Source organism: Thermobia domestica, chromosome 5, assembly GCF_964235325.1.
Source record: "Thermobia domestica chromosome 5, izTheDome1.hap1.1, whole genome shotgun sequence".
Classification (NCBI taxonomy): domain Eukaryota; kingdom Metazoa; phylum Arthropoda; class Insecta; order Zygentoma; family Lepismatidae; genus Thermobia; species Thermobia domestica.
The window spans coordinates 47032142-47176320 of record NC_137458.1 but is presented as its reverse complement, the minus strand read 5'-3'; the positions used below and the strand labels follow the sequence as shown (position 1 = coordinate 47176320).

General features: G+C 35.4%; 2 protein-coding genes across 2 annotated transcripts; one reads left to right on the top strand and one right to left on the bottom strand.

Annotated features, from left to right (window-relative positions):
* Nucleotides 1-44249: 44249 nt before the first annotated feature.
* Srp54k (signal recognition particle 54k) lies at nt 44250-84476 on the bottom strand. The gene is made up of 10 exons (XM_081758667.1): nt 84277-84476; nt 75603-75779; nt 74367-74596; nt 61644-61794; nt 58809-58957; nt 55750-56011; nt 53807-53915; nt 50324-50494; nt 49118-49213; nt 44250-44821 (listed from the first exon to the last, which is right to left on the bottom strand). Exons 1-10 carry the CDS (start codon nt 84352-84354, stop codon nt 44733-44735), a joined length of 1512 nt encoding a protein of 503 aa, XP_081614793.1. The 5' UTR covers nt 84355-84476; the 3' UTR covers nt 44250-44732.
* Nucleotides 84477-90028: 5552 nt separating this feature from the next.
* On the top strand, nt 90029-134652 carry LOC145685910 (G patch domain-containing protein 11). The gene is made up of 6 exons (XM_081758666.1): nt 90029-90150; nt 92787-92924; nt 95811-96049; nt 121132-121373; nt 130476-130679; nt 134309-134652. The coding sequence occupies exons 2-6, from the start codon at nt 92869-92871 to the stop codon at nt 134441-134443; spliced, it is 876 nt and encodes a 291-aa protein (XP_081614792.1). The 5' UTR covers nt 90029-90150; nt 92787-92868; the 3' UTR covers nt 134444-134652.
* The last annotated feature ends 9527 nt before the right edge of the window (nt 134653-144179 follow it).

The window sequence follows — 144179 nt, the reverse complement described above, 5'->3', positions numbered from 1 at the left end:
TCCTGTTCGCATACATCACTGCCACAATCAGGGCAAGTTTGTTGCTCTCCAGTCAGCATTTTGGTTCTTATTTCCAGTGTCTGAGCACGCAATCTCGGCATCTGAAACTTAAAAAATAGAACTGTTGTCCCTTTAGACAAATATTCAGAACAACAACAAAAAAAAAAAAAAAAAATCAAATGATGTAATGTATAAACATATGGTTACACAAACCCATTAGATAAAATTATTTCATGGACTAGTTAGTGCCGCCTTTACTCCAGTGCTATTTAAATATCCCAAATTCCTCCATATGTCTTTCTCTCTCTGATTCTTTTATAAATATTCACAAATATTAAAGAATTGTTACCTTACATATATATAAATCAATAAATCCTAGTAGTAAATATTTGTTCTCTAACGTAGTATAAAACTTATGAATGCAAAAACATGAAACTAATAAATTCATAATACGAAGAACAAACGTAAATCTTAATCTAAAATACTACTAAACATACGAATATACAAATGTCACTAATAGATATATACTAATACTGATTTACTTGGCTCAAAGTATGAATACCTATATTAAGATAAATTTACTTATTGAGTTGACTGTACTTACTTTTTTTTTTACCTGTTTCTTTCCGGTATCCTCTTCATTTTTGTTTCTTTTCCTCTGTTACTCAATCCATTCAAGTCCAAGCAAAAGGCAAAAAGAAAACAAACCATTTCTAAGCTGTAGTCAATACTCTTTATTTTACTTTTTTTTTTACGACGTTCAGAGGGTTCACCCCCTGTCGTTTTTAGAAAGGCTAGTGTGTAAACCGTCATTTGTGAACTCTTCTTTTTGACCTGTGTTTTCCTCCCTTCTGTGCTTCAAATACTCAGAGGATGTGAAGCAAAAATTATGCAGCAGACAGAACGTTTCTTTCTTTCTTACTTTTTTTTTAAGTTAAGTTGTTCTGGGTTGTTCCGCTGAAACTGTTGTGTCCGCTATAAATAGGAAAATTTCAAACTATCGGAAATGGAAATTCAATGCCATGAGTGTTGCTACACTCCACAATTTCGTAATTAGGAAGGAAAAATATTTTAATTTGATGTGAAATAATCGAATTTAAGTGAAGCGGGTCAATGATTGCAACGTCACTTATGTCTCGAAAACACGAATCTCAATTTCGATGCGACATTTTGTTGCAGTAAACATTATTCGAGTCCCTGTTCGATGCACTGTTTTTCACGCTAAACATTATTCGGGTCCCTGTTCGTGGCGCCATTTTTCACGGTTATACTTTATTCGTGTGCCTGTTCGCGGCGCCATTTTTCACGGTTAGCTTTCCCGGGGTTTGAGTCCGACTGGAGTCGAACCTCGGTTCAGCTGAAAACGCTACAGATGTGAGGATTCGTCCGCTGGGCCGCCTGAATATTACTTCCCCTCCTACTTCACTTCTAGACCAACCCCTCTCCGGACGGATTCCAGGGCTTTGGAGAAAGGAGTCTTAAAAGTGGAATAAAAAAAAATTGCGAGCGCCAAAGAAAATGCTTTACTCCCGATCTTCTTTCATATAACACATGCTGCATGGCTGAAAAAGGAAAATGTTTTTCTAATTTTGATTTTCTGGGAATAGCTGCACTGACTTTCATTGTGCTGTATAATTTATACACAAAAGGAAAATGGGTAGCCAGAAAAATAATTAGAAATTAATTAACGAAGAATATCGCCAAGTTACTTATAGAAAATAATGTTTTAAGTGAAAGTCAGCTCAGCTAGATCCCTATGTAGCAATACTTATTGTTGTTCTGCCTAAATTGAGATTAGAGGTAATCTGAACTTGATTGAATGGAAAAGATAACACTGAATTTGGATAACATTGGTAGAATTTTTAATTTATATAAGAAAAATAGCAACAGGTAACAACATCTGATGAAAACATTTGCATTTAAAAAAAATGACATACTTATTCTATTGAACTTTTACTGTAAAGGTTTTAATTAAAAAAAAATGAATTTACTACATGAACATTGAAATAGCTTTCTAAATTTTGAATGTCTGCAAAAAAAATTACATAATACTGATCTGTAATATTAATACAAACGGCATTTTAAACCAAATTACGATTCTTTAATTAAAATTCAAGTTTGTAACAAGATTTTAAACTACAAGTTAATTATCATAATTCCATTTGATAAATTTGAATAGTTTTCCTATCGTATACAAATTACTTGTATTGACAATACCAGAAGCGAATCTATGAAGAAGCTGATTGATTAGTTTGATCAGTTACTTAAATGACGGAAAACTTTTAGAAAAGTAATTCAAAAATAGTAAGATAGAATATTGCTTAATGAAAATTTAAGATTATAGAGGTCATGACCTTTAATTTTGAGAGTTACTTGAAAGAAGATTGACCAGGAAAAATGAAGTATAGTGAATGATCAATTTTTAGAGTACATAAAATTCAGTTTCATAATTGGCTTTATATTTATGAAAGCAAACCATTAATACTAGTTAATACTAATACGAAAATACCATAGTTGTATTTACACACTTCACATAGATGATTCACACTTGACATAAATATACATTACTATAGATCAATACAAAGGAAATGAAATCACAAATCTACTTCTAGAGATCGATCTTTCTTGGCCAATATTTATACTCTACATTACTTTAGGTCGTCGACGCCTAGTTTACCTAACAACTACCTATAGAAAGACTAAAGTCTAAATATGATTTTAAAATTAAACATAATACTTTATGTTCGCTTACAAACATTCCGTCATATGTATTCCATTTTCTTTACTTCGTACAATAACCAAAAATTATCTGTAATACTTTCTTTCCAACCTAATGAAAATGTAGTAGTAGTCTATCAATAACAAAACAAATATTTCTTGTTTAAAAAAAAATCTATTCCTGTCCCTTGAGATACCTTTTATCTTAGCGGACTAAATAATTTAATAGTAACCAACTATATTCGGAAGTTATTATTTAAAATAATTTATCGTAAGTAAGTTACACTTCGATTTTTTTTATAGCTTGTATTAATTAGCAATGAATATGTATAATAACTGATGTTTTCAACCTTCTTTATAAAATAAAGTAAAATGATATTTAAAAAAAATAAAGCTAGTTTCCGTAGTGAAGATACGATGATTTAACTGCACTTGAAACTTTTCATAATTCATTTCAGGATTCTCTCTAAAACACATACAAAAAAAAAAGTGTAGTTCAAATAAATTTATCACTGCATGATCAAACTTTAAATTTAAAAAAAAAATGAGTAGCGTTTCTGGGAAGTTTGTCACTAAAAATCCTTCAAACATTAATGTTCTTTCGTCACTTCAATCGCGGGCAAATGACTGTTGAGTCAGTAGTAGTCAACATCTGAATGAATGCATCAAGAAAAGGGGTAATGTAAAAATAACAACAGAAGTCTTATTACAATAATCTGGACACTTCCAAACTGACCCATATAATACGAATGGTTTGGCGTCCCTTTGGGCGTCTTGTAGTATTCGTGCCAAGAAAGGTTAATATGAATGCAAAGCCAATGTAAAGCATGTATAGATCCTACCTTGTGTTTTAATTTCACACGACAAGTAGAATCCTCATGTCCCACTTGGAGTCCCGAGTTAAAGCATCCAGCTGGACCTTGCCCTCGCTTTGTGGAGAAGACACAGAGTACCATCTTACACACACATAAACTGTCCATTTTAATATGAGAGAGAGTTCGAATTATGCAGGAACTTGGTATATCAGCACTATCGTTGCAGCGACACTAACACTAAGACTTTATCGTAGATGCATACTTGTATAATCAAGATAAACAAAACATATATCTGCAACGATGTTGTGAAGACGTTTCTTTTTCTAGTGTTCTCGCTGCACGTTTCCTGTAGCAACTGACTTTAGTTTTTAAAATTTTTGTCTTTCTCTCTCTTCTGTTAATTTTTGAATTTTCTTCTCTTTGTGTGGGTGTGTTAGTGTGTCCGTTAAAATGGCTTGGGTTTCTCCGCCACCCGAGAGCGATAAATTAGCATGGTGACAGCAAGGGTTCTCGGATCTTCAGTGAGATGACCACTGCTCTGGTTCTTAAAGATATTTTCTTCTCTATCCAGACTCCAAACAGAACACGAGAAAAAAATACATACAAAGTGAAACAAAAATAAAAAACACAAATTTTATTTAATAATACATACACAATTGTGAGAGGTGACGACTGTCATAACTAGGGAAGTTCCACTGGCGCATGAGCCATGCTAAGACATTAATTACTCTCTCACGTGCACGCGGTCGCTCCCGGCTTCTTAGCTATGGGAAGCTTGAAAATGTTACTTTCTGAGTGTGCTTGTACAAATATTTTTGAGTTGATTGATTTTAAGTTTAACGTCCCTTTCAGCAGTGAGGCTATATGAAACGGGGCTTACTGGTTAACACGGAATCCGAACCACATGAGCTCCCGTCGAGTAAATATTTTTATAAGGTGTGTTCAACTACTTTCTAAATTTCGAAATCAGGATCCAATTCTAAATCATCAATTTCACCTTACGAGCCGGAATCTAAACTGTTCTTTTCTAAAAATCTTTGATATTTCTACATTCATTTTACCTGCTTCAAACAAGAAAGTTTTGTCAAATGAAATAGTTTTCGAAACAAAATATTTCAAAATTATATCGAACGTGCTGCAATCAAACGCAAAAAGTTGATCACAAAAATCAACCTGTAAAAGTTCGTCTACACTTCGCAGGATGACAGATGAATAGTATTTCTTGAATTACTGAGTATCAGTATTAAAAACGGCCGACAACCGACCGCAACCAATAATAAAGTGGATAGGGATTATTACGTAAAAAACGAGTTAGACTCGGGCTACAGCGTTTTGGAATAAACATACAACCCGGGTCCGACTCGGGGTTAGGTTCGAAAGTGTTAATATCTTGAAAGCAGTTCTACTTTCTTCCATTCTCGCTACATGACCTGTCTACCTGAACCCCCTAACCTTAATGACTCTAACAATGTTAGGTAAATTTTATAAATTATGTTCCTCATTATCAAGTTCCCGCCATTCATCATTGTCTTCCCTCTTTGGTCCGAATATTCGCCACAGGATTTTGTTCTCGAATACTTTCAGTCTGCGTTCTTGCCTCAAAGTAAAGCCACATTGCCACGTTAAATGAATCTTGTAGCTGTTATAAAAAAAAAAAAAAAAAAAAAAAAAAAAAAAAAACTTGCAACCCGATGTTTCTACTTACACTTTACATGTTACAACTTCTTGAAAGCAAGAAAGACTTCTCCACACATGCAGCACTGCCTATAGTGGACAAACAGTGAACCTCCTCATTAAATACGTGTATTTTGGCGCACTTCTTCTCCCTTTCTAAAAGAATCCGTTGTTTCGGAAGCGGCGAAACTGGTTTTTCTTTCAGGTCAGCGGGAGGGCGATAGCAGGTAGCAAGCAAGACTTCCCAGAAAATTGCGCATCGTTCAACTGCTTACAAGATGGAAAAAAATGTTTTATGACCCTTTCTAGACTATGTGTACACGGAGAAATATGATAGGGTTTCAAGATTTTTTTTTTTTTTTATGACAGCTACAAGTTCTTCTAGCGTGACAACCCCCTGTCATAAGAAAAAAAAATCTTGAAACCTACCATATTTCACCGTGTACACATAGTCTTGAAAGGGTGATAAAACATTTTTTTCCATCTTGCAAGCAGTTGAACGATGCGCAATTTTCTAGGACGTCTTGCTTGCTACCTGCTATCGCCCTCCCGCTGACATAAAAGAAAAAACAGTTTCGCCGCTTCCAAAACAACGGATTCTTTTAGACAGGGAGGGGAAGTGCGCCAAAATACACGTCTTTAATGAGGAGGTTCACTGTTTGTCCACTAGAGTGCAGTGCTGCATGTTTGGAGAAACCTCTCTTGCTTTCAAGAAGTTGTAACATGTAAAGTGTGAATAGAAACATCGGGTTGCAAGTTTTTTTTTTTTTTTTATGGCAGCTACAAGATTAATTTAACGTGGCAATGTGGCCTTAGTCACCTTACTGACGTATAATATGTTAGTGAGTAAAGAGAAAGGGCGCAAGTTATTGTCTGGAAGATGTGACGCTTGAGAAAAAAGTTGGCTAATGATTACTTTGGCAATCTGCTGCAGACCGAGGATCAAAAGATATTTGGCTAAACGCGTCACTGTTGAAAATGAGAGTAATTCCAATTTGTTCAGTTCAGTTCAGTTCAGTTCAGTTCAGTTATCTCCCTTTCGGAAGATTTATAAAGGAAGTCCCAGCCGTAGAGCCTTGTGGACTATTTCACTAAATTTGTTTTCGAATTCCAATTTGCTTTAATGTTGCTTAGCAATTTGTCCTATTGTTGTAAGAATAAGGATCTTACATTATTCAAAATCCTGATTCTTATAACAATAGAACTCATTGGAAAAGCAACGTATTAGAAAATTATCTATCTAACGAAATTTAACGTTAGAAAGCGAGACAATGTCACTTACCTCTAAAGGTGTGAATTCGCTTTCAAACCTAATGTTATCCTCACAAAAGTACCAATATCTCGTCTTCACCTCATTTTACTTACTCTCTTTTTTTCTTATTTTCCTATTTCGCATATGCTTCCGTAATCATTCACTTACAACATTCATTTAACTCCTGAACCTTAAAGGGTAGAAACTGCGACATTAAATGTAAGCTTTCGATTCTTTCTATTTACACTATTCTAGGGTGTAATCGTTTTTATTCTTAAATGTTTTCCATGCTTATTTTTGCACGCATACAGTGAAGACTTTATGAACATAAATGTAGCATTCTTCAGAACTACAGAACCTATGCTCTTGGCTAAGTAGTTCTTTTGCTTAGATCATCGCTATCAAATGATATTTAACGTTGGAACTTGGTTTGCAATTGATATCAACCACTTTTCTTTGATATAACGTGTTATGTGTGGTTGCATAATTACATATATTAAAATTAGTGATAATGTGACATTTACAAATGGTAATACTTATGTACACGACATAACGTCGTAATAAATCGATAGACATTTTCTATTAAAACATTTCTTTTTTCATATTCGTACTCAAATCAGGGTTCCGATATCCCAGCTCCCTCCATAAAATTCGTTGCGCCGGTACGACCTAACTCTGAAACATGGATATTTAGATAGAGTGTGTACTAGTTCCTCTGATGTTTCTTTAACCCCCTTTAATATCTCTTATAGTTTTCGAGCTATGCAGCTTCAATGTTACACCTTCCTCGTTTTCGGCATCGTAGAACTGAAACAATGCGGTTTTTGCCATATGTTCATATGTGTTTTTTTTTTTTTTTTTTACTTGTTTAGGTGAGAGGATTTCATCAGTGGACTTTGGTTACATAATAAATGAACACCCTGTATATATATACAGGGAAATATTAAGTTAGGCTTGTAATACGGTGCAATTTTGGACAAGATACTTGGTAGTTTAGCAACACAGTGATAGTTTTCTGATGTTAACAATGTTATCCAACAAAGAAAATTGTCAAATTCTTTAAATGTTTTTCTCGTCAAAGAAACCGCCGTTTGCTGCTTTCACTCGTTTCACCAATCCGGGCATGTGGCTTACAAGTTTTTGAAGATTTTCATCTGAATTATTATTCCAGGCGTTCTGCAGAATATCAAACGCATCAGTAGCAGATGTTGGACAGTCTTTTCGTACACTTCTGGCAAGCTCTTCCCAGATAAGTTCAGCGGGGTTATGATCTGGAAACTGGGGAGACAATTCCATGATACAAATATCTCATGTGGCTTGTTTCTTTTTAAAATAATTAAAACAAAGTTCGGACGTGTCCTTGTGATCAGTGTCTTGCAGAAAAGGGATTCCGCCACCAATCAAATCAAATTCTGAGGGAATAATATGGCTGCTTAAAACGGAATGAAAACCATTTTTGTCCAGATTTCCTTGTATTTTGTGAATCCAACTAACTCCAGAACTTGCGAAACACCTCGAAAGTATCACAGAAACTCCTTCATTTTTAACAATCGGGGTTACACAGTCAGGATTCATCTTTTCTGTAACAGATCTTCGAACATAAACTTGATGTCGTTGTCCAAAAACTTGAAATTTTGATTTATCAGTCCATAATACGCGTTTCTACTGCTTTGTTGTCATTTTTTTTTCCTTCAGGGTTGATTGGAGCCTCTGTTACTTATTTCCACTGAACCTGCGATGGTTTCTGCACATCAACTCTTACCCAGAGTGTAGTTACACTCAAATGCCGATTCACAGTAATAATTGAAATGTTTGTAGGGTGACTACATTCTGATTAGAGTTCTGCTGCAGTAAGTTCCCAATTTATGTTGCCAAACAATACAATAATACGATTTTTCGTACGTGACGTAATACGAGACCTTCCAGTTTGATTTTTGTCCACGTTCTTTCGTCTTCGCTGAAAACGCTTGATGAAATCACCAAAAGTAGATGGAGTCTATTTCAGTTTGAAAGATATTTGACGAATAGAAAAGCCCATATTATAAGGCGCAATGATACCAACGTGTACTTCTTCACTTAATATCTTACCTCTGTGTGTGATTTCTAACAATAACGGCAACAAACCCTCAGGAGAGGCAAAAACATCCACACAAACACTGTTCAAAACTGCACTGTACTGTATCTTATAATATTGTTCACTAATAATGTAAACTCCTGACATTATTTACGTCTGATATGAATGTATACTAAGCAATTATATTCCAGGGGTAATTATAAAAAGGAATTAACTTCTAATGTTTAATCGTATTTTGTTCAGGCAAAGTTATTTCATGATCCTGATCATGTTATTTTTAATTAAAATAATCGCAGACTTTACAATAATTCAATAATCTTTCTTTTTTTACTACATGTAAACATGTTACGTAAACGAAAAATGTCTATTATCCTCCTGAGACATTATTGAGACCTACACAAACAAAATATTTCAAATTGGTGGCTTTCCCTATCGAGTATATATTGATTAGCTTATAAATATGTAAGTTGAAGCGAGTGTCCGGAAACTTTTGACCGGCAGTGTATGTGTGTGTGTATGTAACTGTATCTAAGTAATATATTTTTCTTGTGTTTTATCAGTAGATGTAATAAATATTATAAAACTGTACTTAGGTAATATTTTCCCTTCTAAAGTAATACTTAACCTATTTACCTGTATTAATACATTGCCAAATACGGTATTAATGTGTGATTGAATGAATGGTAATTCTAGTTTTAAGTAAAGAACCCTATAATTTAGTGTGAACTAATAACCTCTTTTATGTGTATATTTTAATTGGAAAATGTGTTTACATATGATCTAAGGTTGTGAAGATCACTAATATCTGAATAATTCGAAAGGGCTCTATAAGGCAAGCCGAAGCAATGGAATGGAACTAGGGATAACTGTTTGTCCAAAGCCTTCAAGAACTCCAATTCATGGACGATAAGCGTATCACCTAGATTTTTTCCCTGGGTAACTTAAACACGTCTTTGATTCATTGTGCAAGATTCAGTAAGCGAATAAAGATTGCCTCATAACCAGAAACAACGAATAGGAAATCAACATTTCTCATCTAACTCCGACTGATGCATTTGCCTGGATCCAAGTCAGGGTTGTATGGGTGAGCATGTGATTTGCAATAAACAGTTCAAACTCGATTCTCAAGTAATAGAACGAGAATATAAAGAACCTCTTGCACCTATTAAGTTTCTTTGCAATATTTCGATGATTATACCGTATTTCTCCGTCTCTTCCCTCTTTTTTTCTTTTGTCTTTACCATAGAACAATTAAACGCACCTTTCTTTTAACATTTTCTTTTTGTCTTTTACTATCTCTGACATAATATATTTCCATTAGAAGACCTTCCTAAATCTTTTTCTATTCTCCTTCTTCTTCTTCTACTTCCTTTACCTTCCTCTTGACTTCCATATATCTCTCTCTTAGTCTTTATTTTAAATAAACATGAAGGAAGTAGTGAGTAGGAGTTGTTGCAATATACGCGGTCAATAAGTTCGCTTTTTCTTTTTTTTTTTATTTTCGGAAGTCCGATAAAGAACAATCATTAAAGTAATACATATATTATTTGGCAATTTACTTCCTTTTATTAAACTAACCTACCTGATGGTTGAGTATTCAAAAGTTCAAGACGGCGACCACCTCCAACACTCACTCACGTCGTCTTCTTTCATCTTTAAAGTGTTGTTTACTTATTTGTATTTATGTAATGTTTTACTAAGTTGATTGAACGTTTGAAAGTTATTCTCGATTTGAGTGTGGTGAATATTGAAAATCAACACGGAAAAATTGATTAGAATTATTACAGTAAGTTACGTGCCACTATCAATGGAGCGAATTGTACAGGGTCCATTATAAAAGTAATGCGCATTTTCTGGGAAAAATAGATTTATTGATCGAACATGTACAAAAATGCTTAAATGTCTTCAAAATACTCTCCCCCTCCATCAATATACTTGCGAAGACGTGTCTGCCACGCCTTCCGTTCACATGCTTGGAGCAAACTGACGATCGGCTGCGTTGGAATTGCCGACACCCCACCACATTGCCTGATCGGTTTTACTGCGCTGCCAGGATATTCGCTTCACAATAAAAACATGCGCATTACTTTCATAATGGACCCTGTATATTGAATTGTGATTCATTCGCTATGGTATGATGGAAAGAGTACATTTAAAGCCCAACATAGTCGAAGTTCACAACAACGGAAAGTCTTAGACATTCCCATGCGGGGCGATTAGGGGGGAAAAGGGGGCAGTTGCCCCCGCACTTTTTTGAAGTAACCCATTAATGTATATAGTTTCATTTAGAAATGTAAAGTTTTTGTATGTATTATTGGTTCATAGATAAAATAATGCCATATATTTGCCGTTCCGTGAGTACGTATTGGTTGTCTTCCCGTGGAGTAAAGAAAACAACAGGATTTGCGTTTTAATTGCCACAGAAAATAACCCCAAAATTAACCTATTGGAGCACAACAATTTCAGCATACTTTCACTTTTTGCAAGGGCTCGATATGTTAGTCAGCCGCTTTGAAACTAATTCAGAGAGCATTTCGCAAAAGAAGAAAAAAGTATTTCACAAGTTATTTTTTAATTGCACAAAAATTGGCAGTTCCTAAAATGTCTTTTCTTCTTTCTAAAGTAAGGTAAAAAAGCGTAACAAGAGACAGCTTCTATCTTTTCCATTGTTTTGTAGTGTAATATATGAGTGAAGTGGGTGTTAGGGGTGTACGAGTGTATATACAATTAAATTTAGTGATAGCTGGAATATGGAGTGAATCTAAGTATTGTTGTGTTTTGATGTGCTCCAAGAAAGTGAAAACTGCACCTAATGGCAACGAATATGATTCGGGAAGTTGCAAAAGCAAATATTTCTTTAAATGTCGTAGCATATACTTGTAGTATTTACTGTCTTTCATATTCTAAGAGCAATAACATACATTTAATAGCATGTGTGGAATTAAAAATTAAGTTGTTCATTAATCCCTGTTTCAATATGACTTTTGCAAAACAAACATCATTATTTATTACTATGATTAATATTATCCTTTCTATTTATTTGTTTTGCAAATTTGTTATTCAATAATCTGATCTCACAGTTTGCCAGACAGAATTTTAAGATGTTCATGAGCAAGGAATCAAATCTCTTCTTGCACTTTTGTTGTGTAAGAGTACAAAGGGCTAGTACCTACTGGCGTTGCTCTTGTCAATTTACTTAATAAAATATGAAATACTATATACGGTATTTTAACTGAAAAAGATAGTATCCTATTAGTTATACAACCTTTCGTCAAACAAAATATTAGAAACAAGCAGGAAAATTAACATTTATATGCAAATATTCAGATCATGTCTTCCCCCCCCCACTTTTAACGTCCAAACGCCGCCACTGGACATTCCTATCCAAAATAATGCACACAATAATACGATAATTTTAAATCTCCACCGGTAAAAAGGCGAGTCTGAAAAATACCATAGAATCATTAAAAATTAAGTAACTCTGGTTGCTATGGTAACAAATAGCTACAATTTATTTAAATGCTACAACAAAGTCAATGTTACAAACAATGGAAATTACCAGAAATTTCTATGCATAGATATAACACTCGAACACCATACACAATAATAAGAGACTCAGCGGTAAGCATACATTTTTCCACTTCAATTTCATATCACAGATAGTAATGAATACCATGCTGTGAAAGGAGCTCATTTTTTAATAAAAAAGAGAGAAAGAGTGGGAGAATCCGAGCTATTACAAATCGGGGAGAGTCGCAAGATCCTTATTCTTACAACAATGGGACAAATTGCTAAGGAACATATTTAATCAAATTGGAATTACTCTCATTTTCAACAGTGATACGTTGAAAGCTCACGCACACGGTGTTTGTGCACCACAAGGCTCACTTGGCTTGAGCTGGGATCGAACCAACGACCCCATGAACCCCAAGAGAACGCTCTACCACTCATCCATCGCGGCCCCCTGTAAATAATTATATGTCTTACACTCTCAATCTCTACTTGATCGGGCTTATCACGCACTGTAGGCGTGAGTAGAGCGGCCCAACTCGGGATTTTGGGAGGCCTCACCAACACTCCAAGTTCAGTGCCAGGAGAGAGTTCGGAAGTTGTTCACACAAGGCGCTGCTCAAGGGATATAATTCAAGTTAAATGATCTCCAGTTCAATATGGTCGCTTGTTCTAATTCGGTCGGAAAAAAGTATTTTGTTTTCGATGAGTAAATAATAGTGGTGTTAATTCATCTCAATTTTAACACAAGGCAGTGGTCCCCGTTGACTAGCACTTTCCTTGTTATTTCACCGCAACAGTTCACACGGAGCCATTCTGTTGAACTGACACAGACATTTTTTTACTGTGTATCGTCATACTGAAAGCCACAGAAATGTGATGCCTGGGAGCTGATCAAGCCATTTTTATGATCCAGTGTAATATTAAGCCTTGGTTGTAGATAAGCGAGGAATCGTTTTCTGATTTGGAGACAAAAATTACAAATTAAGCTGTGATAGCTGTATCCAACTCAAATATATCGTAAATCATTGCCTACTAGTTTCTCTAAACTCAGGCTGAAAATAAATCCTTAACTGAGTGGTGTGGATTATTGAGTATTAATAAGACGGTCCATATCATTCTAGCTAATGATTGTCAAGTACGGAGGTAAACATTTGCATTTCTCAAGGCCTGATTAGCAAAGTAACGACTCAAAATAAAAATGAGCATTAAACCGCTTCTACATGAGCACGAGATTCAATTCCCGGAGCCTCCAAAAGAGAAACCTTATGCTGCATGTATTCTGATGTGATGCTGGCTAGCTTAACACGTGTGTTACTTAAGGTAAAGCGTTGAATTACATATAAATAATAATTGGCTCGTTTGCCTACCAATTTAACCTCGCCTCCTTGGCCGGTCCCCAGCCCGTACTGAGAAAGAGGGAGGGATTTAAACGCAAAACAATATCTAAGTTGCACTGTATGGTTAAGGAATGTATGTAACAAGCAGACTCATATTTTCCTGAAACCGGGCGGCGAGTCCTCTAAAGATTGTGCTTGTAGTACAGGCGACGTTCCAATACAAAATGGTCAGATACCAGACCTCAGCTGACTACCACTTTTGCATATTAACATAGCATATTATGTGCTTAATGTGAGTAATCTTTTTCCAAAATATTGACACGCATTACTAACAGACTATAAAAGAGCTTTCAAGCTATCGAAGGACTGTTTCACATAATTAATGGTACGTCTCTGTCGAATTAGAATGTATATGTTAACTTCTCTATGTATTGATTTTCCTTCTTTAAAAATGTTCAGGATTTGTGCAAAGATTGTACACTTCTACTCTATTACGATAAGCTTTACTCTTCCGTACAATAATATTTTTATAGTCATTTCAAACACTGACTCCGGAAAACACAAACACGAGACGATTACAACAGCAGGTCAGGATGGGTACACGTCCATCTCAGATCGAGGAAGACTTCCACAGACCATCCACTTTGTAACACTCCCACCCATGGTGGAAAGACTACAAGGTGGATGCAATGCAGTGCTCCATTCTTGTCGCTCTGGCGCATGACGTCATCTTGGTCTCAGACGTAGCCAGCGAGAGTCAGATGAACTTTTAACAAGCGCTTGCTCGCTGGTATCTTACACGCAAACTTCTTTTCTATTTATAGTGATCTTTAACGAAGTAAACATTTTAGTGCAAACAATAATTATATAAACGTAATGGAATCAATGCTTAAGTTAAGTGAATTCAAACGAAGATATTTACAATAGCAAAAGAAACAGCAATATCAGTTCATATTAAACAACTTTGAATCTTGAATAAGCCAATATTACTCACTACATTTTCTGCTTTTTCTTTCTTTTCTTTTTTAAACATCTGAAGTGATATACTCGAGTATGTATAGGCCTGAATAATCTATAACACAGTGTGTCGTTAATTCATTTCATTATTGTACTGTATATTTATGTATGCTCAACTATATTTTCGTAACACATTGATTGGTTGTGATTTACTATTATTATTATTTTTCTTGAAAGAGGATTCTTTACTGATGATCCCATATAAATTTTGAGAATATCTCAAGGGAGAACTCATGGTTTTCGTAAACAGAAATGCACGTACGTATATTTTCGATATGCTTGGACAGTTTTTTTTTTTTTTTTTTTTTTTTTTTTAAAAAAAAGAGGTTGCTCCCATGTAAGTTTTGTCAGAGTCTCAGGGGAGGTTAAATCTTTATTGAGCAGGGACGCACGTATTTAATATTTTAAACAATGTTTTTTTTTTTTTGATTTATAAAAAAAATATCTTATTTGAAATCGCTGATCGCTTATTTATAGAATTTGTATCTGAACAAAAGGTTTGGTGAAACTGACAGTTCTCTGAATATTAGTATCAAAATTTACGCCATAACAAACTGTATTATTAAATATTTGTACTAAATAAAACGTTACATATACTATTGTGTTCTAAAAATATATAGAAATAAATATGTATATACAAAGCACCTCAAACAAAGAAATTGCAACATGACTATTTCAAGCAAGAAACAAAGTACTAGGCGTAGGTGAAGACGATGTAGGGGTGTTACAGCTAGACTAGAGAACATATAAACCATAAAATTACATACTTTTCTTGATTTTCTTGATAAGTTTTCTCTGTCTCGTGGGCTAAAGAAGACAAAAGATAAATGCAAGTGAATGATTATGTGGAATTTAGTGGAATGAGAATGCGGGAGTACCCCGAGAAACTCACGGGCACGATGTTGTCCACCAGAAACTCACTTGACTGAGAAGCGGACCAGTACCCCTTGCACCAGGTGTGAGCCTTCTGCCACTGAGCCACCGTGCTTCCTTGATTGGTTGAGAATCTACCATATTTTTAAATTTACTGCAGTCATTCTTAATTTTGTAATTCTGGAGGAACCCCTAAATATGTATGCAAAGTTATGATTAAAATGAACAAAAATTTCACAATCTGAGTGTAAAAAATGTCCCGACAATGTTGCCCTGACATGGTAGGTGGATACTTTATTCTCTTGATCTAATACATTGTTATATATCTTTGTAACCGTTAATCGTTATTACGAACCTTCCATTCGCTAGTTAATTTGAAGTGCAACGTCCCGTTTTATCACCGAGGCTACAGGGAATGCAGACCTCCAGGATGAAATGGGACCTGAACTACTTTAACGCGTTCAATGCTCTCCATTTACGTAACTCGAGGGAGGTAAGCCTCCTAGATCATCGTGCCTCCCTTCTCGAGTTTTATCTCAATATCTTATGTAGAAGGAAATGATGATAGAAATGATCACCTCTGTCGGTTCCCCTCCCCCATGATTTCGAATCCGGATCTTGCCTCAGAGTTCGTCTTTTTAAATCGTACTATTGGATTTTGATATGCAGAATCAACACAAGCTACTGTAGCCTTATATACTATTATTACATACTATTAATACTAAAAAGAAACTACATAATGAAATTGCTTTTTTATAATTTCATTTAACATTGCATTTATTTATTACTTTTGTGTAAAACTTACCATATTTTAGGTTTATTTTGTCCTGTCGCCTGCAAGCTAAAATCCATTTCTGGAGACATTCCCCCTCTTTTTGAGGAAATCTAAAGTATTTTATATTAGTTCCCTTAATTTTTCTGTAATAATTACTGCAGCTGTACACTGCACAGTTAGACATTCTCGATATCATTTAAAAGAACAAAGTAACAAAGAATTTCCACTTGTCACTTAAAGCCGCGCTGTTTCCCGTTGTCTCTTGCAAACCAAATGACGTCACAGCCACGACAGCGCTCCAGGTGACATGCGCATGCAACCACCTTGTAGTCTTTCCATCATGCTCCCACCAACCACCAGCGAGTGCTGTAGCGGTATTCGCGGCTGAGAGGGCATGCAAGAACATGCAGATGAGGGATGTATGAATGAATGAATGATAAAGCCCTGCTCCGACGATTATAGTCTGCTGCATGGAGGATGAAAATAAAATTTTGAGTCTCAACTACTGTGAATCATACATTGTTAAAAATACTCTCTTAAATCTGAGAAACCATTTCTTATCTGTGCACCGAGAATATCTTTTCTTAGAAACAAGAGTTTGAAATTCTCATTAATGAGAAATGAAGAAAAGTAGAGTACATGATATAAAGCGGAATAACACACCATATTGTCGCTTTCTTTATGACTAAGAATTGCCAAATTTCATTTCTAAGAAAATATTATCTCGGTGCACAGATAAGAAACGGTTTCTCAAATTTAAGGAATTATTTTTAACAGTGTACCCAGAACAACGAACACCGAAGATACATGCTTTAAGCACGAGACTAGATTGAAATAATATCAAATATTAGAAATTCATACGTTTGGTTTACGGAGGATGGAGTTTTGAACTATGGTGAGTGACAAAGATATTTATGTTTGTCCATAGGGATTTAAAATGAAGGCAGCGTAAGCTATTCGCATGTAGTGTTTATCTTTCTACATCTTGGTGTACGGCGCACATTGATTTTTGATGTCAGAAGTGTACAATAGGTCTGTCTGATGCTGTTCCTGTAGTGTACTGATTGTGGGTTTACAAATGTTTCAGTAAAATAAAGCGACTTGGATATTATCATAAACGATAGATTCAAATAAATGTAGATGTAACACATTTGTCATCGTAGTATAATATACAGTAGGTTTAATTGTAATTTTAAAGTATTATGATAGAAACTCAAAAGGATGCAGTGTTTTAGGTCGTAATCTGAATAAAGAAAATTTGCAACAACCTTTTATTCAGACTTCTCGAGTTCAGGGGATATCTAAGGCTGAAATAGAAACTAGAATTTTGGGACTAGTTTCGCCTAATACACCTAGCTAAAACAGCCTTTTTGCCCCTCTACGACCACATCTCCCTGCTATCTGTCATTCAGATTACCTGCATGAGAGCAATTTCCTTCTATGATCAAAATTGGAATCGCAACATTTTTTCATTTTCCGCAACGGGTAAATAATCTCACAAAACTAGCCACAGAAGTTTTCCCGATATTGCCGTGACACATATGATTGTTGACACCATGAACTATATAAATTATATATACACAGAATGTCCATAAAACAAGGACCATCATTTGTCGAACTTCCTTCCTCTTAATCTACGTCTATTACACCGGTGGTGTTAGCAGTCATTTTAAGGTGTTCTATTAACGGTCAGCGACGACTACGGGAAAGTAGACCAAAATTAGACACTCTTCATAATAGCACAAGATGACATGTAAACCATGCAACAATATACTACGGCCATGACCATCAGTGACTTACAGAAGTGGACAAATTATTAGCAATTTAAAGAATAGGTGTGTAAACGTTCTAATATCAGAATTTTGTATTCCACTACATTCTACGTACTGTTACAGTATCTTAGTCCTTTGTATGGAAACCCTTGACTTGGCATAGGGCCTGGATTCGTTTTTGCATTTGGTTTATTAACGTACAGCAAAAGTTTATTTCTGGATCACCGTACCATACAATATCCGCCAATTCTATCAGCTGGCTTCTTGAAATTGAATGCTGCTTCGTAACTTTTTTCTTCACAAAGGCCCATAGAGACTCTATGGGGGTTCATATCTGGGCTGTTTCCAGGCCAACGAACGCCTCTGTTGCCGTTCTGTTCTAAAGTCTTGGAAATAAGCTTGTGGCATGGTGAACCATTATGCATAAAAATCTAGTCCACATATAGAAACCATTCACGCTACTGTGGCAAAAGATAATCTGTGATGAATTTTTGATATTGACCTGCGTTCACGTTTCCATCTACTACACTGAGACGTCCCGTTCTTTCGTACTAATGCAGCTCCATACCATCACTCGTGTTAAATATTTCACACTTTCTCTTACACAATTTGTTTTGAAGGCTTCGTCTTCGGTTCTCCTCACATACTGGGAGTTCTCTTCTACAGAAATTATGGTCTCAATCACTGAACCACAATTCAACCTGTGGACAAATGACGATATTTTAATGACTTTAAAATTACTGAAATCCTCACGAATGACGTTAAAATTCGTCCAGCACTAAAATACTGGTCTGTTATAAAAATACATTTTATGTTCAGGGAGTATTCTACACACCTCAACACTCCTAACACTCCCCCAAATTTCCATACACACACCTCTGAACGTAAAAATATGGTTTTCTTTGAGTTTGTGTAAAAATGTATATCATTATTCTGCGTGTACACCCTTCTTTACTTTCAACACCCCACTAAGTAAAAGTTCCTGGCGTTCTTACTGATTATGTCATGTGATATAACCGTGAATACCGTGATTAGTGCTCTCAACGGGTCGGGTCGGGTCGGGTCAACCCGATCCGTTTGAGAGCACTATAGTCACGACACGGGGTGAACGCCAAATGCACTCCTATTGGGAATTAAACCCGGACCACGTGTACCGAAGCCTTACACGTTAACCACTAGCTAGATCAAGCGGGGGATTTGTATATGCATCTTAATGAATATTTGGCACTTTTGAGGCTTGGTTATTCCTTTTTATAACTGATACCAATATCCGACGTGGAAGAATTTTTTTTTTCTTGCTTTAGTTCTATGTGACGAAATTTTTATTCAAGGTCAGTGTTCCCACCTGCTTGGACAGCAGGGGGTCTTTTCGGAAGGCAGTAGCAAGTCTGTTGGCGGAGACAAAAGGAAATCGTTTAACTACAATGATAAGGGTTGAGGAAACAGGAGAACACCTGTGATTTTTTCCAACCCTTCAACTTTCATTCCAAAATAGGTTCTTATAATTCCGGGACCCGTGCCACTTTGATTTTTCTTTCTCGGTAATTAAAACGTATTTTACAGTATACTATATAGTTGCACGTAAGAAGATACATAATATGAATTTTGTAATTTAAAAATACAGTATGATATTTAATTATAAAGTACTAATTTTATTTCATCACTTTCAGCCCAACAAATGAAAATCAAACAATTCGCTCCCTGGGTCTTGGTCATCAATACTGCGTCTTATTCTTTGTCTTGCAGTCAAGTCTTGGTCCTGCATTTCGTAGTCGTGGTGGTCTATCATGCTATACAAGAGCCAAGAATGCTCGCCTGATTGGTACAAATGAAGACCAAGTGTGATTTTGATTATGGTCTTTCATACTATACGGAAAGCAAGAAAATATGCTCATCGCTACTTGGTGATCATCAAAACAAGGCCAAGAGCAAGATTACTATGCAATTCGTCTTGCATATGCAATCTTTATCTTGTTCTTGTATCGATGTTCTTGGGCTTGGTGAAATAAAATGAAATATTCAGTTTAAGGTCCCTCGATTCTGCACCGAGGCTAAGGGATACGGTGACCATGAGAAATGAATGAAATGGTGGAATGAAGAAAGTGGGAGGAAACATGAGAACCCCGAGACAACCCACTACACGGCGTTTCTCCACCACAAAGCCTACTTAGCATAAGCTGGGATCGAACCATGGACACCATGCACCAGAGATGAATTCTCTACCACTGAGCCACCGCAGCCCTGCTTGGGCTTGGTCGTCCATATCCAATCTTTCTTTTGGCCTTGCTTAAACAACTTCTAGTTTTGTTCTAAATCCAGACTCCATATTGGCGTAGATATTAATATTACAGTCGATTGGTAAAATCAATCTTCCACATTTAGAAATTAAAGTACACACAAGTACAAAAATAAGCATTTACCATAAAAACGCTAGCTGCATGTGTTCAAAATAGATTTATGGCTTCTATAAAATCAATTGAAAATTGCTATTTTTAATTAGGCAGCTAGTGAAAAACAGCAGCTTTCGACTCCAGCCGAGTTTAACTCAACCTAAACTCAGTTGACCAAAGTGAACTGACCCGACTGACGCGACCCGACAACCCGACCCGAGCTGACCCGATTGACCCGACCCGACAACCCGACTGACCCGATCCGAGTAGCCTGACCCGACTGACCCGACTGACTCGACCCGACAACTCGACCCGAGTTGACCTGACCCGACCCAATCCGTAACCGGACCCGTTTGAGAGCACTAACCGTGATGGTATCAAATAAATCAATCTCAGTACATATCCTTTCTCTTGGTATAGAGATATTAAAAATACAAAACCAGAGGACAAACTGTGCCCTCTCCTACGAAAAATCCCAACAAACTTGCCCTCTCCTACGAAAAATCCCATAGATGAATTTAAAAAAAATAATCAAGTCAGGAAAATCGAATATATACTAGTGCGTACTGAAAGGTAGCTGCTTATGAAGGTTTGTCTTCTAACTCGAATAATTCACTGAAAAACATGTCATCCATCTCCCATGAGTTCCTTACATTTTGTGATCGTCTCCATTTCATTTTGTCTGTAGTAGATAACGATTTCAAGCTGATTATACATTTCTTAAGTAGCTACCTATAGTGTTCTCACTATCGTACATTGTTTTCCTGACTTAAATTATTTTCAAAAGGATACAGCCGTTAAGAAATCTTAAGAAAATCCCTCATAGTTTGGTAATGTGGGGATTGAAAACGTAACTTTAGGTTTTATTTTAGCAACTTTTCAAAATTTCGAGGGAGGTCGGAAATATCTGATTAAGTCAATGCTACGATATTGAAATTGTAAGACATTTTAATGGTACATAAATACAGGGTGTTTCAAAACAACATCGACAACGTTTGGGAAATGATTCCTGACACCAAGATAAGACAAAAAATATAGACTAATGTGAGTGCACAAATTCTTCCTTTCCGAGTTATAGGCTGCCGAAAACATGAAGAAATGAACTTTGAAGGTCCATAGCGCCAAAACTATGGGACCTACCGTAGTCGGGTCAAAACTTCACTTAGGAACTAATATGTGCACTATCCAAAAATACATGTTTCAGAATTCTAAGGTATTCACACATCAATTTTTATAGAGGGAGTTTGCTACGGGCATATAATTTGAAGTACTCACTTACTACCTCTATAAAAAATTGTTGCGGAAGTACCGCAGGATTCTGAAACTTGGATATTTGAATAAGACACATACTAGTTTCTAAGTGAAGTCTTGACCCGATTACGGTAGGTCGCATAGTTTTTGAGCTATGGACCTATAAAGTTTATTTTTTCATCTTTTCTATAACCTATAACTCCGACAGGAAGCATTTGTGCACCCAGGTTGGTCTACACGTTTTGTCTTATCTTGGTGTCAGGAATCATAACCTAAACGTTGTCGGTGTTGGTTTGAAACACCTTGTATATTCAAATGTAGTACATTATTTAGTTTCATCTATCTCACTATCAAAAACTTTTTTGCTTATTTACCATCAGGTGACCGAGGGAGATCACCAAACAAGTAGTATTATGACTGTACTTTTCAGGTATGATATACTAATATCGCTACTTGTAGATTTACATATATATAATTTTATATTGATTTGTGCCTTATATATGTTTAGTCTATTAACTTTCATGCACTATTTAAGTGCACATTTTGATTGCCATTCATTATGACTGCAAAATCTCTTTTACATTTTTGAAATGAAATTATATATACATACATACATACATACATATATATAGTGAAACCTCCCTAAAGCGGACAGCTGTGGGGAATAAAAAAATTGTCCGCTATAGAGAGGTGTCCGCCTTAGGGAGGTTTTTCATTATTTTCTTACGTAAATGAGTAAACAACGTAATATGCAATTCGAAACAAATATTTTTTGTATGAATCGTATATTTACGAATGTTGCCAAAATGTTACTTTAACTGCATTATCCTCCGCCATCCAATACTCTGTGTTCAAGGGATAGCATGGAAATAAGATGTTATAGTTCTCTGCACTTTATACTTACCACTTTACTACGTTTTCAGTATGTCGCTTTAATTTGTGGTTAATTACAATCCAGTAGTGTCTTTTTGGGGGGACAATATGCGTTCCCGCGGGCAAAAAATACCAAACTTGTCTTTTGCTTGGTTAGGGATTCTAGCGGGACAGTAGAATAACATGTCATTCCAAACGGCGGACAATTATCAATCACTATTGTGTCTAAAACAGCTTGTGTGGGAGTGGGATGCAAGCAAAATACATGAGAGTGTTGTTAAACAGAGGCACTTCGTCTGGATTGCAAGCAGACGGTTGAGAAGCTGTCACAATGCTTCCTTGGTGACACATGTATGAATTACTAAAAATGAATTTTTACTACACTTTTCAACTTGTTTCTAGAGAAAGTGTCCGTAATACGGAGGTAAATAATAAAAGACAGAAAAGACTGTCCGTGTCCGTACTAGAGAGTGTCCGCTTTAGAGAGCTTTGTCAATATGTTTTTTCCTATTTCAGTGTTTGGGGATTACAAAATATGTCCGTTACGGGAGGTGCCCGCTTTACAGAGATGTCCGTTAGAAGAGGTTTCATTGTATATATATATATATATATATATATATATATATATATATATATATATATAGATAGATAGATAGATAGATATAGATATAGATAGATAGATAGATAGATAGATAGATAGATGTCGCAGAATTTGTTCTTAGGAAATGGATGATAAATTAAAGGGAGTGATTATGAAATTAATTTTTTTGTGCTGTCCAACCGGGAATCGGGCTCGACACTATGTACACCACAGGCGCACGAGCTAACCACTAGACCAGCAGCACGAGCTGACAAATTATTGAGCACTTCCTGTAGAGCTACAATGATTAAATTTGGCATGATTGTACCTTTTCGGAACTAACCCACAGGAAAATTGCCAAAAGTGAATATTTTTAATTTTTAGGTGATCTAAAGAGGGGACGAAGAATTTCCCTATGTTATTTAAATAGACCTCTTTTTGGACCTATAATCTCATGTTTTAGGTACTTAGAATTGGAGTAAAAACTTGAAATTCGATATGCTTGTACGTTTTTGTTACCGTAACCTCAGTGAATCATCGGAAATAAAAATTTCCAACCATAGAGTGGTTTTATGGGGAACTGAAAAATCTTTCCTACTTTATACGGGTGATAGAAAAGATATGTCGCCAAAGAAACGAGCGATAATCCGGACTCCGTTGAACTTGAAAAGCATGTCCAAGTTGAGGATTAACAGAAACGTAGGGGTCAGTGCATTGTATATTACAAAATTTGCACAAACTTAAGCTGTGGGAATGCACTGTCACCGAAACGTAAGGGTGCTTGCAGCGTATGCAGACAGATTGCTGGTAAGGGAATCAAGAAAAAATCATCGAGCAACTTCAATACAACTACAGGGAATGGTCGCAAATGCTGTTCATGTTTCATCGAGAACTGATCGCCGCCGATTGTTTGACAGCTAGGCAACTCAGAAAGAAACAAAAACTGACTCCAGCGATGGTGAAGTACCGGTATCAGTGAGCCAGAGATTGGACTGTAGGTGATTGGAGGAAAGATAGGTTGATGTCTTGTCACTTGAGTGTAATACACCATTTATCATTTAAGAGTAATTTGATAGATTGCACATGTACAGGTTGCCAGTCAGGGCCGGTCTTCGGTGATGCGTTGCCCGATTGGAGACATTTTGCGGGGCCCTAGGTTTACCAGCCCCAAACCCCCGAGTCTGCTCGGAAGTACGGCCTAGCATTTCTTATCTATCGACCTTTGCATCAACAGTGAATTTTGTGAACTTGCTCTTCATATTTTCTGAACCTCCCCATCTGGGAGCTTCGTCCCCATACACTGTCTTTGCTCGGCCTAGGGCCTCGCACCTTTTTAACTTACAATTCTATCGTTTCTTTTCTTACTTCGGGAATTTCTTCATCCTCCTTTGATTCCCTAAAAAAAAAAAAAAAAAAAAAAAAAAAAAAAAAAAAAAAAAAAAAAAAAACTTTTGGCAGTTTTCTTGTCGGTTAGTCCTGGAAGGCTACAATCATGCCAAATTTCATAATTCTAATCCTGCCGGAAATGCCTAAACGTTGTGGGGTGTAGAAGACATCCCATATAAAGTAGGAAAGATTTTTTCAGTTCCCCATAAAACCACTCTACGGTTGGAATTTTTTATTTCCGATGATTCACTGAGGTTACGGTAACAAAAACGTACAAGCATATCGAATTTCAAGTTTTTACTCCAATTCTAAGTACCTAAAACATGAGATTATAGGTCCAAAAAGAGGTCCATTTAAATAACATAGGGAAATTCTTCGTCCCCTCTTTAGATCACCTAAAAATTAAAAATATTCACTTTTGGCAATTTTCCTGTGGGTTAGTTCCGAAAAGGTACAATCATGCCAAATTTAATCATTGTAGCTCTACAGGAAGTGCTCAATAATTTGTCAGCTCATGCTGCTGGTCTAGTGGTTAGCTCGTGCGCCTGTGGTGTACATAGTGTGGTGGACAGCAGAAAAAAAAATTAATTTCATAACCACTCCCTTTCAATTATTATCCATTTCCTAAGAACAAATTCTGCGACATATATATATATATATATATATATATATATATATATATATATATATATATATATATATATATATATATATATATATATATATATATATATATACAATGAAACCTCTTCTAACGGACATCTCTGTAAAGCGGGCACCTCCCGTAACGGACATATTTTGTAATCCCCAAACACTGAAATAGGAAAAAACATATTGACAAAGCTCTCTAAAGCGGACACTCTCTAGTACGGACACGGACAGTCTTTTCTGTCTTTTATTATTTACCTCCGTATTACGGACACTTTCTCTAGAAACAAGTTGAAAAGTGTAGTAAAAATTCATTTTTAGTAATTCATACATGTGTCACCAAGGAAGCATTGTGACAGCTTCTCAACCGTCTGCTTGCAATCCAGACGAAGTGCCTCTGTTTAACAACACTCTCATGTATTTTGCTTGCATCCCACTCCCACACAAGCTGTTTTAGACACAATAGTGATTGATAATTGTCCGCCGTTTGGAATGACATGTTATTCTACTGTCCCGCTAGAATCCCTAACCAAGCAAAAGACAAGTTTGGTATTTTTTGCCCGCGGGAACGCATATTGTCCCCCCAAAAAGACACTACTGGACTGTAATTAACCACAAATTAAAGCGACATACTGAAAACGTAGTAAAGTGGTAAGTATAAAGTGCAGAGAACTATAACATCTTATTTCCATGCTATCCCTTGAACACAGAGTATTGGATGGCGGAGGATAATGCAGTTAAAGTAACATTTTGGCAACATTCGTAAATATACGATTCATACAAAAAATATTTGTTTCGAATTGCATATTACGTTGTTTACTCATTTACGTAAGAAAATAATGAAAAACCTCCCTAAGGCGGACACCTCTCTATAGCGGACAATTTTTTTATTCCCCACAGCTGTCCGCTTTAGGGAGGTTTCACTATATATATGTATGTATGTATGTATGTATATATAATTTCATTTCAAAAATGTAAAAGAGATTTTGCAGTCATAATGAATGGCAATCAAAATGTGCACTTAAATAGTGCATGAAAGTTAATAGACTAAACATATATAAGGCACAAATCAATATAAAATTATATATATGTAAATCTACAAGTAGCGATATTAGTATATCATACCTGAAAAGTACAGTCATAATACTACTTGTTTGGTGATCTCCCTCGGTCACCTGATGGTAAATAAGCAAAAAAGTTTTTGATAGTGAGATAGATGAAACTAAATAATGTACTACATTTGAATATACAAGGTGTTTCAAACCAACACCTACAACGTTTAGGTTATGATTCCTGACACCAAGATAAGACAAAACGTGTAGACCAACCTGGGTGCACAAATGCTTCCTGTCGGAGTTATAGGTTATAGAAAAGATGAAAAAATAAACTTTATAGGTCCATAGCTCAAAAACTATGCGACCTACCGTAATCGGGTCAAGACTTCACTTAGAAACTAGTATGTGTCTTATTCAAATATCCAAGTTTCAGAATCCTGCGGTACTTCCGCAACAATTTTTTATAGAGGTAGTAAGTGAGTACTTCAAATTATATGCCCGTAGCAAACTCCCTCTATAAAAATTGATGTGTGAATACCTTAGAATTCTGAAACATGTATTTTTGGATAGTGCACATATTAGTTCCTAAGTGAAGTTTTGACCCGACTACGGTAGGTCCCATAGTTTTGGCGCTATGGACCTTCAAAGTTCATTTCTTCATGTTTTCGGCAGCCTATAACTCGGAAAGGAAGAATTTGTGCACTCACATTAGTCTATATTTTTTTCTTATCTTGGTATCAGGAATCATCTCCCAAACGTTGTCGATATTGTTTTGAAACACCCTGTATTTATGTACTATTAAAATGTCTTATAGTTTCAATATCGTAGCATTGACTTTATCAGATATTTCCGACCTCCCTCGAAATTTTGTAAAGTTGTTAAAATAAAACCTAGCGTTTTCAATCCCCAGAAATGATCTTCAAAATAAAATATATAAGATCTTCAAAATAAAATAAAATGAAATGAAATCTTTGACTTTTACGTCCCATTGTTATGCCGGTTAGGCTAAAGGAGACGGTGATGATGAATAATGAATGAAATGGTGGAATGAAGAAAGTGAGAGGAAACGGGAGAACCCCGAGGAAACCCGCGCACCCGGTTTTTGTCCACCACAATGTTCACTTGGTGGGGGCTGGGATCGAACTCGGGACCCCAAGCACCAGGGGTGAAAGCTCTACCACTGAGCCACCGCGGCCCCAAAGATCTTCAAAACACAGAATCATGTATTAGCTCTTACGTAGGATAAACATAGTTTGCATTTGTACGTTCAAGTTAATTTTAGAATCTCAATTATGAATAACAATAGTATTTGTTGTTTACAACGAAACTTTTCTCATGGATATATGTATGCATTTGTCCACTTCTAAATATGATTAGCATTCGTAAATATACAGTTAAGTTGCGTAGAAACTTCGGTGTTTAATTAAGACTGGGGAAGAAAGATGAATTCTTTATTTTTGTTTAGAGGAAGTTATACTAATATTAAAGTGTTTTAAAAATTAATAAATATGTGTTTTTATATTATAAACAAAACAATTATAACAATACAAATTGCAAATAAGGGCCTACCTGGTTTGTCATAAGTACTAGACTGTGTCACGTGATCAGGTCAAAAGTCACGTTGCGTGCTAAATCGAGTCTGGAGATTCCAAATCAAGATGTAAAATATTTCAATCACGTAACCTCCGCGTGGGGCGCCCTGACTAATTCGAAGAAGATACATATACTTTATCAATTATTGATTTTACTCAAACAACTACACTTTTGACAATGTTTTATCCATATTTAACGTATGTGCTATACATCACTTCTAAGCTCTTTACTACGTATTTGCTATAAGTTTTCTATTAGCCATCTCCTTATTACAGTTTTATAGATATGTGGACGACTTCATTTTTTCACTGATTTTGCATTGACTTGACTTTGCCATGTTTTGTGATGTTTTGTGTGTTCCATCCATTTTAGTACAATTTATTTTTTGAATGTTTATTTATTTATTTATTTATTGTCAACACAACAGGTTATAGCCCAATTATAGTGTTGTAAATTACGCAATTACATGTTCATAACTCTTGATAACGTCTGCATAGTCTATTCTATATTTAGTATAATTTTCAGCCATCTCCCTCTTTAAGTTTTTGAGATAAATGGAGGAAGTATTTGTTTTCCATTGATTTTCCATTGACACTAATGTTAATGTTTCGTGCTTTTTGACTATGTCCCATCCATTTTAGAACAATTTGCTTTTGGAATATAAATTCACATAGCCTAATCTATAAGCTGAATTTCAGCCATTTCCCTGTTTTGGTTTTTTGACATAAGTGGAGGAATTATTTGCTTTTCATTGATTTTCCATTCAAATAAATATTAATGTTTCGTGCTGTTTTTGAGTATGTTCCATCCATTTTAGGACAATTTGCCTTTCGAATATAGAATTTACATAATCTCTACTACATTTAAGCTGAATTTCAGCTATCTCTCTGAAAGTTTGTTTACATCATTGTAATCGGATAGGCCCTTTATTCATAGTACGTATTTGTGAAATAACAATAAACATATAAATTGTGTAATTACAATTACAAATAGAATTCATTGTAGATAATAACAAAAATACTTTTACGTATAAGTTTACAAGTTAGTTTTTTAAAAAGAAGATATACTAATAAGGACGCCATTTATTTAATACTTTATTTTTTATATCGTCAAAGTATTTTTTGCTCATAAAATGAAGTGATATTTTTATCAAAAGAAAACATTTTTCTTTTAAAACATTTTTTTTTTTTTTTTTTTTTTACAAAAATGAAAATATTATCCCGATTTATTGTCTTTGTGAAACATATTTCAAGTTGTATAATTTCTTCTTCCTATAAATTAAAAAGAATTTAACTAAGTATATTTGAAACTGTACAGGAAATCTGAAAAAGTGAACCCAAAATATAATAATAAATGTACAACTTTAAATATATTTTAAATCTAATGTCTGAAAGTGAATATTAATATTACATTGTTATTCAATGTAAACATTCCCTGTTTATATGTCTTCATCTCTGTTAAACTGTAAATGTGTTGTAATTTTTAAAATAAATTACTAGTACAAATAAACTTAACGTACCGAGTTAAATTATATGCAATTTGCTTTTAGCACATATGCAGTAACGTAGCGTGAAGTTTTGAAATGGGTAGGCTGTAATTAGATTAGTAGCTAGAGGTTGGCTAAGAGGGGCCCAGTTCCTTCAACTTTATAATTGTTTGTTGTATGTATAAATCAGTGTAAAGTGAATTCAAGTTAACCCTTCTCTCCACCAAAAAAGCACGATCCCGCCCTCATTAAAACGACCACGTCTTATTCTAACTACGGCCTGTAATGCTTGATAAAAAGATGCTAATTTATGCAATATGTTTATCATATAATGCAAGAAATAGTATAAGAGTGGCTCTGGTTCATACTCCCCTTACCTATACGGTTCCAATTTATTAGACAGTCAATAGATTACTAAAAAATTCCAATCAATTATTTAAAGAATGTAACAAACGAAGTAATTAGAATTTCATATACTCTTTCAAAGAAACAAATAAAAACGGATATATGGCTATAGTAATTGTAAATTCCCGAAATCATACACACAAACTTAACCACTTCACCCACAACAACACATATCAACATACTAATGAAAAAAAAAGTGCAGCAGCAGCTCACAGTCAATTGATGATTTTTACAGAAAAAACTATTTTTAGATTGAAAGTATGAAAAAAAAAGAGAAAAGAAACTATACCTCATCTGAGGCCTTCTTTAGTGTCGATCTTCGAAAAACTTGCGGATAGCAACGCAACGCAAAAAATACAACAAACAATTATAACTGCTATGTCAATTATCACATCACCAACTTAAATGTAAATTTTACGCTGTGATAACGCAAACCAGTACGCAATAAGGCCATTGATATATTAATACTATTCATAATAATATAACATTTTTATTCTCTCTCTCCCTCTCTCTTTTATTTTTTGTTATTTTTATTTATTTATTTTTTTGTCAAAACTTGTTACTGAACGAGAGCTTCTAAATATTTCATAGTCTCTGTTCTGTAGTTTCTTACAAAACCGCGTCCTGTCGCTTTTGTTTCGCCAAACACCCGAAAGGATAGCCTTTCGTCAACATTCGTTCACTTTCGTTGCATCGTGTTAATTTGTGTATAGCTCAAATAGTTTTCGTCGGCTGAGGGTGGCGGGAAAGTGATTGTCACCGCCCCATTCTCCTACTTCCATGAGAGAAGCGGAAGGCTAGCCGTCGATAGCCTTCAATGCGTTCTTGCAGAAGCTTCGCTTCAACTCGCTTGGTTTAAGCAGCGTATTATAAAATAAATCCATTTTAATAAAGTTAATTGTATCAATGTCCAAAAGTAACATTTCAGGCTGATGTATAAATAAATGGATAGGCTAAGCCTTATAGCCTTAATGGACACTACGTCCCTGCACATATGTTAAAAAGGCATTATAAGGACTACCATCACGAAATATATATATATAGTACGTGTACCGATTATATCCCGGGTCTCCAATATGGCCTACCCACAATATCTGCAGATTTACGTTGGTGCTACTAGGTGGCAATATAAAATAAACCCTCGTGACAAGTAAAAACCCATTTGAGCGGCTCAGTTTTCTAGTGGCGTGACTAGCAGTAGTTCCTGATATGGGGTCAACTAGAAGTAATTATTCTCTTGTTATTTTAGCAAGGTAAATTATGTTTTGTTTCAGTGTCTATTGTTAAGAGCCTGATCAGTGTTATGCTTGGATAATGCAGCTGTGTGTTCAAACGTGAACATAAAATGTGTGAGGCAATGCAATGCATTGTGTAAGTAGCAAGTGACCACAGAAGTGAAGAGGTCAAGTACCGCGCAGTATGGACACGGTAGGTCATTTTGGGCAGCACTTAAAGTTTTCCCCCGTTTTGAGTTAATTTTACCCCCAGGGTTTATTACGGTACTCATATTTTGAATAAATATTGATATTCTGATACTAACACCAGGAAGGCATGGGGTATGTCCAATATCTTTTGGATCAATTTTGCATCTTTTGGATTTTGTCGTTTTTCCCCTGTACCCTTTTATTTCAATAGTTAATATTTCTTACACTTTGCACTTGTTTTGCACTTTTTAATAGCACTTTCTTGCACTTAACAAATTTTGGCATTAAACTTATGTATTAACACAATATTCTTGTTTTTTTTTTTTATAGCAGGCTATTTTGGGAATAACCTGTGGGCTATATTAGGAATACCCTGTTTACAATGTGGCCCACTTCCAACATTTGAGCTTTTTGATTATTAAAGTTTTATACGTAATTACTCGGAATAAGACTATTTTAATATCCCCAAATAATCACTCAACTTGATAGTTCAATCAATTCTCACGAAGAAATAGTTTCTCTTATAGACAAAAATGAACGAAATTAAGGTGGGCCATATTCGGGACCCCTACTATACATATCATTGAAGAATTATGTGTGTAACGTTATTAAAATTTCATTTTTTATTTAACTAGCTTTATTTAATTAGTTTAAGTTTATTGCGTCATGGGCGAGACAAACGTTATGACCGGTTAACATCTGTAAGAGCAAAACACGTATTGTACTTGGACTCTGGCAGCGTTATAGTAGAGATCAGGCGCTTGGTCAGAGCGTGAGAAAATGTCCTATGTGAAAATTGGGCTTTTACTAGGCGTATGTAGGCATAGACGTGTTGCTAAGTGTTAGGACTCCCATGGGAAAAGTTTAGCCGTCGGAACGTTCCCTTAGTGTCATCACTTATTAACCTTGTTGGCCATTACGTGATGCAACCTTTTCTCGCATTAAAGATACATCTGAAAAATTCCAGATTTGTGTAATTTTTCACGGTGTAGGTGATGAGATACAGTTGCAGAATCGAATAGCTGGATATAAGTTTAGGTACATCTTCAATGCTGTAATTCAAATTGCGGACCTGATGTCAACATGTGCAGAGCTATGTAAAAATTCATCATGTGTCATATCACAGAATACTACATTGCTAGATCTATTCGCTTTCTCAGATTTGTTCAAAAAAACGTAGCACATGGTTATTTCATTAGGCAATGTATATACAATCATACATAATATCAGCGTTAGTTTTTACTTGAAAATACTGCGTAGCATTGTATTATGTGTTAATTTTGTTTATTATTATCACATATTTCACAGCTAGTTATTTAGTTCACTATTACTGTTAGTATATCTAGGGATTAATTTCTTGTTCTTTGACATTACGTAATGAAAGCAATACATCTTCGTGGTAATCATTTAGAGCACGTACAGTCACGAAAAAAAAATATTCTTCAGTTGACAAAATTTCTTTCCCTAATAACTCAAGAATAAATTATTCTATTACAGTACCGATTTTGGCAAGTTATCAAATTACAACTATTCCAAAGATAACGAGAAAAGAAGATCCAGATTAATTCATTTGTTCCCGAGTTAATGCGAAAAAGAAAATTTGTCAACTGTAGAATACTTTCTTTTCCGTGTGTACAGGAAGATCATATGGTTCGGATTCCCGTCTCATATATCCTCGGAGATATTCTGATTCTTTTAGAATAGAATGCAATTTAATGTAATATTTACTTGAATCTAGTGTTTCGCATATTATTATGTATTATTCTGGTTTATTATTTAGTTTACTATTATTATATGTAGGAATTTATTTCCTGTTCTTTGACACTACGTAATGAAAGCATTACATATTCGTGGTTAATTATTTAGTGCACGTACTCTCTGTGTAGGAAACTTGAGTTCGACTCTTGTCGGATTCCACGTTAAGCTGTAGCTCCATGTTTCGTATAGCCTCGGGGTATTCTGGTTCTTGTAGAACAGAATGAATTTTAATGTAATATTTACTTGAATATAGTGATTAGCATTGTATTATATATTTCATAGCTAATTATGTAGTTTACTATTACTGTTAGTATATTTAGGAATTATTTCTTGTTCTTTGGTATTACGTAATGAAATCATTTTATAAGTATAGCATTTTTATAATTTAATAGTAATGGTTTTGATTACTATTTCAGTGCTTTTCTAAATGTTGTTTTCGTAACGTAGATAGTTATTTCTTTAATAGTATTGGTATTGGAATTAATTATTTCATTTGTTTTTATAAAAAGTTTGTTTTCGTGGATATACGTGCCTATGTTGTGGGAAACTTGGTTCGACTCTTGACGAAACAAGTTTATATAGTTCGAACTAGATCATGTAGTTCGAATTTCACATTAGGCTGTAGATTCACGTCTCATATAGTCTTGCTTAATCCTTCTAGACAAGATTTTTCAAAGAAAACTTGATAATGTATCAGGAATATTTTTTTTCATGAATATACGTGCCTAAGTTATGGGAAACTTGAGTCGGATTCCACGTTAAGCTATATTTTGATTTTAATGTAACATATACTTGAGTATAAGGCATTATTGTTTTATTATTATCATATATGATCATAGCTAGTTAATTAGGTTACTATTACTATTAGTATTTTCATAGTTTAATAGTATTGGTTTTGGTTATTTCAGTGCTTTTTAAATTTTGTTTTCGTAGCGTAGTTAGTTATTTCTTTTGTCACGTACCCGCCAGGGAGGACAAACAAACAAACAAAAAAAAAAAAAAAAAAAATGTGAAATAAAAATGTCACGATGATCACGTTGACTGTTGGCGCTATCCTGGTGGGGGACTGTCACGTACCCGCCAGGGAGGACAAACAAAAATCTTTTTCTTTGTTATCTCTAAGTATTAAAAACAGTTCAAGATATGGAAATGACTGAAAACGATGGAAACCAGTATGCAACCGAATAGAACCTGACCCTGCATGCTAACACCCAACCTTCAGATAAATGACTATTAAAGTGTTTTTTAGTAACTAGATAAAAAGGAAAAACAAAGATAAAATTCCAAATAAAAAGGTGGGTGGGAGCAGCAGGGGCCTCTCACTCTTATCGCCGTTCTTCGCAGTTAATCTCCTCGACACAAAGTGGTTGAAGATCTGGCCTCCTGGAGTATGGGACTGAAACCTGCAGTGTAAGTCATTTTCTCTCCTCTCTCTGTTTTATGAGCTGTGGATTTGGGTAGCAAAGTCGGTATCCCGTGAGGGGATAACTTACTGTAGCCCACTATACTGTCTGTATCTACAACAGTCAATAAACCAGTTTGTATTAAAAATTGAAAATAATACTTTCTCTAATTGTCTCTATAGAGCATCGAATCCGATAATTTTAAAGGAGCGAAACACTTTAATAGCATTAGTATTGGAATTAATTATTTCATTTGTTTTCGCGGATATACGTGCCTATGTTATAGGAGACTTGAGTTCGACTCCTGACGATGGATCATGTAGTTCAAATTTCACGTTAAGCTGTAGTTTCACTTACGTCTCATGTAGCCTAGTCTAATCCTTCTAGATTAGAGCTTTCAAAGAAAAATTTATAATGAATTAGAAATTAGTACATATATTCAAGATATCAGCGTTGTTTTTTGCAAGAGTGTTTCTTTCAATGTAAGTTATCTTCTGTATATAGGATAGGTCAGTGTTTCTTTCTTTAGATATAGGTTATCTTTTGTTGTTCAGCGTTACGTCACTTGATGTCAGAACATTACGTTCACACTTCTCACTTTTGTTGATGTTTGTCTTCACAAGTGATTTAATATTTATCTTCACACTATGTAGTTCATTCTTTAAAAAGTAAACTTGCGGTGTTTAAAGATGGTGATGACGAACGTGTACAATAGATTTCAAACTTTTAATGAAGTCAAGTCATTCGATTCTTTTAATGTTAGACTTTCGTTTTGAAAGTAATTACTTTTCAGCAGCGGGTAACGAGCGCTGCTGCACTCTACAAAACTTCTCAAGAAGCCATTATTGCTACCATGAGGAAATGCAAGGTGGTTTCTTTACTTTTAATAAAATAATTACTTTCAAAACCTTTTTGTGCTTTTCTCTTTTATCTTTTCATTATATTTAAAGATTATTATTTATTCTTATATTTCGAAATTTGCTTTTCATTATTTCACAGAACTTCAAAGGTAGCACATATATATTTCCCTTACATTTCCCTGTACATACAACTATATAGTATTTTACTCAACATTTTCCGTATACATGCAAATATATATGAAGAAGACGAAGGAGAAATGAAAACAGGATTATCTTGCGTTTAAACCTGTCAGAAGATGAACTGCTCAAAGGACTCAAAGGACGCATCTATCTTCTACCAATAAGCAAGTTTTATATATTTCTTTTGAATAAAAGATAAATAACTGCTTTTTATTTAAGATATGTGATAAGATGAATAATTGTTTTTCTTTCAGGAAACAAATTCATGTTCATCACGTAAAGTAACGTTTCATTCTTGTTTCTTTACAGTACACATTAAAAGAGGATACGTCTTCAAGAGACGTTGAAACTACCTGAAGCAAAAGGAGAGGAAATTTGAGCAAGATTTTCTATGTGTAAACCTATCCGAAGACGGAAAACTGATCCAAGAACAGTGACGAATCTCTCTTTTACAAATACGTGAGTTTTATATCTTTCTTTCAGATAAAAAAAAGATCCATAACTGCTTTTCGTCTTTTAGAATATGTGTGATAATAATAATTATTTATTTTAGGCGAAACAAATTTATGTCCATCATGTCAAGTAACGTTTGCTTCATTTTTCTTTTTAAGTTAGGTTAAGATAAAAAAAAAAAAAAAGATAAGGTGTTTGACCGCTAGAATACATTAATCGTAAACCTTTTTTGTTGTAAGATACAAACATTAGAGACTCAAACTGTACGAATAGGTTACTGCGGGACCTTAAAAATATTAATAACATTCAATAACAGGGGTGTATGAGACGTAAACCTATATTTACAAGATGCATACGAGGAATTGAAAAAAAATGAAATGAAATCTTTGAGTTTTATGTCCCACGGTTATGCCGGTTAGGTGATTATGAGAAATGAATGAAATGGTGGAATGAAGAACGTGGGAAGAAACGGGAGAACCCCGAGAAAACCCACGCACACGGTGTTTGTCCACCACAAAGTTCACTTGGGGGAGGGGCTGGGATCGAACCCGGGACCCATACGAGGAATTGAAATGATATAAGTTACCACTCGGGTGTTACAAGGTATAAGTCGAATGCATACAGTTGCAATATTCAGTGGAACGGTTTTTTGCTTTAAAGACGAGAAAACTATTGGTTAGTATAGGAATACCATTGGTAAAAAATGATAGCCTATAGTATTAACTGTATGAATTTCTTTTTAATAAATAAGAAAGAAGGAAGGAAAAGTTAAGTTTGATTTTTCGTGTTAAGTAAATATAGTTTTAGCGTTTTGTTCAACATCGCAGGTATACAAGTCATAAATTAGTATAGTATTTCAAGAACTAAACTGGAATTGTCAAATGTATAATTGAATTGCATGGAGTTGCGATATTTACTGGTATCGTATGGTATTTGCTTAAGAGAAAAGAAAAGTAATGGATAGATATTGTTTTATTTAGGATTTTTATATCTTCTTAAAAATATGAAGATTGTTATTATACTAAGAAAGTGTACAGAAAATGAAAGAATATTAAGAATACTTAGGATAAAATGATTGAACGAACACAAACTCCGATATTTTCGTAGGTAAGTAGGTGGGTTTGATCAATATGGTTATTATTTGCATAAAAAGTAAATAATCGCATTCACAAAAATGCAATGTTAGTATACAGTAAAAAAAAAAAAAAAAAAAAAAAAAAAAAAAAAAAAAAAAAAAAAAAAAAAAAGAAGAAAAAAAAGAGAAAACAAATGTATATTATAAGATAGGTGTAATTTTTCAAGTTTAATTTACATTTTGTGATAATAAAAATTCGTATTTCTTTATTTCCAGAAAAGATGATGCCAACCCCACGTAGTGCTGCAATGACCAGTGTAGAATATTCTGAACATAACATAAGAAGAGAATGAAATAAAAAAAAAAGTGTACTATATTTCTAGTACGTGTCCAAACAGTAAATTGATAAAAAGAAGATGGCACACATGTAATGATTGTGTCAATGTGACGCTATTAGAACTTTATCAACAGGAAAAAGAAAGAGAAAGTGTAGATAAAAAGATTTTAGGTGTAAAATACGACTTAAATGGTAAGTGTATGCGAAAAAAGTGAAATGATAGAAGAGGGAAAGGAAAAAAAGAAATGGTGGAGGGTGAGGTGATTTTTGGACTGCCATAAAAAGTCGAAATGAAGAAAAAAGAAAGAAAAATTGTAAATATTTGTGTATATTAGAAAAAAAAAGAATTTAAATTAGCTGCAGATAAAATTTGATGTTTTATTTCAATAAAATGTGAACCTTGTTTTAAATTGGTATATCTAGAAAAAATGATTTGATTAGTTGTTGCTGCTGGAAGAAGCAAGATGTATTGTTGAAATGTTTAAATTATTGTGGATACAAGTCACTTGTTTCAATGTGTGTTGCTCTTTACCTATAAACTGAAATTCTAATTTGTTGTTTTCAGCATTGACGCTACGGGAGACAAACATTTAACTTACAGAGACAGTTTATCGTCCTACAATTATGTGATATAGCCCAACTTATATGAGACCACTTTTAAGATAAATGGGAAAAATCCACACACAAAAAATAATAATGTGATGCTGTATTTTTTATTTTATGTTTGTTATATATTTAAAGTAATTATGTCAGGTTAGAGGAACATGTATCTTTTTAAATCACTTGTATTGTTGTTCTACTCACAGATTCAATGGATTTCAGTGCATGATGACACTGGTAGAACGCTCATCGACATTGTCATTCTACCACTTATTATTCCACCGTCATTCACTTGTCTTAATTATGTGTCCTCTTAGCGAAAAAGTGCATATTTGTGGGATATTAAACTGAAAAATTTCATCTCTCTCTTTTAATGGGTATTACCAGAATTTCTGTTCATATAATAAAATAAATGAAATATTTAAAGATTTACGATTCATGATAAGCTTTTAGATCAGGGATGCAAGTAAGCAACAAACTTTTACTAGCCCAAGAACAAAGCTACTGGCCCACATCCCCCAATAGAAATCATTTACTTACCTTCGGTATGATTTTAAATACTCGAAATATTATAAGGAATTGTTATGGTCCACTCGGTGAAAGTTGACCAGAAATATTGTTTAGAATCAATGATCTATTTTGATCTGTTAGCCCAAGAAAAAAGCTACTAGCCCACATCCCACAATAGATTTATTTACCTTCGGTATGATTTTAAATACTCGAAATATTATAAGGAATTGTTATGGTCCACTCGGTGAAAGTTGACCATCTATTTTGATCTGTTAGCCCAAGAAAAAAGCTACTAGCCCACATCCCACAATAGAAATCATTTACTTACCTTCGGTATGATTTTAAATACTCGAAATATTATAAGGAATTGTTATGGTCCACTCGGTGAAAGTTGACCAGAAATATTGTTTAGAATCAATGATCTATTTTGATCTGTTAGCCCAAGAAAAAAGCTACTGGCCCACATCCCCCAATAGAAATCATTTACTTATCTTCGGTATGATATTAAATATTCGCCCGCCACTCTTGTTGAAAATGCTGAGAACTGTAACTTTGAGATGATATTTGGCCTTTACTTTCTTTTAATAAGAGGAAGTGTTTGAGTGGATGAGGAAATGTAAGAAGATGGTGATCCATACCTTCACCCATGACCAGTGTCTCTTGCAGACATGTTTTTTGGGGAATCCCCCCCCCGAGCTTTGAGACTGCCCCCCTGAAGGAGACAAAAATAATACGTCTATAATATAATAAATAGAATAGTACCAGCAGTACCCTCCGGAATACTAAGTGTGCCCACCCCCCGGAACATTGTTTCTGAAAGAAACACTGCCCACGACACACATATTGCCCATACCAACTGAGAAGTTATCTCCACAGTAGTGTTGACGATGTATGATATACTGGTTGGAAACCACTGCATTAATAGACAGAATCCTTATTCATTACTGTTTCAGCTGTTGCTCAAGACTCAATCTTGTGGCTCTCAATCTGCTTATGAGTAGTTTTCCCTTAGTGATGTTATGTCCTGCTCGTTCTAATACTAAGCTTTTTTTAAAACAGTGTGTGTGTCACTGTTAGGATTACGTGAATTATTGCTAGAAAAAATGAAACAACAATAGATACAAATCTGCTATTTAACACTGCATAATTTTTGTATAACAGTACATAAAATAAACTATCAACTGTATTAAACAACGATAAACGACATACTTTTTTAGTATCATAAAAGTTCGCTTTTCTCGAAACCTACGCATCAGATTTCATCTTCAAACACATAATTTTATTCAGTTCGGTGTGATCTATCTCGACATTATTTTTAGATAAACAAAATTTACAGTTAAAAACTTAATCATAATCTTCGACTATATATCATTAACCACAATGTATACTATGATCTTGTCAGCGTTGTAATTAGAAGTTTGATTAGCGTATACTTCAGTATTAATTTTATCTTAATCGATGGTAATGAAATGATTCACTGTACTTTTTGATCATACCTCATGTAAATAAAAACTTTTAGGTTTACAAGTAAATACGTTTTTATCAATATTTCCGAAAACAATATATGACGATTTACACTCTTACATATCATTTTGTTCAATTCCGTAAGGTTTATCGATTGGTATATGTCTCATGTTTGAATATTTTTTTTCCTATTAAACGTTAATAAATACTGTAGAAAAATAATTAGTAGAGCAACCCAAAAGCATAATAGCAATTTAGACATATAGTTGGTACCTTGAACATGGTTGTAGTTATTTAAGGGTTCAGAAGAAACTAATTTTAAAAGCATAATAAAGCATAATTTTAGGAAATAAAGCATAAAGCATAATTTAAAATATATAGCACAATTCTTGGAAAATTCTGTTTAACTGCAAGTTTAACATACTGTATTAATATTTTTAAAACCAATATTTACAACGCAAAATCATTGAGAACATAACAATGCAACAATGAGAAGCTAATTTTTATTTCTGTAAACTTTTCGGTGAAATCCTTTGATGTGGAGAAAAGAAAGAAGAAGAAAACTTTCCGCCAACAATGAATAGTACACAAGAACTCCACACTATATTGTTATGTGTACCTTTTGAACTTGGGCATTTTCTGTATTTTTTGGTGGCATCTTTTACTTTCCCTTTCTGTTTATATGCACCTCTAAGGTGCACATAAGTGAAACAAAAACCGACTCGAGTAAAGCATCTCTCTTTATAGTGCATTTAGTATAAAGTTAATTAAATATGAAAATAACTGGTTGCATAAAATATTAATAAATAGATCAAGATATTTAGAATATTTAATGTATAGTAAATATTATACGTTATACACGATTAATATAAAACAATGATTAAAATTAACAATAAAGCATAATTTGGAAAAAATAAAGCATAATTGCACAAAAAATAAAGCATAATGTGGGTTGCTCTAATAATTGGTATGTAATACGTAAGCATTCTTAACACACTCTTTCTTCAGAACTTAAGAACGTTTGGCTGCTAAGCAATTCACTATTATTATTATTATAATCAATGTGAAATAATAGACAAAGGAACTCTTCACATTTTTTACTTCTCGTAAAATCTAGTTTGTACGTCTGTTTCTTTAGACTGAGACAAACCCTGTGCAACTGAGTAACACTTTACCAATCTATTCGACAAGAAAAATTTTTCAGGGTTCTCACTTATTTGGCAAGCACAATTCCCTGACTTTTCCAGGTCACGATTTACAAATTACCATGTCTATATATATACAGTATGGCGCTAAATTCGTTGAACAAAAGCAGAGGAGTGATTCCTAAGAGTAAAACAAACAAAAAAGTTCCAATAAACATAGGGCGAAAACCCCATCGTTTACGTGTTATAGGCTGCCGAAATCATGAAAAAATGAATTTTAAAGGTTCATAGCTCCAAAACTATGGGACCTACTGTAGTCGGGTCAAGACTTCACTTAGGAACTAACTAGTATGTACCCTATCCAAAAATGCGTGTTTCAGAATCCTTAGGTGTTTCCACAACAATTTTTATAGAGTTTGACTACGGGCTTATGATATAAAGTACTCTCCAACTACCTTCATAAAAATTGTTGCGTGAGTACCTTAGGATTCTAAAACATGTATTTTTGGATAGAGCACATACTAATTCCTAAGTGAAGTCTTGAGCCGACTACAGTAGGTCCCATAGTTTTGGAGCTATGGACCTTTAGAATTCATTTTTTCCTGTTTTTGGCAGCCTATAACACGTAAACGATGGAGTTTTCGCCCTATGCTTATAGGACCTTTTTTTGTTTGTTTTACTCTCAGGAATCACTCTGCTTTTATACAACGAATTTAGCGCCATACTGTATAATGTATAAAAGCAAGTTTTTCCCGACCAGGGGTTTATCTACTATGATATACATTTACGAGGGCGTGAGTGTATGTAGAAATGTTTTGCAATACAAATTAATTTATTGCAATAAATAAATAAAAAATAAAATAAAATCGGTTAAAAAATTATTATATAAAATATGCCCTACCAAATAACCGGGTAAGGGAAAAAAAAGAGAGAGAAATAGATCCTGATCATGAGCGGAGTTAGGAATTGTTTGCTGGGTGGACCATTTTTTTACTGTTATTTAGTTTTATTTACGGTACTACAACTCTTAGTAGGTGGCATTTTTTTTCTGTCAAAAAGTTGGGGGCAATGTCCCCCCATAGGTCCGCCAATGGTTCTGGAAAAGTAAAAATTTCATTTAAAATTCACTGACTTTTCCAGTTTCTTTCTTTCTTTCTTTCTTTTTCTTTTTTTTTTTTTTTCATCATGAAATCCCCAGACTTTTCACGATTTTTCCATGTTTTCCAGGTCAGTGGGAACCCTGATTTTTATATATTCTCAGCTGCTTACGTAGGATTTGGGTTGTACTTTTAGCCCGGAAGCAATAGCTATTCACATGAGCAACAACTTTTGGCGTTTGTTTTCGTCTATGATTTTCATCATCATCATCATCAATACTTCTATATGGAAACACCTACTATACCACATCAAGTTGCTACATCACTGCTTATTTCACTAACAACTACGGTTTACCAAAAATGACCAATAAAAAGATAAGAACACTTGTTATTGACTGAATATGAGTTTTGATTTGATCAGGCTTGCAGTGAGTTAAGCACGTCGCCAGCACTACCAGAATCATTTGTTTCCAGTGGATTTCAAGGAAGTGCAAAGAAATACCAATTGTTATGTTGCGCAGTGGTCTATGAACACTATAGAAGATAGAAGTCAAACTTTTAAACTTCTTCAAGTCTACTACACAGATCTTCCATTGTATTTCTTAACATTTTTGTTGAAATATTTAAAATTCTCTGCCGATACTGTCCTTTAGTTCTTGGATAATAATCCGTGGACGACACTTATACACCTCACTGTTGAGATATCTCAACAGTTAATGACATGAACAGATGACATGAGGATTGTGTTGTCCACGACTGTGACATTTGAACACCTTTCTGCCAGCAGAAGCACTCTGTTTTGGTAATAGATTCTAACAGCCACAGTACGTCCTGCACCTCTCTAAACTTCTATATTTCTTTAAAAACAGGTATCCTTTTTCTGAAGCAATTAACAACCAATCAGTGTTGACAGTAGTGTTTGTAAAAATGTAAATTTCCCATTTTTATGAAAGACCCTGTACAACATACATATCAGCCTATGATTTCTTTAGCATCAGCTATGTTCTCTGAAAGCGTAAACACAACTTTTGGAACTGAAGTGATGAAACTACCTCACTCATCATTGATAACTTCGGATTCAGAGCCTAAATTTTAAAATACATACAAGGATAATTATTGGATTGCTCGTAAAATCATATTTTAAAAACAGCGTTTAGACAAAGAATGAGAAGCTCAAACCCTTAAGTATTCGAAGTAATATAATATTATTAAAAACTACACAAGGGGAAATAACACATAGATATCGATAAAACATCAGACCTATTTGAATTACAAGCAGCTTCTCCAAAATACGAAGAAATTTTACGCTCGGGCTGGAATTTAGGTTTTAAATTTACGGGATAGTTTAAATCGAGCTTTACATATCCAGTCCGCACAGACTAAACTACACAACACTTCTGAATGATTTGCCAAATGGGGTGCATTATTATCTATCCTAAATCAAATTACATTTAGTAAAAAATTAAGGTTTTCATTTCTTGTATAATACGCCGTTATATAAAGTGACAAGGAAATAAAGTAACATATCTTAGCATATTTGGATTTTTTTTACAAGACTAATTATTTTGATGCCTTGAAAATCACTGACATCTTTGATGAAAATTTCATCTGTACTCCTATTAATATACCATATCTTGCAGTGCACTGTAAGTTCCGATAGTTTTTCTGCAGTTTCTAAATGGAGAATAGTTCATTATGTTTTGGATGAAGAAATACGCAGACAGAATACGTAGAATTTCGTAACTAGTTTGATGCTTTAGAAGTACTGTTAATCTCGACAAAAATGTCAATGATTTTCAAGGTATTGAAATAATTGGTCTTTTAATAAAATCCAAAGGTATATTTATGTTAAGGTGTTACTTACTTTTCTTATTAAATCACATTTACTTACCAGTCTCTAGATCCATACTGAAAATCAACCTGTCTGGGCTTCTGTAAATAGTATTACCGGAAATAAAAATAATTTTTCTAACTACAAGTATCTTCCAGTTTCCTGATATGTAAAGAATGAATAAATACATGACTACAACGAGTATCAAGCCTGGGTCTCTAGCTTACCGTGCCGATGCACAAATCACTACAGTACCCAGTCCAGTCCCTACATAGACATACATTCTATCACTCTTGAATTCGGTACTCAGTGACAGAATATACATTATTTGAGGAGCAGACTGGATAGAAAATGCACCATTCTATCCAGAACAGTAAGGCAGAGACTCTGATTCGATTTCTGAATCTGACATGCATTTCTTAATTCTGTGTATGATTGAATTATAACCTATACCCGAATTAATGTGATATACAATCAGTTATTTCCTCCATTTATTTTCCAGTTCATCTGATAAGATTTTAAAAAATCATTTTGTTTAAATAGAAAATCGAAAACGAAAGTACACCATGAAGTACTGCGTTTTAGCAGCTACAAAAGAATGACAGGAACTAAAATGACTGCAAACTATTGTTTTCACATTTTATTATAAAACTTAACTTTTTACAAAGTATGACATTTGTACAACTTTCTCTTTTTATTTATTTATTTTAAATTACAGTCTCAGAAGTATTATTTTTCAAATAAGCCACACCACCCTGGTGTTTCTAAACAAATTGCACTTTTATAAATCAAGGTACAATATAACTTTTATTAAGGCTGTTGAATAAATTTACTTCCACGTATTCTTGTCTTTCTTCTGCTGGGTGGGTGCGGAGGGAGGGGAAGGAGAAAAGAAGAAACGCCATCATCCATCAATTCATCATACACTGCAATAATTGAAATTTACCTCGCATGCAGAAACGAATATTACAATACTGTACACGATGTGCCCTGAAAATACTTACAAAACTTCTTTATCAAAAAACAGGAAAAAAGAATGAGTTGACACGATTTCAACACTCGAATCTCTCTGTACTCTCCTTGCCATCAACCCCTAGCTTCTTTCGGATCATTTGCCGAAGCCCATTAGATTGCTTATTCCACCGGACGCTCCTTGTTGAAGCTGACGCATCATGTTTTGAAGACCAGACATGCCACCTGCAAAATAAACACATTTTAAATTAAAAGTTCTATTGATATTTAGAATACGCTAGTGATTCAAATATAAGCTACAAGAATTTGTTTCGCTAATTTGGCTAATATTTGATTCGATTGACCAATGGAATCATGAGCGTTTCTATATTTATATATGCTTCAATCTGTACTGTTCTACACCAGTTATCCAATTTGAGCAGCAATATTTTATACAGGGCCGGCTCTACCATATGTGCAACACGTGCATTTGCACGGAACGACAAAATCTGTCACAATTATATTATTTAAAATAAATATTTCTTGTTGGAAACACATTTCATGATGATGATCGTTAAATATACCAGCTGACCTTGTATTTGAATACTACATTCATAAATCATGTTTAGGTCACATTAGTCTAAGGTTACATTGACAGTGCTAAAGCAAATGGTTAAATAAATCCCAGCATGAATTGCTTGATTGTTGTCAAATACAAGAACTAAATTCTCGAACATTAACGAACACATGTTCCATTTAGTTGGTTATCACAGTTTTGATATAAAAACTAGTCTTGTCTTTGTCACAAACAAGTTCTTTATGGTGGAAACAAGTTCTTCTTCTTATTTTTTTTTTTTAATAGATGTAGAAGGCAAATCAAGAAATAAAGCTAAGAGAGCAAGTTGCATTGGAATTACAAACTGATATATTGGGACTGAAGCTCGATATTGAATTCTATAAAAAAGATTATCATCTTTCCTCTGAAGGGTGTTTGCTTTATCTTTCACTAACGTGATCCTTTATTATTTAAGAAAAAAAAAACACCCACAACGAGATTACATTTATAGTGTTTAGGCCTTTCTGAGTGCGAATGCTCTTTCTCTCCCATTTGTTGTTCATGTTGGGGGTAGCATACTTAAAATCGTGGTTTTTAAGATTCATTCTTTCTGGACAAAGGAGGCGCGAAAAATGCACGGGGCGGCAAATTGCCTAGGGCCGACCCTGATTTTACATACGCATATCGTATAATAAGACCTGTTAATTTTGTCATCTTTTTAACTTGGCTATCAGTTTAATTTGATCGCGTATATGTGGAACTATAAGTATAGTCACGTCTCACATATCATTACTACGTAAATTGGACACCTTTCTAAAGTTCAATATCTTTTGTAAAACTAACTGAAATACGTTTCACTATGTATTATTAAGAGGAGGACACAAACACAAAAGCAAGGCTCTCATCTTCCATAATAACAACTTTCTTTCCTGAATTTTCCATTCTTGCTGTCATATTAAATTTTAACAGCAATTTCTTTCACTAGACATTCTCTCAGCGATTTTCCTCGGACGAAACTATAATTTCTTAAAGAGTTATCGCACCATTATTTTGTACTCTACGATTTACCGTAGAAAGTAAATTTTCAGATGACCACTGCGACTTGGTCGGAGATCGTACTTGTGTCACTGGTTTACAATGGTAGCGCAGTAACACTTCACGACTTCTTAAAAAGTAAGTAATTTGAATGCTTACAGAACCATTATGGACAAAATCATTTTGAAAATGTTAAATCGACACTTTCAAGCTTTCAGGACTGACATCTGGTCATCGAGGCACAGAAAAAGAAGATTTGATTTGATTTTGAGTTTAGCGTCCCTTTCGGCAGTGAGACTATATGAGACGTGGACCTATAGCTTAACTTAGAATCCGAACTATATATGCTCCCACGGAAATCGAACCCGTAGACGAAGAGAAGTCTGATCTACCATTTGTAATTGACTGAGACACCGGGAGTTCCTTTTTCTTTTTCTGTGTTCTGAGGACCAGATGAATTCTATAAGCTTGATAGTGTATGCGAGTATATTTAATATTTTGCGAGAGCTATTGTCCACAACTGTTATGTAAGTAACTTTTACCTTAATTCGATTCGCATATACTGAAAGTGATAGATGATTAGGGAGAAGAAATGGAGAGACCTTCGTAAGAACTGAACTGACAATAGTTAATAATAATGATGATTATTATAATTACTATGATTATAACGAAGAGAAGCGAAAATTCAGAATGAAAAAAAAAAAAAAAAAAAAGGACGATATGGTATTCATTCGTATATTGGCTCTTGAGTAAATTGGTTATTTTCTATGGAACCGAGAATGATTGAGTTCGATAAGTTGTACTGCATCTTGCCTTTGTGCTTTTTTCTTTTCTTTCTTTTTCCATTTTAATATTTCTTCTTCTTTTTCCTTAAGCATTAAACAAGTCCTCTGTAATGCGAAAGCAACACTACGAATCCAGTTCACTTCAAACAAGTTCTGTGTATCTGCTTAAATTACAGGCTTATTCCTATATACAGAAGTTGTTTCCAATCTATGGTGACGAAATAAAACACTTTGTGAGGCATCACCAAGGGGAAGAGAAGGAAGCTGCCTGTCGTGTGTGCACCTTGAGCCATTAACTGTGCGTAAAAGGTGTGGTAAATACATATCGCGTCAAATACCGCTGAAAATAAATGCTTATTGGGAGGGTTACATAACTACCCTTTCCGACGTGAACTAGTTACAGTGCCATTATCAAACTGTGTAAGGAGCGTGAATTCACTGTGTCCAAAAATGGCATATCACGGATGTTGAAAGGGGCAGGTAAGTTAAGGCGTGGGATGATTCCTGTGGAGCAGAAACAGGCCAATCCCCGGCCTGCCACTAGCCACACACGAGCTAGAATTCGGGAAGTCGGGGGACTCTGGTCACCAGGGAGAAGCCACCCACATAGAGGAGTATCGCAAACCGCTTACAGACATCACTGAAGACAGTGCAACTATCACTCACCGCAATTTGAGGTTAGTAAAGTGACGGAGGGGGCGTGTTCATAAGCTCTTGCCAAAACACATGCAGGAACATCGCACCAACTGTCGAAAGCTGTATGAGCGGTACCTGGTCGCTGAAAAGTGGAAGTTTGCTGTAACATAGGACGAAGCATATGTTGGTCTGGATAACTGTCAGAATCCACGTGCAATTGTTTACTGATCGACAGGTTCGAGAGACTTTCAAAAATGGTTCACTGAATGCAAGGAAAGTTTTCGCACAGATTTCATGATCATTGCTGGATACTCGAACCAGGGCAGGCTGACCATACATTGTGTAGCCAAAAATACAAAGGTGAACTCGGAATATTATCACGCTAACTTCCTGACACTCGTTTATCGCCATGACTTCCCCATCTCTACGGGAGGGACAAGAATCGTGTGTGGGTGCATCAAGACAAGGCATCAAGTCTCACATCTCGCTCACCCACCTCTTCCTCCAACAAATGGCAGCAGAAACTGGAATTCGTACCAGTCCATTCACAGACATTCCAGTGAAGTTCCCTGATGCATCACCGATGGATTTTTGCGCTTTCGGTCTCCTGAAACGAGCCTAGTTTTACAGGAGACCTTCTACCATTGAAGGACTATGCAAAGTCTGTCAGGAGGAGTGGTTGTGCCTTGACATGACTACACTGCGTGCCAGTCTCCTACAGTGGAATATTCGCTATCAGGCAATTGCCCAGATGCGGGGCCATCAAATAAAGCACTCTAGATGGTGACGATATGGTTTCTCTTAAGGTATAAGTGCAGGTTGAAATCGTCACCATAGATCGGAAACAACCTCTGTATATAGTGTACATAAACAGTGTAAAACTTCACCTAATAAAATTACATTTTTTAAATTTACTATCAAATTGAAAATTGATAAGGTAAAACACAAAGCAATTATTTTATATAGTTTATGTGAAGTCAAAATTGAGCTGTGTTATGCAACAATCAGTCAACCCACAAAATTTAAAAAAATGAGTTAACCCTGTTGGAGGGTTCAAACATATGTAAGGAACATACTAAAAAATCCTGGTAACGCGTTTGCAAGCGGTCTGCCATCTAAGAGAAAAGTCAACCCACATACGGTAATATCTTATGGGGTCGAGAAACCTATAACTGCGATTTCCTCAGACTAACTCGTTGTAGGTTGAATGGTTGTTGCATAACACCGGCCAATTATTCATACTCTACTTAAAAGTAAATATAAAAATAACAAAACGTAACCCATTTGAAGCCCTGAATGTGACATCATGCTTTTTCTCTGCTCTATTTATAGTTTTTCATTTGTTTCTAGTAGGTCTGATTGCTTAAAAAAATCAATCCGCACAGTATCTCCTGTTTCGTCTCATTTTATTGTCTGTATAATTTAATCATGGGGCACAACTCTTATACATTAAAATTTTATGAAAATAAAAGCTATCTGAGGTAAACTGACTACTAACTTATAATTTCAGTTGTTAAAAACAGAACCTACCCATTTGATGTAGCAAACGAGGATCCATCATTTTGGCCATTTGTTGATTTAGTTTCGCCATTTGCGCTGGATTAACGTTCTTGGCCATGTCACCTCCTGAAGAAAGAAAAAAAAAAGGAGTAAATATTTCTGGCAATCTGATACAGTATACAATAACAGTCCAACTTCAGGAAAATTTAACAAAGGAGGAGGGAGAGGGGTTAGACGCAGAATACCATGTGTGCGTTGAAGCTTATAAAACTATAAATTACATTAAATACTTTACTATTGGTATTATATATATACACAGTGGATTCTCTGTTAACTAAAAACCAAGCCAAACCACTGGGCGTAACAGCCCATTTCAGGGCCTGAGCCGCTCCAACGCCATCTGTCAGCGACAATGGTAATGGAGAACAGAAAATGGCATTAATGTTACACTTGACCCAAGACAAAAAATGATCGACAGCTAATAGTACATATAAAACTATGGTGAACAATTTCAGGTATATGCTCAAGTGACAGTGTAGGGCGGCAAAACAGTCACGAGAACATGTGGATTCTTTATCTAATACAATATTTTGGTTATGGACATACTAACCTACATCTAGTATGTGTTTTCACAACTGTATAAAGAATTATCTTAAATTTTATACAAAAAAGAATGTTTCCTCATTTGCTCCACACATCGGAGTAACTTCACCTGCATTTGCCTCAAAATGGATGATAGACAGCGAGTACTTGCCCGTGACCTTGCTTTCTATACTACCCTGTCCACAGCCCAGATATCAAATTGATGTGTACTTATGGGAACAGGCCAAAGAGTAAGTTTACAAAAGAAATTCGAAAACTAAACATATTTGATAAACGAATTACAGAAGTAATTAAAACATCCCTTTCCAAATTTTGCAGGCAGCAGCTAATTACGGAAGAATGTGGAAAATGCAGCAGTTTATGTTCGATTTTCGAACTTTTATCCCCTTATGATTATGTTAATTTCCCTAATAATGCTTTATATTTATAAAAACGTACTCAACACTTTTAAAATAGGGAATTACTTTTCATACACTCTGTTTTCAAACATGATCATATACCTTGATTTCTTCTTAATATATAACAAAATTGTGTTGTAAAATACATCACGTGCACCATTATAAATACAAATTAAATTTGTAAGTACACAAAAGCCACACATATATCAAAGAATAAAGAAAATATTGAACAAACCTTTGAAGAGGCCTTTAATTCCACCCATTTTCTTAACGACAGCTGCGAATTTCGTGTATTGTGACAAAAGATCTCGGACTTCTTTCTCCGTGACACCAGCTCCATGCGCAACTCTTATTACTCTACCAGGCTGTTTACTGAACAATTTGTACCCATCTCGGTTGTCCAATTCTGTTTAAATGAAACAAATAAACAAACAATATTACTTGTAATCCAAAAGCGAATAAAACGTTTTTAAATTTAAAACATTCAACTGGACAAGTAAATGTATCACTAAAAATACATTAAAAAAAAAAGTAAATTTTTAGAAGACTTGTAGGCCCATGCAATTTTTAAGAAGAAACCCATCCGCCTGGGTTCTTACGTATTAAAACTACTAGCGTTCACAGGATATATATATATATATATATTACCAGAAGGGCTGGATTTGTGGGAAAGCAGAAGAGTACATAGTTGAACTCCTACAGCTGAGAACTGATGTCGTTTCAGTGAGAAAATATTTCGCATATTTGGACAATTTATCAAATCCATTCTCATAGTATAACTTTTAAGAAAATATCGATATATCTCACAAAAAGTACTTTCGTGCAAATCGTACTCTTTTATTTATTTATTTATTTATTTTTTAATACAGTGCATAAATATCATCATATTTGAAAGTTACATGATTTTACCTACATTTAAACAATCCACAACAAATCCTTTCTCTTCCTAGTTTACTGATCTCGTTCTTTTTGTTGAATAAAGATTTTTCCATTTGTTTACAGAATAACAAGTACGACTTCCAACGAAACTCCTACCTTCTTATTTGTGTTCCTTTTTTCTACCTTCAGAAGTTAATCCCTTGAAAAGGGGACAAAGAGCGAACTAAAAAATCAATTCGAATATACAGTGCAGTCCACTTATAACGAATTTCAAGGGATCAACACAATGAGTTCCTTGTATCCGAACTTCGTTAAACAAACTCATGTATTTTTCCGAATTATGGAAAAAAAACAAAGGATTAGATAACAAGCAGATACGTTTAAAAAAGAATAAACAGCAGTATAGCGTTACATCTGAAGATAATTTTATTAATTGGGTTGTTATCTAGCGTATCGTACAGTCACGAACATACATAAGTAGGGGCAGGAATTTTTCGCAAGTTGCGAAATCGCAAAAGTTTTCCTACAAAGCCGAGAGTTGGTTTTCCAACGAGCTACGTCAGATTGAGTGTCACGACAAAATGCGATAACTGACATTTTGAGCGAAATGTGCCGCAAAACGCGACAAATTGCGAATTTTTAAAAACGCCAATTTTAGTTGTTAAAATACAGAAATAAAAAATACATTTTTTTCAAAGGGGAGAAAAATTTAAACTTAAATAACTTGTGACTGTCGGCAATATAGCTTCCAATAACAAATACTGACTGTGAAAGATTTTTTTTTTTTTTTTTTTTTTTTTTTTTTGTGAAATACAACTTGGAAATCAATGATAGAAAGCTACAAATGAAAGAAGGCAATGTTGAAACATGCAACATGCTCCACTTTTCATTAGAATAATAATTTGCAGACGAGATATACTATAAGATACTGCACTAATGTATTGTATGTATGTGTTTTTACATGTATATATGTTTTCGGTGTATAACTAATACAAAATGTGGTGTTTTGTGATGACAATTGTGATGATACTGTGCTAGTGTATTTTAAGTTTATTTTGGAATTGTATTGTATTGTTTAGTGTATTTTGGAATTGTAAAAGGAGAAAGAAGTAATTTGTTATTAGTAACTGCATAAAGAATAACTTCATTGTCCTAAGTAGCATTATTGATTTATTGCTTATTACTTATATTGGGCTTACATTAGAATTTGTATAATTTATATCAGAGTTTGTAAAATAATTTACTTAGCGACAAAATGAGAAATTTTATATCTCAAAATGCAACAAAATACGAAATTTTTAATTTCAAATACGAAATTTTTAATTTCAAATTGCGAAAAACTCCTGCCCCTATACATAAGTAGATTTAAGAGTCTTTATTTCTTATAGTACCATCCTCTACTTATTTATGTTCGTGGCTATACGCAGTTCTTCCTACCTGTTGAAGTACAGCACGCTTGAAGAAGTCTGTAATTTTCTTCTGAACCATGTCTGCTGCTACTGTTCGTACCATTGCTGTTTCCACTTCCTCAAATGCCCGAAATGCATTGAACGGTACCGTGTTGCTGTGTTCGAAAATATGGCGTTGCAAGTTTTCCAAACTTTGGATCGCTTCATTGGAACTAACGGGTTGTTTTACATTTTCCGCTTTTTCCTCACCGAAATCTGCTTCGTACAATGTAAAATACGAATTACAGGGGCGATTTCTGCTGTCATCCGAGTGGGAGAGGAAGGAGTAAGTCATGCCTGACTTGCACAGCGAGGACAGCTATGAAAACCAGTTTTGCGCGAGCAAAAGAAAAGAAACCATGATCCCGTTGTGAAAATTTCGCTATAAGCAGTTTTTACGGAAAATATTGTTCGTAATATAGGTAATTTCTTCCATGTTTTAAATAGGTAGTGTGACGGGGATTTCATTGATGTTTGTAGTATCCAATAATTCGCTATTTCCGAGTTCGTTGTAAGTGGGTTGCACTGTATACATTTACTTGTATTTTTCCCTTCTTCTTTGCTTTCTATACATGTTGGATACAGTGTGATGGAAAATTTTCATTCAACTGCTTTTGGGCAAAATTTGCATTTTTCCAACTACCTATTTTTCTGTTTTTTATTAATTCTTTACCCCTTTCACTTCAAAATGTTCAATTTTTGTTAAAATTCCGGGAAGAGCTAAAGTCCTTCAGCTCTCCCTCTGTATACATCATTGATTACAACCTATCTAGCTTCTTTACTTAAAACATACTAACTGTTCACTGGTAAATTTTCACGTATTTTCCGTATTTATCGCTAGATGGCAATATACAATAGAACTTTTCCTACTGTGAGCATACACACTTGTGACATGTAATGTAAAAACAAATGATAGACAGTTCACGTGTTTTAATGCAAATTATACCGTTAAGTAAGTTCATAAATTTTTGGGTCACAATTGCTCAAGGATAAGACAAGTCAGAGATCTGTTTACTAATAGATCTGATCATCAAACAATGTCCCTTATATCTGTGTGCAATTGGGACAATATAAGATTTCGGTTCTCGACTTACAAGGGGAGAATGAAACACGAAGAGAAGTGTAAGAATTTGACAGATAAATCCAGGGACAAAATAGCTTTGGTTATAAAAAGTTTTTTTTTATGTTGAAGAGATTCTTTTTTACATATATTTGTAACTAACGCCATGTACTACTAATGCTGTTTTTTTTTTCTTTTTTTTCATGCATATATACCTTTGACACTAACATTATATGAGTATTTAGTTCTCATTTATACATATATTTCAATTCAAAGAAAAATTCTGATTGTACCATCTACTTTTCACACTATACATAAATATTTTCCTCACCTCCGTCGTTCATACTGTCCATGATTGTCATTAACTTCTTCAGTCTTGCCATAGATTCCTGTTCGCTACCTTTTGATAGGAAATCTTGGCTAAAACCGGGAATCATTCCCTGAAAAGAAAATGTATCACTAAAATATGTAGTAAAATAAAAAGCAGATGAAATACAGGCACAAACTTTTTTTTTTTTTTTTAAGTTTAACGCCCTACGATTATAAGCCGAGGCTAATGGAAAGAGTATGATAATTGTAGAATGGTGAAAGTGGAAGGAAACGGAACAATACGAAGAAAAGTACGAATACGGTGTTTGCCTACTACAAAACTCACTTGGCACAGGATGGGATCGAACCATAGACCTCATGCATAAGAGGTAACCATTCTACTACTGAGCCACCGCGGCTCCCCAAATAAAAGTATACACTGTGAAAGTGTCATGTACTTAATATTACCCATTCTTTGGTTCTATAGCAGCTTTGGCATAGAAGGTAAGATGGTGTCTGAGTAATAGGTAGTAATAAGTAATTAGAACATCGGCCTTCGTGAGCGTAATTTTTATTTATTTATACTGGAGCTTCATCATCATTATTATCGGTATTCTGTCATTACCAGCAGATCATTGCTGCAAACTGGTAAGTTTCCATACACCACAGTTCTCAGCTAACTTCATCATCTTGAAGTAGCAATTTCATGTTTTAACATCGTCTATCAATTGCATCTTTCTATCCTTCCTCCTTTCCTTACCAATAGTTTCTCATTCGTTTACCGTTCGTGACCTTCCCGCTGGTCTAGTGGCAAGTACGTGCGCCCTTGATGCACATGATCTCGGATTCGATTCTCGGTGGGAGAGCTCAAAAGACTTAATTTCACAATCATTTACTTTCATTAGTATTTAATTTTAATAAATTATGTTAATTTTAATAAATTAACAATTATTTAATTTTAATAACCGTATGTTAAAACTATTTTGTTTATTACGAATTAAATACAACTATTATTTAAAAAGTAGTTCACAGGATAACAAAACAACATGATATGTAATCAAATGCAGTTGAGTTCGTTCCTCTAGTCACTGCCTTAACTTAGATTTTGAGGGAAATGTTATTCTGGTAACAATGAAATTTCTTTGGATGGCAACACTGAAAATTCTACTGTGTAGAATTCGTAAGGTTCACATTTTCTGTTGCAGAATAACATTATCTATGATTATGGTAAGTTGCATTTCATTATCTCCCTCCACTTATGAAAAACAAGCAAAAGAAAATTGGTAAATTCTGTATTAGTTTCAGAATGTCAGGCTCTTAAGATGGAATTTGAACCACTGTAATACATTCAAATTTCAATTCTCTTCCAACGGGAAATGAACCTGGAATCTAGCACATCAAGGCAAGCTGGACTATTTTGACATTACACAATATTTATAAAAATTCTATAATACTAGTAGTAGTTCTATAATACTAGTGTAAGAAAATACAGGAGATAGCAGATATAATACACACATTGTGTTGAAGTTATTGCGATATTCACGTATGGCAGAATGAAAAGTGGGGAAACAACATAAACCCTTAAAGACACACAGACACAACAGTGTTTACCAGAACTTAGGTAAACTGGAATCAAACCTTCAGAACAACAAAATTCTTGGCATCAGGAATAAGTATTCTGCCACTGAGCCAAAAAGTGTTCTAATTAATCAACTCGGTGACTTGTAAATTTTGTCGTAATTGTATAGGACATATCCAGGAAATCCTTCGATCTTGATTTGGACATCTTGTTTAATGCACCATCGACGTATTCAACTAATCTCACTAAAGAAAAGCACAAAAATACCCTGCGTACTTTTTCCGCTCGGAACTTTCATCATATGAAACACACTAAAACACATGCGCACCATCCACACTAAATTTCAATTTAACTAAAAATAAATAGTAATTACTGAAACTGCTTACCATAATTTGTGAGAACGGTCCCATTTTCATGATATTCTGAAACTGTTCATACATGTCTCTTAATGTAAATTGTCCATGCTTTATTTTCTCAATTAGTTCTTCATTATCGTCCAACTTAAGTTCGTTAACTTTGTCTATCAAGCCTTCTATATCACCCATTCCGAGTAATTTACTAACAAAGGGTTTCGTTTTGAAAGGTTCAAAGTCATCTATATGCTCACCAGTACCAATGAAAATTATAGGACTTTCAGTGGCAGCAACTCTGTAAAAAAGAGAAGTGAAAATTACTAACTATTATTTAACAATATAATTACGTGGGAAAATCGAAGCAAGCAATACATTTTAATATAAAATCGAGAGATAGGGGCAATGTCGTAGACTTTTGTAGAATGACCCCAATGTAACTTCCGATTTCTTCCAGCGCACGGCACTGGTATCATTTGCCAAAGATAGCTGGAATGCTCAAGACCTCCAAGCCACATGAGCAGCGAAACGTTTTCTATGGATCTAGAAACATGCATTCACTAATATTCATAAAGAAATGGAACAGGTCTACGAGGATAAGTGTTTAACAGCGCAAAGTGTGTAGTGGTGATGCAATGAGTTTGAAAATGGACAAGAAAATGTCCAGGACAATGAGTGATCAGGGCAAACTCGATCTTCGTTGACACTGCACATGGCGAACGAAACAATTACCAAACTTCACTCTTGGGAGCGGGATATTATGGAGCATCCCCCTTACAGTCCAAACCTTGAACCAGTGATTACCATCTTTTTGGTTCATTGCAGAACATAGGTGCACGAACGACACCGAAATGTAGAACATTGTTCGTCGCTGGTTTCGTGATCAGCCGGCCTCCTACGCAGCGGGCATCGAGAAACTTGTGATACTGTAGGACAAGTGCCTAAACAGACATGGTGTTTATGTGGGAAATAGAAAAGTGAAGGAACTATCTTGCTTTTCGTTTATAGTCTGTAATCTGGCAATATATCAGTAAGCGCAAAGACTTTTCGATTTTCCCTCGTATATTATGAAGCACACAATTTATAGAATCAAAAATAAATATTGGATTGATGGAATTGAAGTGCTCAATTTTACATTTAATGGAAAACCATCCTCTGTAACGCAAAAAATGGATGGACTGAGGTCACGTGTACGATGTTACAAACTCCGCCCATGCATGGAAAATAAACTGGGGTGCTCCACCAGTCAGGAGGCAGCGTGTTGAACAGGGATGTGTGTATAAGTTAACCAAGCAGGACGATAATTGCGAGTGATTTTCTTTCACCAGTTCGAACTGGGTGGGATATTCTGAACATCTAACAGCGAAGAACATCAACAGTGCATTTCGGCCTGGAATGGTAAATAAGCGCATCTACTGCACTAGTTTGTGAAACGTCGTGCTGATGACAGAATATTAAACAATGAGCCCTGCTGCCACCGACTTACAGCATGTACCGAGCTCCTCAGAAACACCTGGAAGCATACCCTCACGAAAGTGTCCACGCAGCTGCAGATGAGTCATTCATACTTTGCACCACTGTCATTTATGCGGCTCTGCGTACTCGGTAATACCAAAACGTATGACTCAGGGGTGAAATATTACTTGACATTCGCCATCTTGTGTGCAGTCTTCTGAGTCTACGGAATAACTGGGAAGGTTTCCAGCACCGGACTGTCCTTTTCATGAAAAATGAATACGCTACGACAACTGTACTCGATCAGGCAGTAGTTGGGGATCATAATATATGTCCAGAATGGTTTCCACAATCACTCCTCCACCTGCAGAAGGTGCTGCTGATATAGTGGTTTTGGTGGGAGTGACACATTATATGTTTTTGCCCGTCGCTGAAAAATCGTAACTGCGGATCGATACGGTACTGTACTCCATGGCACCACAAATTTGTTCGCAAGCATCCAGGAACAAACAAAAGACATAGTGTGCTCATGTTAGACGAAAATCTAAGCCCACTATCGCTCAAAGGACGATACAGACACTCCACGAATCATCATCTTCATCATAAGTATTCTGGCATTATTTGCAGGTCACTTGCCGCAACTTAAGCTTCCACGGTCTTCAGGTAACTTTTTCGTCTTCATGTACGATTTTTTTTTCTTTTTTGTTTGTTTGTTTTTGTTTTGATACCGTACATCAAATGTAGCCTCCTTCGCCCCCTTCCTCTCTTTTCTGCCACCATACCTTCTAACACATCCCTCATGATACCGTTTCTTCTTAGTCAATGACTCAAATAGTTTCTTTCCCTCTTTTGAATAATACCTAGAATATTCTTTTTTCCCCAGAATTTCTAACACCCTCTCATTCGTTTTCCTCTCAACCCAGCTAATTCTCTCCATTCGCCTCTACTATACACTAACATTTCGAATACTTACAATTGTTTCTCATATTTTTTGCGTAGTGTCCATGTTTCTAGCCCATACAGTATAATACTCCACACGAACCATTTTATGAGTCTTTTCTCTCAACTCTTTATTCAAGGTCCCACATAATAGAATTTTCTTACTTCCTAAAGGCTTCTTTCGCCATTCCTATCCTTGCTTTTATTTCACGCCCGCATTTCATATCATTACTAATAATACTGAATGGAAGTGATATCCCTTCATCACCCACCATATTCTTATGACGGTGCTCCCCTTCCTCATATTTTAGAGTATCTCGATCATTTTGGACAGGGAAGACCTTTCCTGGTGACCGGTGATACAACGTTAGGGACTTATTCGCATCGTAGACTTCCATCTTATTTCGGCATGGAATCCAATCGTTGGCTGTGCGATAACAAAAATGTGTAGCTAAAGCTGAAGACTGTTATGACTATTGTAGTTTCTTCTCCTCTCTCTCCTTTGAAATTTACACACGTACCGTACAATTCAATTACAACAACCCAATATTACTAACAATGGCCCTCCCTATACTGCTACTTTTTTGAATATGGAAGCAGGGAATATGAAAAAGAATAAACCTAGACTTTATTAAAGGTATAATCCAAACTTTCAAAAGTGATATTATGAATGTTTTAATTTTATTACGTAAAATACTTACGCACTTAAAGCACCACCACCTTTCGCATGCCCATCTAATTTTGTGATTATTACAGAGCCTACGTCGACTTTTTCTTTAAATGCTCTTGCTTGCGATTCACAAGCCTGACCAATGGTAGCATCCATAACGAATATAATATTGTCTGGTTTCTGGAAGAGAACAATGAATAAGTAATATAAATATATTACACAGTCAAAACATATTTATTTGCAACGTCTTTCTTATAGAACAAATAGAAGTTGAACTTCGATTTGCAATTCACATAACTGACTAAATGCTTGGTCAATTTACTATATACTTGTAGTCAATGGTACTGGATGTAGTAATTTTTTTCAATATCTACATTACACTAAAATTATAGCTAGTTACTACATATTATAACATTCGTCACTGCTTTGAAGCCATTTTTAAGTACACATAATTTCAGACGAGACAAGGATAAGCACTTTACTTGTTAGTGAGTCCGTAATATCAAAGGAAATGCAAACAACAAAGTGAAAATGTATTTTAGTAATAATAAAATTGCCAGGTATTATTGTCTATGGTGGGCAGTGGTCAGCCAGAAAAGCTCCAGTTTGGGTGATGTGAGATCAGTTCTCATTGCAATTATTTCTGGTTTTCTACGACCGGAGTTTACTATTCCTTACTTCAAGTACATTCCTAATTGTGTATCGAGTACATTGTAATACTTCGAATGACTCACCTGGTAATGTTCCTTAGTTCCTTGATTTATGATGCCGGATAAATACCGAAACTTCTGTGCTGACCGAGAACTGATCTTAGGATCATACGTGCTTACCACAGAATACAGCGGAACATAACAACAAAAAACTTAAACTTTTAATTTAACGTCCCACGGTTACGCCTTTGCTAAAGATAAGTGATTAATGGAAGAGAACTATTATGGAAGAATTGGTAAAATAAGAATGCAGGAGAAAAGGGAAAATCCTGAGAAAATATACGAAAAAATGTTGTGACCAGACATTCCTTTTTAACGAAATTGACCCTTTTTTCAGAAAGTTATATACTTTCCCAAGAAAATTGCAAACGGTGCGCAAAATGTCCCGAAATATCCCGTTTTTAGTTCGCAGTTACGCAGTACAATCGGAAAGTTACACAATACAATCAAAATCCAGTTCATTGGTATACAAGATCACAAACGATGATCCTCGCGAAAACACATGACGGAACTCATCATCACACAAACAACTTCATTTTTTATTGTATATGCTGATCGGTAATGCCATCTGGATACGGACTGATTCATAAGTATGCTAGATTCGTGTTAAAAATAACAATACGAAGGCCAAATTGGTAGACAATTGATTGTCTTGAAAAATATATTGATAGACGATAAAATTGGACACTTACAAATGTATTAATTAAATTTCGAAGAAGAAAACCACATCAATAACTTTGTTAATTTGTACGTTCCACCCAAGAACAAAGCAATTATTCAAACATTACAACCAACGTTATAACTGTTAGGTATTCCGTCTTCACATTTGTTCTCAAATGAAAAATACTGAATTCTTAGAAATAAGGACCTGGTGTCTTTAAAAAGACGAAATGTGCCATTCTAAGTTTCAAATTTAACATTATAAAATGAAATGAATAAATGATGAAAAAAAAAGTAACTTTATTTTTTATATATCTAAATAAACCTACAGATGTTAGAAGAAACATTAGAATGAATGAAGGAGGAGACAGCAGAGAATTCCTATAAAACTCCTCAACGTAATGTTGTCCTTAGTCATCATATGTCTAGAATGGCAACAAAGGTGAGAACTATACACTGGTTTATGGTGCAATCTACGGTAGAAATTTTGTTTCAACTGCTATTATAAATAAAAGCAAAAACTCCTGAATTAAAAGAAAGAAAAACTTTTCACTGTCCAACTTATAATAGTAACCAACTTCAACCATTCCAATCATGACGTTTTAGACCAGTCGAATCCTATCATCAGGTGTGATAAGTCTAAAAGGAAGATTAAAATATTGGTAAAAGCATATTGATTACTTATTAATTTAAAAATCTTTTGGAGGCAGTGTTATGGACAAAAACTGAATTGAAATCTTTTAAGTCGATGTACCACGGTGACGCCCTTCAGACTAAAGGATATGGATAATCACCGGTAATGGAAGTGAATTATTATGAAAGAATTGTAGGAAGATTAGGAACAACCCCGAGAAAACCCACACTATCATGATGTCCATCACGAACTAATATGGCCTGAAATCAAATCTGGAGCCCCTCGCACCAAAGATGAGCATCCTACTACTGAGCCGACGTGCCCCTGCAGAGCTATGGAGAGCACAATGCAGATCCTTGACGCAACTCTCCCAGTAGATTTTTAAATTAGTGGACTAAGGTAAGCACTCCATATATTTTTATCAATATTTCAACCTTCTTTTTAATCTTCACCGTATAATCGAATTCCATTGGTTCTGAAAAGTCGTGAAACTGAAACTCCATTTTCGAATGGCATAGTTTCAGTGATAGTGAACCAATAAAATTAGTGCTAATACTAACAACAGTGGTGAATCAATATAACCAGTGCTATAACTAATAGTAATAGAGAGAGAGCTCCCTCATGACTAAGCAGTTAGCGTACGCGCCGTTGATGTGGGAGACCAGGTTCGATTTCAGGCGAGAGCTTACATGGTTTTATTCCACGTTAAGCTGTATGTAGGTCCACGTCTCATATAGCGTAACTGCTGAAAGGGCCGCTAAACTCAAAATCAAATCAAATTAAAATAGTAATAGAAATATCTTAGTAGTCTATAAAAACATTCACACAATCGGCTATGCATTCTGTAATCCACAAAACTTACGATTGCATTTGAAACTTGCAACATTTCCTCGAATAGAGATTCTTCTTGTTTATGCCGACCGCTGGTATCAACAATGATAATCTCAAAACCTTCTTTCTTGAACATATCCACACCATCTTGAGCTATTACTACGGGATCCACTTCAGTATAACTGCATAAAGAAGAGAAAAATGTAAGGGTAAAATAATACACAACTTTTGTATTTTTTTTTTTTTTTTATTTTTTTTTTTATGGGTGGAATTTGGTAGCAATGAAGACTAAGGCAACGTTTCGTTCTTACATAAACACAAAATGGACAACTTTTAATGGTGAAGCTTTAGGTTAATAATTACAGTGTTGAAAATATATTTATTTATGTACAATAAATATGTTTTTAAGTATTTTTAAGGGAGATATTTAGACAAAAGACTACCAAAAGATTAATCCGGTGACTTTGGTCTATGTTTAGTGAGGAGTGGACCAAGAACTGCACGTGAATTCAAGTAGTAGATGTTTCTCAATTTATTAAGATTGGCTAAGGAAAACAGCAGATAGGCTGCTAAAATTATTTCAACACCGAATTTCCTAAAAGTATTATAAGCACATAAACAGACTGGTGAATTGTTTCTTTAACAAATATGAGTCAGATGTTACCTGTATTACATATTTATACTTACAGAAGGTCGTTTTGCGTTTATAATAACGAATTTGGCGCCCTTTCCAGATTAAGAAATACTGAGACGCAACCAGCGGTTGTACTCGATAAGTAAATCCTGTCTCTTAACTATAGCCCTGCATCTTAGTTTTCACTGTAGAAAACTGCTTTGAAGCACATTTTGAACAATATGTTCCATTTCTCTTGATAAATTTGCCAAAGACAGTCTCGTGTGCGCGGATGTCGACAGACCATAGAAAAAATCCATCCATATCTCGTCAAATCACTACAAACTTTAATCTGTTCTCTGCACGATGGCATTCGTGCATCTTTCTATTAAGAGTCTTCCTCTCTATATGTGAGGCGGGATCATATGAGCACACAATTTATGCTTCTTTTTCAGATGTAAATCTTACGCAATTACGCGATTTACGGTTGCGGCGGATCGTTCAACTACACTTGCTATTGCCCTCCGAGACGGTGTGTTCTTACATAGTAAATAACTCATCTTGCATCTGGTGCTACTATATCCCTGTTAAAATTCCGTAAAATTCAAGATTTCGTCCCGCGCTGAGGCCATGGACGAGCACTCCTACCACAAACTGGAAGAAATTATATTATTTTTTACACCTTAAAAGTGAATGCACATAGTTCAAAACTTTAGTGCTTATGAATACTCGGAGTGTTTTCTTTATTATAGGACCAAAAGAAAAACAAGTCTCAGTAATTTTTTCCAATTTGCGATAGAAGTGTTGACGGCCCTGTCCCCAGCGAAGCCGAAATATTGAATATTACGCAATTTTAACAGAGATATGGTTGCACCATGTTTAAACACGCATCCTAGTTCGTGTACAAGTTACTATTGTCACGTTGCACCAAGGAACGCTCTTTTTGTATTACATCGGGGGTACGCCTGGGCCTCCGATATTTACGATACCTAATATTGCAAGGCCCAGCAGTAGCACCAGTGGGTGTTCGTTCTGTTGCGATTCAACACAAAGTTGATCCCTTCCTTTGACACGTAATCCTTCTTGTCATATATTGTTTACTTATTGGGCTAATTATAATCAATGTTGGAAAGGACAATAAAGTAGCCCTCTCCAAATGACATAATTTTCGCAGCCACTCACATACAACAACCTTTCTTCCTGCAAGTCAACACACACTTTTTTCAAACTGTTTGCAATAAATTCTCAGATGGGTTCACGTGTGCTGCTACCTAGCGATCGAATTCATAAGCATAAATCTGAAACGGCCTCCTGTAGAATCAGAAGTTTTCTACTTACAGATTTTATTTATAATTGATTTTGTTAAAACGTGCATATGAAAGATCGCCTTATAATTTCTTGACTTAGAGAGAAGAAGAGATCGGTGATATATACTGAATTTAAACAGTATTTCTGGAGAAGGGAACTCAAAGAATGAAATCAACAAGCATAGCCAGATAGTGTTGATGTAAAAGTTCATATGAATATACGTAAACATTGATTTGATGTGTGCACATCTTCAGGGGATGAAGTAATAAAAATTTTTCACCAGTCTTAACAAGTTACATTAACATGTTTACTACACAAAAATTCTGCAAATTTTCAGAGTTGTAAAGAAAGAAACAAGAAGAGGAAACAAAAGAAGTGTAATTAAAACGTAAGGACATAATTACGAACCTTGTTAGACACAGGAGCTCTTTTAAATTATTACTAATATACAGGGCTTGAAAAATCTTGCTTGCAAGTACCCGCCAGCCAAAATATCTACTAGCCAGACCATTTTGCAGTCACAGTGTTTATACAAATACACAAAAACACTTTGCGACACAGTAAACATATCAGTGCATTTTCTAATTTGGCTTTACAAATAAAAAAAAAAGTGGTATCCGCTATTTATTGTTGAATTCACGTTTTTGATTGATCGGCCATTACTCTCCAAATGAAATGAAATGAAAAAACTCGGCACTGGCGAGCAGACAAGTAGATTTTTCAAGCCCTGCTAATATACAAATCATGTTTTAAAATTATTTAAGAATTAAATTGCATTAAAAATACGTATCTACAAGAACAAGTTACATGCACGCGATGTTGAAGCATCACAATATTTAACTTATATTGCTCAGATAGTTATATATATATATATATATATATATATATAAAGGATAGGCTAAATAACTTACTCGTTTATCTGCAGAAGTCTAAATCGATTTATTAAATGGACTATGATGTTTCATTTTAATAACATTCCTATAGTACTGAATGGGAAATTTCTAGGGTAGGTACAAGAACTATTTTATCTGTCGCATAACGAAGTTTAAGATACATACTTGATACTAATGAATTCCATCATCATCAAAACGTGAAAAACACAAACACAAGAATTTAGGTAATTTACAATACACTAGGTTTGAAATCTTCCATAATTATAACTATGTTCCGTTCAATAGGTTGTATATTAGGGATGGCCAAAATTTTTCGGATCCGGATATCCCGGACCCAGTGAGATCCGGATCCGGATCTTGCCGGATCCGGACCTAGATCCGAATCTCGGATCCGAATCTCAGATCCGGATCCCGGATCCGAACCTCAGATCCGGATCTCGGATCTGGGTCCGGATCTCGGATCTGGATCCGAAATTCGGATCTCGGATCTGGATCCGGATCTCGGATCTGGATCCGAAACTCGGATCTGGGTCCGGATCTCGGATCTGGATCCGAAACTCGGATCTGGGTCCGGATCTCGGATCTGGATCCGAAACTCGGATCTCGGATCTGGGTCCGGATCTCGGATCTGGATCCGAAACTCGGATCTCGGATCTGGATCCGAAATTCGGATCTCGGATCTGGATCCGAAATTCGAATCTCGGATCTGGATCCGAAATTCGAATCTCAGATCTTGATTCGTATCCAAACCTGCATCTGAAATTGTGATGATAAAATTGAATATATAAAATTCGTCAAAACTTTTTTTCAGATTCACTAATATAGTAGGTTGCTGTGCTTTTAAATGTTTCCATAACACGTTTGTGCTACCTTTGTTCTTTATTTTATTTTAACCTTGCAATATTTACATCGAAGTCTCTTTAGTAAAATATTTCCAAGTTTGCCTTCTTCCCATTTCATAGTATACTGAATTGTCTGAAAACTGATGTAAATGGTAACAAATTCTTCTGTTTAGCTCCTCTTCGAAACTTAATGTTAACTTCAAATTGAAAATATTTATTTTATTCTTAGAAAATATCTTTTATATAATGCCCTTCTAATCGCAGGAATACTAGACAAAACAAACTCTGTATTAATAGTAGTTTCTGATTCACTAGAGTCCAACCATCAACAAATGTAATAATGAATATCTTTCACTTCGAAGGTACAGCAAAAAATATAGACTGGTTGGCGTGGAACAACAGTAGATTTGTAAACATACACACGAGAATTTCAGAAGAGCGATATAGTTGTGTAGTATTATTAGTATTAATAAAAGTGTTCGTTGAATGACTTTATTACCTAACTTATGGCTTGCCCTTCTGAGGTCAGGAGTTTGTTGAAGGAATAAATATAAAAGAGATTTCTGTTATTTTTTCTTCACCCTCCAGGTTTCTTTAATCGTACATTGCAGGACGTAACCAAAACATATCCATGCATCGTATCATTGAAGCGTTTTGTGTTTTGTATATTAAAGTGTTCAAAAATATTTAACATATTCGCATTTGTTTATGTGATCTCAGGTTTAATTCTCGGTGGAACATACATGAGAAAATTGAAAGCTGAAAAAATATGAAAATAGTATTTAAAAGTCAGGAAATTGATATTAAAACTTTAGCTATCTATTGGGACTGTGAGGCTGTAGTTAAATTAACCCACACGTTTCGTGAAGATATATTACGTCGTTATTGTTTATTTACTATAAGCTACCAAATACATCCTCAGAGGCCACTTTACACTGTAGTAATCAACAGATGAAAACATTGGAAAAGGAATGGAAGGAAGGTCTCCAGAGCCTTAGATCAAGGTACTAACCTAGCATTTGCCCAGTATAACTGAGGAACAACCCTGGAAAATCCTCAGTCAGGATGGCTGGTCTCCGAATTCAAACCCGGTATTATCCAATTGCGAAGCAAGAATCCTAACAAGTAGCCTGAGCTCGCTCCGTATTATTATTATTATTATTATTTAATTAACGTGATGTTCTAAAATTAGTGCAAATTAAACCCCACTTTCTTTATTGCTGATGTTATAGTTAATAAGCCTACACGAGACATCAGTCCCCCATCAAGAAAGAATACTAGAACTGGAATTCAGGAAGCGGGGGTGAAGAGATTAATGAGGATGAGGAAACTATGTACGATGCAAAAACTGATAAATTATGACTTCATCACAGATATATTCACTTACGTCAATTAATATTTCTCTGATACAGGGCACTCTTACTTTCTATAGTGGCAGGAAAATGGCCCGCTCTTGTAAACGAACACACTAAGCATGTGCATATAGGCGCAATGTCCGTGCAAAAGAAACATAGGTAAAACCAGAAAAAAAAATAGGGAAAGCGAGGGGAAAGTGATAAAACGCCATTCAGCTTAAAAAGAAGCTAAAAATAACTAAACTTAGAGCTACGAAAGACGCGAGGCGAATTTTATCGAAAAGATTGTTTTTCCTTGTGATTAGTTGTGCTAACTATGAACATGAATTAAAAAGAAAACAAGTAGCTAGCTCTGAATTTCGCAAACTGGTTGAAAAGAAAATATTGGAAAAAATTAATAATAAAGAAGGCATTTATGATAATTAAAACAAACTAAATTCTTGGCACCCAGTCCCTTGGTTCCTACCAGCGGACTTACGTTCAAAGTGGGAAGGTGTAGTCAACGCATCGACACCCGAAGTCCCTAATGCCGGCTTTCTAGACTGGAGTCCGCTACCTTTTACTTAAGATAACTCCCCAATTGTCCTCACGATGCTGGGTCAACATCGAAATTGTTGAGTGCCTCTCCGGAAATTGAACCCATGACCACGGGCACCGAAGGCACGCGCTAACCTCTGTTTTTTATATATAAAAAGGTAACAGCTTTTTATCAGATTATTGAACCTGTTGAACGCTTTGCACGGATTACACTGTAACCATTACGACACCACACAGACATAGAAGTAAACTAGGACAGTTAAAAACACCTATGCCCGAAGTGGGATTTGAATCCAAGACATTCACAGTAAACGATCCACAGCCTAATGCCGCAGACCACTCGACTATGGCTGTCGGGTTTTATCGGCTAATCTGTAGTATATTTAAAGTAACTGATTATTTTAAAAGTTGCTCCTAAATACTGACAATCTAAGTCTTATGTATCAAATATTTCCTGCAATAATACCATACACTCTCCGACTTCTATAGACGAAAAGCCATAGTTACCCACATTATCTAATACAGAAATAAGTTCTGATTCTCTAGTAGCTGCTGATGGTGATAGTCAAGGTTCACCGAAGCATGATCCCAAACCCAAACTGAGATATTGATGTCACTGAAACGCCTGAAAAGCCATTGTGGGTAAGTGAATTGCCCACTTGTCAGGATGAAGTGCGATGGTGATGTGAAATGCGGGGCTGTCAGAGGTACTACTTACAATAATTGGATTTATAATATTCTAGGTTTCCGTAAACCCTCTTCAAGAAGATAACTGTTAATCTTAGCTTTGAAAATGTTACATAAAGAGTTTTATTGCTATCATTAGGTTGCATATAAATCTCTTTATTCCGGAATTATCGGATTTACTTTAACGCTTAACTTTCACATCTTTTCTGATTTACGAATATTTAAATCACGATTATCCCCTTAAGGTCAATTAGTGATATTTTAACTCATTTCGAACCAACTATATATATATAGTTAGTCTTGTTATATGGGAATAATTGAGACCAGAAGCAGTCTACAGGCTAAGTTCAAATGAATCTTGGTCGACCTCCTGATAAACCACGTCTTTCAGCAAGGTGAATTGCGGCAATCCGATACCCACGTGAGGAAATCTTCCGGTTCAAGTGAAAGCTTCCATAAGAATCAGCACCCTAATCAGTGGAATGTTTCTTGCTAATTTTTCCCCAATGTGAAAGTACCTAACTTTATTGTTAAAAATGAAAAGGCCTTTATTTCAAACAAGTCGCCATTAGAGTTTTCATATTTGAACACAACACTCATGAAAAGTCATGTTAAAGCGCGACTTACCCCTGAAGAAGAATATTTATCTGTTTTTAGTTTCTCGTGTTCCCCAAACTACATGCGGAATTATTGCATGTGCCTTCCGCTCGCATTACCTGGGTACAAACAGCTACGATCTTGGTACTAGCATATGTTTCGGTTTCCAGATCTCAAATATTTATATTTCAGCCTGATTCTATGTCTGAATCCGAAATTTCAAATCTAGATAAGGGGCACCAAAATTCATAGTTTATTCTCGGTGCTCATATTGTGATTTACTAAATAATTATTAAATCTAATTGTAAAATATACATTTGATATTTTGAGCAGACTAAGCAAGATAAATATACGCAAAAACTAGTCAATACTTGTCTTAACTGCTTATATTTTCTTAACTGTCAATGAAATAGGCGTATTGAGGAATTTTAAATATTCCAGTTTTGTACTCCGGTTTCAAATATATATATATATATATATGCATTATTTCATCTCGGTCCTGCAACCAAGTGGACCTAGATTCGACATTGGAACTCTCATCCGGATCATTTTTTTTTTTTTTTTTTTTTTTTTAAGTAAGCCAAGCATTTGATCTTTAGAGTAGAATGAAGGAAACAAATAGACTTGCTAATATTCGTCTTAATGTTCTATTCTCTTCTTCACTGTGAGGACTTCGTGAAATTACTTTCGGCGAATTTTAGATATTCAAGTTTATCATAATTTGGGTGGGATATGGGTTTGGATAAGAATCAAAATCTGAGATTCGGATTTCGGATCCAGATCCGAATTTCAAACCCAGATCCGAGATCCGAATCCAGATTCGAGATTAGAGATCCGGATCCAGATCCGAGATTCGAGATCTGGACCCAGATCCGAGATCCGGATCCAGATCCGAAATCCGAGATCCGGACCCAGATCCGAAATCCGGACCCAGATCCGAAATCCGAGATCCGGATCCAGATCCGAAATCCGAGATCCGGATCTAGATCCGAGATTCGAGATCCGGATCCAAAGGATCCGGACCCAATCAGATCCGGATCTTCGGATCCGGCCAGATCCGGATCCGGCCATCCCTATTGTATATATGGAGTTTTTGCATCCTCTTTCGATACCGATACTATGTAATACAAGGACCTAGAACTTAATTTGAAATCTGAAGTGCAGGCACTGCTTAACAAGATATGAGTTCGTATATCGCGCACAAGCGAGAACGTAAACTTTTTCCCACTGGAGGAATCTCAAGCTGGGATAGCACAGGACAGCGTTTCTGAATTGTTTTTCAAGTGAGCACCACTTTTATTAGTCCGAATGTAATACGGACCACTTAATAGAAACTTGCAACATTTCTTCTACGCCCCAGCTACATGACCACCTTAATCTCGTCCCATTACACAACAAATTTATCATTTTCTTTGTTGGGGTTATGTACCTGAATATCATAATATTTATAATTTTTAAAATAGTATGAATTAAAATCAACTTGATTTTATTGATTGATTGAATTCTAATGGGGACGTCAGCATTAATTTGTCCCCGTCACAGGACACTTGATTTTATATTGGTATTAACAGAACAAAATATATATTAGATCTTTTGAAAATAACTGAAGACTATCAGGGATATTTTATAATAATACATATATAAACTATTAGAATTCATATAATCCTTACTTCATTAAATTATACAATCTATTATTTTAACTGTTTTAGATGTTCAACTATTGTGAGATATACATAATTACTTAAAATTTACTTTTTCTAACTTTTTATTTTATTTTTTTTAAACTAATGTTCAATCTAAACGGACCTCGAAGACAGTTTGAAAAATGAAATGACATACTTCAGTTTTACATCCCACGGTTATGCCCGCTAGGCTAAAGAACACGGTGATGACGAGAAATGGATTGAATAGTGGAATGAATAATATAACGAAATACTGGATAGGTTAATAATTACCTGTACCTTGGGTAGAAAGTGCTCATACATAAGCACTATACCATATAGAATGTTAATTTAATAATAACAAAAGAAGCAGGTTTTTAATATCTGTAAGATATTAGAGAGTATAATATAGTTCGTTGCTATGTAATTGTTTATGGATACCTAATTCTCTTGTATGTGCACGACAGTGTGAATAACAAATACATTAAAAGTGTATCAACTAATAAACCATTTTAAACCGTTCATCTACTTTATAATTCTGATAGAGAAGGTGAGAATAGTATTATATACATAATTATAAAAAATATTTTTACATGAAAACAGTTACTACCACTCAAGTTCTTTATATCATCGATCGAACCAGGTTGACGACTACCCTTGGTGAGTCGTTGTAAACATTTTGGTTCACCTCACCCGGGAATTCTTGTAAATTCGCTACCCGAAGCCAAGTAAGGATGAATTTACTTTTGTAATCAAGTTAATGAATACAAATTTCACAAGACTGAGAAGTGGTAGAATAATAATAAGAAAAATGAACGGTAACGCTATGGAGAATGAACCTAATGATAGTGACAACGGTGAACATAGTGTAACTCCAGGGATGACACTAGAAGACCGAATCTTGATAGCCTTACAGCGGCAAGAACAATATCATAAAGACGATTCGGAAGCTATGAAGCGACTGGAACAAAATTTGGTTCAATTAAAACAGACGATTGAACAGAAGTCCGAAGAAAGTAACAAGCAATACGAGGAATTGAAACAGATGATAGAACAGAGGTCCGAAGAATCCAACAAGCGGTATGAGGAATTAAGTAAACGAATGGAACAGAAGTCAGATCAAACTAAACAATCAATTATCCAGGCGATGGATGACATCACCTCACAGTTCGAGGAAAAGTTAAATAGAATATCTGAGGATTGTCAGGAAAATCACGACCACATCATACAAGAAATCAGTGGTGTAAAAAAGGATTTAGAAGTAATGGAATCTTCTGTTCGTCAGCAAAAGGTTCAGGTCACCAATAATTCAAACAACATACGTGCAAATACACAACTGATAGCTACTCTACAGGAGGAAATGAGGAAGCTACAGGTCAAGGACAACGCACACCACAATAATACGGTCAGTGATCATTTGGAGTTTCCCCATTCACAAGAGATGACCTCGCCTCCACCTACATCTGATGAGGACCTTATTTTGGAGGAAATTCATCCGAAGAGTACTGATAGACGGATAAGAGACGGTACAACAACACATCACGTCATGGATAGGAATTGTCACCCAATAAGTACTCGGAACGATAAAAGGAAGGTAAAATTAAGCGTTAAGATGAGTGAAATACGTGCCATGAGTAAATTCAGTGGTAAATGTAATGAGAATGCTACTTCGTTCCTGGAAAAATTTCAGGACGAATGCAATATAATGTGTATAGATAGATCACAATATATGAAGCTAATCCCTCATTTATTACTCCCACCATGTTCCTTATGGTTTAAGGCAATACGTGATCACATCAATACATATGAGGAATTCAAGGCAGCACTGATCGCCAATTATGAAAATGATATTTTGCTTGCAAATAGAGATGCCACGATTAGAAATCAACATTTCAATCCTCGTTTACACAAATCCGTTGTTGAATTTGTTGTAAATACCTACAACGAATTAAAAGTTGTTAATCCATTGCAGTCGGAATCTAGAATAATAGCATCCATTCGAAATTTGCTCCCATTTAAGTTACAACAAATCTTGTTTTCTACACAGTGTATGAGTTTCAACCATTTGTTAATGCTCGTTCAATGTTATGAAACTCAATACAATGCTTTGAATAAACAAGCAGGAGTAGGTAAAAGTAAAAATAATTCAGATCATTTTGTACCTGTTCGGAATCTAAATATCCGTAGTGTGAACGATACGGAGCGCAATATAAAGCGAGCAAATTCAAGCAACCCAAACGAACAAAATAGGCAAAGCTATGTAGGGAATCCGCCTAACCTAATTAGTCGTGGCAATCCTTATGTAAGACCGTATACTCAAAATAGGTTTAAAAATAGACATAAAAATAATCGAAAGATATGGCGAAATTTCAGGAATACGACAAATTACGTGGATAGACATAATCGCTGTTCAAGAGATGGCACTTTGTATCAAAATCAGGATCACGATGCAATGCATGTACAACATATAGTGGAACCTAATCAAGATTGTGCCGTACAATGTACCTTATTAGAATCATATGCAAGTACAAATTTAAACTGATTCTAGTTAATGAAGTTAGGGTTAAACCCATATCAGTTATATATTCTTGTGAATTTTTATTTTTAAGTTTATGTGTTAATATCAATAATGAAAACAATTCTTATAGCTTCGATATACAAGCAATATGAGGAATTATAATTCGGTTCATAATTGATTAAAAGCAAAGATTATTTATATTAGATTGACTTGTGTTGAAAACTTAATTGTCAAAGATTATGTTAAGTATAAGATTCATTCTTTTAAGCTAATTATTCAACGACTATCTTGGATAAGATTCTTCATTATTCTGATGCCTTATAGATCCAATGTTTATTTTGAAATATCATCTAAAATAATTAATATATATAATGCGCCCTGCATCACGGTGACTCATGTATTAAAACGTAATTGATTCTTACGATTTTGACTTCGTACCCTTCAAAAATTATATATTAAGCGACGACGTTTAATAATAAAATATAATAATGTAATAAATGATAATGAAATGAATATAATTAATGTAATAAAATATAAGTAGTAATGAAATGAAAGATTTGTTATAAATATATATATGTATATGAAATGTAATGAAGATATACGAGGGACGATCAAAATGTAAAGGATATATGTAATGTAAGATTTCTATTGTAAACGGACCAGTGATTCTTGAAGATAAAAGCCAAGTTCGTTTATGACTTTTATATTCAGTCCCATCGTCGGGCGACATTTTTATATAACGAAATACTGGATAGGTTAATAATTACCTGTACCTTGGGTAGAAAGTGCTCATACATAAGCACTATACCATATAGAATGTTAATTTAATAATAACAAAAGAAGAAGGTTTTTAATATCTGTAAGATATTAGAGAGTATAATATAGTTCGTTGCTATGTAATTGTTTATGGATACCTAATTCTCTTGTATGTGCACGACAGTGTGAATAACAAATACATTAAAAGTGTATCAACTAATAAACCATTTTAAACCGTTCATCTACTTTATAATTCTGATAGAGAAGGTGAGAATAGTATTATATACATAATTATAAAAAATATTTTTACATGAAAACAGTTACTACCACTCAAGTTCTTTATATCATCGATCGAACCAGGTTGACGACTACCCTTGGTGAGTCGTTGTAATAAAGTGGGAGGAAACAGGAGAACCCTGAGAACCCCCCCACACACCGTGTTTGTAGACCATAAAGTTCACTTGGCGCACGGTGGGATCGAACCAGGGACCCCACGCACCAGAGATGAACGCTCTACCACTAAGCCCTAGTGAGAAGGAACTCGTGTTCAGAACAGTTCCTGCGCTAACCACGTACAGTCCTCTTGGCAGGTCTTCGCAAAAAAGTCTGCAGACTCTACGACCGAGACTTTTCATACTTTTGAAACTGTACAAAATTATTTATAAATACACGGAGAACAATTGTTACACACATGACTACCTTACAAAAGAAAGATTATGTACTTTTTTTTTTCAAATTACTAGTGCCTCATTTTAGCCAGACGGTTGATTTAAAATTTAACGTCTCTTTCCAGCGTTGAGACATTGGTGTACAAAAGGTAACAACTTACTGTAAGATTAGAACCAAATACGCTCTCATCCGGCTGTTTCTCTACAAAGGAGCTCATGCTAACTGTATATCCACGACAGTTCTTTGAGCCAGCAAATTTAAGAGGGCTACGGCTACTACAATTTAAGTATCTAATGACATTTGTTCAATCAAACTTACCTGCCATAAAACGGTATCCTAGCTTTCGTTGCGTTTTGTTTCAACTGATCATATGCACCAGCACGGAAAGTATCGGCGCATACTAGACACGATTTCCAATTTTTCTTCAGATAATAATAGGCTAACTTTGTGCATGTCGTTGTCTTACCAGATCCTTGCAAACCGACAAACATAATTATGTTTGGTCTGCCTTTCACTGGTTGATATGCCTTTACACCAGGATCTACAAGCTGGAACAATAATAAACATGTTGTCATATAATTAGTCCAATAAACTTTTACACAAACTAAAAGTGACATATGAGTAACTTTACATTATTACAACAGCAACTCATGAAGTTTATATAAAGTATAACACAAAATCAAACAACAGCTGAAATTGTCATAAAGCAATGATAAAAATGTAAATAGCATTTAAAAAGATAAAAAAAATATATATATATTAGTTCTGTCCTTATAATACATTGTAATCCATCCTTATCTGTGAAAAGAACACCCACAGAAGTTTAATAATTCGTAACACATCATTTATTAACTTTGTTTCATGAGAAGTTCAAATTAGAAATATATACAAAAAAGTGACTTCGATTATAGTAAAGTGGAGTCACTCGGTCTAAAAAGTGTAAAACGCTTTTTCAGGTCAGCCACCCTGAATGAGGTTTTCCTGGGTTTTCCTCATTCACACCAGGCAAATGCCGGGGTGGTACCTAACTTATAGGTCCCAGGCCGCTTCCTTCCTTCCCCAATCCTTTCTTCCTTCCCTTTCCCCGGATTGTGTGCTCGCTGAGGGACGTCATCCCTCCAATCGTAAAGGGCTAAATGGCCTTAGATGCCAAAAGCCCAGAAATCTAAATCCTAATCCTAATCGATTATAGTAAGCTACTAAAACAGCAAAAATCCTGAAAATTCTGTAAGATATAAGAAATTACTAGACTTCACATTGCTTACTAAATTCAATAGTATGAAGACAACTTTCACATTTATGCAAAAATGCAAATATTCTAGCAAAAAATGACTTTTTCACATCACATCTCACAAAAAAAAAAAAAATAAATAAATAAATAAATAAATAAATAAATAAATAAAATAAATAAAAAATAAAATAAAATAAATAAATAAATAAAAGAAATCTTTCGAGTACATAATTATTCATAGTTACATTAAGCAAAATCATCACCTAAAAGTATAAACTATTAGTTTACTTTACAACAAAATTACAAACATAATGTTAACATACCTTTACAAGTTCCTTAAACACAGCACTCTGAATCATTCTTCTTTTGTTCAGCCCTCCTGCCATTTCATCAAAGTCAATGACAGCCCGCACATTCTCTCGTAACTTCTTTACTAGGCGAATATTTACATCGGCCTCAAGTAATGCGGCACATATTTCTTTTAGCATAGCATTGAGCACCTGGAAGTAAAAATCAGGTTCATTATTAAAATATTCAACTTAAACTTTACAAAAATAGCTTAAGGAATTAAACTGCTTCGATTTCCAGCTAATAAAAAACACTGCCTGTTTAAAATGTTTTTAGAAGTACTGCACATCTGGCACACTTGTTAGTAAACAAATATTAGCTCATAAACATTGTTCTCACTTAAAAATGCTCTTTTACTTATTTAACTGTATACGTAACGGTGTTTATAAGTCCAACTTTAATAAGTGTTTAATATTATCCTATTGAATCGAGAAACAAATAACAAAGTAAACACCTATATTGTGCCTACAATATTAATTTCTTGAAATATATGAACTGTGGATTCTTTTATCTGTCACATAATAAGAAACAATGTAGGTATTAATCGATTGACATTACAGCATCAGAATCTTCCTTTGACAAAAAATACTGAGGCTTACGGAATTTCCACAAGCTGGCCAGATATTATTCTCGTAAACCTCAAAACATGACACGAGAATAATAGGTTACCTGCATGTGTAAAGTACCTTAAGACTCACTAAAGAACGTGTGCGATGTAATAAGAATTCATTCACGTCTACTCTTTTGGGGGAAGGGGGACATCGACCGATGATGGTAGTTTGCACAGTTTTCCGAAATATTTCAAGAAATTAGAAGTCCCCTCCGGTCTAGCGCCTAGCGCGCGCGCCTTTGATGAACAGGGTCCCAAGTTCGCTCTCAGTGGAAAAGCATTGAATGCATTACGGTGTTTTGATTCCACCTTAAAGTGTAGATCCACGTTTACATAGCCTCTATGCTGAAAACGGATCCTAAACTTGAACAAAGAAATAATTAATATCGCAGGTATTACATATGAGATTAAATTCTTATTTATTTCCTACCTGTTGTATAAGACCATTTCACCTGCAAGTATAATGAAAGGAACACTAATATGGAGATGCAAAAAAGTCGTTTTTTTGAATCGATGTTTTTTTTTTGCACATAAAAAGCCGGCTTTTTGGGGGAAAAACGAGAATTTTGGAAATTTTGGCTTTTTTCATTTTCATGTTTTTTCTATTTAGATAGCTTTCTTATAGTATACTCCAAAGTTAAATAAGATTTCATGACCTAAATGCCATATTTCACTCTGGAATTCACCATCATGATGGATGGAGCACATGTTTTATGAATTAAAGTGAACATAAAGTACATAGTATTTTAGGGCAATTTTAGAGGTCATTTAACTTTATTTCAACTTCTGAGTTATCGACAATGTTTTTCTTCTCCAGATAATTTCTTTTTAGTCACCCGTGTTTCACTTCTTAGAGCTTAGTACTCTAGCTTCTAGCACATAATTAAACTTATGTTTTTCAATATATCTGTCAGAACGTACTTCCACATTTCTGTTATACTGTAGCCGTGCAATGACTTAGCAACAATCTTCCGGATACAACCTTAAATACCATTTGATAGGAATAATCAGTAGGGGATTTAGATTTGGGAGCGGTTTCTCTGAATGTTTGATTTTTCAAAAAATCCCTAATTTTTATTTGGGAGGAGCTTGAAGTTTATGAGTACAGGCATAACAAATATTTCGTTTTGTTTGAATATTCAGAAATATTCCTCCGGATCAACCTTAAAGACCATTTTATACTGAAATCAGTGGTGGATTTAGAAAAGTATTTTGGGGGGAGTTTTTCTTATAAATGTTTAGTTTTTTTTTTTTTTTTTTTTAATCCTAATACTTTATCTGAGGAGAGCTTGAAGTTTATATAACTAATATTTAGTTTGTTTTAAAATTTCCATAATTTCGGGGTAAAGGCTTTAATCCGAAAGACATCCTTACCCTAACCCCTTCGCAAATTCGTCACTGCTGGTAATTAGTAATAACAACGATTTAAAACCGATAAGAAAGGAAGTCGGCCAGGACTCACAGTACACGCACTATCTCTACATTCACAAATGGAATTAAGAAAAACCTTTGTCAAAATGGTCGAATGCGGGGATGAATCCCGGACTTCCCGATAGAAGCGCAAAAGCTAACCACTCAGTCATGTTTGTTATGCAGTTGTGCTTAACTTAAATGTATTCTCTCTGTCAGTGGTCTATGGAATGCAAGGATTCAGTGCCGCTTTCATAAAAGCTCTCCATTGACTTGCCCAATTTGATCCAGTTTCAGGTATTCCTACTTCTACAAGATCCATCTTAATATTGTCCTCCCATCTGCGCCTAGATCTTCCTAATGGACGTTTTCCGACTGGATTTCCAGTTAAAACTTTGAAAGCGCTCCTACCTTCTTCCATTCTGGCTACATGACCTGCCTACCTGAGCCTCATAGACTTGATATGATTAACGATGTTTGGTAAACCGTATAAATTATGTAGGTCTTCGTTATGAAGTTTCTGCCATTCCCCATTCCCGTTCCTCTTGCGTCCAAATATTCGTCTCGGGATTTTATTCTCAAATATTTTCAGTCTGCGTTCTTCCCCCAGCGTAAGCGACCATGATTCACAACCATAAAGCATAACAGGCATGATTATCATTTTATATATTTTAAGCTTTAAATTCCTCGACAGAATTCGCGACGACCAAATATTTTGAACTGAATAATAACACAAATTTCCTGATTTCAGTCGACATTTAATTTCTTCGTAGATATGATTTTGGTCTCGTAATATTGATCCTAGATATTTGAAAGTATCCACTTTGTCGGAAGTATTATTTAATATTTTAACGCATTCGTAATTTGCCGTATGACAATCCTGGTGAACTTCCATGTATTTAGTTTTCTCAGTATTTATTTCTAAATCAATGTCGCTGCAAACGTTTAATAAGGCTTCTGAATTTATTTCGATGTTCTCCTATAAGATTTACATCAGCATACGCCATAACCTGCTGAATCCATTCAGCTCTAGACCCTGGCTGCTATCTTTGATTTTCCTTATAGCGTACTCCGGAACAAAGCTGAATAATAATGGCGACAACGCATCTCCTTGTTTCAGGCCATTCTTGACGTGGAAGCTCGCATTTTTCTACTCGAACTTTACTCGGGGATTCATTTAAACACATTTTCATTAATCTAACAAGCTTTTCCGGTATTCCAAATTCTGTAAGAGTGTTGTAAAATGTTTTCCTTCTAACCGAGTCGTAAGCCTTTCTAAAATCAATAAACAGCTAATGTACTGGGTAATATAATCCCATTTCTTTTGGAATATTTGTCGAATGGTAAATATCTGGTTGATACTTGATCGATTTCGCCTAAATCCACACTGATAATCTCCAATAATTTCATCTGCATATGGGATTACTCTTGTTAATAGAATGTAATGAGAAATGCCTCGTTAATTATAACAATCAGTTTTATCGCCTTCCTTGTGAATTGGAACAGTGATTGATTCTTTTCACTCTTCTTAAATGTATTCCATAGTTATTCCTTTTTGAAAAAAAAAAAAAAAAAAAAAAAAGCAACGATATAATGAATTCCTCTTGTTAAGAATTCAGAAACCTTCAGAACTGGGTAAACCGTGATGGTGGTTATATATTCTAGAGCCTACGAAACCACACACTCAGTCTATTATGCATATGATCCATGAACAGAAAATTCGGTACTTTCCCGATTCTGAACACGCTTAAAGAACAGTCACTGCATTACAGAATTCGGAACCTTACCGATTTTGTAGATCCGAAGCACTTGATAGGTGGTAACAGATTATTACGTATGTGATCAATGAATGAAAAATTTGTTCGAAGTATTTATACAATGTATGTGAAAGTTAGAACTTAACTGAAAAATTTCAAGAATGTACAGAACCGGCCGAAACGAAGCTCTTGATGTGCAGCTTTTAAGAGTATCATATAAATGTATTTCTCTCATGTTTTACTTTATTTTGTTTCAAAAAGAGGATGTGTGATATTTTGAAGTAAAAATACTACATACAATTTTGCTAGTTATTTATGTATATTTTTTCTTTAAAACAAGTACTTAATTTGTATATAAAGAGGTTAAAAATTTATTAAATATATTGGTCAATTCTTTGGAATTCATAATGTAAATATGTTAAGTATTAAAAAAAAAAAAAAAAAAAAAAACTTTTCGAAATTCATGGTTTATTTTAGAGGTTTTATATTATTATATGCATCAGTTACTAATTAAATGAGTTTTGTGTTATAGAGAAGCGAAACGAAGTCTGCTTTATCAATTTGAAGCAAAATTTTCAAAAAAGCCCAAAATTTCCCAAGTAAAAAAGCGAAGCAGAAAAAAACCGAGTTTTTTTTCCAAAAACGCCGGCTTTTTTTTTTTCGAGCCCTTGCATCTCTACCCTAATATACAGGAAATTAAATCTTTTAAATTTCACGTATCATGATTACGCTCTTTCGAAGATTAAAGGAGACAGTTGATTAATGAAAGTCAATGGGGGTGAAGGAAAAAGACATTCCCTTAATCGTGCTGTATCATATTTCAAATATTAAGGATAGTTCAAAAAGATATAAGTACGATTTCTCAGTTTCTTTTTTTAAACACCAAAGATTATACCGAAGATACAGGAGACAATTCAAAGTATGTAAACTTCACGATAGGAATCCACCTATTCTGTAAACCAGTACCTCGAAGAAGACTTCAGGAATTACTGAAGTCGAAATTAATCGGTGAAAATAAAAGTCGAAAAGCATTAAAGGTACCTGTAAAGAAATTTCCTCAGAATAAATTAATTCTCTGTAATCTTCGTGATACTTTTGTATTATTTAAACAGAAATATCCAGTGCTTAAAATGGGATTTTCCTAGGTTTTGTGAACTCTGGCCTAAGTACTGTGTAGAGGAACAACGCACCAAAACACAAAACTTACGCTTATTCATTATGGGATAAAAGAATAGATGGAAGGTGCTACACTAATTAGGTCTTACAAATCTATTATGATGTATGTAGTGTGTGCCAATTCAACTGAAGCTTCCTACTTTGGAGATTGAAAAACTGTCCTGGCTTTGAAGAAGTCAAATGAAGGATTGAAGAAGCTTTCAGGCTCAAATGTATTGAAAACATCAGCTACAAACAACAGATACAAGTTCAAAAGGAACATCTCTGAGGACTAGTCAAACCTACTAAAGATTTCATCAGTATATTTTTTGAAAAACTTCCGAAATTTCATCAACACTTATTTCTTGTTGGTCAACAGTCCAGTTAGTTTATCCATCTGAAACAATCTCTGATAGAAAGTGAATGTCTTGCAGTATGAGACTTCGTTGAGAACTATTCTTTCATTTTTCAGAATGCAGCCCAATGTTTCCACTGGCACAATGCACAGACAACCGTTCATCGCTTCACAATCTATTTTCAAGATTCACATATTTATGGATACATCTCTTGTCATCATGTCTGACTGCATTGCACATGATACAATAGCGGTGCACCTTTTCCAGAAAACCAAGCCTAATCAGTTAGTAGAATGGTGGTATTGCTTCTCAGGAAGAAAAGTTCAATTTTCTCAACCTTTATTAACATGAATCAGACTTTGGAATCAAAACTTTTTTGGGGGGGGCACATCACATGACAAGAGGGTATTTGATGGTGTAGATGGGATTGTTAAAAGACTTGTAGCTAACGCTACTCTTCAAATGACCTACAATGATCACATCACGACTCCACAACAGTTGTCTGACTGAGTCAAAGAACATGTTGTGTCAATACATTTTCAGCATAGTACAACTGAACAGCATAAAGCAGCAGCAGCAACCTGAAACTCAGAACAATGATGGCAAAAATTATACTAGGTACTATTTTGTCCCATTGAACAAGAATAAAAGCAAAAGAGTAGAAAGCATATAAAACCTTTTAAACGTGCTTTTGAATTCACAGAAATAGTTGGACATTCGTTCTGTAGATATCATAGTCACTGGTGGTAAGGATGTGTTCTTGACTCAGATGAAGTTCTTACATCCAGATGGAACTTCATATTTTTTCCCCTACCCAAGCTTTGATGGTGTTCTTAATGTACCTATGAGTAAGACCCCAGGGTGAATGCAACAGAAAGAGTCTACCTCTTACAAAGGAAGTTCGGGAGAAAACACTCGCCTGCAGAGAAACTAAACATGTCATTTGAAGGATCAATTCATGCTGATTGCAACAAGCTAATAAAAGTCATGTACGGTTAAGAGCTGTTCAAAGAAATTTAACTTGGAAGTTTATATGAAAAATGAGTATATGCGCACTTAAACGCGTTAAGTACAACATTATTAGCAACGAATATTGACATACGAATTTAAATATATCGGAAGTAACAGAAAAAAAAAAAAAAAAAAAACTGTTTTGCAATAACTGACGGGTTTCTTAGCTAAATTAGTCTTTACACTGTTCACAATAATGATAGGTTAGAGATGAAAATTGATCACTGTTATTCTTGAATTCTATGAACAAGAAATGACACAGGCAAAAGACTTCCTTGCACCATGAACATCTTATATGTCCAACTGCGTTGCATTTGACAAGGCAACAGTTTCGCATAACCAAAGCTAAAAGCAACTTCGACAGGTGATTCAAAAGGTATATAATTGGTTCGATAACCTGCCTAGTGGAACGCAAACTGAAACAATGCAATGTATCGCGGTGATCGAAACTGATTTATTAGCATGGACACGAACTTTATTTGATTGGTTTGTCGGTATATCATAACGTCTGGCTGAAGAAGTTTCATACTACGTACAAATCTCCTGTCTTAATCTTTCATTGGTTGGAATCCAAACATATTAAATGGTTGTACAAATTGTGTGCAGTTCCTTTGTATATTCTCAACCATTACGTCTTTGCCATCTGTCATCCAACTTGCAATCAACAATTTGCCTGTGAATGGACCCCAGTGATCAAGGAGTAGCAAGTTCAAACCATCAGATTTCGCCATGGGAGAGAATACTTTGGTTATATACTTCCGGCATTTAACGTTGAATCGAGATACGAGATCTCGAAAAGTTCTCAACCGTACACGAATTTTATTAGCTTGTTGTAATCAGTACGAATTGGTCCTTCAAACGGCATGCTTAGTTTCTCCGTGGGCGAGTGCCTTCCCCCGAACTTCCCTTTGCATGTTTCAAAGGAAGAAGTTGACAATACTAAACAGAAGTTGTTTAAAAAAAAAAAAAAAAAAAAAAAAGGTAGAGGCCTATTGTGTAATTTTTCTGTAAATATCTTCGGGAGCAATAAAGTACAGTTAAGTGATAAGCAGGTAAACTTCACCATGATTCCATTGCAATCCCATTATAAACTATATAACACATTAGTTAAGTATTTAAAACATATATTTTTAAAATACCGGTATACGCTTTTGGATACATTCAATGATAATAAATTTTTGGTGACCTTGAAATATTAATTTCACAAAACCTTAGCAAATAACATACCATATGAAAGCCCATTTTAAGAGCTTTAAAATGAAATCAAATTAAACACTCTAGCTCAGTACAAGTTGAGAAAAAATTATTGTTTTTCCAATTTGTTGATTTTTTTAGGGGATCTTATACAAAAATCTGTGACAAAATCTGAAAAAATAAACTTTTCGTATCACTTCAAAAGGGTAGGGCTAAACCTGTAAATTTTGTTGAAATTGATATAATGGTTAAGTTGTGAGACTTGATTTAACATGGAATTTACCGAATATTAGCTTTGCTAAAGAAAATCTGTACGTATCGGCCATAATTCCCTTTGGCTTAAGTTTATATCAGAATCAAAGGTTGGTGTTGTTCCGCTGTAAAAAAGTATTAATGTGCAACCATATCTGCAATTAGAAAAACATGCACCAACTAGTGTACGGAGGTTATTACACATAATATGAACCAGGATAGGCAATAACAGGAGATCCCGTACGGATAAGTCTGTAGGGAGGAAGCGCGTTAGTGGCGACGGATATGTGAATAAAGGAATTTGGGTAAGAGTACACTTTTTGAGCAGAACAAGTGATTTTGTCACAGGATGTGGCACTGCTCACATGAGGTAACGTAGGGATAAGAAGGGTAGAGTCGGATTAGCTTAGTGTTAAGGAAGTTTGGACCCATTTTGTTAAAATTAATAGAGTGTAATTTGTCGTATTGCTATTTATTGTGAATTAGTTCCATGAATGTTCTGCGCAAAGGGCACTTTTCCCGAAATTTGTTTAATCGTTTCTAATATAATGGTTTGTTCCCATCGTTGAAAATTTTCTTATTTTTTATGTTCACATAAGAATATCAAATCTTGATGCTAGTGTAAATTTCGCCCAAAAGTGTGTGGTCATATGCACGATGGATAATTCATTTACAGAACTCATGTGATGCATTACACGCACAGACACACAAGATGGACTTGCATAGACCAACTTTACACAACAGTCATTATTCATAAATGTTTAAAAGATCTAAACAAATGCAAGGGGGTTTAACTTCATACACAAATATATGAACAAAAAATAGTGTATATTAAGTGGAAACACCAGTCTGTGAAATATAGGAAGTAAACATCTGTTCGTATATTATCCCAGTTGAAACTCACCTCTTCATTAATAATTGTTGCATTGCTGAGTGACCTCAATGCTGAGGTTATTTTTCTTCCTAAATCTGCTAAAACCATTTTGAATATATATAATAACTTGGCATATACAGATAAAATGCTAAAACACCAACAAAACAGGCAGACGTCAGATGGTACAACACACCACTTTTCTTCTTCCTTCTCTTCCTGTTCCTGTATTGAGATTGAGAATTCCCTTTTACCTTCTTCTTCTCGGAGGCTCCTACAGTATTTATAGAGTGGAAGAAACGATGGTTCCGTTTTACTATACGGATTCATAGATTATAAAATGAGCGGAAAAAATAGGCAAGTCTAATTTGCCCATTTCAAGTCGAGAATGGAACCCAATCATAAACCGTTCCTACTACTACTATTACTACTACTACTACAACAACAACAACAACAACAACAACAACAACTACTACTACTACTACTACTAATATACTACTACTACTACTACTACTACTACTACTACTACTACTATTACTGCTTCTACTACTACTACTTATACTATGGATCCATATAGTAAAACTGCTCGGAAATGATAACATCAAATCTGTCTGTGGGTCTCCTTCCGTATTAGCTTTCGTAAAATTTAAAGAACTGCAAAGCAAAATATGCAAAAAAAAAAAAAAAAAAAGTTTCTGTTATGCCTGTCTTTAACCTACGTTACTTGCGACCGATATTGCTAAGTTACCAATGTAAGTGCACATAGCAGGTAGCGCACCACACATGCGTTAGAGTAAAAAAAAAAAAAAGTTTTGAACTTAGACGCAACAAGCAGTTCTCTCTCCTTCGGTTTGATGTTCCATAAAAACATTCCGCCATATGCAGAGTCGTTTTGATTCATGATTAGTGTCATACTAAATCTAACTACTGCAGGAAAGATATGTTAGTCGAACTCTTTAGTATAATACTAATCACGTTCCAGAACGACTCTGCATGAGCCCCATTCTGTTTAGTAGTACTAGCATGTTATGAAAGAGGAAAATATGTAGAAAGGTAGCCAATGAGGTTGTTATGCTCGACGATCTCATTTTTATGTTCTGTGACTGATTGAAGTAACGAAATATGACTCCAACAAAAAGAAATCCTTTACTTGTGCAATTTGTCACTATGTAATATTGAAAGAGAGGATTGAACTGAAAAGAGTATTATCAGTAAGTAACAATGGACCTTATGCAGAGTCGTTCTGACGCGTGATTAGAACAATACTAAAATGTTCGACTAACATATGTTGCCTGCAGCAGTCAAGCGTTTAGTATGACTTTAATCATACGTCAAAACGACTCTGCATAAGGCCCAATATCATTAGTACTGGAATAATTAAATACAATGAATGAAAGAGTGATCTTAGTAGAGAAAGTTTGGACAGGGATGATCAATTAAAGTTATTGATGTTGAAGTAAGTTTCGAAATATTATTCGTGTAGCTTAAAAATACGTGAAACACTAAACGAAATAGTTCGTAATCGCATTTGGAAGCAATGAAGGCGCAGCCTTAGTTCATTTCTTCTTGCACTATATTATATTTTCTTTTGTTTTCAATGTTCCATGGTCCACCACAACAAGGCGCTGGAACGAAGTGCGGATCAAAAGTTAATTTGACAAAGCGTACACTATCTAATATGCACTCCATTCGTAGACTTCGAGGGTTCATCTTCGAAGTGTGCACTTTGCACTTTTGGACATGGCTATAAATAAGAAAAGATACGCCTGAGACCTTTAGGGTCTTATGCACCCCAGGCCCCTTCTAATAACGTCACTACCAATATCTACTGCAAATTAAGTTAAAACAGTAAAGGATGTGAAGTATACAATGAAGACATAGGGCGATATTCAGAGAGAATTCGTTAATCGAAGGTTAGTCACAGATTGGTTAGTGTTATACTAGCTCTTTACTAAGGAAAATGCACTGTTTGGTATTAAGAATCTACTTTGAGTACAACTAAACTGTTGATTTGGGTATGATTAACTATATAACCCCAATGCATCGGATGAGAAAAATATATGTGACAACTACGGAAAAGTAGATGAGAGCATGCGTAGTCTGTAAAAATAAAAATACATGAAATACGAAATGTTGTGTCGCACGCTAAACTGTGGGTAAAAGATTAGCCTCTGCTCTAGCTTAATTAGTCAGATGTGATTAACTTCGTCAAATACTACGTCCTAATCAGAGACTCTGAATACAATTTTGATAACCATCCTCTAGTCAATCCCGTAGTATGGCTTTAATCAGACTTCAAAACGTCTCTGCATAAGGCCAATAAAGTTTGCTTGAAAATGAAAAAGAATTGGTGACGATGACTTAAATATAAAGAATTAGATGGAAAAACTACACTATACACTGGCAGGTGAACGATGATTTCTGACAGCTTTGCACAAGGTCACGGCGAGCGAGCAGAAGACAGCAGGTCAACCAACCTAAGGCTCAGAACCTGTCGCGTCTCCATGGTAACCACCACACATTGCCAAACTTTCAGCAACCCCCTTCCCGCCCTCAACGAGGAAGAAGACGATTCTCCGCTTGTGCAAGAAGCACATGGCAATACCCTAAACCCAAGCCGTCCTCGCGAGCTGAGCTGTCAGAAATCATCGTTCGCCGGCCAGGGTATAGTACCTTATTTCATATCAGCAGGCGAAAAATTTGCTGACTGCAACGCTACGCAAAATATACGTTAAAGTACTTCGTTGTGAAAAAATGCAAAGCTACCGGGCAAAAACAGTGGTTTGCAGTTTGCATACAATACAAAATATTCCATATCAGTTTATGTGAACACAAACAAAATTTGCATTTAAATTTACAATAATTGGCATAGCAGTTTTTGCGATTGTTTTGCTTTGCGAAAGCTATTACGGAATGATACGCAGTTAAGTTGATCGCAAAATCAAACTTTGTCGATATGTCACAAAATTAGTACGTTATAAAGGATATTGAAAGTTAAAACAATTATTTTTCGTTGTGCTTAAGCAAAACGATGAAAAGAGTTACCATGAGTTTGAGACACTTCAGTGTATGTTTGCAATTGGATTTTATAAAAGTTGAAGTACATCCTAATCGGTATTTCCGACTGCGACCTGCTGATTAACGTCTTTACTTAATTTTTTGAATAATCTTATAACTATTGAATCTTTTCGATTACTTTTCCCAGATTAATATCCCAGGGCCACGTTCTATATTAATCTTCGCCATTTTTTTTATTACAAGCAGTGACGACGCCAGCTTTAATTTCTTAGATGGGCAGATACATTTCTGGGGGGGTTGCTATTTTTCATTAAAAAAATGATAGTTTTATTATCTTTGACTTACATTACAGTACAACGTGTATTTCATTGTTGTTCTCATATTATATAAAGTAAACTTATTTCAAGTAAAACTTGTAACTAACAATTCGCTGTCATAAAATGGAGATCACAGCTATCATAAACTTTTTGTTCCATCAAGGAAAGTCACCCAAGTAAATTCATGAGGAAATCAATGAAGCATTACGGGACCCTCCTTTGTTATATACAGTGATGAAGAAGTGAGTAAGTTTAAACGTGGTGATTTCTAAATAGATGATGCTTTATATCCAGGGTGACCAAATGCAGTGACTGTCCCCAAAATCGTGGATGCAATTCGTGATAATATTCTTAAAAATTGCAGAATTTCAGCAAAACCAGGGGCGTCATTTCAGATTTTGCTTGGGGGGGCAAGACCCCCTTGATATAAGTAAAATTTCGCGTTTTTCACTGATTTACTAGTATTCTATTGATAAAATCTATAGGTCTTATATATATATCATATATATATCAAACTCAGGGGCAAATGCACCTCCCTGCCCCCTAAATGACGCCCCTGAGCAAAACGTGTGTCAGAGATTGTGGGCATTTCTCTGGAACGCGTCAGCAGCATAATTCGTAATGACTTGGGCATGCACAAGTTCTTAAAATAATGGGTTTCCATAAAATTGTCAGGAGATCAAAAGAGTGAAAGAATAACGGTACCAAGATAAGTCTTCTTTCACTTTGACCGTAATGCCGATCAATTTCTGTCACGAATACTAACCATAGGCAAAATAGATTTGTTCCACTGCGATTCTCAAACAAAACAACAGTCAATCGAGTATAAGCACTCATTTCCCCCCACTCTCCAAGAAGTTCAAGATACAAAAATAGGCTGAAAATATGTTTGCAACATTCTTCTGGGATGAGGATGGAGTAGTACTAATAGATTACCTTCCCACGGGTCATACATTTACGGTAATGCAGAATCTCTGATCACTCAGAAAAATGAAAGAAAAATTGAAAGTGCAACACTGCGGAAAATGAAAATAAATGAATGCTGTTCCTTGAGGAGAATGCATTTGTCCATCAAGCACTATAAACACAATTGACACTGCATGATCTAGCGATTCAGTGCCTAGATCATCCTTATTCCATAGATTTAGCTCCGTCTAACTATTACTTACTTTCCAAACTCAAATAACACTTGAAAGACGCTATTTTAGATCTGATAATGGTAATGCTACGAACAGCGGTGCGAGGAAGTCTCCATTTTTTAAGTGGTCTGAAAAAATGGAGTATTATACAAGAAAGTGTATTGAACCTCGAGGGAAGTATGTAGAATAACTAAAATTTCATCATTCCACGTCTACTCCTGGATTGGGCTACGAATTTTTCAGCAGCTCCTCGTACATTTCTACTCAATATGGTAGACGTCACGTCATTGCTTTGAAGCAAAAAAATAACTAAGGGACCACTAGTGCATACCAATTACTAACTAAAGTTCAACACACTAACAACACGTTTTGTTGGGAGCAGATCAATTTTATTCCACACCAAACTCTTTTTATCTCCTCCAAAAATTAAGATCTGGTACTACCAAATTAAGCTGTTATGAGCCTATCAGATGAATATTGAATGTAGAGAATAATGTTTCAGGGGGGAAAAGTATAGAACCTTTAAATAAGATGTGCAAGTGAAAACTTCAAACCTAGATAAATACACACAAGTTATTTAAGTTATATTATACAATTAGTGGTTTTATCTTTCTTTTGTATCTAACTGATCCCATGCACAGAAAACAAGTCGATCAACTATACTATTAATGTTTGCTAGTCAAAATGAAAGTTCTGTTTTCAGTTGAATCGGATGTATAATGTTACATATTCTTATTATTGGAAATTAAAATGTATAAGTAAGAACTATCACAAACAATTACCGGAAAAAGCACTAAATTAGAAAACAAAAATTTACGTGCATACCCAGACGCTCAAAGAAGAAAGCTTGAGCACTAATCTGCCACATAGTAAATGCAACGAAAGTACAATTTGACAATGAGATTGGTTAGATACTGATATAAAATACTACATGTAGAATGGTTTAAGCTTGTATGGGCCTTACGCAGAGTCGTTTTGAAGCGTGATTAACGCCATACTAAAGAGTCTGACTAACATACGTTTCCTGCGGTAGTCAGACCTTTAGTATGATGTTAATCATATGTCAAAAGTTTCTGCATAAGGCGGTATGAGTCTGGAGGGAGCAGTCTAAGTGGCAGAAGTAGCTACTAGGGGGGCGCTGTCCCCCTTGCCCCCCTTCTGGCGTCGTCACTGATTGCAAGATGACGCAAAAGCTGGGACAATCAATTGTAAGTGCTATATCAATTATCGCAAATGAAAATAACTATTTTGCGTTCTGTTGAGAATAAAACATACGGAATGAGACCCAGAGTTGTATGTCTAACGGCTGGTGATATTCTTACCAAGTTCTGGACACTAACTTTTGGAAAACTTGGCAACCGTAGTTTCATATTAAAATGGAAGTGTTTGGGTCTGTACTCATCTAAACATGGATAGATGGGAAGGAAACCAAGGTGTATAGTATTTTGAGATATTTTTAAAGAATTACTTTGAGCAGTTTCACTGTACTCCTGCGTAGTAAATTATAAAGATTTGCTTTTAGAATAAATTTATCACTGGTTTGGTTTATGACTACTTAGTGCAAGGGTGTATTGCGTGCTTTTTGTCAGTGAGTGCTATATGTAATTTAAAATGTAGACTAATCTGTAGGCGTTTTTATAACCGTGGGCTTACCGCATACGTACCTACGTATTGTTATCTTTTAAAAGTTTTATTCGTGCAGTTTTACTAAGTGCATGATATAAGTTGTATTAGTAGTAGTGGGAACGGGTTAGAAGCCTCGCAGGGGTTGGTTGGGTTCTTTTCTCGACATAAAATGTGCAAATTAAAAGCTTGCACATTTTACAATCTGTGGATCCGTATAGTAAAACTGCACCGTTTTATTATAGTAGCTACTTCATACTTTAAATTTTATCGTTCGTGGATTAAAATAAAGGATTAAGTGCCGCAGGTCCACATCTAAGCCTTAACATGCTGGACCTACTCAGCGGCACAAAGAACGGGTTAAGTTGTGATAAGTCAACCCATCTCAAACATATGTACTAGGGGTAAACTGTACAGTGCCCAAAGCCCAGAATGAATCTGGATACTGCTATGTAATGATGTATTATTACGTTAGATTAAGTTTAAGAACACCAATCGAAGTAATTATTGAAAAATTATAACACTATTACTGAATTTATTTTTGGTGTCCTGTAAAATATTTGTGCTGGGCGATATGACAAGAGTGTAGTTAGGCCTAGCATACATGAAGTTCGGCCACCAGAAATAATTGTTGAAAAAGTAGGATTCTTTCAAGATTTGCATATAAGTACAGCGTCCGGATATACGCTTTTAAAATTACAGTGCAAGAAACAAACTATCCTGCACTAGGTGGACACTAAAAGGCGCGAATTCTGTCTAACCGAATCAAGGAAGGTGGAACCGCGGGAGGTTGCGTTCGTAGGGATCAGGAGCGTAAGTGAGGATAGTGGGAACACACTGTTCCTCGTGTTACTAGTTGCCTTGCCCATCGAACAACTTTATTGTTACGGATCGTAGAATAGACTATGTTAGGTTAGTGCTTGTATGTTGCATTTTCAAGTACATTAATGTTTATTCGGAGTGATACGGCTTTCGTACACTGTGCAGAAATACTTCCTGTGCGGTAAATATAATCTAATACAGCCCCTTTTCATATGCACTTGACTTATTTTAACACTCGTCTAGCACGTTACACTTGTAACCCCACACTTGTAAACATAAAATACAGCTGTATTGCTTACTACTTAAACTAGATGCCTACAGAAATTTGTTCCCTAGAAATTTTCTTTATATGCAGTTGTTCAATTTACCCTGAAAATTTTCCAAATTTGGTGTTCTTAAACTTAACCTACACCTATTATTTCTTAATACAATCTTTACTATGTCTGAAACTTTTGTTTCATTAGCAACTTTTCACATTTATTGAGTATACTTGTACTAGAGAATTTGTCCCACATACCGCGTCGGAGTCCGAAAGCCGGATCATACGCTTGCGAGTGGAGGCGATGAACTAGCTGAATTTCTAGTTCCAGTCACATATAATAAGAACCTTTCTCGCTAGTCTAGTCGCTAGGTGCGCATGCCTTTGACGAAAGGGACCTTGTTGGAGAGCATTGCATACAGGTCAAGTTTTGCATTTTTCGTACAACGGGCTTCGTCAGATACAAAACTTCAAGTATATATTGTTTGTGTTCGTAGTGTCGGTTGAATAGTAGGATCACAATAATATAAATTTGTTCTCGTCTTCGGTGCGAACGGTCTCGGGTTTGATTCCCGTCTGGGACACTCAGTCGAAAAAATGTAAAAGGTTTTTCAGGCCAGCAATCCTGAGTAAGGTTTTTCCTGAGTTTTCCTCATTCATACCAGGCAAATGCTGGTATGGTATCTAATATGCACATCACAGGCCGCTTCCTTTCTTTCCCAATTCTGTGTTCCTTCCCTTTTCTCGGATAATGTGATTGCCGAGGGATGTTATCCCTCATACGCGACGGGGCTAACATGGTTATATATGCCGGAAACCCCAAAAATTTAATTTCTAATCCCCCGGAATATGAATTTAATACTAATGTGTAAATAAACTGTGCCTCCAATTTCTAATAATTCAGGCTCATGTCTAGAAAGCTTCACACATCAAGTTCAGTGATCATGTCTAACACGCTTCACACATCAAGTTCAGTGATCATGTCTAACACGCTTCACACATCAAGAAGTGAAGGTAGCTACCAACGGTGGATGTAACAGACCCTAAATGACAAGTATATTTTACTTTTGTTCGCAGTGACGCTCAATAGTACTTTTGAATTGTTTTAGAACAAATTTGTATGTTACACAATTTCAAGCCCAGTTTTAAGAGATTTACTTATTAGCGCAAGTAATTTTTCTCAGATGAGGCCTGCAGCAAGAAAGATGAACAGAATATCAGAAGAAATAGGCTAAAACAGTCCACGTAGCACAAAGATATAATATTTTGTTTAATCACTTCTTTCTAATTTATGTTAGATGCATATGGTAATAGTTTCTTGAATATCTTTTATACTGTACCATAATTCTTTTTCCTTTTTTTCAGATCCATCGTATTGCACTTCGACCCCAGTCTTTACATTTTATTTGTAGTGACGAAGAGTGTAAGGAGAAATAGTTAAATAAGAATGGCTGCAGAAGAAGAAGAATATGATTACATGTCAGACGACTTTTTAGCTCAGTGGTACGTAACAATTTACTGTTTAATACATAGAACTTTAAAGATTTACTTCAGTAGTAGTTAACAGCTCCTTAGACTTCTCTGTAAGAGCTATCAGATGTTTAATTACCATTCACCTCTTTACATGCCCTGGAAATCCTAATGAGATGGCTAATTTCCTGTTATAATTTCGACAACCAATGCTGATTCCACCTGCTGCCATTCGCTAATTGGAGAATGTAACTTTCACGAATGCTTTCCGTGTAAGTCAACATAGTCCTTTTTAAGAAAGAAAGTTTTAAACTGTTGTTGATCACTAGTGGCTGGATGTTAGGCAAAATGTCTCTTAATGTTAGAGATATGATAAAAGTGAATACGGTTAAGTTCGTTTGGAGAGAATATACTTTAATTTCAGCAAGCTTTATGTGGCCTATTCTTTGCATTTTCTTCAAAATCAGAACTTTATTGAAATAACTATATTGATCTGATGTTCATTAAGCGTTTCTGTTCCTAGGAATTTAAAAATTACAGAAATAAATTTGAAACAGGTCAAGGTTCAGCTTCATACCGTACGTGAGAGGAATGTCGTCGCAAGAAATGTGTCGAGTTGTTGGACAAGTGCTCAACGGTGAAAACGTACCAATCCACATGTTCTTTTTTGCTCTGAATATGCCCCGGTTACTGTGAAAATATAAAGAGGTTGCTGTAGATTAAAAAAAAAAAAAAAAAAAAAAGTGTTGTACGCTCAAAGACGTAACTATGAGTAGAAAACTTGAAAAAATACCTCGTTATCAGCTGAAATCTCTATTAATGATTCCATCTGATGGGCTACCTAAATATAACTTAATAGTGTAGCTACTCATTCGAACTGCTATCCGTAATGTAGCATAAATCTTTGGACTCTAGTAAAGGAATTATTGGTCATTTGGAAATGAGTAGGTAATTTGTTTGTGGTGTGTCACACAGTCTCACAGAGATATTTTAGAATTTAATAAATCAGTTGGAAAATTAGTTTGAGACAAACTATATCAATCAACACCTCCAGCGTCAGCAATAGTGCCCAGCACTACGTATTGACACTACTTTAGAAACTTGTAGTCTTATACTATGATCAATGGCGTATGCAGGTGGAGGGTTCGGAGATTTAACCCTCTGGAGCAAGATTATGGAAAAATAAACACTTACTATACTAAGATATATAGCTATACAAAAATCATGCATGACCTATAAAGATATAAGATTGAGTGTTTGAACCCATCTTAATGAAGCTCTGTGTAGATCCACGCGATGCAGAGTAGACACAGCAATTGCTGTTATGCACTGGGTAATGTCTTTTAGTGTACTCAAATCTCTGGGGTTATTTTCGTAGACTTTACCTTTCAAATAACCCCACAGAAAGAAATCTTATGATGTTAAATCGACTGATCTTGCTGGCTGCAGTCTTTTTGAAATCAGACGTTAACCAAAAAATCGACATAAAAATGCTATTTATTTTTCTGACGTATGACACATTTCCTCGTCTTGTTGCAGCCACGCATTCGTTCATCAACTTGTAAAACTGCCATGAAATTCTGAATAATGTACTGGTATACAGCTGAGTTGACTTTGTTAAAATAATAATAATAATAATAATTAAAATAATAATAATAATAATAATAATAATAATAATAATAATAATAATAATAATAATAATAATAATAATAATAATAAAAAGTCCATTGATTCGCGAACGGGACATAGCACGATACACCAGTTTTCTGCGAGTACAGGGAAATGTCGTGTAAAGTGGGTCAGTATCTTTTGTTCTCAGATTTAGCATTACCTGTCAAATGAAAACGGGTCTCGTCCGTGAAGAATGTCGAATCAAGTACAGAAACATAGTTGAAACCCAGTTCTTGTACCCTTTTTACGTGATATGGATGTAATTTTAAACGTTTTGTTATCTTTTGGACTGAGCTGTATGATAGTCCTAGCTGCTGCGATAGCCGTCGAAGTTTTGGCTGTGGTGATTGTTGCAATTGTGCGACAACGTCGTTCAAAAGTCGTCAAAACGGTCGGACTCCCACTCCAAGGTTTATTCGGCACACTGCCGAGTTCATGATATGTGTTGACAAATCCATGAACTACTCACTTTCTTACCGAAACGATTCTGGAATTAATCGTTTGCTATACTGTATCTTAAAAAAGCTTCTCCAGTGACAAACTCATTCCTGCAGCTAACGTAATTGAAATGCTAATCACATCGCATGTCTTTTTCTCTTTGTCACGACTACTAGCGCCAATCCGCAGTGCCATCTACTGTGTAGAGGTCTGCAGTGAAAATCCTACTTTTAAGGTATGGGGGACTTTTCGTTTGAAGGGGCAACTTGTTGCTTATTTTCACAGGGAAGGAAATGTTTTTAGTTCTTTTCTGATCTTTATGTGTTGCGGAAGATTTTTATTGCAAAGAAGCATATTTAATTTTAGAACTGTTTCTAAGAACAGGTTTTCTATACACAATGTAACCAATTGTCTATTTATGTAGTGTAAATATTAAGTTTCGGTCTTGTTTTTCAAGCGAACTTTAACAGTATATATCAGTAAGTATCTCCTTTATACAAGACCTGGAGTAAGAAGACGAACTATCTCGCTTATAGTTCATAGCTTTTGGAGGGAATTCTATACATCGTGCATTTTATGTAGCAACGAGTTTGTAAGTTACGCAGATGAAGGAGTGAGAAATGCTCTGAAGTAGAAAGCTGGAATATATTTGGGTGTTCGAGGGTAGAGAAAAGTTTTTTCATAGCTAAAATATGTGTCCTATTGTGTCGTTAAGGAGTATTTTTTTTTTTTTGTTTTTTTTTGTTTTTCGTAGTGTTCGATACATCCTATTATATCATTAAGGAGAAATTACCTTTGTTTTTTCTCTAGTGTTCAAGATGACATAAGACCTGGACTGATTCATAATCGAACTCAGCAAAGGAATCATGATATTCAAAAGAAGCGGGATGTCTTGAACGAAGCTAACAAACAGAAATTCAAGCCTCAAAAAGTAGTAGAAGCTGAGCGTCGTGAAGAAGGTTTAAAGGAGTCCATCAGCGATAATAATAAAGGCTTTGCCTTGTTACAGAAGATGGGGTATAAACCTGGTACAGCTATTGGAAAATCAGGTAGAATCCTGCAACAAAGTTAACGTACCTTTTGCGTGGTTGTTTTAGTACTGATATTTCGCTCACTTTAGCTTATATGACCATCTTCAGAGAGTTTCATCTTTTCAAACTTAAATCTAGTGGGAATTCATATGTCGCTTATGTAATATCTTCCTCACGTATATTCCAATGGAAATAACATCTTAAATTTATTACAAAAACCCCTATGAACTAGAACTCTGTTATGAAAAATGCATTTATGCACTAATCTGTAAGTAACATGTGATTCACACTCGATTCAAGTTTCAAAAAAGATTAAGTATTCCGAAGATCCTCATAGAAGCTGAAGTAAGCAAAATATCAGAATTAAAATAAATTAGTGTGTGCAAAGGAGCGTAAAATTATTTCTTTTCTTTACTATACATAAGTATGAAAAACTTTGATGTACTAGAGTCTTTATGTTTGACTTTTATTATTCCAAACATTTTTGCTCCTTACTGTCTTGTTTTATTTTGAAGAACCAGAGCAGTGTTTCTTAAACTTTTTTCAAGTGGGATCTCTTTTATTAGTCAGAAAGTTGTACGTACTTTGGTACTCTTCAAAAGCAAAAGTCCCCGCACAATCCTTATGGAAATTGGATTTCGGTGGAAAAGACTGAAACCGTAATATATTCCAGATCCTGTTATCCTGAAAAAAAAAAAAAAAAAGTCTCGATGGGTGTTTGGACACTACCGATCTCTGAGCGTTTGGCCACTACGAGGTTACTTTTTTAAAAAACAGCAGAAGGTAACGATATTCTGGATTTCGGTGGAATTGCTTGAAACCGTAATATGTTGTAGATGTAATCCTGAGAAAAAGTCTCAATGGGCACAACCACCAGTCACTGACGATTTCGCCACTACAGGACCATATTTTTGAGAACAGCAGAAGATACCGATATTCTGAATATCTGTGAAAGTGAGTGAAACTGTGATATATTGTGATCCTGAAAAAAAGTCGTAATGGGCACAACCACCAATCAATGACACTGTGGGCACTACGAGTCCACTTTTTTCGTGTAATCTACAGCATATCACGGTTTCAGGTAATTGCACCGAAATCCAGAATATCATTATCCTCGGCTGTTATAATAATAATAATAATAATAAAAGAAAAGACCTCGTAGTGGGCAAACGATTATAATCGGTGGTTGTACCCATTACGATTTTTTTTTTCAGAATCACAAAATCTACAGCATATCACGGTTTCAAGCAATTTCCATAAGGATTGTGCGGGGTTCTTTATCATCTTTTTAAAATGTTGAACGTATTTTAAAATAGTATTAATTAAAATTCTCTGAGTTTTATACTGATGTTACTTGGAGAAAATATATTATTATTACTATTATTGATTATTACTTGAAATTATGATGGAGGGTTATGAACAATATTTTATAATAACACATCTAAATAGGCCTAAGCTATTTAGATATGTTATTAAATGTGCTATTAGAAAATGTATAATTTTTACCTTATTATTATCGTTTATCTATACATATTTCAAGTTCTCAACTATGTACGCACTTCACTTAAATTTGATTTTTCTGTCTTTTCCTTGATTAATGTTTAGTCTTAAGTGGACCACGGCAGTAGACCTCGAAGATGACAGTTTGAGAAATGGTTAACTATAGGATTGATTTTCAGTTAAAGATTCTGAAGCTGAGGTTTCAGTATGTTGTTAGAAACAGATGTCGAAAAATTACTTTTTCTCTATGTGTGGGCCAAGAAACAGCCGTTCAAATCTCGATTTCTTTTTTAACAATCACCATACTCGCTTCTCCTTTTGCCGGTTGAAAGTAAAAAAGTGTGGTTTTCTACGCCTACTCGTTCGTTCGTCGTTACGTACATTCACCGAAAGGTCGTACCGTTCAACTTACTGAGACCAAATTTTAAATTTAAGGTTTTCATGTGATTTTCTAGGGCTTATATATATATATTCTTCCTACCGCTAAAACTAAGGGTAGTTTACTGAGGGTAAAAATTAAAATTTGCTCAAAAACGACTAACAATTTTGTTTATATTTCATATATTAATTTTTGGGTAACATGATAGCGTGGTATAAATCGTTTTTCTGGGGAAAATCAAGAAGGGGTAGTTTACTCTATGGGTGAGTTTTTTTTCCGGACGGTTTTCTCAAAAATGACTCATGCGATTTTCTTCATACTTCATAAATAAATACTTCATTAGTAACTTGACAATATTACATAACTCATTTGTTCCGAAAAATGTACGGGAAGTAATTTTTCTCGGGTGTGAGGTTTTTTTTATTTTATTTTATTTTATTTTATTTTATTTTTATTTTTATGATTTGCTCAGAAACGGCACAGGCGATTTTGCTCGTATTTCATTACTATTCCTATTAGGTTAATATCCACAGGGTGTGGTTTACTCTTGGGGTAATTGTTTTTGATGGTTTTGTGAAATGCGACTTCTGCGATCTTGTTATTTTTATATGGAAAATCTACGAGGGGTAGTTTGGTTTTGGGAGTAAGTTTTCTTTGGGCGAAATTTTCCGAACATACCTTACAATTTTGGTCGTATTTTAGAAGAAAATGTTTGTGACTGGGCAAAATAAAGGTAAAAATGAAATTCGAAAAATTTCATGTCAGCCACTTTATAAAAAAAAATTATATGCAAACGAAAACATTACAAACAAGAATTTTCCCGGCTAAGATTTTATATATCAATAGGAACGAAATGTGAGCTAGTATGTTGATAAGATTTGCAAATGTTATTATTTTTTTAACATAAATTTTTATTAGTGAAACAGTCCAACTGTTATTATTTTATTTTGGTAGTTGTCACTTAATAGTCTTCCCTTAATTCCCTTAATAGTCTTTGGCCGTTCTATAATGAACGATTTATTATAGTTCATGTATGTTTGATCTTACCGGCCCTCTCCGCATGATCTCTCGATGAGTCTTAAATATTCCCACCAAATGGTCCATTCAATGCACAAATCACTCACATTTAGCACAGTCTATCACTTGCATTCACAATGTTGAAGTTTGTATGCAGGTCCTGTTGATGACACGTTTATATCACTAATTGCTTTAGCATTGTCTTTCTAATCATTGTCACTGAGAATACTCATACACTATACTCTTCGTTTTATTAATTAAACTAAAATTTGTCTTTAAAATAATGAGAATAGACGCATTCCTTTTTCGCACTGATCGTTTTGGCGTCCCCTTTCATTCTGTTCTCTTCGTTCACGCTATTTTCGTTTTTAGAAACATTTACAAATTTTCAAATGCAAGCCCACCCTCGTTTCCTATTGGTTGGAAAAACTATTTAACATTTTTAAACTGGACAGAAAAGAGAAACAAACAGGAAACTTCGTTGGTGGCGACTTGAAACATTATCGGGTGGTCAGTGGATGAAGGACAAGAAAGTGTAAAAGGACAGAAAGTTAGGAAAACGAGAGGGGAGTTGGGGAGTGGACTCTTTTTTTTTTTTTTAACATTATGGAGGGTGACTGGACAAAACTGGTAAGAAAATTGTTTGGATAGGATGAGCGCCTGAAATAAAATGGCCAAATCTACGCTTAGTGAACTTAGAACAATAAATAAATAATGAATAAAGATTAATAATATGAATGATAATATGTGCACTGGCACATTGCCCCTTTTGAATTGGATGAAGTCATCCTAGTGACGAAGAGAATTAATGAAATTATTAAATAAGATGAAGTAATTAGGGCATTCCATACTAAATATTAATGAATATTAATTACATACAAATAAGGGCTTACATACTTAAATAAAGACAATTCTAGTTAATGTAGATAATTTTATGGTTAGTAAAACATTTATGATAAACTACCAAATAGAAACTAAAAGACCACTATTCTAGTTATTACTGCATTATTAAACACAAGATAGGCTATTTCAACTTTAACTAACGTAAATGATGCATGACACAAAGGAATATATTTAGTAAAATTAAATTAACTACTCTAATTTAATATTAATATTTAAATCTACTTTCTGTGATACTTAATACAATGCATTATCTACTTTTCTACTGTACAAAGATAAGGTCTAAAATAATAATAGTTAGTATTATTAAATACACATAATGACTAATGTGTCAGTAAATACGATTATGCTACTTCATGTCTGTACACATATTGCTAATCTAATATATCGCAGAAATATAAACAAAATGGAAGGCAGTTTGCCGCTAATTATATTGATAGCACTTAAATTATCTTTCAACGTCTAGCTTAGTTCCCTCTCCATTTAATATAAATCCGAGAAATTTTACTTCTCTCTGTCCGAAACTGCATTTCCTTAATTTTATATGAAAGTTTGCCTCTTCCAATTTCATCAAAATGTCCTCCAGTCGCTTTAACATTGATTCCCATGTCTGTCCGCTGATTAGGACATCATCTACATACCAGGATACTCCCTCCGAGTCTGGACCCATAATTTGGTCTAGACACCTTTTGCACGCACTACTAGAATTTACCATACCATACGGGCAAGTAGTGTGCACGTACGTGCGCCCCTTGTACGAGAATGCCATATATTTCTGACTATTTTCGGAGAGTGCTATGCTGAGGAAACATTTAGAAATATCTAGGTTGCAAAAGTATTTCGACGTTTGATGTTTAAGAATTACGTCATACATGTTTTCATTATGATCGCCATCTTTAGTTATCACTAAGTTCACCTTACGAAGATCTGTACAAATTCGTACTTCTTTTGTTCCTCTTTTTCTTACTACGACAAGGGGAGAAATATATTCCGAAAACCCTCGTTTAATTACTCCTAAATTTTCTAATACTTGGATTTCTTCTTCTACTGCATTTCGCAATTCATATGGTATGCAATTATTCTTCGCCTGGAAGGGTTGCAAACCTTTGACTTGGATTTCGTACTGAAATCCTTTCACACGCCCTGGCTGATCATCAAAGACTTTTCTGTATTTAAGTAATATGTCTAATAGCTCTCCCTTTTGCTCGTTACTAAGGTGTGATTGATTGGACACAAATTCCCGAATATCGGAATCCGAATATGTCCCTGTTTCTTCATTCCTTACTTTCTGTTGGGTAACTTGGTTACATTTCACTGTGTGGATGGTTGAAATGTCACTAAATAACGTATCTGCTTGGATGAAATTTACGAATTCAACATTACAAATATCCTTTTGTCCACAAAAAGGGATTTCATGCACAATGTTGTCTATTTCAAATGAAAATAATTTTCGCAAGAAATCAAAACGTCCTTTATATTCGTAAAACAAATCAACTCCTGCAATAATTGGAAAAGACAGACCTGCTACTACAAGAAACGGATGGACAATGCTTGTTTTCTGAAAACATAGTTCTAACAATATTTGTTCTTTCACTCTCACGCCTTTATCCCTAGTTGCCGTCTTTATAACTGTATTAGTCACTGGGATGACGTCAATATTTATGCCCGCTCCCAACATTTCATTGAAATATTCTTTCGACACGAGAGACGACGTACAACCTGTATCCAACAGCATTTTGACACCTTGACCACATATTTGTACCTCTATTTCAGGTAAAATCTTTACTGGTGGTCGTAAAAGTGTTTCATTCTCACAAATTGCGTCATCAAACATCGACGTTAAATTTTCTGGGACCTCGAGATTATGACTTTCATTCATTTCAGTTCTAATGGGATAAAGTGTATTTTGTTTTAAAGAACAATCCTTTAGGCTATTTTCTACGGACAAGCTTGCTTTTCTTTTTGTTTCATTGACCTGCTTTCTGGGGGTAGAAATCCCTTTCGTGAAAACTTGCTGGCCACTTTGCTCACAGGAAGAGCTCTTCTGACCACCCTCGGGCGCTTTGCCGCTCTGATTGTTTACCACTGACCTGCCGTATAGGGGAAGATTGGAAGAAGAACTAGCCTTTTTTTTCTGTAAATTTTCCCTCACCGTCCCCTCTAATGAAGAGGCGGTGATCGTTACGCGTTTCCCTGATATGAAACATTCGTTCCAGTAGCAGCATTTATACTTCGGTTTTCGCTTATTTCAATATTGTCATTCCTCTGGAATCTAGGAGCGCTGTGATCGTTCCGCGGATAGTTATGATTGTTTGGTGGATTTCGTTGTCTTCTGTTAGAATTATTGCCTTGTTGAGATTCTGATGTTGCGTTAGCGTAATGTTGTTGGCGTGGTTCCCGGCGTTCATCTCGGCGGGGTGGACGGGCTGTGCCCCTCTCTTGTCGGTCTTCTTCAATTTGCCCCAAGTTTCTAACGAGTTCTAATAACTCCGATAAAGTTTTTAGGCTAGCTGCAGCTAATGTCCTTTGTATGGGAACATTGTATTGCTTGCTAATGACCTTTACTAACTCATGCTGTGGTAATGGAGGGCGGAGCAATGAATTTAAATGTGCTATGTGCATAGCATGATCATAAAATGATGATTTACGTGGGTCATGTTTTGCGGTGTACACTTGCAGTCTTATGTCGCTCAGCCTCTCGTCAGAAAGATATTCATTCAAAAATATTCTCTTGAAATCCTCAAGTGTCTTAATTTCCGATTCCATCATCTCGAAAAACAATAATGCTTTACCGCGCAGAGTTGATCTGATTACTTTTATGTGCAAATTACTGGGGACTTGCATTAGTGAAAGGTAATCTTCTAAGGAACGCATATATGAGTGAATTTCTAACTCATTTTCTTCTGATGTAAATACAGGTGCTTGAATTATGCGACTATCTATTAACGCTTTTTGGACGTTGCTTGTTGTTTCCGTGTCCTGATATTCGTAAGTTCTATGCCGATGCAACCGGCTGTCATACTCAGGTATGACGTCATTATCAGGGATATTCCTAGCCACATTATTAGTGTTTAAAGTACTGGGTCCCTGTGATAATTTTCTTACTCGCGTTTCTAAATTTTCTATTGATGAAGTCATATGCTCGCGTAAGTTTTGTAATTCTTTTGTGAGGTGCTCAATATCACTTACGAGACGTCTTTCAAGCTGCTCTGTTCTGTTCGCGTTATGAGTACTGTCTTCGCGGAATTCATGAAATTGGCGTGTCGTGATGAAATCTTGAGTGCGCTCTTCTAGATTTATCACTTGAATTTGTACGGTTTCCAGTGTAACACTATTTGTTTGTATTTTGTCTTTTATTTCTTTCATGTCCCTATTTATAGTAAGTATCGCATCCTCTTGTTCCGACAATCTGTTTGATTGTAAATCTACTAGTCCCTCTAGTTCCTTCGACCTAACTTCTAACCTTTTGCACATATTTATTTCTGATTGGAATATTTTATCCTCTAAGTTTGATTGTAATGAGTCGATCTTTTTATCTAATCTACCGATTTCGCTCATGATTGTTTGGTTAATTTTAGTGTTTTGGTCCTGCATTTCGCGTGAAAGTTTTGCTTCAATTTCAGAGCACCTCGCCTCAAAACGGGCTAATTTCGAGTCCAATAATTCTTCTATTCCCCGAAGGAGATTTTCATTGGGTTGTACGACTAATGCTGGTTGGTTTTGTGACTGTGAATGACTTTCATTTTCAATAAGGGTTGGCGAAGACCCTTCCGCTAGTCCTGTTTCGACCTCCGCGGTTAGCGGGTGGAGGGACAGTTGCCTTTCCATTTCTATTATTTTCAAAAGTCTTACTTGTAACCGCGTTACTACAGGCATAAAGCAGCACAAATGACAATAGATACTGTTATTTCCCAAGCAACAAAATGAATCTAAATGCACAAAACATATGACATAACAACAACATAAGCCGATGATGCAAAATAAACAGGAAATACATATATCTCAAATAAATTATAACGATAAAATGGCATGCACAAAAAACATAACTGAATAGACAACTATATGCATCATGCACTGTTAATTTTCAATTCTGTTCTGCCCCTTTCTAAAATAAAGGATAAAATTAGAATGGTCTGCCCCTTTCGAAAATAGTTATATTTTCTCTTAAGGAATATACTAAAACGAAAATTAGTCTTCATATGAAAAGATTTGGCCAAAGACAGTTATTTCAAATGAATAAAATTTTAAAGGATAATTTAGAAGTCTCAGGATGAATAAAATTGTGTAAAATTCGAGCCTTACGCTGGTGGCGCCATTTAATGTGACTGGGCAAAATAAAGGTAAAAATGAAATTCGAAAAATTTCATGTCAGCCACTTTATAAAAAAAAAATTATATGCAAACGAAAACATTACAAACAAGAATTTTCCCGGCTAAGATTTTATATATCAATAGGAACGAAATGTGAGCTAGTATGTTGATAAGATTTGCAAATGTTATTATTTTTTTAACATAAATTTTTATTAGTGAAACAGTCCAACTGTTATTATTTTATTTTGGTAGTTGTCACTTAATAGTCTTCCCTTAATTCCCTTAATAGTCTTTGGCCGTTCTATAATGAACGATTTATTATAGTTCATGTATGTTTGATCTTACCGGCCCTCTCCGCATGATCTCTCGATGAGTCTTAAATATTCCCACCAAATGGTCCATTCAATGCACAAATCACTCACATTTAGCACAGTCTATCACTTGCATTCACAATGTTGAAGTTTGTATGCAGGTCCTGTTGATGACACGTTTATATCACTAATTGCTTTAGCATTGTCTTTCTAATCATTGTCACTGAGAATACTCATACACTATACTCTTCGTTTTATTAATTAAACTAAAATTTGTCTTTAAAATAATGAGAATAGACGCATTCCTTTTTCGCACTGATCGTTTTGGCGTCCCCTTTCATTCTGTTCTCTTCGTTCACGCTATTTTCGTTTTTAGAAACATTTACAAATTTTCAAATGCAAGCCCACCCTCGTTTCCTATTGGTTGGAAAAACTATTTAACATTTTTAAACTGGACAGAAAAGAGAAACAAACAGGAAACTTCGTTGGTGGCGACTTGAAACATTATCGGGTGGTCAGTGGATGAAGGACAAGAAAGTGTAAAAGGACAGAAAGTTAGGAAAACGAGAGGGGAGTTGGGGAGTGGACTCTTTTTTTTTTTTTTAACATTATGGAGGGTGACTGGACAAAACTGGTAAGAAAATTGTTTGGATAGGATGAGCGCCTGAAATAAAATGGCCAAATCTACGCTTAGTGAACTTAGAACAATAAATAAATAATGAATAAAGATTAATAATATGAATGATAATATGTGCACTGGCACATGTTTTATTAATAACTGCAGCTTAACATGATTTAATGTGAAGTTGGAGTGAGAAAGTTTAGTGCGGTGGCACGTACATTTTATTCCTATGAAAACTAACTGTAAGAATCCTAACCCTGTTGATAACTAAAAACACAAGCAGAGAAAGTAAGTTGCGTTGCAACTAGAATATTAGAGGACAAATGATTCGAATGATAACGGTAGCTCAGTGGTAGAATGCTTACTTCTGGTGCGGTTCGATCTCCGATCAAGTAAGGTTGTGGTGGATAACATCGTGACCGTGGGTTTTCTCGGGGTATTCCCATTTCTTCCCGCATTCTCATTCCACCACTTTCATCATCATTCAGTTGCCTTTATCATCGTCTCTCTTAGCCTAAAAGGAATAATTGTGGGACGTTAAACTGAAAGATTTCTGTAATCATGTGTTATATTCATTTATAATGTATATTTCGATTATTACTATTAATATTTTTTACTCTGTTTACCAGTCTGTGGTTAAAACCAAAAAAGTATAGTATAAGTACAAAAATAGTGTATATCGGATCTTCATCCTTGCTGTGACTGTATATGTGTGTATTCAAGATGCTGAAGTGAATTTTATTTTATTTAGGTTTTTTCGTAATTATAAGTTTTAACCTTTAATTACTGACTGCTGAGTATGACCATAGAAAATTGTCGAAATAGAAATGGTGTAACTAAATACAGGATTATAAGGTAAAAATAGTTTTAAGAATAATTTAATTTGCATCCTTATGCTCAGTTCCTTGAAAATATATTATTTGTGTATCACTATTTATTGCGAGCGGTGATAATATTGTAGAAACAGCTATAAGTTAAAAGCTTAGTACTCACCGCAGACCAAATGTTCATCTAAGAAATACCTTTGGAAATTACTGTTTTTATTCTCAGCTTAGTAGTTCGAAAAAGAAAGTTTAAAAATGGGCAAAAAACATGAATGGGTAAAACAACAGTCAAAAGGAAAACAAATATGAAATAAACTACTACTTGTCAAAGAAAAGTTGTACACATTTTTGTTCACCTGTCACTGATCACTGTTTTAGTGTTTGTTTCCAACCGATGGAAATACATGCTAAAAAAATCCACTCCAAATTGTATTTATGTCACCTTTGTGTAAATTAAGTGCAGGTCTGTATTATAAATATAGTAAGTTTCTTTAATTCTACTTTCTGTCATTGATATAAATACAATTTGGAGAGATATTTTTAACATATATTTCCACCGGTTGGAAAGAAAGAGTAAAACAGTGATCAGTGACTGGTGAACAAACATGTGTACAACTTTCCTTCAATGAGAAGTTTTTTTTTTTTTTTTTTTTTTTTTTTTTTTTTTTTTTTTACCATCCATGTTTCTCGCTCATTTTTTAATTTTCGAACTGCTAAGTTGGGGATGGAAATAGTAACTTACGAAAATACTTCTTAGATTAACATTTGGTCTGCGGTGAATACTAAGCTTTTTACTTATAGTTGTTTCTAAATATGTTATTTGTGTTTAGATGTTTAGTGTTATTATTATTATTATTATTATTATTATTAGTATTAGTATTAGTATTATTAGTGTTATTATGTTATTATAGCTTTCTTCATCCTCACTGTTCTCTTTTCCCATCCCATCTGATGCTTTACATATATTGTTATTTTTTATTCAATATTTTGAATCACATTTGATATGATCAGCTATTTTGTTTCGTGTCTGTCTTTACGTCCTTCATTCTAGTGTCCCTTTCTTTTTGTTTTAAAACCCTATTCTAGCTTGGGACTTGGCTGGGCTACATTATCTGTTGTAACATTCAACATGATTAGTTGATACATTATCGATGTAGACTATCTCTTGATATTCTTTTCCTTTTCTTCCCTGCTGTATACACACGTTTCAGGGTTTGAAAGCTTAAGTGTGCAGTACTCTAAAATGACAGTATTCCCATTTCCCAGCACTCAAACATAGAATTTGTAACCCGTGGGTCTACTGTACCAGAAATTAGCTTCACACAAAACAAATTAAGGAATATGAAACTGTAAATATTTTCTCAGATGCTTAAGCCTTTTAAGATATGGTTTTTTTTAGGTGTTTTTGTTGACTATCAGTCAAGAAGGTACAGCATCATCCCTAATTATCGTAGGATTATGGTTCATACGTCCTTTTGTTCAGAATAGAGTAGGCTTTCAGACAGTACCACTCACATGTCCCTATCATGTACAGCGGGGGACACTTCTAAATGGTACACCTTAGCCGTAAATCTCCATATGGCTGTACCATTTAGAAGTGTCCCCCGCTGTACCTGAGGGAATGTTTTGAAGGGAAATCGGGATTTTTTGACAAAAAAACCTTCAAAGTTTGGGGCCCCCTGAGCCCCACTCCCGGGTCTGCGCACAAACCTGCAAAAAATCTTAAAAAATACTACGTAGTGTACTAATTACTTTTGACAAATTAGAATATCCTGTCTTCAATAGTAAGGACGGGGAAATTTTTTACCGATGTTGGGAGAGCATCAAAAAACGCCCAAAATTTCCCTAAAATGCACCCTGCAAAATTTTAAAAAATCCTGACAAAATTTAAAAAAATCTAATTATCGTAGGATCACGATTCATACGCCGTTCTCTGCAGAATAGAGTAAACTTTCAGACATTTCCACTCACATGTCCCTCGGACCTCCTAAAGACGGAGAAATTGAGAAAAATAGCGATTTTTTGCGAATCCTTTTTCTTTCCATTTTGGGGCTCTCTGGTTTGGGCCCGGGGTAAATATATAAATCTGGAAATCACTTGCAAAAATAGTACTTGTGGTACTAATTACTTGTGACAAATACCAATCTCCTATCTTCAATACTAAGGGCGGGAAAAATATATTCCCATGTGGCAAAAGCACGCAAAGCGCTCCAAATTACAGTAGTAACAGAAAGGATATTATGTAAAAAAATCCCTGACACGTCCCTAATTATCGTAGAATGATGATTCATACGTCGTTTTGTTTAGAATCGAGTAGGCTTTCAGAAAGTACCACTCAGATGTCCCTATCATGTATCCGAGCGGAGCAATAATCGCGAAAGTGGGATTTTTGGTCAAGAAATGTCTTTTTTTTTTTTTTTTTTTTTACCATTCAGTCCCTCTGAACCCCCCTTCTGTGTTGACGAAGAGATCCGAAAAAATTCAGATAAAAACTAAAGGGTCCACTGATTGTTTGTGTAAAACTTCAGAAATCTAGGGTTAAAGAGAAGCTCACCAAAAAATGTTGAAGTTAGACCTCACTAAAAAAAGGGAATTTGTAAAGTGATGACGTCATACCCCCGTATGTTCCGACGCTCGGAAGCGTATAGACCCTCAGCAAGGCTTTCTTCAATGCCTCCTCTCTTGTAAAATAGTAATAATAATAATAAAAAACGAAACTAAATAGCTTTCTTAATTCTCTTTTAATCGAATTTTGAAGACACTATCATTTTGTAGTAAAAAGTACGATATATCTTAGAAGGGTTAATCAAATAGAGATAGGAAGAAACGATAGGCAATTGAGGAACCTCCAGTACAGTACAATATTATTAGCTCCCTAAGTCAAATGAAAACATTGGCAGATATAAAGTGGAGAAAGTGTAACGAAATTTCCAGGGTGAGGTAGTCAGGACGACTGTGCACGGAAAAGAATACTCATATATATTGTTATACATCAACTTTACGATCGCATACTTCTAGAGAAGGAGCTGGGAATAGCTCTCTCTCCACTAAATTTTAATGGTGTCTAACCAATCTGGTTCACGTAAGAGCCTATCTAAAATTATCTTTTTGCACTTTACCTCAAAATATGCTAAATTCCAGGTGGCGTGGTACGGTAATCCAGCTCTCAAAGGCGATTTTGTGTGGTGAGAACGACCTATACGGTGAGAGTTGATCTTGCGTGATTGTCTGTACACCCTCCAGGTGCACCAGTTTCTTGCCCTGGTCGTTATTCGGAGTCTACATTAATAGTAGGTCCTGTTTTAAAAATGTGAAGCACAGAAACTCAAAACTCAACTCAGAATCATATCGTGTACGCAAACTCCACAAATCAGACAACCCAATGGGCTCAGAATTTTGATACACCATCGGATGAATTTCCATTTTCCTCATTTATTACCACTAAATCTATATTCAGGTTTTCCATCAAACTTCAACGACACAGACCACATTTAATCTATTATTCGCTCCATTACCGATTTTTATCCCACCCCACTTCCTCCGATATTCATTGATTTTTTTTTGGGGGGGGGGGAATAATTATTTTCTTCCACTAAAGGCTTTCAACTTTGAACCTGGTATCCTTGTCACATTAGCTTCCTGAGTTACTTAATGACGTGCGTGACAATCCTTAATTATTGTTCTCTAGTATTAATCTCATTATTATTATTATTTGCTTGTGTCAGCGAAAACTCTTTTTAAATTCATTTGTTAAGAACATTTACATATATATGTTCAAACTTATATTGGTTGGCGGGAGTAGTAATCGCGTCACTTTAGGACACTTTTTGGCCCCTGGGTCCCTGCCTCAGGACCCATGGTCCCTGGCCGGGGTCAATGACCTAGGGGTACATAGGACCACCCCCTCTAAATTTTGGCAGGGGTACCATGGCCCACCCCCTAAATTTTGGCAGGGGTACATAGGACCACCCCCTTAAATTTTGGAAATTGCCAAATCTAAAAATTTGGTATGGTAGCCTAGGACCACAGTATGTACCTCTATCAGTATTGGGTGTCTATGTCGTTCCCTTTCATGGGTAAAAAATTGCCAAAAAGTCAAATTTCGGGGGTTTTTGACCTAATTTATCCCCTTGGATGAGGTGTTATTACCCTATATGGTTATATGGGCGTATACAGGGGTCCATTCCCTTTCATAAGACATGGGTATATTAATGCACCCCTTGAAAAATTTGGGAGGGGTACCTGGCCCACCCCATCAATTTTGGAAATTGCCCAATTTAAACATTGGGTATTATAGTACAGGACCCTAATATGTATTATGATAAATTTGGGTGGTCCACCTTGTTCCCTTTTAGGGGTACAAAATTGCCAAAATATAAACGTAAGCAATACGTAGTACCACGTGTTTGGTTTTTGGTCGATTTTATCCCCTTTGATGAGGTGTTATTATCCTATATAGTTATATGGTCATGTATAGGGGTCCATTACCTTTCATAAGATATGGGTATATTTGTGCACCTCTTTAAAAATTTGGGAGGGGTACTTTGGCCCACCCCTTAAATTTTGGAAATTGCCCAATTTAAACATTTGGTATTATAGTATAGGACCCTAATATGTATTATGATAAATTTGGATGGTCCACCTCGTTCCCTTTTAGGGGTACCAAATTGCCAAAATATAAACGTAAGCAATACGTAGTACCACGTGTTTGGTTTTGACCTAATTTATTTCTTTGGATGAGGTTCTATTACCTTATATGGTTATGTATAGGGGTCTATTCCCTATCATAAGACATAGGTACATTTGTGCACTCCTTTAAAAATTTGGGAGGGGTACTTTGGCCCACCCCTTAAATTTTAGAAATTGCTCATTTTATATATGTGGTATTATAGTACTGGACCCTAACATGTATTATAATAAATTTGGGTGGTCCACCTCGTTCCCTTTTAGGGGTACAAAAATTGCCAAAATATAAACGTAAGCAATACGTTGTACCACGTGTTTGGTTTTGACCTAAGTTATCCCCTTGGATGAGGTCCTATTACTTCATTTCCTATTGTAAGACATAGGTACATTTGTGCACCCCTTTAAAAATTTTGGCAGGGGTGCCTTGGCCCACCCCTTAAATTTGGAAATTGCCCAATTTAAACATTTGGTATAATAGTATAGAACCCTAATATAGATCACTATAAATTTCGGTGGTCTATTTCGTTCCCCTTTTAGGTGTATAAAATTGCCAAAATATAAACGTAAGCAATACGTTGTACCACGTGTTTGGTTTTGACCTAATTTATTTCCTTGGATGAGATCCTATTACCTTATATGGTTATATGGCCATGTATAGGAGTCCATTATCTATCATAAGACATAAGTACATTTGTGCACCCCCGGGAATGGTACCTTGGCCCGCCCCTTAAGTTTTAGAAATTGCCAAATTTAAACATTTGGTATCATAGTACTGGACCCTAATATATATTACTACAAATTTGGGTGGTCCACCTCGTTCTTTTTAGGGGCCATTTTGTTCCGCTTTAGGGGTGAACATGGATACCTTGGAATCGTCACGAGTTCGATTCTTGGTGCTACTTTAAGAAATGTTGAGTTTAACGTCCCCTTGAAACGATGATGAAAAATGATAGGAGGAAACATGAACTTACTTGCTTGCGGATTGAAGCAGGAACCTCACACGTTAGAGACAAGCGCTGAGTCACCGTACTCCATTCAGTGCGAACAGTTTCGCGTATGAAAAGAAGACGAGCAGATTATGTTACATTACACATTTCAGTGCGAGGAGTTTACACTTGGTTTATGTTTCATATAGAAAGATAGAAGATCTGTGTTGTCATCTTTTTACTTCGTGTGCGACTTTGACCTTGAAGAAAAACCTTGCTGACTCAGTGCTAAGCATTGACGTATACACATAATCTTATTGTTTAGTTGGCTGTATTTAGAGATGAATCAGACATTTAAGGTTGCTGGTTCGAATCTAGTTGTGTTCGCTGTAACTCAGTGCCTGAGCGAATTTTCCAGTGTTGCCAACACTATCAGAAGGAATCGATTCATTTAGTCGGAGCAGTTTCGTGACGAAAACTGCCTTTTTTTTTGCACACATTTTTTTTCTGAAAACAGAATTTTGTTTGTACATAAAATTTTTTTTTTCTGAAAACATTTTTTCGTACACAAAAAATTTTCTAAATCAGTTTTTTGTTTCGTACACTAAATTTTTTTCTGAAACAGAATTTTATTTTGTACACACATTTTTTTTTATTTCGTACACGAAAAAAAGTTCTGAAACAAAAATTTAGTTTGATTTTTTTTTCATAAAAACATTTTTTATTTATCGGTAAACTGATTCAGAAAAAAGAAAATTGAAATCGCAGTGCAGGAAAAAAGAATTTGATTTTAGGATGTGAAATAAAACACAGGATCATGTTTCTGTACATTTATTTTAGCATGTGAAATAGAATACAGAATTTCTTTTTCTTCAAAGGAAGACGTGTCCATGACGGGTACAAATTCTGTAAAGAGAAAATAAAAACATATGAATATGCATGGTAATATTTATTTTGTTTCCTGTGAAAGAAGAAAAACAGATTATTAACATCGAACTAACTGATCAAGAGAGAGTGAGATGAGAAAAGAAAAGCAAATGTGACGTACCTGAATACCTTTTTTTTTCTCCACTGGTTTCTGCAAGGTGATGTCATTTGAGTTTTGTCTCCGCTGTGGCCTCGTTGAAGCATGTCCCGTGTTGCGGTTGATTCTTTGCCCCGTCTTTGGGAAGTGATGTTGGTGGAATTAGGGAAAAATATGGCTGTTATTTTGTTCTGGCTTTTTTATACCCATAGGGCAATGTCTCGTATGTGTCTGGTACTAATCGGCGTTTTTTATAGTTGAAACTGTACTTCTTTTCTTCAGGTTTTGTGACAAGCTGATGATCGTGGGTTCTGTAAATTTTATGTGGCGTGCTAATGGAGATTTTTTCACTCGATTGATTTATGATCATTTGCTCCAGACTATTAAAATTTAACTTTTGGCTTGCAGTATAATTGAGTGTATACCCACGAATTTTGCATACATAACTGGTTGATTTCGTGTCGGGGTTGTAGATTTCCAAGGCGTATTGTTTTGGGCCACCAGACACGAATTTTTTAATGTATGCTTTTGGTCCAATTGATTCCAGTTCATTTGACATTGAACCAAGAAATACTTCTGGTTCTATTGTGGGCTGTGATGGTCGCTGCGTGAATATTATGGAATCTGTATCGAAATATAGTACTCTTTCTTGCAGCAATTCTAAATATTTGTAGAGTTCCAGACGAGCGTGACACGTTGTAAATGCTCCAAGGACAACATTAGCATTGTGATTTTGTACTGGAACATCATCTTCATACTGCCAATAAAGGTATAACAACGAATCATTAACAGGTAAAATTTGGTTGACTTTTATATCTGGAGCAGTTAATTTCTGATACAGTTCTTTGGGGTCGTTAATGATGGTCGTTTGGCTGAAATTGTCTCTTATAGCGAGTCGTCCCCAGAAGGCATTCAAACAGAGCTTTGCAAGACTACGACGTGATGAATTTGACATTATATTTGCTGCATCCAAAGTTATGCCTTCACGTTGTTGTACCACTTGAATATACTGCTGCTTTTCTTCTTCGGTGACGCAATTGGCAGGCCATCCAGAAGCTTCCAGCTTCGATTTCAAAAATGTGTTAATGTATTCGCTGAATAATCCACCAGTCTTGGTTTCTGGATCATATACGGTGATGTCGTAATCCCAAATTTCGTAAATTTCAATGACTTGATACCCAAGTTCAATGGCTTTTTGAATTTCATAGGACACCCACGTTCCTGTTAGACTTCGTTCACTGTCCGAATGTGTACATTCAGAATCTTGATTTAATGCTATGGCACAGGCAGCACAAAGTGGAAACAACAACTTCTTATTTGAGCGAAATGGCAGTACTGGATGAAACACATTTCTGCTAGGCAAAATCTTCAACTTGACCAATCCGTTGACAGTTTGAATGTCGGGCATTTCTGGATCTCCCTGTAGATATATTCGTGGATGACCTATTGGATACCGTCCACATTTATTCACATAAGGATACAGGGAAACGATATCCAAGAATTTTATTTCTTCGCCTTCATTTTCATTTGCGACGTGGTACAATTTAATGGCATTTACACGACCACCATAGAAGCTGTCTCTTGGATTTAATGGTGTCTTATTCATATAAGGATGTGTGCTTAAAGAAGAGGCCAATGCTGGATTGGATTTTAACACTTGACGAAATTCACATTCCCACATTTCATGTACTTTATATCCCATGGATCGTAATAACTTCATTTTACGCTGTGTTCTCTCGTAGCGATAGTTCATCGTTTCTTCGGAGTTCTCATAAATGGGCTGATCACGGCCTGTAGGGACACATAGAGGACAGCCATGGAATCTACAGCCTTCAAATTCATACACGTGTTCCTCTTTAGTGTCAGGATCTTTGTAGTAGCCGTCCAGATGAAAACCAGCAACATAAACTTCTTTCCCTTTTGCCGCATGCAAAAATTGAATGGCCCTCTTTTTCTTCCATGTAAGCAAGCCACTGCAAAGCAATCCGTGACTGATTGTTTCTGTGACGGTATCCTCGTGCAGGAAGAATGCTAATAGTATTGGGTTTTAAGAAATTTCGTCGAAATACTAAATTGCACGCACTGGCCAAAGTGATAGCCTCCAGGAAAGGATTGACGTGAGTTTCTTGTTCAAACGTGGTCATGAAAGATATACAAGCCATTCGAAGTACGTTGACGTCCTGGACACAATAGTTCACCAATTCTTCTTGGAAAATAAACGTATCGTTCTGGTGTTCGTTGTACCATGTCATGAATTTTTCTCGTTCATCCACTTTCATTTCATCTGCACCATAATAATGGATGTCCGGTAATTTTCCCACATACGTTTTATTTGCAGCAGTATTAAAAAAGTGTGGAAAATATCCTTTGGTCGCTGGTAAATGAAATGCCTTGGATAATTTACTTAAAGCCATTGGCATGAAATTTAAGGAGTCAATAAACGATAAGTGATTCACTTTCATGCTTAAAATTTTTGCTCCGTTCAAGATCAAGGTAGGTTTCAATTTATGTTCTTCTACTAAAGATTTAAGAATAAAATGACCATCATATCCCTTAGAGTTATGTGCCAAAGATACAATAAGTTTGATGTTGGGTCGTGGTTGACGTAAATACGCAAGAAAGGCATTGATCGGATCATCTTGAAAAATATGTTCCCGCTGTCCACAAACTTCACATGGATGATGTATATCTTCATCTTGAACACAGTTGTAACATACTTGTTGGGCCACCAGTAAATTGGGCTTATGAATAAACGTGTCTTCATCGAAGAAAGTATCCTGTGTGGCTTCGATATCATAGAAAACAATCATAGCCTTCTTGGCATGTAACACTGATGGAACTCCGGGTTTTAATTGAGTCGTATCAGGCTTCATGTAGCATTGGTGGGTAGACGTAACGTGTTTATGGCACACATTACAAAAATAATCTGTACAATCATGTTTTCTTTCCCCTGTATGGACAAACGAATAAATGCGTAGACATTTGGAACACTGTTTCACCATCTTGCATATTGGTTGACCTTTATGGTATGGTACAGTCAGATGATTTGTATAGCATGTTTCACCATAAAATTCACGATTGCATTCTGGACACTGCTTCTCCGTATTGGTTTTACTGCATGGTGGTTTCTGCAAACATTTCTCACACATGGCCGAACAGTTCTTGACGTGTGCAATACGATGATCATATTTTTTGTGGCATGCAGCACAGTAATACACAGTAGAGAAAACGGCCGTTAATGACGTGATGATGTCATAATGAGAATTGATGCACATTAAATTGATTGGAATCTTGTCTTCGCCACCTGGTCCTTCATACAGAATATCTTCTCCGGAAAAGCTGGTGTATACGGTAAGTTTATAATTTGTCAAGTAGCGTTGCAATTGTCGCAATTCTTCCACAGATCCCCCATGGTCTAAATTCACTGATGATCTGGATAAAAGTTCATGTACGTCAGGGAGAACAACACACTTGCGCTGTTTGCGATATTGATCGTAAACTTTTTTATTTGTATCCTTATATTTCTTTAGGCCAATAGCAATCACAATCGCATAAGCCAAACATTTCTTGTCGGTGTTTTTCACTCGTAAAATGCCTTTCTTGCACTTTTAATAATTCGTCGTTTAATAAAAGACCTCGACGCATTCTCCCAAATCCACGGGGCACATCCACATGATGAAAATGTACAATGAACGGTTCGTTCATGAGAAAACTATCGTTACTTTGAAGGATGCGATCAAAGGAAGCCCATAAAGTCTCCAGTGTCAAATTACTTGCACGCCGAAAAGATAAATAAAACGGTTTGTTCTTTTCATCATGAGATAAAATCGATAATCCAACCATCGATAATTCGTCGACATTTTCCAATAAGTAATTCAACATCTGTTGAAAGGAGGCCTGAACCCATTCAACAATATCGGTGCCACTGGTCGGAGCATTAATTTGAATTTCCAGCATTCGTCCTTCAAGATTAAAACGCCGATAATGTCTATTAATTTCTCGCAAGACAGTAAAGCCAGAAGTACCCATATTCAAACAGGGAAAAAGGTAAGGTAAGCAAAAAGGAATAAGCAAAGAAAACAAATATCTAAAACGAGAGAAAAAAAAAGCACGAATTAAAATTGAATTCAGAAAATCACTACGTTATCAAAATGACTACACGATTAATCCTAAAAGAATTATCATATCTCAAACAGTTCTACTGTTAAAAATTTTTATTGTCGTCAAACCCGGGACCAATATCAACATGTAACTGACCTAACTTTCTGTAGTGATAAAAAAGAATGAATGAAATTGTTTTTCTAACTGTGCTGAGAGAATCATTGTAGTAAGCATTTTTCCTCTGACACTGAACTTTAAAACGTATGACGAACATGAAACGAAAACAAAATCTCATGCGCTTGCTTTTCTCGAGCTAAGGCAAGAAAGACTCGAATTCGATTCTCGGCGGGAGATCAGATCCCACATTAAACTGCAAGTCCACGTCTCACGTTGTAGGGAACAAATTCGTGCGTAGTTTCTTTGTTTACGTTAATGGTAACTTTCAGAAACTGAGCTAAGTGGTTAGCGTTACGCACCTCTGGCCCGAGTTCAACACCCAGTATGCGCTCAGATTCAACATTAAGCTGTATTCCTAGCCCCCCACTACTGAAGGGACGCTAAAACCAAAATCAACAAATTTCTCGTGCTTACTTCTAATGTGTGGGATGTGGCCCGGGTTCAACACCCAGTATGCGCTCAGATTCAACATTAAGCTGTATTCCTAGCCCCACTACTGAAGGGACGCTAAACCAAAATCCACAAATTTCTCGTGCCTACTTCTAATGTGTGGGATCCCCGGTCAATTAAGTAAGGGTTATTCGTCCATTTGCTAAATATTTCATGCTAAATAAAAAACAGTGATAACAATGTTATCCTCATGCAAAAGCACTCCATTGATGATAAGAAAACGCGGTCGATACTTACCTCAAATTCAAGGAACGGAGTAAAGTCACGCTGTCACTAGAGGTACACCTTCGTTCATTCAAGATCTTCGTGGAAGTAGGATTTGAAAAATGAAATTAAGAATTTTATTTAGGTCTGAAACGGTTCAACTATAAAGTGACATCACTATCAGCCAATCAGAAACGAGGAAAATGAATCAATGACATCACGAAGAACCAATGAAAACACAGCTTTCATCATGTATCATGAGCCGAAACGTGTTGTAAGAAGCAATCTGATTAGTTGTGACATTATTCATGTTTTTTTTCTCCTTACACATCAATCGTTACGACATCTAGTATCGCAATTTTGATCATGACATCATACCGTTGACTCGTTAGTTTCTTACGACATTCAAATTAACACATCTAAAAAATGTGATTCATTTTCCTTCAACTTGATTGAAAAAATGTAACACTCATCGATATGTTATGAAACTGTCTTTGACATAAATGTAAAGTTGAGCATTAAAAGTCCGTCAGCTGAGAAAAATGCTGATGTAGTATAAGCAGATTCTGTAATTTCACAATAACAAGCTTCTATGCGTAACAACGAGCAGAAATATGTAGTAATGTAACATAATCTGTTCATGTTCTTTTTCATACGCAAAGCTGCTCGCACTGAAGTTGGCATGGTGGCTCAGCGTTTTTTTTTCTGATGTGTGAGGTCTCTGCTTCAATCCGCAAGCAAGTAAGTTTATGGTGTTTTCTCATTTCTCATCATCGTTTCAAGGTGGCGTTAAATTTTTCTAACGTTAGCACCAAGAATCAAACTCGGGACCATTGCATAGTAATCAACACACGTGTACGGTCGCTTAGCGCTTGTCTCTAGTGTATGAGGGCCCTGCTTCAATCCTCAGTCAAGTAAGTTCATGTTTCGTCCTATCATTTCTCACCGTTTTCGCGGGGACGTTAAATTCATTTCCAAGAATCAAACTCGGGACGATTCCAAGGTATCCATGTTCACCCCTAAAGCGGAACAAAATGGCCCCTAAAAAGAACGAGGTGGACCACCCAAATTTGTAGTAATATATATTAGGGTCCAGTACTATGATACCAAATGTTTAAATTTGGCAATTTCTAAAACTTAAGGGGCGGGCCAAGGTACCATTCCCGGGGGTGCACAAATGTACTTATGTCTTATGATAGATAATGGACTCCTATACATGGCCATATAACCATATAAGGTAATAGGATCTCATCCAAGGAAATAAATTAGGTCAAAACCAAACACGTGGTACAACGTATTGCTTACGTTTATATTTTGGCAATTTTATACACCTAAAAGGGGAACGAAATAGACCACCGAAATTTATAGTGATCTATATTAGGGTTCTATACTATTATACCAAATGTTTAAATTGGGCAATTTCCAAATTTAAGGGGTGGGCCAAGGCACCCCTGCCAAATTTTTAAAGGGGTGCACAAATGTACCTATGTCTTACAATAGGAAATAAACACCTGTATACATCCATATAACTATATAAGGTAATAGGACATCATCCAAGGGAATAAAATGAGCCAAAAACCAAACATGTGGTTGCACTAAAATTTGGCAATTTTGTACCCCTAAAAGGGAACGAAGTGGACCACCCAAATTTATAGTAATACATACTAGGGTTCTATACTATTATACCAAATGTTTAAATTGGGCAATTTCCAAAATTTAAGGGATGGCCCAAGGCACCCCTGCCAAAATTTTTAAAGGGGTGAACAAATGTACCTATGTCTTACAATAGGAAATAAAGTAATAGGACCTCATCCAAGGGGATAACTTAGGTCAAAACCAAACACGTGGTACAACGTATTGCTTACGTTTATATTTTGGCAATTTTTGTACCCCTAAAAGGGAACGAGGTGGACCACCCAAATTTATTATAATACATGTTAGGGTCCAGTACTATAATACCACATATATAAAATGAGCAATTTCTAAAATTTAAGGGGTGGGCCAAAGTACCCCTCCCAAATTTTTAAAGGAGTGCACAAATGTACCTATGTCTTATGATAGGGAATAGACCCCTATACATAACCATATAAGGTAATAGAACCTCATCCAAAGAAATAAATTAGGTCAAAACCAAACACGTGGTACTACGTATTGCTTACGTTTATATTTTGGCAATTTGGTACCCCTAAAAGGGAACGAGGTGGACCATCCAAATTTATCATAATACATATTAGGGTCCTATACTATAATACCAAATGTTTAAATTGGGCAATTTCCAAAATTTAAGGGGTGGGCCAAAGTACCCCTCCCAAATTTTTAAAGAGGTGCACAAATATACCCATATCTTATGAAAGGTAATGGACCCCTATACATGACCATATAACTATATAGGATAATAACACCTCATCAAAGGGGATAAAATCGACCAAAAACCAAACACGTGGTACTACGTATTGCTTACGTTTATATTTTGGCAATTTTGTACCCCTAAAAGGGAACAAGGTGGACCACCCAAATTTATCATAATACATATTAGGGTCCTGTACTATAATACCCAATGTTTAAATTGGGCAATTTCCAAAATTGATGGGGTGGGCCAAGGAACACCTCCCAAATTTTTCAAGGGGTGCATTAATATACCCATGTCTTATGAAAGGGAATGGACCCCTGTATATGCCCATATAACCATATAGGGTAATAACACCTCATCCAAGGGGATAAATTAGGTCAAAAACCCCCGAAATTTGACTTTTTGGCAATTTTTTACCCATGAAAGGGAACGACATAGACACCCAATACTGATAGAGGTACATACTGTGGTCCTAGGCTACCATACCAAATTTTTAGATTTGGCAATTTCCAAAATTTAAGGGGGGTGGTCCTATGTACCCCTGCCAAAATTTAGGGGGTGGGCCATGGTACCCCTGCCAAAATTTAGAGGGGGTGGTCCTATGTACCCCTAGGTCATTGACCCCGGCCAGGGACCATGGGTCCTGAGGCAGGGACCCAGGGGCCAAAAAGTGTCCTAAAGTGACGCGATTACTACTGCGGGGTGGGTACCGAAAGAGGAAAGAACCCCACTTTATATGGTAAGTCGCGACGGAGCATTGGAGCACAGAACGTTGTGTTACCTCAGTTCGTAGTTACTACGAAATTAAGTCTGCCAGAAATGCAACGTTTTTTTAGACGAAACTTTAATATTGATCAGCATGATAAAGTTTTCTCTCGTACCATATTGGGTTGGGTGTAGAAGTTTAAAGAGACTGAGAGTGTGTTAGATGTAAAACATGGAGCTTCAAAAACAGTGCGAACTCCTGAGAACGTAGATCAACAGTAAAGTTTCGTCTATAAAAAATTTCGCACTTCTGATACATCCGTAATAACTACGAATTGAGGTAACACGATGTTTTGTACTCCAATGCTCCGTTGTGACTGATCATATAAAGTGACATCCTTTCCTCTTTCGGTTCCCACCCCCGCCAACCAATATAGGTTATTACACCTGCGCAGTATTCAAGTTTGAAATGTGTCAGTGGGCTCGGCGGGTTTCTTAGGGAAACGAAAACGTAATGCTTGTTGATGAACACCACATTCATTTCCATGAACATGTGTAACGTAAGATAAAGAACTGATGATAAAGCGCTTAAAAACTGCAGTTTATTTTCTCAGGAAGTGGTCGAGTAGAGCCTATCCCTATAGAGGTGAAAGCTGATCGCCAAGGTCTAGGGAGACAGTCTGCTTTAAGAGAAATATACGAGCGGAAGAAAGCAATTAGAGCTCGCTATTTAAGGAGACGCGAGGAGCTGACGGAAGATTTTCGTGCGAGAATGGCAAGAAAAGCTGCAGAAAGACAAGTGGATGCAGATCTCAGAAAGAGTCAGAGAATATGCGCGAGACTAGACAAACAAAATGTAAGCTGTTTACTTATTTTAATGTGTTGTACCGTCAGCGACAAAAGTTCTTTCCTCTTGCTAAAATTTATTTTGGAAATAACGGTGGTATGGCTGGAACGTACAGATAATTAAGTTCTTTTTAATTTACTGAAAACTGTGCTCAAATTGTCCTTCTGTTCTAAAGGTATTTACGAAACTAATTTCATCAAACGGAAAAAAAACTTTTGTCACTGACTGTACATAGATTTTGTTTATTGTTTTTTTTTATTATATTAAAATTAAGGAATTAACGGTGTTGAATACCTCTATCTTAGTTCTTTTAGCCAATTGATTTATGTGAGGAAATGAACTCGAATTTTGATACTTAATTTTAGTGGTTTCTGCTTCATGTCTAGGGGCCGCGGTGGCTCAGTGGTAGAGCGTTCACCTCTGGTGCTAGGGGTCTCGGGTTCAAACCCTGCTCCCGCCAAGTGAACTTTGTGGTGGACAAACACCGTGTGCGTGGGTTTTCTCGGGGTCCTCCCGTTTCCTCCCACTTTCTTCATTCCACCATTTGATTTATTACTCATCATCACCGTCTCCTTTAGCCTAACTAGCATAACCGTGGAACGTAAAACTCAAAAATTTCATTTCATTTTTTTTTCTACTTCATGTCTACAGTGACCGCAACGGGTCGTGAAGCTTGGGCTCTACACTAATCATAGAATTACTTTGCCTCACGTCTTATACATCGGAAGAATTCCGCACGATTCATGGTGCTGCTTTCTGAACGCACACTTGACTTGAGAAAACGTAAAACAACAGAAGTGCATCAACAATGTTGCCAAACTTAGAAGACATAGCGAACGAACAACAGAAAGCAGCACTTAAAGAACTATATTACGAACACTAACAGTTATTCAAATTAAATGGTGATAATAATAGCAAAGGTGTAAAACAATAACAACAGAAATAAACAAAACAAAACTTAGCTGCAATCTGGCAACACTGTATCCTCAGAAGGTGTTCTGTGTAAAGTGCGAGAGACAAGACTGGCAAAATTTCATAGATGGAGGCTGACGACCGAAACACACTCTTGCTCTGTTGTTGGGTGGTGAAGTCGGTAAGTCTAGCTCAAGCGTCACGACTCCGTGCTAGCACTATAGTTAAAAATTATCCTGTTTTTTTTTCGAAATGAATTTGCATTATGTGTAAGTTTAATATTACTTAAATTTGATTATGAAGTGTTAAAATAATTTGTGTGATAAAATTTAATTTTTTCACGAAGTAAGATGCCTTCAACTAAGTTTAAAGAAGAAACTCAATAAATCAAACCATTGAAATTCTTGTTCATTTCAAAGAAAACAGAAAGATAATTCTCCATATAAATCAATGTACTAAAAAACAAAGATGGTGCTGATACTCAACAGTCGTAAGTGAAATTCAAAGAGTGAAAAACAGCGATGGTGCGATCAAATTGTGCACGGTGGTAGTGGATAGTGTTAAAAAGGTATATGTATTTATGTTTGAAATATAATTAATTACTCCGAAATCGCATGTGTTGATATCCAAAGTTTCTTTAAAACATGTGAAGATTCTTTTGCGAGTAGGTAGTCATTAACTTCTAAGTAATTACATAAGGTAGCAGAAGTATGCGTGCCAACATCTGGGAAAGTGCTTTCGCGCGTTTCTTGCACCGTCATATAGCAGCGAAAGTACAAAATACATGAAGTTTGCCAGTGAACAAGTAGTTATTAAGTTCTATCTAAGTGAAGCGGTTAGATGGTAGAAGTGCAAACCCAGTGAGGAAAGGGCTCCTTCCTAACAGTACCGTGGGCTTAGACAGAGCTAAAGCTCCAGAAATATGGACAAATCTATTTTTCTTCCTTTTTCTTTTTGGTAATATAGTCATTATAGTCATTTATACAGTTGATTAATTGAAGCTCACTCACCACACTCTTATAGATTTCCAGTGTGAACCTAACTCTTTCAAAATCGGGTTTTTAAAGGAAATTGTAAACTTTCAGTAGAAAGCTGATCATTTAACTCTTATCACCTTAGATAGCTCCACGTAGCTTCGTCGCTTACGCTCCCACCTTTGGTGCGAGCGGTCGTGGGTTAGATTCCCGATGGGAACGCTTGGTCGAAAAGATATAATAGCTTTTTCAGACCACTATCCTGAATGAGGTTTTCCCTAGGTTTTCCTCATTTATACTAGGCAAATGCCGGAATGCTACCTAACATAATACTCCCAGCACGCTTCCGTACTTCCTCATTCCTTTCTTCTTCTCCAATTCCCGGGTAGTGTGATTGCTGAGGGATATCATCCCACATATATTTGACGGGCTAACATGGCCATGGATACCAAAAGCCCAGAAATCTAATTCTTAATCTTTACCATCTTAGATTCATGGTTTGGACGTCATTGTCTTCAAAATGATGCAAACTTTCGAGTGATACCATTCGCATGCGTCACGATCTATAAATTTTTGGAGAAAATCTAGAAAATTTCGCATTTTACAGAAAAGGGTATTTTTAAAAATCTTATCGTCCCTGTTGGAGTTCTAGTGTCAAATACCTGCCTAAAATGTACCTCAAAAAATTCTACGTGTCGTAGTTGTATATCTTTCCGAGTTCCATTGACGTACAATTAGCAGGTATGAGGATGTAAAAGGTTTTCGAAAGAAAAACTCCAATTTCTGTAGAAAATATGACTTTCATGAGAAGGGAGAGATAGGGTATCTTTACTTGTGATAGGCTGTAATCATAGGTGTAAGAAGGGCTGCATAATCTGCGCCTATAATGTAATTAACTACATATAAATTCCAGTCGAATGCAAACAGTTTCTTGTGAATACAGAAAGTTGTTCATTGTATATCCGACTATTTTCGACTCAGTGCTGCCATTTGGCGTATCAAGTTGGAACTATAGGTTTGCTGGCAGGACCAGTGTTATGTCTGACCTTGTAGGTGCGTGAGTGTTATCAAATAACGCCGAAAATCAACAGGTATTGGGAGGGTTACGTAATTTCCCTTTTCCATGGTAAATTTTCGTACGTACTTATTGTGAAACAGTGTCGAGAGAATGGATTAACAGTCGGGGTGACTACTGCGAGAGCTATTATGGCTCGTTACACACAACAGGCTCTCCTTGCGAAACATTCACCAACGAAAACCACTAGCAGAAGGGCTTCAACCAAAGTGATACCCGCATTTCCAAGGAGGATCCGTGAATGGCGTGCTAAGAAAATCCTCCGCCCTGGAAAACGTGATATGGACCACATATTTCACCTAGCACCGTCAACTGTGAACAAAACAATTCACAAGCGTCTCAGATTGAAGTATGTGCGAAAGGCCCGTGTACACCACCTGCTACCGCGTCACGTAAGACGAACTGCAGGAAAGTGTATGAAAAGTACCAAGCGGGTTCCAAATGGAAGAAAGTTGTTACAATAGATGAATCCTATGTCATCTCACTGCTGGTGGTCACATTCGGGCGATCACATATCGTGACATTGACTGCAAGGTTCGCAGCGACTTGGCTTTATGGTTGTTACGGGATTCGGATAAGAGGGTAAGCTACTGATACGCTAGGTTGACAAAAATCATGAAGGTGAATGCAAGACACTTCCAAGAATCCATTCTGACATCTGTCCGAGAGACATCCCACAATTGTATGGAATGGATACGAATCAGGTAATGATCCATATGGACAAGGCTTCGAGTTATACCGCCGGAACATCTCTACGTTTTTATCGGGAAATGGCAGGGGAATTAGGAATTCTTGTCATTCCGTTTGAAATCATTCCTGTGAAAAGTCCAAGCCCAGATGCCAGTCCAATGGATTTTTGCTCATTTGAACTGTTGAAAGACGTCTTCAACATCGCCGATGGATGGTCTTTGGAAAGCGTGCAAAGAGGAGTGGGGCAGAATTCTCATGCCTATCCTGCGCCGGAACTTGCTGTAATTTATACTGCGAAGGTCGTGTGATAGTCCACAATGCTGGGGGTTCAATAGAACGTGATCAGTGGTGGCAGCGCTGTATCTAAGGTGAGTACCCGTCAAAAATGGTCGAATATAAAGTGAACAATCTTCTGTATATGTTGGAGCCAGGGTTAATTAATGAATTCAGGATATTTAATGTGATAAATTGACTATATTGTCTTCTGGCCGTGTACATCAAACTACTCTAAAGGTATTCTGGTTAAATGACTTAAAATTCTCCCTGGAATTATTTATAGTATTTATATATATTCAAACATTCATGTATCCGTGCTAAGATTATGACTAGAACGCTCGTTTTCGATCGACGATTTTGTAGGCTCAAAGACCACTGAGGATACGTCCCAGACGAAACTCAAGTAGTGGTTTGGATCACGGTAAGTCTATTTGTGTAAAACCGTGATGTTACATAATTGTGACGCATAGGAGAAGAAAGATTACTGAAATACGGTTAAATTTAAATAGGAAAGAAGTAGAGCATCACGTAGAGATTTAAAAAAGCGAGCTTTTTTTTTTTTTTTTTTTTTTGGAATAGAGGGTTTTTCCCATAAAAGGAAAATTTTTGAAAAAAAAATCACTTTTTTATTTTCTGTGGTTTTGTTCTTCCAAGTACCATCTTTGTTTTCCTATAGTGAGTTCTTCAATTTTTTTTAAAAAAAAGTACCTTTACAGCATTCAGTACTTAAGAGTCGTGTGTTCAATCCACGACTGGCTATCTTTCTTGGTTTTCGAATTGACATTTCATGGGTGGGCAGCAAGCGTAAGTTATGCAACCCAACATATCACAATGGAATATTATTTGTCTAACCAACTTACTAAGTTCCAGAAATTTATACATCTTGTGTGTGTTATACAGTTTCCTAGATTCTAACTGGCACACAAGAAAAAAAATATTATAAACCAAGAAACAGATACAAATAATGTTACCTTTTGTATAGAATTTCGCTTATATCTCTTCTCCATTCGGGAAAAACTTTAACTTCAGGGCAGAAAAAAATTAACTTCATAATCATTCACTTTCATTAATCATCTTTTCCTTCTGGCTAGAAGGCATAATCATGAGACATTAAACTAAAAAAAAATAACTTCATTTTCATTTCTGTCATAACGCAATATAAGTTCAGTTTACAAAATTAAAAGCGATAAACTGCCATGTTGGGTATGATGTTAGTTTAACGGTAGTAAAAATGCGTTATTTACAGAATGTATTCTTCTATTTGATATAAGAAATTTCGGTATAACGTGGTTAACCTCCGATTAAATTTTAGCGGTCTCAAGGAATGCTATAGATAGATACACTTGTTTCACTTAACCTCCTACATAAAAGATGTCTTTAGCTCCAAATAAGCTAAAGGTCTAATGAGAAAAGCAAAAAGGCTAATACTTACCGCAAAAGATATATAGTAGAGTATTCTTCTACATGTAGCACTTTCGGAAGTAACCTCTTCCTTCATCGGCTTGTGTAAAGTTCAAAAAGGATTTAAAACATGAAGGAAAATTTGGAAGGGTAAAAGAAGGTTAAGAAATGTACAAACAAATCTTCTATCAAAAAATTAAACACATGAGAATGATATTTACTGTGATTGCACCAGGTGAAGGAAGATATTATTGCGTGCAGTGATAGTGAGTGCCATTCCCATGTGTTTAATTTTTTGACAAAAGACTTGTTTTTACATTTCTTAATCTTTTTTTTTTCTTTCTTCCAAATTCTCTTCCATGTTTTAAATCCTTTTTGAATTTTAAACAAGCCGATGAAGAATGAAGTTACTTCCGAAAGCGCTACTTGCTACATGTAAAAGAAAACTCTGCTATATATCTTTTGCGTTGAGTGTTAGCCTTTTTGCTTTTCTCATTAAATATCACAGCCCGCAATACTGTGATAAACTGAAGATCTAGTTTACGCATAAATTCTAAGTGAAATTTTTGTCCCACTAAGTCTGAGTACTACATTTACAGAACAGTTATTGTTAACACTAATATATATATATATTTTTTATACTACGTTTATAGAACAGTCATTGCTAACACTAACAATTTTGGTCAGTACATTTACAGAACAGTTATCGTTAACATTATTAAATGTTCACTAAAACATTTTTGTCGTTGAACATTACTCTAATAGCTCTACAGATAATTCATTGGAAGTACAAAACCTGTTATATCCACCGATTTTCCCTTTTTTATTTTCTGTCGAGTAATCGACTAACCTTGATTATTGGACTTTATCATATTTGTTTCTTCAGACTGCAGTAATCAGTGTTTCTTCCAAACCTGTTTTTTTAAGGTGTTCCCCCCTCCGGGACTCTGAGAGTGCCCCCTAGAGCAGACCAAAATAATACGTCTATAATATGATAATAGAATAGTATCAGCAGTGCCTCCCAGCAATACTATGTGTCTTCTCCCCGGAACATTGTTTCTGAAAGGAACACTGGCACTGGCAGTAATTAGATGCATTTTTGTATTATAGTGGGGAAAGAAAGCTGGAACACTGTTATTTCCTCATTAAAGTTGAAATGTTCAAAAAGAGATGGAAATAAGTTTTTTCTTTTTTTTAAGTTTTTTTTTTCCCCGAGGTCTTGTGTGTCTGGGTCCACGTAATTTTCTTTTCGTGACATTGATGAGGATGTCTGTTGGACAAAGAACAAATGAGTGCTTGATCATTTGACAATTATACTCTTAGGCTAAAGTAGAGCTAAATGATTGTGAAAGAATTAACGGATTAAGAATAAATGGGAGCAGACGGGACGGGAGAATCCCAAAAAAATACATTGATAAACCAGTCATAGATTCGATTAAGATAAAACATACAAGCAGTGCTTATAAATCACAAACTGTTTGAGATAAAATGATAAAATAAAAAGTGAGATATGAAAATGTGAGAGGACATACTGAATGGAGCTGTCTGCTCGTCTCGGTAGGTCCTCTTATCGTAGGACCCTGGATAGTCACCTGAAAATTTTAAATGGGAGGGTGCTCCATACGAATAACTTTTCCCTACAAAATTTGTCCATGATCTTTTCAATGATTCATCAAATGGCATATCTTCCCAATTAAAATTTTCGGGTAATCTCCAGGGCTCCATGATACATAGTCCTGTGGTGCAAACAGTAGATTTCATTCGACTTTCACTGTGTAGTTTTCCTATATCACTTTTTCTTTCAGTTTTTTTTTTTTTTTTCATCTGTTTCTGATTTATAAGCACTGTATGTTTTATCCTAGTCGAACCAGTGACATTTCGCAGCAGCGATGAGCATTCATCACTTCCTTATTCAAGTCGTATTAACTTTAATGTTTGTGTTTTATTGAAAGAATACAATGCGTCTATTAATACAACTACATTATTAAAAATAATGATTAGATGTAAAATACATGTGATTTAATATTAAATAATAGGAAAGACAATGACTTTAATAATAAAACTCACATCTTCTGTGAATGGACTTCGGTTCGAAGCAGGAACCCAGGTCATTTGAGTTTCTAGTGAGCAATATCTTCTGGGTCCACTGTCTTCAGAGTTTTTCTATTTTCTCTCATTTCAGAATTTCTTCAGTTCTTCTATCATCCTTGTCAGTTTGCAAGGCATAAGATGGGACATTAAATTAAGCATTGGATTTCATTTTAAGTGACGACTCTTGAGGCAGGTCTCATCGGGGAAAAAATAAATAAATAAACAAAATAAAATAAAAAATAAATAATTTTATTGTATATAAACATTAGAATATTAGATATTTTTTTTTTCTCTTAACCTATAGCAATAGATTTTCTTTACCGATGGGACTTCCCTCAAGAGCCATCAGTGATATACTGTCATGATTAACTAGGAAAGCACTTAGTATGATCATCACTTCATTATCAATCATCAGCATCACGATCATCATAAGTATTCTGCAATCATGAACAGATCACTTTCTGCGTATGGAAAAGCTTTCATTTGGTTAATCGGGCAGAGACCATTTGCCACAGCAGAAAGAAGGTTACTGAAGTAGGTTAAATTTACAAAGGAAAGAATCAGAATGATCTTATGGATTTTATTGTATTCTAGTAGTAATTTTCTTTCTGTGATATTCTTGAGGATGTCTGCTATCTAAAAAGCAGATAAATGCTCAAAACGAGATCTTCTTTCCCATAATTGTACCCTGTAGGAGGATACACTTACTACAGACCTTCGTCGAGCTACTTGTTTCGGCGTAATAATTACCCTCTTTTTAATTTGTGTGTTTGTTGAAGTTCAGCGTCCTTTGTCAGTACCAACGCTATATGAGTTGTGGGTCTACAGTTTAAAGTGGAATTCAAATCATCGTTCAAATTATAAGGCGCTCCTACCAAAAATCGAGTCTAGGAATACGTGCACAGAAGACTCGCACACCAGCCATTAAACCATCACAGATGGCATTCTTGTTTGAATGTTGATCAGGTGTAATATTCTTTCATTATCTCTGTTTGTCTTGTATAATATATTTTGTCACATCCTTAATACATTTTTTTTTCTAGATATTATCCTAACCCGTTTCTTTTCCTGTTTTTATCCATCGTCTTTATCCGACTTTTCTTAAAACTTCTTGACTTTTTTCGTTCATCCATTAACTTTTTATTCTTCTTTATACCTGTATTTCCTATACTTTAGTTTTTTTCCCTCCGCTTTCATAATGTTCACGTTTTACTTGGCAAAATGCAATATTCCACACGAAATATATGATATGTTTGACCTGTGGACATTTTGGATTCGAGTTTGTTAGGGAAGTACATTAGGTAAGTCCATAAACACTAATTACGAGTAATTAAATGGAATAGCTGTCTATACTATATTCAAAATATGATAGTAAAATTATGTTTCGGGACTTACTACCTCTTCTTGCTACTAAGTTTACATCTGGCTTAGTTTTAAATTTAGCAAATGTCGAAATGGTACTGAAGTTCACTTAGTGTGCACGACTTAAAACTGATGCAGAGGAGACGAAGAAAGCAAAGTGCCTAGAATACAGATGATGTACTTGAAAAGTAGAATATTTACAATAATTAACGAACTGAATTAGGTAAGATTTTATTTTCAGTTTTGTGTGCATATGTTGACATGTTAATATTTTACTAAGAAGTTACGATTGAATGTTGAATGTAAAAGTCTTCTGAATTTAATTTGTAGGGCATTGAAAATCCTGCCGAGTGGTGGTTTTGGCCAGAGAATGAACTTCCGCAGGAGGATGAGTATGAAGAAGAGGAAGCACAAGAGTCGCAACGGAATGCAGGAGATCAGACTGCAGGAGCAACAGCCAATACAGAACAACAGAGTTCAGGGTTAGAAGGAACAAGTACCGAAGAGGAGGAGGAGGAAGAAATTGAATACGAGGTTTGTTCGTTGGAAACATACTATATTTGTTTTTCGCTTTAGTCACGATTGAAGTGGGTAAGTTCTCCACATGGGAATAAATTAGTTTTCGGGTGATGTGTTATATCCAACTGGGTTACCGTTTGTTGATCGGACAAGGTATTCCGTGGATGAAGTTAATCTTTATTGCGTGATCTTGTACTTTATCTTTTTCTCTCCCTTTTGCACTCTAATTTACCAATCCCTTAATATTGTACACTTGACGATCGAAACAGTTTTATCTGTTCTTTGATATTTTCCTCAGCGATGACTATATCAACTGCCTAAATCTGTCAGTAAGGATTCGGTTAACATTTGCGTACGCGCAGCGTTATTGTTCAAACCGGAAACAAGTTGGTTTGTAAGTCCAGGCAAGACTTGAAAGTTCAGTAGATCGTTTAATTTGTCAGAACAAGTACAAATTGCGCTACTGTTTTATTGTTCTAGCTGTTCAGTTCCATGAAATTTGAAACGTTCTTCTATCTCATGGGTCTTTTCACCATAATGTGCCAATATCAGTCTTTTTCTAAGTCTTCGTAGGATTGCTGAGCGGGGCTCTGAGCTGTACATAAATTTCGCAATTCTTCGTAAGCAGGAATACCCATAATCAACAAAAATATCGGTAATTTTCGCTTTTTCGGCAATGCCGGTAACAACACATCTTGTACAAATCTCGTATAATACAGCTGTATTCATCCCGTAGAAACATCCTTGCACCATTTTCTTGAACCTTCATTTTTCTTCATATGGCTCCATCTGGCTCATCTAATATCTTACAACGGCAGTCTCTCCGTTTCCTCGTCGATCTCTATTTTCTCTTGGACCTTATCGGCCTCTCTTACCTTTCATATTCTTGAGATCTCATGACTTCGATTATCTGTCTGTCTTAAGACCGATCAAGCCAGGACTTTATGAAACTCTGTCTCTTAGAATCGCATCGGCTTATTTTTGTTGAACTGTGTGTACCTCTTTGGGCCTCAACGACTTTCTCATTGATCTTCCTGCCCTTTAGACCTCGTCAGCATTTTTGCTGATCTCTTTGTGTACCGACTGCCCAAAGCTGTTAAGCTCAATAATCGGCTGTAACGAAAAAACTCACATGTATCAAGTAAATTTAAAGCCTAAATTCAATGTAACGTTTCCTTTCTTATTGAAACAGCTCCTAGGAGTTGTTATTTGTAAATAATCGAACTACTATCTATTTGTTGGAATGGTACATATTGGTACAAAGTGTTTTATAAATGTGACACTAGCTGTTTCGAAGCTGAAAATAGTTATGAGTATGTACAAATATATAGAAATATAACATAAATAATTGATGGTTGGTATGAAGATATTTTGAGGATTTTGTAAGTACAATAACAAATAAGATTATAGGAAGTATGAAGATGGATGTTAACGGATCATATTAATGGGAATATTGTGAATATTTGGTTCCTTCACCAATAAAGTATAAATGGCCTATATCCGATATAAGAATGTAATGTGTTTGTTGTAGCTTACTGTATTGATAGGTTGACGTACTCCAAATAAAAAAATGTTTATATTTTGGCTTGAGCTAACACTATTTTATCAAGTATAGTAGCTACACATAAACATTGACTCCTGGACCAACCAGTACTTGTATTTTATACTTGTGTACGTTTATCTTCGTAACTTGTCAGTATTCTCTGGACCTACTGACTTATACGATCTTCTTGAACGTATACTCTCTTTTGAGCTAACGTTGACTGCTTACAATAGCATTACAAAGAGCACACCATAAGTACAAACATCTAAAATCATTTTGCATAACAACGCTACTCATACACCGACCAGTCAAAACCTTGTGACCACCTAATACCTAGTACGTCCATCTTTGGCTCGCGGGACAGCAGCAGTGCAATTTGGCATGGAAGCAATGAAGCATTAGTAGGTGGTTGGAGGCACTTGCACACACAAGTCGCTTAATTCGTGTATTTCGCGGAGGGGCGATGAGCACGGATCTGTTGTTCAATAATATCCAAATGGTATTGAATTAGGTTAAGATCGACTGAGGTTGGGGGCCTTTGTAATTCACCACTGTGCTTCTTGAACAACTGCAGCACAACGACGTTGGCTTTGTGACAAAGAGTGTCGTCCTGCTAAAAGATGCCACTGCCAACTGGAAACATGGGTATGCATAATCAGCGATAACCCGAGATAGATAGGAGTCGTCATAGTGCCCTTCACACCTACTACTAGGTCCATGAATGACGTAATGAATTTTCTGAAATCGTAATAGAGCCACCATCAATTTGTAGTCGTCCTGCTGTACACATCTCGAGCAGTTGTTCCTCTGAAAGACGACGAATTCCGACATTGCCATTAATGTGATGAAGGTAGTATCGTGCGGTGAGGATAATTTTGCAAATTTAAATTGTAGGTGGAAAACTACATTCTTTATCTGTGCAAAATCGTGTGATGGTGCAAAATCGTGTTATTCCACCATATGTAAAACAACTCTGCAGTGGGAATTTCTAAGCTACTGAGGAAAACAAGTGCCCTTGTTGAAATAGTTTGGCATTTTTGAATCAAGACGTATTAAAAGAATTCTTTGCTCATTATTGAAGATCGGTATGTGTCAATTTATTTTATTAAGTAATTAATACTTAACATCACTGAAGGAAGTAAAGTAACACATGATTATAACTATTGAATTAAACTCAAAAATACGTTTAAATATTTATTAGTATCGAAATTTTCAGTGACAACCTGTACCTTCTTCAGCGGCTTGAGATGTGATTGAAACAGCAGTGTGTTTATCTAAATAAATAAGTCGCTGACGAAGGTGAGAGTTTCAGTTGAAAATTTCGGCTCTAATAAATATTTAGACGCATTTCTGATTTTCATTCATTATTTATATGTTTTAATTTTGTGTTGCGTTACTACTATAATAAAAGTTAAAGTTGTGTGAAATCGTAAGTTGAAATTTAGTATCATATACAGGATGTTTCAAAACAACGCGACAACGTTTGGGAGGTGATTCCTGACACTAAGATAAGATAAAAAGTATAGACCAACTGGGTGCACAAGTGCTTCCTTTCAGGGTTATAGGCTGCCGAAAACTTGAAAAACTGAGCTTTAAAGCTCCATAGCTCCAATACTATGGGACCTACCGTCGTCGGGTCAAAACTTCACTGAGGAACTAGTATGTGCCCTATCTAAATATCAATGTTTCACAATCCTGCGGTACCTCCGCAACAGTTTTTACAGAGGTAGTTGGTGAGTACTTCAAATTATATGCGAGTAGCCAAGCTATCTCTATAAAAATTGTTGCGGAAGTACCGCAGGATTCTGAAAAATGGATATTTGGATAGGGCACATACTAGTTCCTAAGTGAAGCCTTGACCCGACTACGGTAGGTCCCATAGTATTGGAGTCATGGACATTTAAAGTTCATTTTTTCAAGTTTTCGGCAGCATATAACTCTAAAAGGAAGCATATGTGCACCCAGGTTGGTCTATACTTTTTGTCTTATCTTGGTGTCAGGAATCAGCTCCCAAACGTTGTCGGTGTTGTTTTGAAACACCCTGTATATATATTTTTTCTGCCTTAAGGAAGCAGATTAACATTTTTTTTAAACATTGCAGCCACCGGAGATGCTGGACATTCTGACGTTGTACCTTCGAGGAACGTACTGTTACTGTGTGTGGTGTGGTACTCGATTTGATGATGATAAAGACATGAGAGAGAATTGTCCTGGCCCTACCAGTGAAGATCACTAATAGTAAATACTTACAAGTAGTCGAGAGAAAAAGAGTGTGTATGTGTATGTATATATGCGTGTGTGTTTATTATTGTTCAAATTAACTATTTGAATGCTGTTTATTTTACTGTTTTGTACAATATTATTCAAGGAAAATTCATGGCTATTCTTCTAGGAGCCAGTAATACCTTGGAAAGAATTGAAACAGAAAATAAATAATTTTTAACATAGTGAAGTTACTTAATGAGCTGATAAGATGTATATTACATAATAAAATATAGATTCTTATTTCATATAAGCACCATATTTAAGTCAGATCTTGAATCGCATACATGACATGCTTAAATCATTCCTAGATGGCGTCAAGGGTAGCGGCACACCATTGATATTACATACTTTTTGCTGACACACGAAGGACATGTCGTATACGAAGTTCTTTTAGCTCAAAGTGGACTGCTGAAAGAAAGAGCGATGTTGCAATTTGTATATTACTAGATCACTTTCCCCTCTGTATTCTAGGCAGCGTCAATGTTATATTTGCTGCTTTATGTTTTCGTAACCTTTATTCCTTTGTTATTTTCATTTTTATCATAACTAGTTGATGCATAGGCCTGTCTCGTATAGTTGGTAAGCACTTTTAAATAAATAACATATAGCAGCCCTAGGATACTAGGAAAGTAATTCCTACAATGTACATGAACTTTCAAAGCCAAAAAATTACTTTAAGTCGTGAACTAAAAGTTATAGAGGCATTGAAAAAAACATAATCAAAACTTCAGACAAAAAAATGTCCACAAATATAGTGGATAAAAATAAGGAAAAAGAAAAATTATTTCAGAAATTTGAAATTAACCGAAAATCGTGATAATTAATAGTAATAATAGAGGGGAAATTGCGTGTCTGAAGAATAATCATCAGCTTAATTGTGTTAGTATATGGACAGAAAACATCCCTTAATGGCCTGGCTTGTTGACTATGTTTGAGAGTTTTATACCAGATAAATAGTAATTGAAATGTTCAAGTAAACATTTGGGTAATGCAACTATAACCACTGAGTTCTTATGTATGTGGTGTACCCCGAATATTAATTCAAAATGTTATTCACTCTATTAATTCCCTCCAGTTTCTGATGAGCTGCTTTTATGTAAACTCCGGGGAAAAGACCTGGCCATATCATCCCTGCTGTACGGATCTAGACAAAAGGGCTAGACATCCCTGCTAGACAAAAGGGCTAGAATACTCACTCATTCACATGCATACATTTAGAAATAATCAATAAAATATATAGATGCGTCACCAGAACACCACGCACATGTCGTTTAAGGTTTGTTAGGAGAGCTGCAGTCATCGGAAGATGTCTTGCTTCAATACAAAGTCATACGGCTGGAAACTATTTGAACACTGAACACATCAGTTTTGCTTTATTAGGACCAAACTTGGTCTAATATGGACAAAGGTTGGGACAGTCTTACCAGCAGCCGAACCAACCAGAATTTTAATATAGTTCATATAATAATAATAATAATAATAATAATAATAATAATAATAATAATAATAATAATAATAATAATAATAATAATAATAATAATAATAATGGCACTTTTGATTAAAGTGGTTTATTGCATTAATCCAGAATCGCCATATATATGTATTTGGTAAAATATAACAACTGTTTGCTTCCTAAATTAATTTTTGTTTTCAATAAGTCTCAAAGAACACTTCGATGCTCCGTTAGTTTTACAAAATTCCGTTGGACCAAAACTCCATTGCTGAAAAAAAGATAGAAGCATTTAAAACACTTTAGGAATAAAGTACCTGTTTCAGTTTATACCTGTTTTGATTTTACTTCATTATTTATTGGATAACTGGATATTGATATTTAAAAAAGAAAGAAAGAAAGAAAAAAATTCTTTTCAAGTAAACTTAACAATTAACGTTTGTGTGGAAGCAGTTGAATGCAGAACAATTACGTTATATTATCTCTAAACGGACGGTGCAAATCGGAAGATATAGAGCAGGAAGTAAATTTTGATGTTCTGATCTGTCGAAATTTTGAGATAAGCTTTTAGGTTTATCGGCGCAGATTCAAAAAAATTTAGTTTTTCTTCATCCCCAAGTTTGAACAAAAGGTATAATAAGAGGCCACGCTTTGAGGTAATAGTAAAATATCTTAACACAGTGGTTCCCAAACCGTGTATCGCAAAATTTTAGTATTTAAAAATCATGAAGCGTTTAATAATTAGTTAAAACTAATTTTAAGAAAGATTGTACCAGTCGGCACCTGTAACGACAGCAACAATGCTGTTCTCCGTAAAGTCACTACATTATAGAAACTTGTAGGTTTACAGTGTTATAATTTATAGTATTGTTAATAAAAAAAAATATCAAAGAAGTGTGTCGCGATTTTGTGAATGTTCAGTAAAGGAGGTTCATAGTCAAAAAAAGGTTGGGAACCTTAAAGTCAGTAATTTTAATGTAAAAACAGGGTTGTGTTTGATGTCAACGAAGTTAAATAGTAATTTTTTGTATGTTCAGTACTACAGGAATGTTACCGGGAATATGAGTCCTCGAAGCAACGTAAAAATTCCTTAATGAAGAAGATGACAGACTGTCTTTAAAGCATATACAACCAGGTTGAAGATACGGGTGCTTAATTCAGTTCAATAATAAATATCATTCTTTTTATCACGAAATTAGTTCTTTGTAGCAATAAAACAATATTTTGTACAATGTTTTAATTAAAAGAAGAAACTTTTACTTAATTAATTCTCAGAAGATGATGCAGTAAATTCATCACTTTACAATTTTTCAAATTTTGTTGAAATCCCATAAAAATTTAATCGAAAGAAAAAATAATCAAAATTTGAATTGATGTGTGTCTATGTATTAATCACGTTATCATCTGGTGGATATGTTGAAATGTTGATATACAATGGAACTCGATTGTAGCAACATCGGTTTCTGCAACCCTCATCTATTTGCGTTAAATATTCAGTGTGACCAACAAACTTCTCATAAGGCATGTGATTTTGTATCATGGTTAGAATGGCATTCACAAAGGCCTCAAACTCATATATAACGTATCTTAAATCCGTGCCTGTAATATTAGGCTTGATCCAATAATCAAAGACGTAAAAAAAAGTCATTCCCAGCCTTCGATGCCTGATACTGATATTGCACATCTTTGTTAGGAAACTTGTTTTGTAACGACAGGTCCCTTTTGTGTGGTTTTTAACCGAATTCGATTCTATATCCGTTTGTAATATTCTGTAGAAAATATAATAATAATAATAATAATAATAATAATAATAATAATAATAATAATAATAATAATAACAGTGATGCAAGTCCAGTTTTTATGAAAACCGAAACCGATTCCTAGAAAAAGACATTTCAGTTTTCTCCAAAATCGATTGTGTTTTCATCGAAAGTGCTTTTGGTTTTCTTTTTAAAATCTGTTCGTTTTTCTGCGAAACAGCATTCCTTTTTCCTCAATAGGGGACATAGTGGATCAGTGGTAGAGCGCTTTCCTCTGGTGCGTAAGGTCCCTGGTTCGATCCCCGGCTAAGTTTATGGTGGACAACATCGTCGTGTCCGTGGGTTTTCTCGGAATACTCCCGTCTCCTCCCATTTTGTCATTCCATCATCATTCAGTTGCTTTAATCATCGTCTGCATTAGCGTAACGGACATAATCGTGGGATGTTAAATTGAAAGGTTCCATTTTTCATTTTCCTTTTTGTTTTTATTTACTGAAACCAGTGTAATTTTCGCAAAGACAGTGTCCTTCTTAAGCGAGTTGACGAAGTGAAAAGTACTTGTTAGAAAACTGAACTGGTTTTTGATAGAAAAATAGGTTTTCGTTTTTTTTTTGAATGTTTTCAAAAACTGATTTCAGTTTTTCTAAAGACCGAAGATGGAAAAAACAGTTTTAGTGTCATTCACTAATAATAGGATTTCAGTTCATGTTAAAATCGGCTATTTTCTGCTTCTGTTCTCCCCAAGGTATTACTGGATCTCAATTTACTTATATTCATAAAATTGATAGTTGAACTCCTAACAGAGTTTTGAAAAAGGTTTAAAATGCATAGCTTTGATCAGTGGCATCGCCAGATCCAGGTAGAAGAAAAGGGGCTTAAATTTTCGTAAACCGAATTAAGTGTCTCCAGTTGACAACAAGCAAGGATAGAAGATTTCGAATCGCGAAAATCTGTGGTCTGTTTGAAGTAAATAGTACACACACACACAACTATGTAGTTTTACTTCCAGTTGTAATAAATACCGTTTAATCCAGTTTTAAACTATTGCCATAATAAATTGTCTAGATAATCTTCACAGGTTTTGTCATTTAATATATGAAGTTTTCCGAGATAAACATTTAAAAACTAAGATTGGTTGTGGTGTTCATCAGTGTTTTTGTTTTATTCAAATTGTTGACAGCAATGTGCACTAAGAAGGAGTTAGAAATTATTTCTGACAATTAAAACTCATTCCCACGAGGAGTAAATGAGAAACTGCCAACAGATGTACACATAAATCACATTTGTTTATATTCTTAACTTCATATACATTCTCGACTGCTCCAATTTCTTTGCGGCATCAACATCGACAATGACTGAGTTTCTCTAGTTTGTATTATTGTGAAGAAGAAAATGGTTTCATTGCCCAGGTAAGCGCTTCAGTGTTCCGTAACACCTATTTATCGTTTGATTATCAACACTTGCATTCACTACGAATATTCACTAGTCCAGTAACAGTGACTTTACTTGCCAACAAAAATCCAACATCATCTACATCTATTTACGATATTACATTGCGACAAAATAAGCTAGTGCTTCGGTTCTTATTCTTCATAACAGTGCATCGATTCATCTTCATTGATAGAACATGAACTGAAATACTATTATTAGTGAATGCATTCATTATTAGTTGAATGAATGGCTAAATATTTTCATGTTCAAACGCATTTAACCTGGAGTGATTATTTCCTGATTTTTCAAATCGTAAGGGGGTGGGGGAGAGGTTGTTCGAACTCAACAATTATAAGAAATAAGTCAGTGACTCTTCAATTGTTACAAAAAGTATGGTATCTTAAATACTGATTAATTGTAATTGTCTCCGTTAACCCTTATAAATTTTGGCTTTTTAAAGGTAAATTATAGACTTTCAGTCAAGCAGCTACAGCATCATCCCTATTTATCCTAGGATCATGGTTCGTACATCATTCTCTTCAGAATAGAACAGCCTTTCAAACTGTACCATTCACACATGTCACAGTCATGTATCTGAGGCGGGAAAATCGAGATTTTTTTTTTTACCTTTTTGTCCCTCTGGACTCCTCTGTTTTAACCCAGAGAACTGAAAAAACTGAAATACTAAGAGGTGCACTGAATGTTTGTGCAAAATTTCAAACTTCTAGGTGCAAAAGTAAGTCCGCCAAAAATAATAAAAATATGTATAACAACTTTTTTTTAAGTGTTTGTAAAGTTATGATGTCATCATACCCTTGTCTCGACCCAGAAAGGGGTGAAACCATTTGTAACGTGTTTTACAATGCCTGCAAGCTTTTTTTTTTTTTTAAAGTAAAAAGCTTTATTGGTACTTTTTTAATCGAATAATGAAGACACTACTTTAGTGCCTAAAAATAGACACTAAAATTTATAAGGGTTAATTATTGTTGAAGTACTTAATTGTATATATTTGATTATACGATAGAAGTAAATCTATATTAGCGCAATGCTTACACGTACTTTGAGCCATAAGCTCTTCAATCCATTAATATATATCGAAAATAAAACTAACATTTGCTGATAAGAAGCGCTAGAGATAAAAGTAATGTCCTAGCAATGAATATAGAAGTAGAATTGTAAGTGAACCGTATTTAGGACAACGTACTTTTGCAAAAAGAGTCATAACGTAATTCGTTCTTTCTACAGCTTCTTTCTGTGTGTCAACATATTCATAATCAATGTGCTCTGGATAATTTCAGTGCAAAGTTTTATTAGCTCTGACCACAAAAACAGCGTTTTTGGAAATATAACGAATGGATTTTTTTTTAAGTTTTTAAATTTGTGATTTCTGAAAATTGTGTCCTTATCAGCATACAGTGATGTGATTTTTCATCAACGTAGATGTCTATTGCAAGAGTTACATATAAATTAAAATAGTTACATATGGAAACTTGAAAAGGTAAACTGTTACGCTTAATCTGAAAGCCCTGTAACCAAAACTACCTTCAAAATTAATTCCTTGAGACGCCATTTTGTTTAATAGAATCTCAGACGAATTACAAAACATGAACTTCGAAAGAAAAATGAAGTTTTCTTGAGTAAAATTGTATAAAAGCAAAAATCATGTGCTCAAAATTGATACGTAATATATTGTTTTGTGTCTTATGTTGTCAAGTGCCTGACATAGGCATTGATATCAAAGAGTTCACTGAGACAAATATTTTCTCATATTGAGTCAAGTTGAAATGATATATAGTTTCTTAGTTTAATTAACTGGAGAGTGAAGTATATTGAAATTTTATTCTGCTAAAATGAAAGTTCCTTCTGATTCTTGTTTGATGTAAAATAATTTAGTATGTGATGTCAGAAAATGCATACGATGAAGTGTGTTATTTTAATAGATTCTGCAGAAACTAAAAACAATTTATTTATTTTCCTTAAAAATAAGAAAAAAAATAAGCAGTCTCTTGAAAACATTGGTTATTCTAGTAACTTCTTTTGATATTGAGGTTAGATAAAATTAAATTATTATAGTAGTTGTGTTTATAGTAGGACATTGTATTTTGGAAATTTCAAGTCTTTATTTTCATATAAGAATGTATGCGTAAAAGGAAGAATACAGAGTTAATTTAATTGAATTCTTGCTTTAGTTTTTAATTTTTTAAAAATATTAACTCCTTAGTAGACATTAACTTCTTTTTAAATACAACTGTTCTTTTTATCTTTCTTTCGAATGTAGCATAACAGGACAGATCAAAGATATACGTTGGAAAGTTTACGGCATGTAATGTCGAATGGTCACACATGATGGTTTATGTGAGTAGAGCTGCATGTCAAAGTATGTTCCGAAATTCAGTAGCTAAGCGACAGTGGTTTGGAATGGAGGTCACGAAAAGTGAGCAACGTACGTATGTGAAAGTAGCATTGCTCCGCGGCAGGAATGTACGGGAATTTCACATAGAGTTACAGGAAGTAGTAGGTGCGCGTGCGCTACCCTATCGAACAGTAGAGAGATGGATAGCAACTTTCAAACGGGGCATAGTGTCTACTGCTGATTTGCCATGCAGTGGGCGTCATGTGTTTGCGGATATGGATGTACCGGTGATGGTGCCGGAACTGCTTACGCGATGATAGACGCTGGATAATTGCGGAATTAGAAGAGCAATTATGATCTGATCCCTACAGTGAAACAGCCATTGCATGAGAAACGTTTTGCTAACAAACCAGACATTGTGACAGCATTTCGACGCGAGGTGACTCACGTTAACGCTTCACATAAAGCAGATGGTATTCAACGCTTTACTCATCGCTGGCAGGTCGTCGATGAACTTGGAGACGAAGTTTGCTAAACATTCAGGATAACTGTGCTGTGTACGATTGTAAAGTCTGTGTAAGTAGTTTCGTGTAACCGTTTCTCATACGATTAGAAACCAATGTTCTCTGGTTGCCTGTGTTTTGCTTGTTCCCGAAGAGGCGCTCCTTCATCCAGTCTTCTTCTGGTAAGCCCATTCGCCGGCCGATGTCATAAACTTCCAACATGTACCTTCGATCTGTCCTGTTATACCCCATTCGAAAGGAAATAATAATAAAAAAAAAAAAAAAAGAATAGTTTCCATGACGTATGACTTAACCCTCGTATTAACTCGTAACATTTACTTTAGGCATGTTGGCAAAATTATTATTTTTAAAAGAAATTTTAATGTCCATTGCTAATGGGACATTATTGCCTATTGTAAATGAGAAAATCGAATCAGTGAAGTAGAATCATATGCTTTGTTATGGCTAAGACTTCAACTAGTTATATACCAGATAGTCAAACATAAATTATTTGAAGATCCTTAAACCACAAATTTTGTTTCTACTTCAATAAATGCGCCACCATAATCAGTGTTACGATATGGGAACAGTTACATAAAAACAATCATAAAAGTAGCGAACAAATAAAGAATTCATCCAAAACCAGTAAGGAAAATGAACATTATATCTAGGGAATGTTAATTTTCCATATTGTTGATCCTGCCATTGTTAGAAGCAACAATTGGTATAAAGCAATGAATTATAGTTCAGTTATTCAGAAGTAAACTAAACATTGTAGTAGGACTCACTACAAATATATTTAGGAAACTGAATAGATGGAACTTCAATATTTTGCATGTGACCATTGTTACGAGCAGGTCCTTGTTCCGAACTGAAATGAAATGAAATCTTTGAGTTTTACGTCCCACGGTTATGCCGGTGAGGCTAAAGGAGACGGTGATGATGAGTAATGAATGAAATGGTGGAATGAAGAAAGTGGGAGGAAACGGGAGAACCCCGAGAAAACCCACGCACACGGTGTTTGTCCACCACAAAGTTCACTTGGCGGGGGCTGGGATCGAACCCGGGACCCCAAGCACCAGAGGTGAACGCTCTACCACTGAGTCACCGCGGCCCCTTGTTCCGAACTGAGTTCAAACTATTTCAATGTTGGACTTAATTTATCATGAAGAGAGAAGGTTCCATTATCAGACCAACTAATTGAAGTGTTTCGAAAGCGTTTCTAATCATTGTAAATCCTTCATAGCTATTATCGAAAAGCTATTGTAGCCAAACAATGACAAAACACAAGACGGAACTACGTATAAACATTCTAAATGGGATGCGAGTTTCTCGTAGAAATCGGTGAATTTTTAGTACTATTCCCAGTATAGATATCCATTGAACTGAAGATCTGTAATTTCGGTATTTTACATCTGATCATTGTTGGAAACTGCTCATTTTTGCCGAAGGGGTCGATGTATCTCAAAGATAGACTTATTGTAGTATAAAAAATGTTTCGATACTTTCAGAACGACAAATTAAAAAAAAAAATCCAAAGCTTTCTCAATATACACTCCCTCACTGGTCCCTGAATGTCTGTCAATTTCTGGATGAAAACTTTGTACAGATAGACGAGATGATCCGATTCGGTGGCCGCTACTATCATTTCCCCTCACACCACTAGATATATGAGGTTTTGTTGAGGATCATGTATACCGAACCAAGGTTACAGGCCTACAGGACTTGAAGACACGGATTCGCAAGGCATTGTCGCCGTGAAGGTTTTGGAGCGTATATGGAGAGAAATTGAATATACCGATTGGACGTTGCTACTAGGGGTGTACACATTGACGTGTATGAGGAAATAAAACTTTAAGAGTTATCTTGTCACATGTTGAAAACTGTTTGTTATTATCTAATATAGTTTTAATATTAATTAAACCCTTAATTGTAAAGATGATTATGGACACGCGATATAATACACTAGAATTTTGATTATGTTGGACAAAATCAAGGGTAGTTATAATGAATTTATTGGGACATTTTGTATTTCTGCGTAAGTACCATGTAAAGTTAACATCCAATAATAACGCTATCGTTTACAAGGTTTGAGTTTATAATATCTATGATAATATTGACATCTTCGTACGTTTATTATGTAGTTAGGATTGTTACCTTTTGAAAATGGAAATACTGAACACCCTCCTGGATTATATACTCTTTAAGAT

Coding starts and splice junctions, on each gene's coding strand:
- Srp54k (XM_081758667.1), bottom strand. CDS start 84,354: ATGGTTTTAGCAGATTTAGGAAGAAAAATAACCTCAGCATTGAGGTCA. Junction 74,597..75,602: donor TGTTTAAGGAACTTGTAAAG/GTATGTTAACAT, acceptor TTATTGTTCCAG/CTTGTAGATCCTGGTGTAAA. Junction 53,916..55,749: donor GACCGTTCTCACAAATTATG/GTAAGCAGTTTC, acceptor TTTTCTTTTCAG/GGAATGATTCCCGGTTTTAG.
- LOC145685910 (XM_081758666.1), top strand. CDS start 92,869: ATGGCTGCAGAAGAAGAAGAATATGATTACATGTCAGACGACTTTTTA. Junction 92,925..95,810: donor GACGACTTTTTAGCTCAGTG/GTACGTAACAAT, acceptor TTTTTTCTCTAG/TGTTCAAGATGACATAAGAC. Junction 121,374..130,475: donor CGAGACTAGACAAACAAAAT/GTAAGCTGTTTA, acceptor TTTAATTTGTAG/GGCATTGAAAATCCTGCCGA.